Here is a 140016-nt window from a genome sequence, read left to right on the forward strand (position 1 = left end):
TCAAATGTTTTAAAAAATAATCTTATCTCCTTACTCTTGGTTTCAACAGCATTTCTTCAAACCATGACAATTAAAAACCTTTAAGTCCAAGTTCCCAAGGCAGGAATTGTCTTCATTTTGCCTCCTACAGAACAACAAATAATCTAGCAATGTTGAAAACCACTAAATTAATAAACCATAAGCTGATGTCTATTTACTAAATTTTACTTTCATTCACCTACTGTTCTTTCAATACCAATAATTCTGCTACTTAAATATGTTTTAGAGGCACAGTCTATGGCCTTTAGTCACCATTAGAACACAGGCAGTGTTAAAAACACCACAGGCACAAGGCAATGTTAAAAACATTCTCCCTCATTTTTATGGCTTCATACCTCAGAATATTAGCTCTTATTGGCTGATTTTTCAGCCTAAAAAAAGGAGTACCAGAGACATAATACATTTATCTGAGTTCTACAGATTGGGAAGGTAACAAAAATGCAGAAGTCGTTTCTGCGTTCAGAATGCTGAACCCTGTTGCCCCATCTACCTCACACAAAAGCAGGCTTACCTTGAAAAAAGATTCTGGAGAAATACTTTTGGAGTGAATTCAGTCCCTTCTTCCTTCTGATTGCAGGTTGCTGCTTGTCTTAAGCACGGGAAACATCCCTTGCTTCAGGCAAAAATTCTCAGCAATTTAGTCTTAAAGCTTCTGCAGAAAACTCCTCATGCACATGCAAACCCCCCGGCTCCAGCTGCTTCCTCAGCAGCACTGCCCCGTGCCAGGTGCTGGGCAGTGATCCCAGTGCTCCCACCCCTATTCCCGGCAGGCAGTACAGGTGGTAGCACAACTCCGGGAAGGTAAAACAGCCTCACAACCACCAATTGCATTGAAACCTCGCAGTTCCAGCTGAGGAGATCTCATTGCAGACACATAGCCCTGTCAGGATGCTGGGATGCAGTGAGTCAATGTTTTCTGGGACCTTTTTTTATCGTGGGCTGATACTGTGAGCTCAGCAAAGAGGATGGCACAGTGCCTTGAGTGGCATTTTGCACAAAAGGCAAGAGCTAGATACTAATCAAGATTCTGGTGTGTAGAGACTCTATGCATTTTCCCCTCAACCAAGCCTAGAAATCACAGGCTTAGCATCACACTGGGGTGGGGAGAGAGCTACAGGCATAACGGAGCCTTTACACTTCGAGAATCTCTGATTAAAGTCTCTTATGCTCTGTAAACTGCAGGCCACAAGTGGCAAATACAATGTTATTCCATCACAGACTTCCTTCTCTGTGTGGGGAGTGATGTCCTTTTGTGGATGTCAGGACTCTGGGCATTGTGCTGGTCTTGCATAACTTGCCTGGGTCCCATGTCATGCAATTTCAAAAAAAAAATGCAAAAGCTAATACAAAGTTGACAATTCTGCAGGCTAGTTTTCAGCTACAGTTCTGCTGGCACCCCGAGAAGGAAGTAAACTGTTTTAAGGCTTCAGACTTTGTAGGAATGTAAATGAGGACAGATTTATTAAGTTGATTGAAACAGCTCATACTGGCTGAAACTCTGCAGCTGTAACCATTATATTCCTGATCCTTGAGTCCCAAATGCAACCCAGCAGAATCCAATGCTGTAATCATGACAGCAAGTGCCATGGCTTCTCCCCACTGCAGTCAGTTTAGAAATCAACACCAGCAGGGCTGCAGGGATGCAATTAGGTATTTTCCATATGTATCCTGACAAAGGAGCCAGTTATTTACAGCTTCCTGGCACATCAGTTACTTTAGTATTTGCTACACAACATTCAGGAAAGAGAAGCACTTTTTTTTTTCCTCCCAGATAAAGGTGTTGTATCCAAGAGCCAATTCATTTTTCTTGCTCTTGGAGTTGGCTTCTATTTCCTCACCTGAATAACCACAAGCACATTTTTGTGAACATTAGGTAACAAGAAAGCCTGCTGCTAATTCTTCCTCATCAGAGCCTGAGGGAAAATCTGAGCTGTTGGGTGAAAGCTAAAAAAACAAACAGAATAGATGGGAGGGGGAAGAGGAGTGAGAAATAATTTAGGAGTGAGTCACTCATGCTCCTCCTGCTTAGTCACCTGTAGTTCTGCTCTCCAGACACACTGGAGATCAAGAATAAGATGCCTGCCTGTCTTCCACCTACCTCCTCCTGACAAAGCCTTGGGAAAAGAGACAGGGCAGAGTTTGGGGAACCAGCCACCAGAGATACTTGTTTTCCAGAGTAACAGAGCTGCCAGTAGCCCCTTTGTTTGCTTCCCACCTCCTTTTGTTGCCCCTCCACTATTTTGTAGTTAAATCATCTTGATTCAACCTGATCATCTGCTGGTCTGAGTTCCTCTGATGGTGCCCTGCAGTTTTGACATCGCAGGGGGTTGCCATGGAGAAGAGGGTGATGTCATTGACACAAAAAGCACCGAAGTTACAAATACAACAGGAACCGAGCTATTTATAAGAGCTGCTTCTCTTCCCCCACTCTTTGCTGGGGTGGGTGGAGGCAAAGGCAGCAGCTCCATTCTTGATGTTTCTGTCAACAAGTCTCAGAAATGAATTCTCTTGTCAGAAAATATCCCAAGCCTGTGAAATTACTGAATGCTGTCAGCTTTTGGACTTCATTCATTAGAACTAGATTTATCTTTCCAGCTCCTCACTGGGTTTGAGGTTAAATAACACTCATGTTTGTAGAGTAACTTCTATCCTGAAAATCTCTGCAGCATTACTGACATACAACCACTTCTGGAAGGAAAGACATGTCACAAAAAGAGAGGGGACAGAGACCCTGGTTTATGTAAAAGCTTCATACTGCTTATAACCCCTCAGCAATTACTCATGGAATCACAGACCAGCCTGAGCTGGAAGGGACCCCAAGGATCCTACGACTGTTGGTTTGGCCTTGGCTATGTGGGGTGCCATTGCACATGAACACAACTCTCACAGAATGAAAGTTTAGTGCATGTAAAAATTGCAAAACACAGAGGAGAGGAAAGGGAAAATTAAGAACTTAGGGAGGAACAAAAATAGTAATTTTAGAATGCACTTGGAATAGGAGAGTGGTTTAAGAACAGAACAAGCTGTGGCCAGTTCCATTCACATTCAGATAAAGCGCTAATCCAGGTTGGCTGTTTAGGAATAGATGCAGATGGGGCAGAACAGTCCAGTGCCTTTACTGCATATCAAGGAAGCATACCAATAAGTCGTATCCACCACGGAATTCTGCAATATTCCAACTTTTTTTTTTTTCCTACAACATTATTCCTGAGTGAATTATATATATATATATTAAAGTATTGCACTACAAGGTACATTACTAGTTTAGCTTCAAAGAATTACACAATTTGAGATACTGAAAATTCAAGAGATTCCAAAATACTGGAAAAAAAATCAGCTCAGGCCTAGAAACTGAACACTAACGTTTGTCTTTTGTCAGCATTGTGTCACCCAGCTGCTGTTCCTGGTTGGTAAATTACGCTTCCACACCAGCTGGAACCATGAGGTCAATAATTAAATAGCTTTGGATCCTAGTTATTACAAAAGGAAAACAGGGAACAAACTAAAGGAACTAGGACCAACTAAAGGAACAATCTTCCTCAGTCTTTACTGAATGACCTTGATATTCACAGGTTGTTTAATAATTTAAACTATTATGGAAATGAAACCTTCGTATTTCTAAGCTTCCAAACAGCATCCAGCTTCTACTGGATTAACCAAGCAGAGGGGCAGTGAGTGTGAAAACAGTAAGAAGCAAAAGAACGAAATTGTTAAAGGAGTCGTGTTCCTTATCAAGCTGTAAGTGCTGATCTGTATAAGCACAGGCACATCCGTGTGACTGCAGCGCCCATAGCCCCAAGGCTAAAGCAAAGGCTCCAATCACCAATTCCCCAGCCCAAAGGCAAATGCCTCATTTCGAATAAGAGCTCAGCTTTCGTACATAGAGGCATCCTTGGGGAAATCACCGTGGCTCAGCAGGGAGCGCTGCACCTCAGAGGCTGCACTTTAGCCCAAAGGCATTTTGGAATATTATTTGGGAAATCAGCAGCAGAACAGAAGAAAGATGCAGAATTATTTGCTGATGCTCATGCAAGAGGGGTGATTTGTCTTCTTTAAATAACAGAATCAGTAAAGTTGGAAAAGTTCTCCAGGAATCCACCCAGCATCACCAAGTTCACCACTAAACCAGGTCATCCCCAAGTGCCACCTCTATATATTATTTAAATCCTACCAGGGACACTGACTCAAACACTTTTTACTAAAGAAGGCCCCAAAGTCCCATAAGTATGGAGATTCTTCTCAGCCCTTTTTGTTGCTCATTTATTTATAGAAGCATTTTTTATACTGTCTTTCACAGCAGTACCCAGATTAAGCTTTAGTTGGGATTTGGCCCTTTTAATTTTGTCCCTGCATAACCTTACAACATCCTTGTAACTCTCCTAAATTGCTTGTCTCTTCTAGCTCACTCTGGAAAAACCAAAAATCCTAGTTTATTCTGTGAAATCATTTTATCTGCTAGCACAAGCTCAAGCTTACACTTCTGATAATGTACCAGTTATCAGGTGCATCTTTCTCTTCTGAGGTTTTCTTAATCATTCCATTGAACACAGACTCCAGGCTGGAAAAGTCTCAGATACATATATTCTGAGTGCACTTGTCTGATAAATTTTAGGATTCCCAATTATCTCAGAGTTAGGATTTGAAATCTACAAATCCCATACCTTTGAAGATCAGCAGATGATGAGTACTCCTCACGTTTCCTCAAGCTTCCTTAAAATGATCTCTTCAGATATTCAGTGAGCAAGTAAAGTGGGTTTCAGAGCTTACAACGGACTTGTAAGTGCCTGCAGGTGTACCTTAAAAAGCAATTAGGTTCTGTAAAGTCATTGGTCCCTCCACAGCCACTAAGAGGTAACCTGGACCACCTGTATTTCACAGGTGTAGGCAATGATCTTCATGAGCCCTTAGAAACAGTGGAATCAACTCCAGCTGCATCTTCCAGAACTTAAGGAGAAGAAAATGGCTCACACCAGCACATTTGATCAGTCTCCATTTTTTACCTTTGGCATTTTGGAGTGCTCATTGATTTTCTGCAAGTATTGTAGACCATTTCAGCTTAACAGAGTAGACATGAACAATTTTCTTCTTTCAGTTTTTGAATCAAAGCAGCTAAAGGCCACAGATATCTTGCAGACATCCCTCTTGTATTTCTGGTCAAGTTTTGTTCTCAAGCAACCTGGTGTAACCATGATTCATCACATTCCTATTTTCTTTTCTGCAGTTCTATTTATATAATAGGCATTAAAATTTGCCATAGCCCAGACTCCATCACTGTTTTTTTAGTGATAACCTCACTAGGACTTCTACATCTAGCTGTCACATAATTTCATTTTACCCTCTACCTGGTGTGGAGCATTTTAAACATGTGGAATATATCAGGATTTATAGATCCCTCTTTTCCCTTGGAAAATGTTAAGACAATTTTCATCTCCAAACCTTCTGTGGGCAAGGCTGGTGTGTCTCCTACTTCATGACAAGTCTATGGCAATCCCAGCCTGCGAGATTACAGAGCATCCATGTGTTACACGATTCAAAAAATGATGTTCAGGAAAAGCTTGATTAAGGTTGGAGGCAGTTACTGAAACAGGCAACAGGGATGTCCAAAGAGCTCCCTGAGCTCCTGCTACATGTTGGTGCAATCAGCTCATGGCATAGAGGAGGCAGAGACTAACCTGTGCAGCATAGAGGAAGAGTTCCATCGAAGCAGAAGTGGGAGCAAACATCAGAAGAGATGACTGCTCAGTCTTGTGATACCTGCTTGCTCCTCTTCATTCTTTGTGTTTATTATGAAGGAATTTATAATGCCATTGGCTGTTTCTTATCTTACAGTATTGGGGGCAGTTTTGTGTTGTCTGGGATGTACATGAAGAGTATGGGCAGCCGTATTAGACAGAGAAGGATTAGCACATTTTTGTTTAGAAAGAAAACAGATGCCAAATCAACAAAGAAGTGATAGTGAAGTATTGCAGCTTTGATTTAGATCTTATTTAAGTAAAGAAAAAATAGGTTCACTTACATATTTTAAAGACCTGAAGAACAGATTTCCTTTACTGAACTTCTGCTGAGAGCTCTTATCTCTGTTCAGCCTGTTCTTAAAAGCTTTCTGTGTGAATTAGACAGTGAAGTTGTTCTGTACTGGCTACAAACACGTCTTGTCTGAGAAGTCCTTGGGATGACTGATACTTTGTTAGGAGCCTTCTCTTCCTAATCTACCTGATATTCAGCTCACTGCTGCAGGATACAAACTGAAAAAGTGGTAAGTGAGAGGATAGCAAGTGAGTTTCTCCAGTTTTTGACTAAAAGGCAGTTAGAGGATCAGCAAAAGCAAACAAATTTCAGCTAAAGAAAAGAACAAACATACCATCTTTTTAGAGCTAGCAGAAGTTAGCTATGCATTGGACTCCTGAGTGCTCTGGCAGTGATCTTGGCTCTAAACTCTGGTTAGAGATAGATCATTGTTTATCTGTTAGCTCAATAGATGACTAATCAATGTACTACAAGAAGCATTATTTAAGGCATAATGGACCAAAATAAATTCTTCAGCAGCAGTTTACATTCAATATTAAAGCTGATCTACCAGGGCATTTAGGTCCTAAACCTTAATTAGAATATATAACCCTCTCAGAGAAAGTGTAAAAAAAGGCATTATGAATCTGTGAGAGCAAAAAGAAGACAGGCCAAAGTAAGAGGAACAGTGATGAATATGAAGAAAAAAAGCAGGAAAGAAGGTGGCTTGAAGCAATGTGGAAAAGACAAAACTGAGTTCCACCCCAAAATTTGGAGATAACACAAAAGGGGAGAACCAGAGAACCATGGCTGGAGAATTCAACTAAATGGAAAAACACAGTTGATATGGCTTCTTAGGGAAAAGAAATTGCTAATGATGCAGTAGTCTACTCTCACTTGCCTGTGTGGGAGAAGCTGCAGGGAAGTAAATCCCAAGTCTGAGAAGTTTCCCTACACCTCAAGTACATAGTACCACCTTGGGTTTGGATCTGGTAAATTTTGCTGTCTTGAATAAAATGAAGCCTTTGTACATGTTTCAGTAATGCAGTATATAAAAGGTTAACACATATAGCTATCCACAAAAGCTCCCAAAACAGCCTGCCAACACCTCACTTAGGGCAAATAGAGATTTCAGGGATGCTCAGATCCAGTCAGGAGCTCCAGCCTTTGCGAAAGTAAACAAACTCTTGCCTTAAGAAGCAAAAAGGTTTATGTGTGCATCTTTTCCACTCGTGACTTCATCTACTGCTTCTTGTGACAACTTTCTACAAGAGCACATTCCAAGTAGAATCATTCAAATCGTATTCAAGTGTCCAGGAAATCCCATGTGGTTATGAAAGCTGCCACCAAATGAGGGGCTTTTGCATCCAGCAGCCACAAAAATATTCCCAGTCACGCAGCAGCACTCCTGCATGGATTCTAAATGAAGTAGTTTGAAAGCATTTGATAGCAATGTTAAATATGACACTCACTACCAAAACACAACTTTATTGATTCAACAGTAATTAAAAGACCAACTGAAAGCAGGACAAAGACATTTCAAAGAGTGTTAGGTGTTAAATTTTTAAGGAGCTGTACAAGAAGGGGAGGCAGCAGTTAAGACAAAACTGCTCCATATGGAAAGGTTCATGTAGAGGCTCAGGAGGTTCTCCGTGCACTCACGCAATAGGAACATTCTTGAGCAAGTCCCATGTGAAGTATTGCAGAAATGGCTCCAATCACTCTCATGTTTACATTTGAAAACATAAGAAAGCAACAACAAATTCTTCTCTAGAATACAAAATGTGTTTGTCTTCTATGAAGTCAAGTTCACCAGGAGGAAAGTTTCTCCCACAGCAGCTAAGGTCAACAACAGCCGTTCTTTGAAAGAGCTGTCAAACTTTTCACTGATCTCCTCTCTCAACTCCCTCAGCAGAGGTACTGTGGACTTACCATCTGCATTCAGAATTCTCTCAAAAAGTTTACTCCAGAAATCACTGTCAGGGGTCCTGAAACAAATAGAGCAGTGTTCAGTGGAACAGTACAAATACACACAAGTCTATCAAGGTCTCCATTTATATTCAGCACTAAACATCCTGGGAGAACCACACCTGAAATAATTTTACCCACATTAATAAATATAAAGGAAAACTAGGAATGTATTGCTCATTTTATATGCATGGAACCCATTTTCTTCCTCCAATAAGCTTCTGGATAGTAATTACACAGGTCTACACCAACTGTTTATACAGTTACCTCTTCTAGTATACCTGACCACTACCACCATTCGTATTAAGCCATGGCAGTTTTAGTTTAGAGGAATTATCAAGAACATTTTTGAACCAAACAGCTTGGGAAACTCCTTTAATGAATAAAGGGCAGAGGTAAATCTTATTTAGCCACTTGCAAGCTAAGTTAACAGGGCAATATCAAAGGAAAGCTGCAAGAAAAAAATAGAAAAAGGTGGTTTAGAGCCAGTTTTGCTTCTTTTTTTTTCCTGCCTTCCATCTGCCAGAGTTCTGTACAGATAACATTTTGGAGATAATTAATAAATCCCCCCCTCCCAGATGTACCCACACAACACGAATAAAAAGGTTAAGTGACTCATTTAAGTCTCAGAAAACTGATATTAGAGCAAACCCTTTGTTCTTCCATCTTGCACTGCTACTGACTACTGAAGCACTTTTCTCCCTCAAGCTAGGAGTTACAGTGGCTTTGAAACAAATTATCTGCCTCTGCTTTATCTAAGTGACTCACAAAACAGCAGCAGCCAGTCTCAGAATGAATCCAGCCTGTACTATTTCACTGGTAACTCTTATATTTGCTAAAATAATTAAGTGAATGCAGAACCTAACCAAGAAAAAATATGCAAGACTTGAGTCCATTTTCTTTGTGGGATTAGATGAGCAAGAGGTGTGGCAGAGGAGATCAAGTGTTGCTAAGGAGGTATAAGGAGTTCTGAGTGACAAAAATAGTCCTAAAAATTCAAATGCAGCTTCTACATCCTGCTTTATATAAACCCGCACAGATAAAATTTCCCAAAATCGTACAATGAAAACAGAAAAAAATCACCATATCCATTCTTTAATAATGGTAGAACCCCTCCCCTGAATAACAGGCTGTCACCATTATACTCAGAGATGAAAAAGCAACTTGATTGGAATTTACATTCTACCTTCTCCTAAATCTCTACCACAAATTTTCAGTGTTTTCCATTCATTCTGTCACCTTTTAAGTGGGTTCTCTTTTATTGAAAGCCATTGATCTTGGAAGAAAAATGTTGTGCTCTACCCTGCAATTCCCCACTGCTTCAGTATTTTGCTGAATTGGTAGTAAAATCAGTAGCTCTTGCAGTCATTCTGCTATATCTACATTTGTTTAATAAAAATAATTAAGTCCTCTTTAAAAAGCTTTCTTGAGATAAGGGGGTCATGGTTGTTGTATTTAACACCAGTCAGCCTTCTAGTAAGAAGCTTTCTTTCTAGTTGTCAATACCTGGATTCTCCAAACCCTTTTTGAGGAGAGTTATTCCGTCAATACAATCCTTGGGAAAAACAACAACAACAAAAAACAAAACGAAACAAACAAACAACCTCACCAAAACAAGCCACCAAACAAACTCAAATGAAGCTCAAATTTTAAAAAATCACTTTCCAAATCACTTGGAGAATGTTGAACACAAAGGACAGAAGCAATGTCATCTTTTGTCTTTACAAAAGCAGAATTACTAAAAGCAACAGGAAGAAGAATCCTGTGTCTTCAGGTGTGTTACAAGTGTCACCAGCACGTGTGGTTATATACAAAGGATGAAGAGCAAAACCGGTCTCCATCAGCTGACTCTTCTCCCAGGGAATACTTAATTGTGGAGCCTCTTCTGGTGGATGAAGCCTCCCTGCAGCAGTGAATTTTTGCTTGTCAGGGATTACTTGAAAGCTTCAAACTGACTAGAGGAAGTGTCACCAATCAATAAGAACCAGACAGACTAAAATATCCATGTGTGAATGGAAATGGATTCAGTGCAAATTCCTTATTCCCACATAATGAAATGCCTCATTTACACTGTTGATATCAGACTTCAGTACAATGTGTAACTAAAGCACCTATGCAGACATTTCTTGGAATAACTATATTGAAAAGTAAGTAGAGATGATGAATGATAAGTCTATAAGCACTTTCAGAAGCAAAGCAGAAGAGAGGGTGGAAAAGAAATTCCTTATTTGTACTCTGAACTCCTAAATTATGAACTGATGCACACAGGAAAGCAAGAAGCCATTACAGCCTGGTTCCAGCTCCACAGAATTCGTGCCTAGGCTTTACCTTCTTCCTGCTGTGTCTCCTTTAGCCCTTCACAGGTCCCATTCCTCATGTCTCCAAGTTCTACCTCAGCCCAAAATTCTAATTTTTTCAATCCAGGGTCCCCAGCTTTGACTACAATTCCTTTCCAATTAAACCCTCCCCTCCAAACTCCACTGACAGCCAGCCATATCCTTCCCAACTCAGACTTACTATTCCTCCTGCTCCAGTTATCCAGACAGTTACTGCTCTTTTTCCCACACCCACATCCTGATCAAGTCCCTGACACCATGTCCCAGGTTTCCCAACTCAGGCATTACGTGCCTTCATCTGCAGTAGCTCAATTTAATCTCTTACAGAATTAAATGAAGGATATAATAATAGAAAACCAGGTAGATATCCAGTAAAGAAAAAAAAAAAAAAAAGGCATTTTTTCCTCTGTACACAGCTTAAGAAAATTGGATTCTTTCCAAAGGCTGAATACAACAAACTGGGAGATGTAAGCAGTGCAGGTTGCTAGGGAACTGGACAACTCCCACGCTGGTAGTAGGTTTTCTTAAAGCAATGGTCCTAGGAGTGATCCAAGATCCTGAATCAGATACCTGTCCAGCAACTGCTGTCATGAGTGCAGAGTTCTGGAAAATCCTTATGCAATGCCAAGGCAAAAAAACCCTGCAGTATGTGCCTGACAAAATGGAAAAGTGTTCAGTCTAAGAGCAAACAAAGGGCACAGGAAGACAGAGCAGACTTATGGCCAAAACACACAGCTAAGAGAGAGCAGTAGAATTTAATACCTGAGACAAACAGCAGCTTCCAAAAAGCAGCTGTTTTCACACTTGCATCTTAGCTGACAGTTTTAGATATTTTTCTTTGCTGTATAAGTGTACTATTTCTACAACTGTTACACCCTAGCATCAGTGTCTTTGTAGAATGAAAAAAAAGCAGAAAGCCAAACTAATCCATTTCTGAGGCAACATGCTCGTGTGATCTTTGCCCCCCTCAGCACCCACCCACTTACAAACTTCTCCAGGCTTGATCTGTAAGGTGCAGAGAGACTAAGCCAGTCTCATCTGAAAGGATGGAAAAACCAAAATCATCTCAACCAGATTATTAATATTCAACTTAAAATTGTTTCCTACACAGCACTGAGGCTACCAGTGAACAAGTCCAAAAACTTCACAATTTTAGGCCCCACAAAATTAACACTTTTTGGTAAAAACACCCCCAAGTTGTTGTACATTCTAATCTCTGAAGATAGTATGGTCTAAGCTTTGAAGGTAGTACCACTATAAAGAAAATGAAGTTAGATATCTCATGTTTCCCATCAGCCCCTTCTGCAAAAGGACTTACTTTGATAAGTTTTGGCTGATTTTCCAGATGGAATTCTCCTGATAGACCTGGATATGATCCCCAAACAACATCAAATGGACTATATCTGCAATGCCAACCAAGTCTACCTGTAATCACAACAAATATCACAAAGTTCAATGTCTATCACTTTCTGCTCTTAGTGCTTTCACACATTTAAGCCAGAACCATCTTTGTACCAGGATCTTCCAGAGACCTGTTAAGCAAGAAAACTTCAAACAGTAAAATGGTGTTTTCATTGTAGGTTTCTAAATAAACACAGTAGCTACAATCACTGAATGGCACTGTTAATCCTTTCACTTAATGTCAAATATTCCATCAGATGCAAAATTCTCTTTATTCGGTATTTATTGATCAGAGCTTTCCATAGCCTTTTAAATTTTAACTTAAAAAAATGGGTTTTGTAAAGGAAACACAGAAATTAAGATGTCCTACTCAATACAGACTCACCTGATAAGGAAGAGAACTTTCTGCCAGAAGCTGTTGTCCATGAGGGGTCTGAGCTGTGGGAAAGTTGTAGGGAAAGCTGACTTGAGGCAGTATCCTCAAATCCAGACTGTGAGAGAAATCCACCATCTTCAGAGCATTTGGCACCTCCTCATTAGAAAATGCATCACAGATCCTGAGCAGAGGAAGCACATGAGGCAGAAGACAATCCAAAAAACTTTTTCTTTCTTTCTTTTAGAATTAAGTTTAACAGCACAGTGAAGGTGAGTCTTAGCCATGTCAATGCTCCCCTCTGATGGCTGCTGTCAGAACTACTGCTGCAAGGGCTGCCCTGGATGGCAAGGGCTCACAGCAGGGAGCTTAGGGATGATACTGCTGGCTCCTCAGTAAGGAATAGGAAACAATAAAGGGTTGTCCAGGATAGAGAATGCTATTTTTGTATTTGTCACAGTTATCTGAAACAAAGTTTATGGACTGTGGGAGTAGTGTGATGCCTTTTCACTGGTCCAGAAATTATGAGCCAGACACAGGTGATAAAAAGGGGTTGTCTTTGTAAGGATCCTTATGGTGCACAACACTCCAAAGATGCACACATAACAAAGCAGATAAATTTTTTATGTTTAGCAAATTACCAAAACTGACAAGAATCCCCAGTTAGAGACATAGGGGATGAGGTAATTCCTCCCTGGTTCTATGCTTTTCTGAACAACTCCCCTTGGATAGGAGCTAAACTTTGTTTATGAAGAAGTGTCTCAAAGAGCTGGTTTTCAACCTTGGCTCTCAGAGAGCCCAACCTTGGACCCCCAGCCTTGGAGCCACTGGGGAATTTATTTTCTCTTTCTGTCTAATAGAGTAGGTAAAATGCAATAATAGGCTAGAGAGCTACAAATATACATATATAAAGAATATGGAGAATAGATAAAAGCAAAAAGGCAAGATTCAATTTGGCATCAGTGTAAGGTTTTGCACTTCTCTCTCTCCTTCTAAATATCTGAATAGTTGATACAAAAAGTAAATAAGGTTGGTAATACTTTCACAAACTTTTCCTAGTCTACAGGTGAGGGAGGACAAACAGGAAGGGCAGGGAGGAACATCTCTATCAACAACTGCCAAGCCAACAATATCCACATATCACAGCTCTCACTGCTACTCTTCTTACATACTTGTATCCTATGAGCTTATTTTCTAATTTATACTATGCACTTGTCCTTTTGCTATCTGAAAACCCCCAAACTATTATCTTAACTTTCTGGCAGTTGTTTTGTATTTGCTACAGAGAAATCCAGCCGGAGGTATCCAAGTCCATCAAGCCACTATTAGATCAGTGACATCCAAAACAGGACACAGCACCCTAAGGGATGTGCAAGACAAACCATTGTAGGATGTGAGGAAAATATTAGAATTTGTATAGTACAGGTATGTAATTTATAAATAATTATGTAAATAAGTTATTAATAAAATAATCACAAAGAAATTATAAGTAAAATACATTGGGAACATGCGTGTTATATGACATTAGGCTCAAAGTAAATTTAGATTTAATAGCTGTTTTTAACATATCAGTGAATTCATGTAATGGAATTATATCTGATTCATTAGACATTCTGGTTACTGGCTTCCCACTGATGCCTGAAGTTTTTAGTTTTTATGTATTTTTCATGTATTTGTAGTTTTGTAGACTGTTAAATGCCTCAGTGTAACTTCCAGAACTTTTCCAGCTTTCCTTCCCACAAAGAACAAGCACTTATTGACACATTCCTAAAATATTATTATGACTTGCCTGTAAGTTCTCCAAGAACACTTTATTTTGCACCATGCAATTATAGGCATAATAAAGGTAGGGTGGGAGGGCAGAAGCCAGGGGGGAGATTACCCATCCAACTGCTCCTCTCATTGGACAATATTGGCCAGATATTCTAATCTTATCAATTGTAAGGATCTAATTCTGAGAACTGATTTTTGCCATGTGGTATACCTGAAGGCTTTCAAGTAAAGGTTTGCTTTTACATTATCATTCTAACATAGTCTGGAAAAGTTTGTGTTCTATTTCCAGGGCATCACCACACTTAGTCCACAGATCACATTCCAAGGGATACATGGCTTAGTTAACATAACACAGGAAAGAGCTTAAAGAAGAAAATTAGGTCTATCATTAAGGTACAAGCTGGACTGCAGAGGAAGTTGAATACTTTGTTTAGGGTATCTGGATATTCCAGTCCCACTTGCCTTATGTCATCTAATTTCCTGGGTTTCAGATATGTAAAAGCAAGTTACGAACCGTATCGAGTTAGTGGACCAGAACCCTGGTAAAGCAGAAACTTAAAAGCACAGGTAATAGCAAAACCATTTTGTTGAGCATAAGTTTATAACATCAGTGTATACTATTTCTACAGGAAGGTTTATTCCTAAATTAAGTGTTTTCCTCTTATCAGAATACATTAGACCCTAAAAAAACCTGGACTGCAAAATCAGGCCTGTTTTGCCAGTGGGCAAGTTCAGCAGAAGAGGCACAGAAACCAACTTAAGGAATAGTGTAATTTTCTATAATGCAAGACTGTAAAGAACAACACAAGGAGAAGCTCAGCAATGCACCTTATCATTTCCACCAAAGATTGCCTATAGTGATTAAGATACAGCACCAGTTGCCCTAAGACTTCACCATCCTCCAGATCCGCACAGCAGCTGGGGAGCCCCTGTCCCAGCCAAGCACTGGAGAGCCTCTCCCAGAACTGGGAATTCCTACGGGTGCCTCCACCCACAAGAGACTTCCAACTGTGCTGGGACAGGGCCCAGCTTGGACAGTGGGAATAAACAAGCTCACACCACTTCCAGTGCAGGAAAATCTCAGGTCAGCCTCCTCCTGGGTTCCTCCCAAAGCCTGGCCAGGGCACAGGGAGCAACCCAGGGAGCTGCCTTTGCTCCTACACCCCCAAACCCAGGTGTGGCCTTATCTGGTTTCTAAATATAGGAAGGTAAATACATGTTTCAACAATAAGTGGATACATAGATCATACTGCTAATGAATCTTTGTTAATTAGTGGATGGAAATATAACATTTGGTTGGAAAGTTCATCTAGAGGTCAACTGACTCAGGGCCTGTTGTTGAGGTCTCAGTACTTGACTGCACCAGCTCAAGGGGAGAAGTTCCAGCAGCACAGGAACTGTAGCTGAAATGACTGTTCTGTACCCTCCCATATTCAAAGGCAGAGACAAACCTGTCTCCCAGAAACAACATCTCTGGCCTCAGGTCTCCATGGACAATCTCCGCTTTGTGCAGCTTCTCTACCATGTGCAGAAGGTCATGAACAACCAAGAAGATGATTTCCTTTGTGATGAACTTACGGTCACAGAGAACATCCTGAAAACAGAATAAACATCTATCTCTGTACCCTTCTGCCTCAGATTAAGTGAAATATTTATAGCTCACCTTTTGTTTCATTATTCATCTGTACAGAGGTAACAGTCCCACCATAAACTCAGTATAATGAGATTTTGCTCATTATCAGCCCAGACAGAATTACAAGAACTGTAAGCTCTTAGGAAACGTTATTATTCAAAATTGGACAAAAGATCAGGAGGGGGAAATTGAACTGAAGACTGAAATCACTATTGAATTTCAGTCCATTTATATGCAACAATTCAAAATGCACTTATAAGACTTACAGTGTGAATCATTCAGCAAGACATTAATTGTTGTGACCTTGCTGTAGCTGACTGGAATGTATTGAAAGAGGTCAAGTTAAACAACAGCTTTAGATGCAAATCTTGCTGTGGAATAACATGTGGTTCTTGGCTCCAGTCCTTTATGACTCACAAAGACAGAAAATGTGAAGAATTGGTTCAAGATTGTCTCTGAGAAGCACATGATCTATGAATTAGAAAACCAACCCAACTGAGGCATTAACAGACAGCCCTGATTTGTACATAGATAAAGACCAGAGCGTCTGCACTGCAGGATTAAACAGGAGCAGCTCTTCAGCACGGAGCATAACACCACTCCAAACTCACTACTGGCACCCAAGCAGGAGTTTGGACCCTCTGATTGTCCTTGGTTTGTCTGTACTGACCCTGAGTGTGAAGCAATTTGTATCCTTGTGCACAAGGGCACAGCCATCCTGGTACAGGTAACAGCTGCAATTCTCACTGAAGCTCTGGTCAAAGTCAGAATTCAAACGCTTCTGTAACTCAAGGGTGATATAAAAATCCCAAGGCACAGGCTCAGAATACACCTACAAGAAGGCACATAATAAGAACATTTATTTTTGGAATAAAGTGAAAATTGCTCTTTTTCATATTCTTCTCATCCTCTTTTTTTCCCCCCTCCCACTTGACCAAGGAAGACATTTTTCACAGTCAGAAACTTTTAATCTAGATCCACAATTAGGAAGAAGGCTTGAAGTAGCAAACTTCATGCATGGAATTCAGAAATTAAGAATTTATATTAATGGATGAGATTTTAGCACTTCACACTTCCTGTACAATAACCATCATGTGTGTTACCTTTATTGCAAATCCCTTAGCATCCCACTGGAAAGTGCATCCAGTTGGAATGGCAAAAAACATCTTGTATTCTTCATTGTTCCAATACTCCATTTTGATGCAGTAAGTCTCATTTCCTGTGTTGAAAGTTTACATTCATAAGCTGACACAGTAAATAGCTGTTCCCAAGTCATTCCCCATCTGCACCACATGAAACTAAGAGGGTGACTATGAACCATAATTCAAACCCATTAGAACACAAACTCTGCACTGCAGAGGGTCTGGCACACTTACCCAGCTCAACGTCTTTCTCAACCTCCATGTGAGGCAGAGCTCCAGTCTCCAAGTGAAAATCTGGAGAAGCAACCAGTGATGATAGTACAGAACCTAAAAGCTTTTTACGCTGTTCAGGGCTCCACAGGAACTGAGTCACATCATCGTCTAAGAAAACAAACAACAAGAAGAGATGAGCTTAAATTGTGTTAACTCTCTGCAACTTGGTTATATCTGTCAGTAAAAGTAACCCGGATACTGGAAACTTTTGATCCACATTCTGATTTACTTTTCATCCCTTAGCAAGTCAACTCATCTCTTTCCAATAGCTCTGGGAAGTCAATGTGACCTTTGTCCTTAAAAGTGCCTTACAGACTTTTATCATGAGGTCTCAAGGGTTCTACTGTAGCATCACGCAAAAGGTATCTTTCACAAGAGACAAAGCTCTGAATTATTTCAGCCACAGCAGAATTCAAACTCATTCTGCAAATCAACACTCCTTTCTTTAATCTATGCCCAGGGCAAGTGATTAGTTTGGGGTTTTTACATTATGGGGTTTAGGGAAATTTAGTCCTGTGATTACAGCAGAGGTTTTATGTAAGAAAATGAAAACAGTGTTGGATTCCAACTCTGCTGCTCACTGCAGTGTTAAGAATTTAATGGCTTTTATCTCCTGGAAGACACCTGTAGGACTGGACTTATTTTCCTTCATAACAGAACATAAAGTCATTCAATAGATGAGTTGATCTGTAAAAAACCAAGGCAGCCTCAAGTGTTTACTCTGCTTGATCATTTGAGATAAAACACAAGAACTACATGGCCTCTACTGCCTTCTCCCAAATGGCATGGCTGTAATGAGGGAGAACATTTTAAACCCCCACAGTACACAGGTAAGAACCAGATTATCTACTGTTATCCACACTTATTTGAAAAGCATTTGCAGTAAGTACTGCTCAGGAAGTAATTCTGTGAAAGATCCAGGAAACAGTGTAGGCTGGAGGCTAGAATGTGTTCCAAGCTTTTGCCATCACAAACCTAGGAAATTTACTAGCATATTTTGAAGGAATAAACTGACAGACATCTGAAGTAATTTTTTATTCTTTACACAGTATTAAGAATTACTCTGTTCAGGGTGAGAGTTGCAGTTCAAGGGAGATGTGCAGAAATGAAGGAACAAAGCAACTGGAAAGACCCAAAGTTTAAGAAAGGACCATTAAAGCATCTGAACAAATGCTTACTTTTTCCCTGAAGAGATTTTTCATCTTGCTCTAAAGCTTAGTACATATGATAAAAACAAGACAAAGATCTATCCAAAATATCTCAGCTATTTCAGTGACATTATCTCTAATTGTATTTTCATTCCAAGTCCAAGTGATGAAGCATGCTTCATCATAAAATAGTCTCAGGCATGACAGAACATAACTCTCCAGAGTAGATACAGTGAATTTTCTAATACACAATTCTAATAAAGCACCATAAACCAAAATCAAAGGAGTTAAAACAGGTTAAACACCTTGAACACCATCATACAATGCACTTCTAATTCCACAGCCCAGATTTCGAGGGCTTTTTGTGACCATTTCTGTTCTAACTGTAATCTAAATATTTAGAACAGAGAGAAACAAGGGCCTTTAACTAGAATAAAAATAAGCAAAGAAATTGAGTATTCAAGAACCAATACTGTTTTCCCTCAATAGGAATAAGGATATTCTGAAGCAGCACAACAATTTACAGGATAGTTAAAATGCAGATTTAAACCAAAATTATGCCACTTGCACCAGACTCCAAATTCATATTCATCCTTTTCAAAGTAGTAGCTTATCAGTACATCAGGAGACACACAGTACGATTACAGAGAAAAAACAAAGACAAACCAAAACAAAGATATCTTAGAAGTTATTACTGCCATCCAGTCCAAATTTTTAATTTTGGAATTTGACCTCATTACTCCTACAGACTGCCTGCTCTACTATCCTAAGTAACTTCTCTGTCACCTCGATATTGAAATGCTTTGGGTGCTGACAAGCTGTACTGCACCTCACTGCTGCTTCAGACAAGGGAGACAACTTCAGTCACAAGTCATAGTAATGGGAAACACACAAAGCAGAGTGGGATACAGAAAGGACAGAAAAGCCCCCACATTTAGTGACAGCTGCAAGTTGTTTGTTGTGAGTGAAATTCAGGTTAGTACTGACCAGTAACGTTTCCACCTCCGGAATCAGTAACCACTTCAGCAGGCAAGCTCTGACCCAGCTCCAGTTTCTCACTGATGTGCAGGTATTTAATAGCAGACGTTTGTGTAACAGAGGACAGAGAACCTCCTGAGACTGAAGAACCTGACGAGCGAGTATCTTCCAGGCTTGCTTCCATGATGGGGCTGTAAATAAAGCCATCAATTACTCAAACTTCCCAAAGATACAAGTTGTTGATAATGTCTGTCAACCTGGGGACTAGGAGAGGATACTGTGCACACCCAGATTTAATTAGCATGAAGAAATTCTTTCCCATCCCTAGCAGAAAGCCAGAAGTCATGTCAGAGCTTCATTTCAGTTTGGATGATTGATTATACCCAAAATCTTAGTCTACAGATGATTATTTTAATCTTCTCTTCCACCAAACTTGACTGCTCTGCTAGACATCCTGAATATTTATCACTCCCTTTGCTACAAAATTTCAGGGCTTTCAAAGCAGTGATGGGTTCAGTGGGAAATATCTCCTAATTATGATCAGCAGGGTTTTCAAGGAATCTCCTGAGTTAAAAAAAACACCTTCAGCATGGTATACTTGTTTGCATCATAACAGCCAGAAAATCCAACTCAGCACAAGATTAAGAAACTCCCATAAAACAGAAGCTTTTTCTTCACTATGACAAAAAAAGCTTTTCTCCTCTCCAGGTTTTTTATTCTGCAACAGAACTAAACTACAAACAATAAACATAATTTATATAGTCAAAATAAGTACAGAAGCCTGTAAGTACAAAAGGAACCAGTGAATCTGCTTTTCATGTTTGATAATTTCTCTGCAAGTTACTTGGTTAAAAAACCTTGTACTTGAGTCCCACAGCAGCAATGCTGAAAAGCCAAGCGGGCTTACTCTTACCTCTTCACTCCGCTCAAGGCAAAGTGGACCCTGAGCTAAAGACATGGCTCTCTCCAGGTAGGATATTCTGGGCTTTGCAGAAAACTCCTCCCTAAGCAACACTAAAACCGTAACAGGAAAGACATACAGGAGAAGGGCCTTAAGGGCCTTTACCCTTAATTACCTCAGTTTTTTTACACTGAGACCTTCAGTGTATGCTTCTTCACACACAGGAGTCTCCTGATTCAGAGGTGCACTCTTGGATTCTGGACTATCCTCCTTCAGTTCACCCTGACAGAAAGCAGGAGCTGAGACTCTCTGAGCCACCACCCCGTGAAAGGGCGTTGAGGCCAGGTGGGCAGCCCTGTTAAAGTCACACGTGTCCTCTGGGTTGGCACAAAGGCTCTTGTTCCTGTAGGAGCCTGTCACAATTGCATCCTCGGCCAAACGCTCAATTCCATTCAGCTCATCCTGAAAAAAAAAGAAAAGACAGCAAAAGGCTGCAGATTTCATCACAAATGTATCCTTAGTTAAAAGCTGAACATTTCCTTTCTCTTTCTTCACTCCATCCCCTTCCAACATGAATAGGACATTCAATCTTCATGAATTCTACATATCACAAAATCCCAGAGTGATCCGGGTTGGAAGGGACCTTAAAGACCATCGACTTCCACCCCCCCACCACAGGCAGGGACACCTTCCACGATGCTCCAAGGCCCATCCAGCCTGGCCTGGAACACTTCCTGGGACGAGGCAGCCTCAGCCACAAGATGATATTCCAGGATAACCTCATCATCACCCCATTCAATCACCGCCATGCCAGGCAGCACTTTAGAACCCTTGTTTTCCAGCCCAGCTGGCTCAGTCTGACAGCAGCACAGGCTGCATTGGTGTCTCCTGGGCAGGAATCTGCCATGGCATGAGTTGTTTCCTTACACAGGCTGATCCTCCTGCTGCCACTGCTGAGCTTTCCTTGGCACTCAGAGAATCCACAGGGTGACGAACGGCGAGAGGCCGACGGGCACTTTTCCGGCTTCCATCTGCTGAACAGCTAAGAAGAACTCACAGTCAGTTACACATTCATTAGAGCAGCTTCCCATCTCCAACAAATTCCTCACAAGAGTTTAAGTCTATTGATAATTTCAATCACTCAGTCCCTACTACAGAACTAGCAATAAGCAATAGATACATCTCTCCAGAATGAAGGAAGTTTACAGAGCAGTTTAAGCAGTTCTAGGTTGAAGATGAAGAACAGGAGAGTATTTCCTCAGCATGGACTCTGAGTAATTCAATAAACATACCAATATAAACAAAACAAAACACACACCCCCACACACTCCTGAAAGAAACAGTTATTTCAGCTGCTACAGCAAGGGCTTTGATGCTTCCCTTTTCCTTCCCTCTGAAATGTAGGTTTTGAATAATTCTACCTTATATTCTGCTTTGTCAAAGTAGAGGATTCATCAAATATAGAGAAAAATGGAGCAGCAGCGGGTGGGGGAACCAGACCTACATCTGTAAAGAAAAACCAAGAGGCTCTATCATATCCACAGTTCTTCCAAAATAGCATATGCAACGTTACTTAAAATAGCTAATACACAGTCTTAAAATTACTGTTCCTAACAGGAAGTTACAGAGCTGTCATATAAAGAAACCCATTTAAAAAGGTTTGGTTTTGTCATGTTAATGAACCACCCCTTTACCACCACATTAGGTGAGCTAACTTGCTGGGTTTAGACTATGCTTCAGAATTTGTATGTTTTTCTGCAAGACTGCCCTCATTTCTCTGCTCCTCCTTAGAGTTTAAAAATGTACTTCCACTGCAGCTATCTGAGGATACATCATGAGTCTGGATAACCTCTGTCAACAGCAACAGGAGTCAACTCTGATCAGAAGTAAAGTTCTTCAGGATGTGACCTTCCCAACAAAACTTACCAAAATCAGCATACACAATTTCTGGTTTCTAGCAAAACCCCTGAGGAAAAAGGACTTAAGGTAGTTATCAATCTAATGACAGCACTAAACTCTTCTGTTAGTAAGACAGATGTTAGTAAGACTGCAAAGATGAAAGACAAAAGAAAACTTTCTAGCTAGTGAAACAAAAATGCTCTTCTGCTTGAAAGTCCTTTCAAATAGTGACAGTTCTCAGATGCTCCATGTTTTGCTCAATGTGGTAAAAGGCACTACTAGCACACACACTGTCATTCTTCTAATCCACCTAAGCTCTGGGGTTTACTTTGCTGTCTTCTTGGTATTCATGGAACACTTCCCTTTAACCAAACCTTTTCCTTAATGGTAAACTTGACTACTTACCCTCAGAACAAGACAGTTTATGTAGTTGAGTGTCTTCATAGATTTGGAATTCACTGTGAAAAAAGATAAAAAAACCACGTTTATATTCTACAGACCTTCACAAAATATAAGCAATCTCTGTAAAAAAGGCAAGCCAAGCTGACAAATGCTACTTGGAAGAAGTTAAGATCCCTCAGACAAATAATCAAACATATGGAGAAAGAGCACAGATCCTGGTAACAGGCTGATGCCAAGGCTATATTCCATCCTACCTGAGAAAACAGGCTGTTAGTGATCCACATCACTAGCTGTACCTACACAGCCCCACAAGTGTTCTCCCTGCTGGCTAAAAACCCCTCTATTACCTTTGTGACTGAGGTGGTTTCTCCCCATATTCTTTTGCACTGGAAAAGGTAAATCCTTGCATCCCCAAAGGTGTGGAAGCTCCCATCACCTCCGCTGCCTGTGGAAACAAAGCCGCGTTTCAGTTCTTAAGTGATAGAATTGCAAGCCAGGCAAAAAGGTTCAAAAATCATGAAGATAATCCCATGTAGTCATTAAAACCCTGATAGATAATGGTTGCCTTTAGCCACTTTTATTTGGATTTAGCTTACCTGCCACTTTTATTGCATAGTGTAGTTAAAAGGCATAATTTGCTCTTTGAAACCATATTTATACTTTCATAGATTTTAGTTACTCTGCAACTGTTAAGGACATATGTAAGCAGTTAGGTAGCTTACAAAGTCACAACTCTGTTTCATTATTTAAAATACTTACTATGAAGGCAATGTTTTGGAAACATGGAAGGAAGGGGAAGAGAGAGAGAATATACTTTACTAGAGAAGAATCATTTCAAAAGAAGTTTAAAATGTGTTAGAAGAATATCAGAAATGTTTCCTTTTGGCTTTCTTGGGTACTTTTATTTAAAATTTCAGCTACTTGGAAAAGAAGAGTGAAACGAGGACAATACCTGTTCATGTGGTAGTTGCTGCTTGTCATCTTCTTTCTTCTTTAATTTCTTTTCCAGCTCCTCAATTTTCCTTTGTATTTCTTCCTTCTTCCGTTCTATGGCTTGTATTTCATCTAAGGAAAAAAACACCTCTAAGGCCCAATGCCTATTTCATATACAGACAGTGGCTGCAGCCTAAATTGTCAAGGGGCCGAAACTTCTGGTGGTCTTTCCCTGTCCCACAGCTTCCATGTTGAACGTGTTACTGTCTCTGTACCTCACAGCAGTTAAACAACTATTCCAGTAGAAAAAGAGAAGCAGCTGCAATCACAGACGGAAGCAAATACAATTTTATGATTCCATCTGGAAAGCCTTACTTGCTCCAGTCCACTTTGGAACATACCTTCCTCTTTCTTTCTCGCTTTCTTCCTGTAGATTTCAGCTCGGATCTCTTCAAAAGAGAATTCATCAACTCCAGCATAAACTTTCACTTTGCAGTACATCGCCATCTCTTTCTTTGCCTGAGTGTCCTGCTGCTGATGCTGCACTCGCTGCAGTGGGTCCTCCCGCTCCTCAGGCTTGCGAGAGCTTAACACACGGTTTATGCTGGGCTCGATTTTGCAGGGAGTCCTGAAAAACCAGGAATTTATTACTTGGCCTTTGTGAACCTCACTGTAGCACAGAAAAACAAGCACAGGAGACAACAGGGCTCATTTCAGAACCTGGTTTTGGAGTAGTGTAAAGACCTTCTGTTCTGTACTTAGAAAAAATACACAAGAAAATTGGAACAGGGAACACCAAAGGCCACCATACTACTCAGAATTCTGGGATAACTAAAACTAAACAAACAACAAAACACAAATCCAAATGAAGTGTTTATAAGATCCAGTCAAAAGCAAATAAAATCCTTATGATGTCTGACCTGCCATGCATCCTGAAGCCAGATCTGTTCAATTTTGTTCCATTGAGCTGTGTGACCACAGGTGTGACAAAGGCCCTAAACTCTGGTTTGTAGGATTGTTATCTGGGAGAAAAAGAACTTAAAAATGGAAACTCTTGGGCCAAATGAAATCTACATGCTAATTTCAGGAGAGAACCACCAATGCTGGTACCAACACCAGCAACCCAGCTGCCTTCAGCTGGATAAACTCACTTCTGGGAGTGATCATGAGGCAAAGAGGTGCCCTTAATGTGGGTGGGCTTAAAGCTTTATTGAGGGAGTGTGGGGATCAACACCAAGACCACAACAAGATCGTTCTGGCAAAAACCATGGATGACAGCTGATGGCATGATTTGCATCACATTTACACAGTTTCAGCATAACACTTCCACATTTGGCAGGTGACCATGGTAGCACAATGAAATGGATTCAAACACAGAAAACTAAAAGCTACTTTTAAGATTACAACTACATAATCTAAACTATATAGCAAGTCTCTGCCTAAGTCACTTAGAGCTAACTTGGCCTGGGGCTCACTTCTACCCACTCCTTCCCTCTCCCTGGAATGAAAAGCTGCTCCCTTCAGTGAGGAACAATTCTTCACCCAAGAGACTGGTGTGCCAGGATATTTACTGATGTGGCATCACTGACTTTCAGGAGAAAGAAACATTCTTACAAGTTGAAACAGAAATGCAGATTTGACATACTTATCAGCTAAACAATGGCATAGCCATTGCCACAGCCATTCTGCAGTCCACAGGCAATCCCTGCTGCTCATCACCTCTCTGCATTCCTGGATTCCAGGCAATTCTGACCTGAGGGAACTGTCAGGAACACCAAACAACCTTTCCCACTCCTCTCTCAGAGTGTCTATTCCCTGGCCATCATTGGCCACAGAAGGGCAGAGCAACCTTGCAAAATAATGTCTTTTCCCCTGCTCTAACTAAACCTCCCCATCTCCTGGGATTCAGCAGCGTTTCAGGGAGCACTGCACATGCAGCACACTCACTCCTCCACGACCTAAGCAACGCTGTTGGCATGGCAACTCTGACAGCTTATTTCAGAATAGAACTCCAGATATGCTGAGCACAGAGTTCCCAAGACAGAAAACAAACAGCCACAAGCTGCCTTGATTTGGGGCTGCTACACAGCAAACAGCACCCTAAGACAGGTAGCTTGTGCTTTGGTGTAAACACACTGAGATAAGCCATTAAACTAATTAGCATTTATAAATATCATACAGGCTCCCACATTACGAGCAGCACTCAACACTTCTCGTGTCCTCATGCAACCCCTGCTGAAGCCTCTGTCATCAAGATGCAGCACTAATTGCTTCCAGCCTGACGGATTTTGAAATTCCTGGAGCTCGAGAGGCTTAAGTTCTTGGCAAAACAAGGCCCAGTTTTGGAGGCAGCTCTGAGAATCCCAAATGCAATCCCCCCTCTCACACTCAAGACTCACATCATTTGTGCCTCAGCTGCCTCGTCCACATAGGGGGTGAAGCTGGGCACGGGGTGGGGCACTTCCATGCCAGAACTGCTGGTGCTGCGAGGGCGCTGGGGAAGGAAAGGCAACATTAACAACTCATGGATTCATTTCAGTTCCACACCCCTCTGCACTCTGCAGCTCCCCTCTCCTCATCCCCTGCTCATTTCCAGCCTTTCTCACACAGAAAGTTCAACTTCACTGAGACTGGCCCAAGACAGATTCCCTTCTGACACAGTCCCAGCCCACCAGCTGAACACCGGCACACAAAAGGCAAGGCACGTTCCTCCTGGGTGTCCTCACTGGCTCCTCTTATCCCGAGGGAAGGGTTTATACATATTGAGGGATATAGAAACACATTATCCTGGCCAGGCTGGGTATTTCATCTACTCCTCATTTTCCACAGATCCCACAGTTCTCCTTCTACAGCCAAGGCTGCCCCAGTTCTAGGATAATATTCATTCTCCTGTCCACCAACAGCCTCCAGACTTGGGTCTGGAGTTTTTTGTTTCTATTTTCCCATCAGAGGCCATTTCAGCACCACAAAAGTCCCCTAACAGCCTCCAAGGTCCATTAGTAAAGACAAGAGATGGAATTTAGTCTGCCAACACACTACTCTCCTCTGCCTGTTTCAATTCCCTGGGACACTTCAGCACCAAAATGTTACGTGCTGGGAATACTTCACAAACCCTCTCCTCTTTTCCATCGGTTCCCAAACTGCTTCCTGAGGCTTCTTGAAACCAGCAGGAAGAGAAACCTCTTCTTCTCCACACAGGTTTTAATACATCAGAGCATTCACCAAAGGTTATTCTTGCCCTGCCTGTCAGTGGACTGGAATTAAACATCCTCAACTCTTCTGCCACAAACAGGATCTTTAATTTAATTAAATGTAAGAAATTTCATTAAGAGGGGAGAGCAGACACTGCTCTAAGGGCAGACATTGAAAGAAACATGGAAGCATTCAGAGATGAGAATGAATGTTTTATGGAGCATAAAGAGACTGGTAAAAGAAATTTTATAATAATATTCCTTCCTCACTCTTCTCAGCTATATGAAACCTGTGATTTACTTAAATCTCCATTCATTTAAAAAACCAGCTCTCTAGATGAAAAGAATGTTCCTGGGGTTCCCCTACCTTTTAGCCTGGTTGCATCCCTCCCTCATTCGAGTTTTTGTGACCAAGCTTCACTTGTAACAACGTCCATACTGAGACGGTAAAAATATTTCCATCATCCTGATGCCTGAAGTTTTTCACTTTTATGTGTTTTTCATGTATTTGTAGTTCTTTACACTGTCAAATGCCTCAGTGCAACTCCCAGCACTTTCCCACAGTGAACAGGCACGTATTGACACATTCCCAGAGTTTTGTTGTGTCTTGCCTGTTATTTCTCCAAGGACATTTCATTTTGCACCACCTAAGCACAGGCATTACAAAGGTAGGGGAGGGGGGCAGAAACCAGGGAGGAGATTACCCATCCAACTGCTCCTCTCATTGGACAGTATGGGTTCAATTGTAAGGATCAAATTCTGAGCACTGTTTTTTGCCATGTTGTGTACCTGAAGGCATTCTTTCAGGTAAAGGTTTGCTTTTAAATTATCATTCTAACATGGTCTGGAAAGTTTGTGTTCTATTTCCAGGCATCAGTCTCGTGACTTTCTATTCTTCTTTTCTCACCTACAAAGAACATGACAACACTGGGAGTTATCTGAGCACCCGTGAAACAAACCTGATCTCAGGGATTCATTCCCCTCAGACAAGGTCTTGCGTCACTTCTCTAGAACAGACTAAACACCTGTAGCACAGCTGTTCCTTTTGATGTTTAGTTTAAGCCATAGGAAGCTCCTTTCTGTCATCCTATTGCCAGGATAAATATTCCATTGATACAGCACTTGGAATCTTTTGATCTTCGCTCTTCTGTTTTCCTCACAAGCACTTCAAAACAAGACTTGCAGAGTGCTGTACATGCCTGCTTTGCACAAGACAGCCAACAAGTTCTTCCTTCAGGCTGTATTTTCCAAGAGAATTCAACTCTTACCCTTCTTTCTTACAGATTTAACTAATGCCTGGCGTCTCTCCCCTTCCCTGGCTAACACTTCCCCTCTTACATTCCTTTTCTGTCCTCCAAACACTTCAGCTGGCCACCTTGGCCAATCCTTATGCTTAGCAAGAAGTTTCTTTGATTGATTTTAAAACTCCAGAGTTTTTTAACTTCGTTCAAGCAATATCAGCCTACTAAACTTGAACAGAGTCCACATGGCCAGGGACTCTTTAGAAGCAGAACAACCATTCACAAGGACATGGAGTGACAGGACAAGGGGGAATGGCTTAAGCCAAAGGAGGGTGGCTTTGGATGAGATATTGGGAAGAAATTCTTTCCTGGGAGGTTGCTGAGGCCCTGGCACAGGTTGCCCACAGAAGCTGTGGCTGCCCCAGCCCTGCAAGTGTCCAAGGCCAGGCTGGATGGAGCTTGGAGCAACCTGGGCTAGTGGAGGTGATACTGGATGATCTGTAAGGTTCCTCCCAACCCAAACAATTTCAGGATTCTATAATTAAATCTGTATTTGCAATAGACACAAACCACAGGAAAGGGAGAAAGACACAACCTCTCTCTCAGAGTTTAGAAATCATCAACTTACACTTTCCTCTCTTTTCCCTGTCCATTTTGAGCCTCCTTACCCTGCCAGAGTTCCATGGTCCTGCGCTGAGTTCATTCTCCTTGGCCTTGGGAACTGGTGGTGCTGGCCATGACTGTGGTGTAAGTGTGGGAATCTCAGGTCCAGGCACAGAATTTTCATCAAACACGGCAAAACCTGGAGTATTTGGAAGCTGCTGAGATGCCTGAGGCTGGCTGCTTCTGTTTGGGTTCATGGCTATAAGCAAGAAGACTTATGTCAATTAACCTTCAACTGTCGCATTGAATTGCAAATCTCACATTAAAGAGATGAAGCTCCTCCAATAAGAGGTTATTTTAGCTCTTGAATGTACCTTTAACTGCATCTCCCACACGACTAATGGGGGCTCTCACTTTCTTCTTCCCTCTGCCTTTGAGGTCCGCCAGTGAACTTCTCTGAGGCTCTTCAATTTCCAGCAATCCCATATTGTCTCCATCAGGATTTTCCTCAAGTGCCAGTAGTGTCTGCCGAGAAACACGGACCTGAAACTGCCTAAAAAAAAACCAAAAAACATTGGAGAAGTCAGCATAACCTTCCCTACCACAGGAACCCCAGGAAGCACTTAAGTTCTTCCCTTACTTGTGATGAGCCTGGAGCTTGTCCAAAGGCTCAGCCTTGCGCTGGAGCCCTTCCTGGAATATCAGATCCGCCTTCCTGAAGCTGCCCCTGGCCTCGAGCGCCTCTGCCCAGGTGATGTAGAGTAGGGCCAGCGTGGTGCCGATCTCCTGGCTGCACAGGTAACTGTACAGATCCAAGGGCTCGTTGCAGCAATCACCCTGAAACGACCAGAGCGTGTTTATAACCACACAGCACTGCACAGGGGTCCCAGCCAACATCTGCACTTCAATGCCTCCAGCAAGACCCCAGCGATTTCAATACAAGTCTGACAGGAGCAGCTCTAAGGCCTGTACACAGAATTTTATCATTTCTTATTTTAATGTGAGGTAATTCAATGATTCAATCACACCATATTAATATTCCAGAGAACAAACAGTTATTTTAGCTTCAGATGGAGTACAGCACATTCCTTGCCAGTTTTGGAGCTGGTAAATTCGTTCAGCAAGATACGGCTGGGGAAAAGCTGCTTTGAAAAGAAATGGACAACAAACATTACAGCAATGGAGAGACAGGGCAGGACCAGAACACGCTTAGCTTGCTTTAGAGTTTAAAAGGATGGGGATAGAAGAGAGCTAGAAGCTAAAATATCTGGTAGGACAGATGTATTTTAGATGTTGTATCTTTAAATCACTTCTCTTTCTCCTTAAATAAGTATTTGAACTCTCTATTCAAGGCAGCTTTTCCAAAACAAAAACTTCTAGAGTTTGTAGCTGTCCGAAGTGAACAATTCTAAAAAATTGTCTGGAAATAAGAAGCAGAATTCAAGAGTAACATGTTTGCAGAAAAATACATCTAATAATTACTCGTGGTGTGCAATTGTTGTACCACAAACAATTGTTGTACCACACTGTTTGACTCTTGTCACCAGAATCAGCTGTGTGCAGACAACACAACAAGGTTCCAAGGAAAAGCAGCACCCAAGGGAGGTTCCCAAAATACTCACAAACTTGAGCCAGAGATTAAGATAGCGAGGATCTTTGTAGTATCTCTGCTGCCCGTGGAGGGCTCTCACTGCCCTTTCCAGGACTGCTGCGAGGTTGCCATCCTTGCCACCCCCAGGGAAGGCCTGCTCTGTCCACTTGATGTACCTGGAGACAGAATGTGTTCAGAGCAAGTCAGTTCCCAATAAGTGTCTATAAAATATGAAGAGATTAGGAAAAAAACAGGCCTAACATTGAAACACAATATAATATTTAAAAACAACTATAGGAGTTAGCTTTCAATGAGTTTCTTATTAAATTAGAATGTGTTTCCCTTGTTTTTACAAGGATATCTGACTGTTCAACCCTTTTTTTCTGAAATAAAGGGAAACTTACCGCTCCCACACGTCCAGAGGATCATCTCCAGAGTAAAATCTTATTTCTGCTTCAAACTCCCTACAACATAACATCATTCATCCAATAAATACATTTGTATCACTGTAAATTTATCTTGTATATTACAAACTAAGAGTTAATTATTTATTAAAAAGCACAGCCAAATCTCCCCAGTGTTTGTTGTTTAAATGCTCCATTGCAAACCTAAAAAGTTGAACTCTGTGCTACACAACACCTGCAGTGAGTAGTTCTAAAATCCTAGAGTGTGGTATAGTACAGACATCAGTTACTAAACTTCTTTTATGCCTTTTTAATGCCTATGAGATTAGTACACTTAAAGAAGACATAGATAAAATGAGGAGGGAGGAAGATGAGGGGATAGGAGCTGTTATATAACATCACTTACTGTTTTTTAAGCTGCACAGCAGTGTGGCTGGAGCAGTCCTGCTGAGCCAGTGCCTCTTGCAGGCTGGACATCACCCGTCCCTGCCTGAGGGGCTGCACATTCTCCTTGCTCAGCTCCCACTCGTGGCTGTCCTCCTGGGACATGACCACCTCTCCTCCAATCCCGAACACCTCTCCTTTAATCCTGCATTAACAAGAAATGAACACCTGTAAAGCTGAGTACTGACCTGAAACCTGACAGAGACAGCTTTCCTCGGCTTGTTCACCTCGAATTTTCTGTGCAGCCAAAACACACGGCTTACATACCCAAATTTTAGAGGGATTTGGGGGTTTAATTCGCCCCTGCGGGAAATACATGAAAAAAGAGCCCATCTTGACAAAGAAGAGCCGCAAGCAAGCAATGGTAGCAGCAAAAGCCACTAAGATTAAGCCATGTCCCTTCACAGTGATCGCTCCTTTCCCTGCCCGGAGACCCCCACCCTCCTCACAGGGGCTGCCGACGGGTGCGCTCCGGCCAGCGGGAGCCTCAGCCAGGCTTAGCCGGGGCTCTCCGGTCCTTCACCACTCAGCCGAGCGGCTGCAGCAGGCGGGGGGCACAGCCGAGCCTCGGCCCCTGCCGGGGACAGCGGCGGGGACTCCTCGCTGGCACCGAGGGGAGGCGAGGCCTGTCGGTTCCCCGGGACGCCCCAGCCGGGACCGGGCACCCCGCGCTCTCCGGGCAGCCCCAGCGCCGTGCGGCCGGGAAAACACGTCTGCGAGCGCCAGAGCCGCCAGCGACAAGTGCCTCATCCCCTAGAGCCCCCCACGGATCCCACACACCCGCAGCCCCTCCGCTCTACACACCTCGCACCTTACAGCCCACAGCTCCTCATGGACCCCTCACAGTCCTTCAGCCGCGCGTTCCTCAGGAATCCCGCAGCATTCAGTCCCGCACACCTCACAGCCCCTCAGCCCCACAGGAAAGCCTCAGGCCCTCACAGCCCCTCAAGCCCTACACACACCTCACACGTCCTCACCCCCACAGGGATCCCACAGCCCCTCTCAGATCCCCGAACGCCTCTCAAGGACTCCAGAACCATCAGCTCCACGCACCTCACAACACCGAGGGTCACCTCAGTCCCTTATGGACCCCACAACCATCAGTGCCAAGCACCTCTCAGCCCCTCACGGACTCCACAGTCCCCTCAGATCCTCGGGGGCTCGTCAGGGCCCACAGCCCCTCAGCCCCACAGGCGCGCGCCCCTCCACAAGCCTCAGCCACAGACACCTCACAGGCCCTGAGGCCGCCTCGGTCCCTCAGGGACCCCACAACCCTCAGCCCCCGCGCACCTCTCACCCCACAGCGCCTGAGCCCGCACCCGCTCAGGGACCCGCGTGCCCTCGCGGACACCGCACCACCTCAGGCCGCCTTGGCCCCTTACACGGCAGGCGGCCCCAGTCCGCACACCCGCCCAGCCGGACGTACCGCACACGGCTCCCACCGCCGCGAGCCGCCCGGGCCGACACAGAACCGCAGCGGCTCAAAACCCGTAACGGCGGCACCGCCTCAGAATTCAAACCTCTCCCACCTCCCCATTGGCCGCGCCCCGCCACATCCGATTGGCGCCGTCTTGCGTAGCCCCGGGGCATCACGGGAAATGTAGTTTCCGCCTGACCCGCGGCAGCGCGGAAAAAATGCGCTCGCGGTTAATCTTATCTGAAAGGGATGCTCCTGTTCCTGCTCGCGTGTGTTCCCGCTTTCCTTCTGTTAACTGCGGGCACCTGCTGATTCCCCACGTCATTTCTCTAACTAAAATTCATCCTGTCATTTTTCCTGAGGTGCTCACCTCATGCCATGAGTTCTGCTTTAGCGTCACAGAAGACCTAACTTTTTGGGTACCCCTGAAAAAAAAAATACTTCGACACTAGCAAAAGTGCCTCCCTGAAGTGTAAGGCTGTGTTAATATGATGCTCAGTCCTACTGATCACCTTCTCTCTACAAGTATAAAAGAACAGGTGATTCTGGTTTTCATGTTTGATAATGAAGACACAATGCGTGTACTAATTTCACTACAAGTTACTTGGTTAAAAAAAACCTTGTACTTGAGTCCCACAGCAGCAATGCTGAAAAGCCAAGCAGGCTTTATCTTACCTCTTCACTCCGCTCAAGGCAAAGTGGACCCTGAGCTAAAGACATGGCTCTCTCCAGGTAGGATATTCTGGGCTTTGCAGAAAACTCCTCCCTAAGCAACACTAAAACCGTAACAGGAAAGACATACAGGAGAAGGGCCTTAAGGGCCTTTACCCTTAATTACCTCAGTTTTTTTACACTGAGACCTTCAGTGTATGCTTCTTCACACACAGGAGTCTCCTGATTCAGAGGTGCACTCTTGGATTCTGGACTATCCTCCTTCAGTTCACCCTGACAGAAAGCAGGAGCTGAGACTCTCTGAGCCACCACCCCGTGAAAGGGCGTTGAGGCCAGGTGGGCAGCCCTGTTAAAGTCACACGTGTCCTCTGGGTTGGCACAAAGGCTCTTGTTCCTGTAGGAGCCTGTCACAATTGCATCCTCGGCCAAACGCTCAATTCCATTCAGCTCATCCTGAAAAAGAAAAGGCAGTGAAACCCTACACATTTCATCACAAATGTATCCTTAGTTAAAAGCTGAACATTTCTCTCCCCTTTCTTCCCCTCCACCCCTTCCAACATGAATAGGACATTCAATCTTCATGAATTCTACTTATCACAGAATCCCAGAGTGATCTGGGTTGGAAGGGACCTTAAAGACCATCGACTTCCACCCCCCCACCACGGGCAGGGACACCTTCCACGATGCTCCAAGGCCCATCCAGCCTGGCCTGGAACACTTCCTGGGACGAGGCAGCCTCAGCCACAAGATGATATTCCAGGATAACCTCATCATCACCCCATTCAATCACCGCCATGCCAGGCAGCACTTTAGAACCCTTGTTTTCCAGCCCAGCTGGCTCAGTCTGACAGCAGCACAGGCTGCGTTGGTGTCTCCTGGGCAGGAATCTGCCATGGCATGAGTTGTTTCCTTACACAGGCTGATCCTCCACCTGCTGCTGAGCTTTCCTTGGCACTCAGAGAATCCACAGGGTGACGAACGGCGAGAGGCCGACGGGCACTTTTCCGGCTTCCATCTGCTGAACAGCTAAGAAGAACTCACAGTCAGTTACACATTCATTAGAGCAGCTTCCCATCTCCAACAAATTCCTCACAAGAGTTTAAGTCTATTGATAATTTCAATCACTCAGTCCCTACTACAGAACTAGCAATAAGCAATAGATACATCTCTCCAGAATGAAGGAAGTTTACAGAGCAGTTTAAGCAGTTCTAGGTTGAAGATGAAGAACAGGAGAGTATTTCCTCAGCATGGACTCTGAGTAATTCAATAAACATACCAATATAAACAAAACAAAACACACACCCACACACACTCCTGAAAGAAACAGCTATTTCAGCTGCTACAGCAAGGGCTTTGATGCTTCCCTTTTCCTTCCCTCTGAAATGTAGGTCTTGAATAATTCTACCTTATATTCTGCTTTGTCAAAGTAGAGGATTCATCAAACATAGAGAAAAATGGAGCAGCAGCAGGTGGAGGAAGCAGACCTACATCTGTAAAGAAAAAAACAAGAGACTGTGAGACTATATCGTATCCACAGTTCCTGAAAACAGCACATACATTATTTAAATTGATTAATACCCAATCATAAAAGTACTGTTCCTAGCAGATGTCCATCATACCATGAGGAAATCGATTCAAAGACAGGAAAATTAAAAAAAGGACTTCTAGGATTTCAACTACATAATCTAAACTACACAGCAAGTCTCTGCCTAAGTCACTTAGAGCTAACTTGGCCTGGGGCTCACTTCTACCCACTCCTTCCCTCTCCCTGGAATGAAAAGCTGCTCCCTTCAGTGAGGAACAATTCTTCACCCAAGAGACCAGTGTGCCAGGAGATTTACTGATGTGACAGCATTGACTTTCAGGAGAAAGAAACACTCTTACAGTTGAAACAGAAATGCAGATTTGACATATTTGTCAGCTAAACAATGGCATAGCCATGGTCAGAGCCATTCTGCAGTCCACAGGCAATCCCTGCTGCTCACCACCTCTCTGCATTCCTGGATTCCAGGCAATTCTGACCTGAGGGAACTGTCAGGAACACCAAACAACCTTTCCCACTCCTCTCTCAGAGTGTCTATTCCCTGGCCATCATTGGCCACAGAAGGGCAGAGCAACCTTGCAAAATAATGTGTTTTCCTCTGCTCTAAACTAAACCTCCCCATCTCCTGGGATTTAGCACATTTCAGGGAGCACTGCACATGCAGCACACTCACTCCTCCACGACCTAAGCAACGCTGTTGGCATGGCAACTCTGACAGCTTATTTCAGAATAGAACTCCAGATATGCTGAGCACAAAGTTCCCAAGACAGAAAACAAACAGCCACAAGCTGCCTTGATTTGGGGCTGCTACACAGCAAACAGCACCCTAAGACAGGTAGCTTGTGCTTTGGTGTAAACACACTGAGATAAGCCATTAAACTAATTAGCATTTATAAATATCATACAGGCTCCCACATTACGAGCAGCACTCAACACTTCTCGTGTCCTCATGCAACCCCTGCTGAAGCCTCTGTCATCAAGATGCAGCACTAATTGCTTCCAGCCTGACGGATTTTGAAATTCCTGGAGCTCGAGAGGCTTAAGTTCTTGGCAAAACAAGGCTCAGTTCTAGGAAGCAGCTTTGAGAATCCCAAATGCAATCCCCCCTCTCACACTCAAGACTCACATCATTTGTGCCTCAGCTGCCTCGTCCACATAGGGGGTGAAGCTGGGCACGGGGTGGGGCACTTCCATGCCAGAACTGCTGGTGCTGCGAGGGCGCTGGGGAAGGAAAGGCAACATTAACAACTCATGGATTCATTTCAGTTCCACACCCCTCTGCACTCTGCAGCTCCCCTCTCCTCATCCCCTGCTCATTTCCAGCCTTTCTCACACAGAAAGTTCAACTTCACTGAGACTGGCCCAAGACAGATTCCCTTCTGACACAGTCCCAGCCCACCAGCTGAACACCGGCACACAAAAGGCAAGGCACGTTCCTCCTGGGTGTCCTCACTGGCTCCTCTTATCCCGAGGGAAGGGTTTATACATATTGAGGGATATAGAAACACATTATCCTGGCCAGGCTGGGTATTTCATCTACTCCTCATTTTCCACAGATCCCACAGTTCTCCTTCTACAGCCAAGGCTGCCCCAGTTCTAGGATAATATTCATTCTCCTGTCCACCAACAGCCTCCAGACTTGGGTCTGGAGTTTTTTGTTTCTATTTTCCCATCAGAGGCCATTTCAGCACCACAAAAGTCCCCTAACAGCCTCCAAGGTCCATTAGTAAAGACAAGAGATGGAATTTAGTCTGCCAACACACTACTCTCCTCTGCCTGTTTCAATTCCCTGGGACACTTCAGCACCAAAATGTTACGTGCTGGGAATACTTCACAAACCCTCTCCTCTTTTCCATCGGTTCCCAAACTGCTTCCTGAGGCTTCTTGAAACCAGCAGGAAGAGAAACATCTTCTTCTCCACACAGGTTTTAATACATCAGAGCATTCACCAAAGGTTATTCTTGCCCTGCCTGTCAGTGGACTGGAATTAAACATCCTCAACTCTTCTGCCACAAACAGGATCTTTAATTTAATTAAATGTAAGAAATTTCATTAAGAGGGGAGAGCAGACACTGCTCTAAGGGCAGACATTGAAAGAAACATGGAAGCATTCAGAGATGAGAATGAATGTTTTATGGAGCATAAAGAGACTGGTAAAAGAAATTTTATAATAATATTCCTTCCTCACTCTTCTCAGCTATATGAAACCTGTGATTTACTTAAATCTCCATTCATTTAAAAAACCAGCTCTCTAGATGAAAAGAATGTTCCTGGGGTTCCCCTACCTTTTAGCCTGGTTGCATCCCTCCCTCATTCGAGTTTTTGTGACCAAGCTTCACTTGTAACAACGTCCATACTGAGACGGTAAAAATATTTCCATCATCCTGATGCCTGAAGTTTTTCACTTTTATGTGTTTTTCATGTATTTGTAGTTCTTTACACTGTCAAATGCCTCAGTGCAACTCCCAGCACTTTCCCACAGTGAACAGGCACGTATTGACACATTCCCAGAGTTTTGTTGTGTCTTGCCTGTTATTTCTCCAAGGACATTTCATTTTGCACCACCTAAGCACAGGCATTACAAAGGTAGGGGAGGGGGGCAGAAACCAGGGAGGAGATTACCCATCCAACTGCTCCTCTCATTGGACAGTATGGGTTCAATTGTAAGGATCAAATTCTGAGCACTGTTTTTTGCCATGTTGTGTACCTGAAGGCATTCTTTCAGGTAAAGGTTTGCTTTTACATTATCACTCTAACATAGTCAGGAAAAGTTTGTGTTCAATTTCCAGGCATCAGTCTCATGACTTTCTATTCCTCTTTTCTCAGCTACAAAGAACATGGCAACTCTGGGAGTTATCTGAGCACCCGTGAAACAAACCTGAAGGAAGAACTTGTTGGCTGTCTTGTGCAAAGCAGGCATGTACAGCACTCTGCAAGTCTTGTTTTGAAGTGCTTGTGAGGAAAACAGAAGAGCGAAGATCAAAAGATTCCAAGTGCTGTATCAATGGAATATTTATCCTGGCAATAGGATGACAGAAAAGAGCTTCCCATGGCTTAAACTAAACATCAAAAGGAACAGCTGTGCTACAGGTGTTTAGTCTGTTCTAGAGAAGTGACGCAAGACCTTGTCTGAAGGGAATGAATCCCTGAGATCAGGTTTGTTTCATGGGTGCTCAGATAACTCCCAGTGTTGCCATGTTCTTTGTAGGTGAGAAAAGAAGAATAGAAAGTCACGAGACTCATGCCTGGAAATAGAACTCAAACTTTCCCAGACAATGAATTATTTATTTTTATATTTTTAAGAGAATTAAACTCTTACACTTCTTTCTTACAGATTTAACTAATGCCTGGCGTCTCTCCCCTTCCCTGGCTAACACTTCCCCTCTTACATTCCTTTTCCATCCTCCAAACACTTCAGCTGGCCACCTTGGCCATCCTTATGCTTAGCAAGAAGTTTCTTTGCTTGATTTTAAAACTCCAGAGTTTTTTAACTTTGTTCAAGCAATATCAGCCTACTAAACTTGAACAGAGTCCACATGGCCAGGGACTCTTTAGAAGCAGAACAACCATTCACAAGGACATGGAGTGACAGGACAAGGGGGAATGGCTTAAGCCAAAGGAGGGTGGCTTTGGATGAGATATTGGGAAGAAATTCTTTCCTGGGAGGTTGCTGAGGCCCTGGCACAGGTTGCCCACAGAAGCTGTGGCTGCCCCAGCCCTGCAAGTGTCCAAGGCCAGGCTGGATGGAGCTTGGAGCAACCTGGGCTAGTGGAAGGTGATACTGGATGATCTTTAAGGTTCATCTCAACCCAAACAATTTCAGGATTCTATGATTAAATTTGTATTTGCAATAGACACAAACCGCAGGAAAGGGAGAAAGACACAACCTCTCTCCCAGAGTTTAGAAGTCAGGAACTTACATACACCTGCCTCTCTTTTCTCCATCCATTCTGATCCTACTTACCCTGTCAGATCCTGGCTGAGACCATTTTCTGCAGGCTGGACATCCCCCATCCGTTCCTGAGGAGTTGCCCATTCTCCTTGCCACTCATGGCTGCTTCCTGGCACATGACCACCTCTCCTTTGATCCTGCATTAACAAGAAATGGACACCTGTAAAGCTGAGTACTGACCTGAAACTTGACAGAGACAGCTTTCCTCAGCTCATTCACCCCGGATTTTCTCTGCAGCCAAAACACACGGCTTACATACCCAACTTTTAGAGGGATTTGGGGTTTAATTCCTCCCTACGGGAAATACATGAAAAAAGAGCCCATCTTGACAAAGAAGAGCCGCAAGCAAGCAATGGTAGCAGCAAAAGCCACTAAGATTAAGCCATGTCCCTTCACAGTGATCGCTCCTTTCCCTGCCCCGAGACCCCCACCCTCCTCACAGGGGCTGCCGACGGGTGCGCTCCGGCCAGCGGGAGCCTCAGCCAGGCTTAGCCGGGGCTCTCCGGTCCTTCACCATTCAGCCGAGCGGCTGCAGCAGGCGGGGGGCACAGCCGAGCCTCGGCCCCTGCCGGGGACAGCGGCGGGGACTCCTCGCTGGCACCGAGGGGAGGCGAGGCCTGTCGGTTCCCCGGGACGCCCCAGCCGGGACCGGGCACCCCGCGCTCTCCGGGCAGCCCCAGCGCCGTGCGGCCGGGAAAACACGTCTGCGAGCGCCAGAGCCGCCAGCGACAAGTGCCTCATCCCCTAGAGCCCCCCACGGATCCCACACACCCGCAGCCCTACACACCTCACAGCCCCTCTGCCCTACACACCCACAGCCCCTTAGGCCGCCTCCGCTCTCAGCCCCTCACAGACCCCCCGAGACACCCACAGCCCCTCATACCTCACAAACTACAGCCCATCACAGATCTCCGAGCGCCCCTCACGAATCCCACAGCATTCAGCTCCACGCACCTCACAACTTTCATCCCCTCAGCCCCACAGGAATGCCTCGGGGGCCCCCCACAGCCCCTCAAGCGCTCCTTACAAAGCACCGCAGCCACCTGTTCCGCGCACCTCACAGCCCCTCACAGCCTCCAGAGCCCCTCAACCCCCGACCCCTCAGGAGCACACACCTCACGGGCACCAGAAACCTCAGCCCCGCGCCTCTCACACCCCCTTAGACCCCCTCAGTCCTCCACGGACCCCACAGCCCTCAGCCCCGCACACCTCTAACCCCACAGTACCTCAGCCCTCACCCCCTCACGGACCCCACAGCTCCTCAGCCCAGAGTCCCGCAGGCTCCGCGAACCCTTCCCGGACCCGCGCCCCACCAGCCCGGACGTAGCGCACACAGCTCCCGGTACCGCGAGCCACTCCGACCGGCTGAACACCTTTTCGCCGGTATAACAGCGGAGTTTCGTCGCCGCCTCAAAATTCAAACCTCGCCCACTTCCCCATTGGCCACGCCCCCCGTACCGCCCCGCCCCGCCCCGCCTGAATGGCGTCGTCCTGCGTCGCCTCGGGTCATCATGGGAAATGTAGTTTTTTCCTCAAGAGCGGCCGTCGGCGGGGGGAAATAAATAATTTTATAATTAATGCGTTTGCAGTTAATGTCATCTGAAAGGCATACACTCTGTTCCTGCTCTCGTGTGTTCCCGCCCTTTTCTCTCTGCTAACCGCTGGCACTCGCTGATTCTCCGCGTTATTTCTCTGTCTTAAATTCATCCTTTTATTTTTCCTGAGGCGCCCACTGCATGCAACTGGGTATGAGTTCTGCTTTGGTGTCACAAAGAACCTCACTTTTTTGGGTACTGCTGAAAAACAAATAGTTTCTCACTCCCAAAAGTCGCTCCCAGAAGTGTATGGCTGTGTTAATGTGATGCTCAGTCCCATTAAATGCCTTCTCTTCTACAGCATTGCAAGAAAAAACTAATTAGTCTGACAGGCTGTAGTAATGGAGCAACCCGATGGTGGTAGGTGTCGCTGTTAATGGCAAGGGGTGGAATGGGACGGGCTTTAAGGTCCTTTCCCACCCGGAACGTTCCACGTTCGTGCAGTGGGACCACTTTTTTTTTTTTTTTTTTTTTTTTTTTTTTTTTCCTGGGTTCATTGACAGGGCAGAGGGCCGTGCTCAGCAGTGACAACCCGGGCAGAGGGGGAAGCGCTGTGACCGTGTCCTGCGGCGCCCCCTCGTGTTCCTGCAGGGAACTGCAATGAGCCGGGACCGGCTGTTGGCCCCTCTGCAAGTTGAGCTCTTCACAGCATCCAACACCTGCAGCGTCCCAAGAGCACACACAGATGTCTTTCTCCCTTCTGCATTCAGGACCTGCAAACACTGACGTATGAGGCAGCTTAAAAAAAAAAATTACATGGACTTGGATAGGAATATGCTGCAAAGAACATAGATAAGCTGCCTGCTGTTATTGGAAATGTGATCAATAACAGAGATATTTGTAATAAAGAACACTGAATTAGCAAAAAGTTGTTTTGTTTTTTTTTTCACCACTGCCCTTAATTCACAGACTCTGAAGGTGATACCTGCGACTAATGAAGTTTTGTACGCACAGAAGAGACGAGCTGTGTCCACGGCGTTGATGGAAGGTTGTTTTTGTTTTACACGCGCAACAAACCCATGACAGAGCCCGGAGTGGGGACAGCGGGCGAGGCGGTGCCGGACGGGGCTCGGTCGGGCTCCGCGGGGCTGTGATGTGAGTGTGTGTGTGTGACGGACAGCGACAGCCGCCGCCGCAAAGGGACGGAGGTGGCCTCACATCAAAGTCGGCACCGCCCACGAGGGCGGCCCGGGCAGGGAATGGCGGAACCGCCCGGGCCCGGCTGCTGCCAGCACACAAGATGGCGGCTCCGGGCAGAACTCACGTCATACCCTACCTAAGATGGCGGTCTTCACAGGAAGTGACTTCTGCCAGAAAGCAAGATGGCTGCCCCAGGTTGAAGATGGCCGGCTGACCAGAAACAGCTTCGCCAATACACAAAGGCAGCATTTGGGTGGAAGTCACCTGGCCACACCCAAGGTGGTGGCTTGGGCACATGGTGCCCTTTCCAATATGGCGACATTTTACGTGAGGGGGTCCTCGAGCCCCGCTAAACCCGAACCCCGGCCCGGCTCCCGGGGTGATGGCGCTGGGGCTGCGCAGCGCGTTTCCCCCGTAAGCGGCGGGAGCGGCTGCCGCGCCAGGCCCTGGGGAGATGCTTCATCGTCCCGGCCCGGGGAAGACGTGAAAACAGAAAACAGTCGAGAAAACAACACAACCAACCTCTTCTGGACATGTTAGTATCAGTCAGGGGCCGTGTGTCACCGCAGTGGACAACAGTCTGTGGAGCCCCACTGAGGCAGACACCCCTCGAGGTCACTGCTCTGGGCAGAGATGGAGATTTTCCCTGGCTGTTGTTCTGTGTCAGTAACAGGACTTTGAACATGTCCATGGTGAGTTATGTGTTCTGTTCGTGGGAACACTGACCAGGAAAAGTGGGATGTAAAGGCTTGGGGCAGACCAGAGGGTTCCTTGAGCCAGCAGGATCATGGCAAGGGCTGCCCTGGAAAAACTCAAGAGTAATCAAAATATGAACTCAGCTTTTTAAAACTTTATTCAAGATTAAAAAAAGATAGAAATTACCTTGGTAGAAAAGCGCCTCTGAAGCAAAGCAGAACTAAAATAGCTGTAAGCAGAAAACTCAGGAGAAATGGCTGCTGACTCCTGGAATCCTGGTCTTTTCAGGCAGGTTTTGTATTGGATTGAAAGGCAGTTTTGCCTTGTGGTACTGGGATCTCCATCCACCTGGAAGGAGAAAATGTGGGAAGAGTGCAAGTGGGAAGACAGTTGTTGACATCAGCCCTTGGATTCCATTTCCTCCCTGAGGGTCTGTGCTGCTTGAGGTCCAAAGGAAATCAGTCCTGGAGTCCCTGTGTTCACCTATTGAGCATGAAGGACAGACTGGACATTAAATTCCAGGGAAGCTGCCATTGCTATAGTGACTGGACTGAGAAGCAGTGGAAGCTGTTTGCTGCCTGCTTGTTGCCCACCTTCTTCTCAGTCCCCTGGAGCTCCAGGTCCCCACACATCACTTTTGTTTTTCCAAGGGTTTTGCTGAAGGGTTTCTAAAAGTAGCAGTGGAATTTGCTGCAGCTGGAATTTATTTCTGTTTCAGGAGGTGTCTCATTGTATGGTCTGTGATTTTCTAGTTCCCATGCCAGGTTACCTGCAATAGAAGCAGGCAAGTCAAGCCAATATCCCAGGCCCCTGCCAAGCACCAGGGTTGCTGCTTGGTGTTGATTCTTCTTAAAGCAGTGATGCCTTAAGTTTTAGCTTTCATGTTTTTCAGATTTTGTGCTGCCCAGGGGTGCAGTTCTGAGCCTCATATTAAGTGCTGGTGAGCTCCCTTCACAGAGTAGGGAGACAAAACAAATCCCTTTCCTGCTGAACACCAAGGACAACAAGTACAGGTTTTCAGGCCCAACACCATAAACAATGGTGGACTGAAGAGAAAAAACAAGAAGGATGGGACCTCACAACCTGAAGCTGTAATTGGACAATAAAACCCCAATATGCAAATGGACCAAAACTTATAAAAGTGTAAAACCTGGTGACCTGTCATCCATTCTGTGACCATTTTAAGTCCATCTTGGGTGTAACCCTGGCCAGACTCTTGTACTGCCCAAGGTGTATCCTTAAAGGCCTTTTAATAAATATCTACTTTATTCTCTTAGCTCTGTCCAGTCTTTGTTCCAGGTCAGCCTTCCCAAGGCATCACCAGTCCTGCAGTGTCTGCTCAGGGCTCATTCCTCTCTGCTCATTCCCAATTAATCTTGGAATGAGGGGTAGAAAATGCTGCTGCTGCTGCTGCTGCTGGGGCTGAACTGTCTGCAGGGACTTGCTGGATGGGCAGGACTTGCTGCTGCAGACTGAGCCCTGATGCGTGCAGGCATCCTGTTCAGCCATCTACGAACGGCATTATCAGTAAATCCAACTGAGTAAAATACTTATTAATGAAAAGAGAAAACAGTGATACCACCTAACTTTTTCCTGAAGTTTCCCTCAGGAAGGAGTTGGAAGCTCACCAGCCAGGCTCTCAGGTAGAGTGTGTGATGTAAAATATATATGTGCACATACAAAAAATATATATTATAAATATATATTTATACACACCTATTAAAATATGTAATATGTCTTTATATTACAGAGTATCTAACTCATAACAATCTACCCTATATGTATAACTACAAATATCTTTATATAGCAAAATATCTTTATATCGCAAATTCTACTTATAAATTACCCCACACCCACCTGTTTTTAGGAATGTAACATTTTTAGGGATCCTAAAATCAAACACCTGCAGTTCTGCACAAAGGAAAATAAACCATGATTTTATCCATTAATTCTAAGATGTTTTCCTAGATGTGCTGCTGGCTGTTTTCCTGTAACCTCTTGTGGCTTATCCATGCAGTGTGCTTGGAATTGTCCGGATCATGCAACTCATTTGAAATTTTACTGTCTTTGCAAAATCCAGTGGGCTGAATTTTTTCCAAATTATTTCTCTTAGCCTGAGCACATCTTCTCAACTTGCCTCTCGCTTTTTGCATCCTGGAAATGCAAGAGAGAAACAGATAAATGTACAGCTCCACTGTAACAAATAAGAACACCCTTTCCCTTCTTAATCTCTAACCCCAAACCAGCTTTTAAGCATATCATAAAATGATGGAATTCTGAAGTAGTTTGGATTGGAAGGCATATAGAAGCACAGCCAGTTCCAGTCCTACTGGCCCATGCTGCTCCAAGCCCCATCCATCCCTGAGTTTGGAAAAACCCCAAACAATTCCCAGATCTAGCCAGGTCACTGGAAGAAATCCCGAGTTCATCAGCACAGCAGAGTCTGGCACTTCTTCCTGACAGCACGCAGAGCCGAACGTGGTGGTCAGGGCACACTCGAGGGCGAACTGGGAGATCACGGGAGAGTCTGGAGAATGTCCTGCCTGGGCGGGCTCTGCCCTGGGATGGGGACCAAGGCGCCGCCACCGAGCGCCTTCCCCCCGCCCCCCCTCCGGCCGCGGGGTGGTTCGCTCCCCCCAGTGCGCGCCCCTTGGGCCGGGCGCGCCCACTCTCCGCGACGGGGGCGGGAGAGGGGGCTAAGGAGAAGATGCCGTGACGGGATCCCCTCGCGCCGCCTCTCACCGTTGAAATCTCCGGTGTCGGCCACCACCGTGGTGTGGTGCTTGAGCTGGTCCAGCGCCGACTCCATCTTCTGCCGCTTCACGGGGGACACGGACATGCCGGCGGCCGTGGGGGCTCCGCGCCTATAAGGGACGGTGCGCGCCCGGAGGGGACCGGCCTGCGCGCGCACCCGCGGCCAGCGCGCTCCCGCGGCCCGCGCCAATCCCAGCCCGGCCGGGCGGCACCGGCCAATCAGGAGCGCGGACACAAGACGGACGCGGCCGGGAGGAGCCGAGGCGGGGCAGCGGGAGAGAGAACGATTTTGATTGGCTGGTTCGCGCCCCCGGGGGTCGGGGCGGGTGGTCGCCTTGGCGACCCTGACGCCGCCATTGTCCCAGCAGAGCGTGTCCGGGGCTCTCCGGGCCCGGGATCTCCGGTCCCCGGAACCCCCCGGGGCTCTTCCCCACGGCCGGCACGGCCCCCGGCCCGCCCCCGAGCCACCCGCCCTTCATGGCCGCGCGGGGCCCGGGCGCCGCCGGTGCCGCAAGATGGCGGCGGGCTGGCCCTGAGGGGAGGCGGCCGGGAGGGAAGGTCGGAGCCGCCGGGGCTGCCCCGCTGCGGGAGCTCAGCGCCGTGCTCCCGTCCCTGCCGCCCTGGCAAGGTTCGGAATGGCTTCTTGGGTACAGCGCCAGCCGCTGAGAGAGCCCCCGACCCAGCAGGGCGGGTGTTTTGGGCTCTTGGTTTGCCTTAAACTTTATTTGGGCTGGAGAGGAGGTGATCTTGTTAGTGTGGTCCCACGTGGAAATTGAACTCCCCTAAACATCTGCAGTAGGCATTACCAGTTATTTCAACTGAGTAACTTAATTATTAAGGAAAAGATAAAACAAATCTTTGCCTCCGGAAACCGAGGTTGGCTCTTGGCTGGAATTGTTGGAGAATCCGTGTAACAGCCCGTGAGTCAGGGGTTTATGCTGTTCCCTACTATACTGATCCACTTAGGACAGCTATCACAGTCATTCCCCTTCCACATAGGCATAAATGTGCTTTCGTACAGCCTTCTCATGTTTTGCCCCTGTTTTTGAAACAGTTATCCAGGCCATCACACCCTTCCTGCTGAATGTCAGTGCCCAAACCCAAAAGGAAACGTGGTTTCAAACGTTTTGCTGAGTTTCCGAGACTCTCAGTGACAAACCATTATGAAAACCCAGTGAAAGAGACAGAGACGGATTTATAAGTATAACTTAACTATTTTAATAACTCTTGTACAGTGCATGGTTATATCATTGTCTCCTTCGCTCGGGTGCATCAGGGTACAGTACTTTATAGCAGTGTCTGCAGGCAGCACAAACAGAACAGGTGCACAGCTCAGTCAATGGAAATTTGGAAAAGTGACCTCTGCAATCAGGTCTGCTGAGATATTTGCTTTAGGAAGTGCTCCTGTGGCTCCCAGCTTCACAGAGCTGTCCTGTACACTCCTGTTAAAATCCCAGGTAACTGTAATTCCCTGTGTTTGCTTTCCTCTACACCCCAGGGCTAGAAGGTGGTGTGTTTCCTACATCAACATTTGTTTTTATTTTCATTTTAGAAACTTTCTGGCCTCCTGTGCTTGCCATCCTGCTTCCCTTCTCCACCCTAATCCAGAGCCAGGGCTTCTCAGGAGGATTGTCCTCTTCATCCCTCCCTGACAAGGTGAGTGCCCTTCTCCGATCCCAGCAGGGCTGTGACTGAACCCAGGATCCTCCCCTACCTGCGCTGCTGGTGCCAGCAGTGTCCTCTTCAGAGGAAGAAAAGAGATTTTCCATTGGAGACATCTAAGAATAAAGCCAAAACTGAGGTGCCCTGGTGCTCTCAGATTCAGACACGAGTTCCCCAGGGGCTGTTTTAAAGCTTTTTCCATTAAATGTGCGAGGACAGGCACAGACTGGGGCAAAGACTCAGCACGTGCTGAGAGAGAAAACCCAACAGTGCCGGGGCTGTGGCAGCCCTGGAGCTGCGTTTGCTCCTCTGCTTTGCTGTCAGCTTGGTCTGTCAGTTACACAGAGGTGGAAATGCAATGTGCCAAACTTGCTGTGGACAGGAACTACTCTGCTTGCTTGAGTTTTGAAACCGTGAGTATATTTTGGAAGCATAAAATTTGGAAGCATTCTGCCTTTAGGGAGAGAGATTTTCCTCACCCTTATTTGCAGATTGTTATAGATAAATGCACATACAACTTTATGAAGGAAAACAGGAAGTCAAGAGCAACATCCTGTGCTAAATTAGATTTTTTTTTTTCTTGTGCCCATTTATTTGGAGTTAGACCTGCCCTTCCCAGTGTGCTTTGGGGTTTCAGCTCTTTGGGAATCATTGCAGCTGAATTTTTGCAGAGAAAAGGTGAAGTGGGGACGAGTGACCAACACCCTGGGAAGGGCTGTGGGTGTGCCTGGGTCGGGAGCAAATGGTCAGGGCTCTCTTCCCCTGGTGTGAGGCGGGTTTGGCAGCACCACAACATTCCAGGGCAGGATCGGGGCCCCAGGGAAGGGCTGCACGGCTGCCCCGAGCCCCGCCCTCTGCATCAGCAGCGCCGGGCAGGTGGAACTCGCCTGTTTCCAGAGTCACAGCCCCGTGTTTGTCACCCCTGCTCCTTTCTGGGCACTGGGAGCTCATCTCAGCTGTTCAGAGGCAGCACTAACTGTGGATTTAGGGAAGCAGCCAGACTTTGGGAATTGTGTTGCCATTCTGGCCTTGTCCAACGAGGGGCACAGGGGGACAGGAGGGGACAGGGAGTTGTCACTGGGCCCGCGGGCTGCAGGGGACACCTGCCCTGAGGAGGAAATGGGAATGGGGCTGCCTTAGGCTGCCCGGAGAGGCCGTGACTCCCCAGCCCTGAAGTGGCCAAGGCCAGGCTGGACAGGATTTGGAACAACTTGGGCTTGTGGAAAGCGTCCTGCCCGTGGCAGGGGGTGGAATGGGATGAGCTTTAATGTCCTTTCCTTAAAGCCAAACGCTGCGGGTTCCAAAGGCTCATTCCCGTGGTTCAGGCTCCAGCCCCGAGGCTGAACTCTCCCGAGCTGTGCCGCGCCTGCTCTGCCAGCGAGGGGCGGGAGCAGGGACGGCCCTCGGGAAAAGCTCGGGGGGTCTTTGTTTGCTTGGATCCAGCCCCGTGTGACTCCTGCTCTGATCGCATGCATGGAAAATTTCAGTATAAAATATATAGTTATAAAAAAAATACTTCATGCAAAATTAAAACACCTTTCCCAGTGGGACGTGGTCTTATTGTCAACCCTTCCCAACAGTGTTCAAGAATTGTCACTGATGGCAGCTGGAGCCCAAGGGGAGCTCTGCTGCCCCCGGCCTGGGCCGGGAATCATTGCTTTCGTTCCCTTTTTTCTGCACTACTTAGGGCTAAGAGCTGAAATAAAGCAGAGAGACTTTAATTAGCAGAATCAATCCTTTCCTGGCGGCGCTTCATGATTTCCTGGAGCTCTGACCCTCCTCTGTTTTTCTGGAATGGAAACAAAACAGGAAGTTTGGATTTGAGCTTCAAGCTGTAGTTAAATTACAGTATTTAATGAATGGAGGAGTAGAGCTAGTTTCAAAGAGATAGGTGAGATCAGTAAAAGGCAGATTATTAGCGGAAACAGGGGGATCTCCCTTATGGATTTAGGGCATTTTTGCTTAAAAGACACTTCAGAATTTTCACGTGTGTTCTATTGCTTGTGTAGATTTGGTTGCTGCTTTTTTTTTGCTTTTTTTTTTTTTTTTTTTTTTTTTTTTTTTTTTTTTTTTTTTTTTTCCCAATTGTATTTCTAAAAATGCCTGTTTAATGAGCTGACACTGCTGGTACAGCCCCCCATTCCAGCAGGAATTATCCATAAAAACACTCACCTCCAGCTGGTTTTTCTCCACCGTGATCTTGCTGTAGACTCTGTTTCCCTCATCACCACAGACCTTCTTCAGCTCCTCTCTGTTGAGGGAGAAGAGCTGAGCTCCGGTGAGGATGCCCAGGTGTTCCACGGTCCTGGGGAGACACAGAGTGGGGAGATGATGGTTGTGCTGCACGTGGCCTCGTGCCAGAGGAGAGCAGTGGGAGATGGGAGGCTGGGAACTGCACTGGGACCATATCACAGAGCCTGGGGCTGTGCCAGGGGGGCAGCTGGGATTCCAGTGGCATTTCAGGCCATGGGTTTAGTTCCTTAATTATTTTTCTCCAAGAAAATGTTTCTAAGAGAGAAAGGGAGAGTTTGGGCTCTGAGCATCCTGGTTATAGACCCTGGATTTAATGGGGTTGAAATCTAATTTGCAACCCAGGCTCTGTAAGCAAATCCCAGTGACTTGTCCCAGGTGAGATGGAGCCAGAGCCTCCCCTGCTCCTTCTCCAGGGAAGGATGAGCCTTTCATGTGGCAATAGAGCAAATCTTACTCTTTGCTGAATGACTTGGCCTCCAGCCAGGCTTTGACTTCTTCAGTGCTGGATTCAAAGGTGAGGGGCACAAAAACTTCCTGAGGCTTTTCCACTTTGAAATTCCTGTGGGGAGGCTGAATTTTATTGTTTGTGATCTTCTTTAGCAGCTCATCGTTCAGCTCATCCATTTGGTGAATAAGTTCTGTAGAAACAGGTAGGGAATGAAATCAAATCTTCAGTCTAAAATCACATTAAATGTGTTTCTGGGGAAATTTTAAGGAAAATGGGGTCGTAGCTCAGCATTTTTATTTAAATTCAGCCCAGAAATGTGGTTCCCATTTTCCTGTGCTCCTGTGTTGCCATTTATTTTCCTCCCATCACCCCTTGGCTGTTGCCTGATGTAGAAGGATAGATCTGTGAGAATCTACAGTTGGGAATTTGGGACTGAGAACTTTTCAGTCCTCTCTGCCACTTCTAGTCAGTAATTTGCTGATCCCAGAGCTCCAGGTTTTGCTCTGCAGCAAAACAGAAGCAGCAGGAAGCACAAACTGGGAGTGAGCAACACACTCATGGTGAGATGAGCCTGAAGGTCCCCTCCAGCCCAGGCCATCCTGTGATTCTATGAGAACTCCAGTGACATTTCATCCAGTGTCACTTTCCCCATGAAACTCCTGAGGACTGTGGAGGATAACTTGGTGTTATGAACATTTATGTCCTTGTATTGTGGGGCTTTCCATCATCCCCAAAGGGCTCCTGCTTCCAGGAGTAGATAGGGTGAGATAAGGGGTGAGGTGAGCAGGGCCCCTGGTCTCTCTCCTGCTCTGTGACCCCTGCAACATGTGCAAGGTGAGGGAGGGATGTGGATCTCCTGTTCGGCTGGGAATTCTGTGGAACCACGCGAAGGAACCAGCTAGCAGGCGCTCTGCGTGTGTGACAGGATATGAGCAAAAGGAAGGGAGAGAAATGGATTGACCTGAGCTGTTCCTTAGACACACTGAAATGTTTTGGAAGAGAAAGGAAAACTCTCTCCTTGGGAGGAGGGGGAGGAGTAGGAGGAAGGTCAAGCTGGAGGAAAGAGGAATAGGGTGATCACTTATTGTCCTGCTTTCCCGGCCTGCCTGAGAGCCCAGGAGGTGTCACAAGCTCCAGGGCTGCTCTCTTGGCTCTTGTCCTACCTGGAATAACCTCCAGACCCAGTGCTGTTCTATTTCTGATCACTGAAAGGTGCAGGGGAGCGCCTTGGGTAGGTCTGGTCCCCGGAGCACCCAGACCCAGGGGACCCCAGCGTGGGACATGAAGTGGGACACACACGTACGTTCTTTGGCGTCCTGTGGGGAGTTGCGTGATAACATCTCACTGCCCCACTTATCCCCGGCGTAGCTGGCAGGCATCTTGTGAGTTGGACTGGATGGGCCATAGCCCCTGGGGCTCAGGTCTCCTTTGTACCTCTGGTTAGACTGGATAGAAAGGAAAAAAAGAAAAGTAAGAATTTTTTTCCACCGTTTTTCATTTTCTTAAACTTTCCACCTCACACCCAGGGAGGGACAAACTGCCGTTTTATCTTTGTGCTGATGTGGGGCTGGTGAGACCTCAGGTGGAGCTGCATGGAGGAAGTTAATTTCTGGGAATGAAAAACCCAAAGCAAAGGCTGAACTTTGTGCAAGGGAATTCCTAGACGTGCCAAACATGTTCAATCCCATTGGATGGCAAAGCCTCATTGCTCCATAGCTGGGATGTGAAGCGTGACCACTGCCAAGGGCCTGGAGCAGACTGGGAAGTTTTTTGACTTTTTGATTAAACTAGCAAGGATTTATCCAGAAACCTGCTGGGCCCCCTTAAATCTATGCCCAAAGTTCGCAATACCAAAATAGGGAAGCAATTCCATGCTTCCCAAGGGTGTTTAGAACACTCAGCTCCACATTTCTGTAGTGCAAGTTGCAGTATTCACTTAATTCTCACTTAGATGGTGTTTTCATCTGCCCTTGCTCAAGTGACATGTTCCTGCTGCTGAACTGAAGTGGGCAAGGGAAGTGTCCACTTTAATTTAACCCCCAGCAAAAATCTTGCCATGGAAAAATATGGAAAACAGGAGGCTGCTGCACAAATGGGAAGGATAGGCCTTATTTGGGAAGGCGATCCTGGCGAAATGGGAGTTTTATCATAGGAGACTCAAGAATCTCCTGACTTAGTCTACTTCTGTGGATTCAATCTGACTTGTGCATAGTATCCTAAGAAATCCTGAGAGGACTAATGATGAGATTATTCCCAGAGGCAGATTGTACCCTGCAGCTGGTACCAGCCAGGTACCACCTGACTACACACCTGTTCGAGCTCTTCCAGTTTCACCACATCCAGGATATTGTATGGAACGTAACCAGCCTGCCCACTCCGGTTGAGCAACTTCCACCATTGCTTATTATCTTCCAACACCTGAGAGAGGGACAAAAATAAACCTGCTAGTTGGAACATGGGATTTCAGGCATATACAACCAGGATATAGTGGAGATGGACCACCCAGAAGGTGAAGTTGCCAGACGACATCATTGAGGCCAGGAGCTCTGATTAGCCCTGCTGCTCTCAGATGCAATCCAGGATTGAAACTTTTCCTGGAAGGCATCAGAATTTATCATAAGGATGAATAGGAGAGCACTTCTGGGTGCTGAAGAACTCATAGTTGCTATATAATATCCCTGTTTCTCTAGATCTCTTTTTTCCCAATGACTTTCTGTTGTCTTTTTGTGTTTAAATAAATGAATATTTTTTTTAAAAGCTATATTTTGCACAGAAACATTTTCCCCAGCTCACAGATCAGTGTTAGCCCAAGTCATGTCCCACATTCTCCAGCTGCAGGAAGAGAAAGGTTATGAAACAGCTGTTTTTTGGAGAAAACAGTTCCTCGTGGAGGGAGAGGTGATAATGAGGAACACAGAGCCAGCAGGGGATGAGCAGGGCATGACAGGGAGTTGTTGTGCTCCCTCCTCACTGTGGTTAAAGTGGGACTGATGTGTTTGAGCTGAGGAAGTGACACAGCAAAGGCAGCCTGTTCCAGCTCTGGATTTGAGCAAAGCTCCGTGTCACTGCTCAGACACCACCAGGGAAAACTGAGTTGGTGCTTCCTGGTATCCTGAGCTCTCTCCTGCCCCTGGGAAGGGGAGGGGACACACTTTTTCCCAGGAGTGCTCACGTACCTCCAGGATTTCATCCTTCAGCACCGAGAGCTCGTTGGCGTTCCGTGCGGTGAAATCGTAGCGGATTTTGGCAAATCTCCTGGGCACAGCCACTCCCTGGGCCTCGAAATTCCTGCAGAAGAGAAAAACTGGAGTTTTAGTGGAGGCTCATCCAATTACAAGGCAAAGAAAATTGGAATTAGAGAAGATAAATGATCCTAATCCTTTCCCTGTTCCACATTGGATCTCTACCACTTGATCTTCCTACCAGGACCAGTGATAGGGTGAATGAAAAAAATAAGTTATTTTACTGATACAATTGCTCTGGATTTGAACTCTTATAGTAAAGCTTATAAATGTTTCAGATTAGAACAGAAAATTGTGGAAAAACAGCCTGGCTTGAGGTTTTTTTCCCCAGACTTGAGCTGGCAACAGAAAAATGGCTGAAAACTTGACTCAAATCCCTGCAAAGTGATGTGTCAAATCACAGCAGAGGACTCATGGAATTTGGTAAGAGTTTGGTGGCACTCGGATATATGACAATTTCCATGGTGTGAGCTCATGTAAACAAGGAAGCAGATGGAGCCTCTAAACTCTGAACTAAAAGTACTTTGATGAAGGTTTTGTACCATGGAGTATCCGGTGATGGAAAATGAGCATTGAGGCTGTTAAAAGGCGGAAGAGCCATCTTTCCCTTGGGAAAAAACCTAAGGCAAAAGGGTGGCCTGGTTGGTTCTGAGTTTGCTAGTGAACTTTCCAAGACTTCTGAAGAAAGGGGAGGGGTTTTACCCCATTTTCTAGAATTCTGTCTCATTCAGAAGAGTTGTCTGAACCCGGCGGCCTGTCAGTTCCCTCAGGGAGAGGTGGGCAGGACTGGAATATATTGTTTTATTCAACCTGTCATCAGTGGATTTGCCTTTGGTTGTGTCTCAAGCCAAGGGGGAGTTGCTGTCTCCAGTGAAACAAAGCTCCTTCCTCAGCTGAAATGTTTTCCAGCAGTGCTGGAAGCTTGGGCTGCTCTTCCCTGGCCCTGGGCAAGGTTTGTGTGTGCTCTTCCCTTAGGACAAATTCCTCTTGTAGGCAGCTTCTGTCTGTGCAACTTGTAGTGGCTTTGGGATGAATGGAGAGATCCTCAGCAGTGTCCAGAGGGGTCAGGAAGTGCTCCAAGGGCTGAAACATTACACAGACAGGCTGGGAGAGCTGGGAATGTTCAACCTGGAGAAGAGAAAGCTCCAGGGAGCTCTTAGAGCCCTTTCCAGTGCCTAAAGGGGTTCCAGGGGAGCTGAAGAGGGACTTTGAGGGGAGAGCCTTGAGTGACAGGACAAGGGGGAATGGTTTCCCACTGCCAGTGGATGGGTTTAGATGGGATATTGGGCAGAAATTCTTCCCTGTGAGGGTGGGGAGGCCCTGGCACAGGTTGCCCAGAGAAGCTGTGGCTGCCCTGTCCCAGGAAGTGTTCAAGGCCAGGTTGGACAGAGCCTGGAGCAACCTGTGATAGCGGAAGGTGGCCCTGGCCATGGCAGGGGCGTGGAACTGGGTAATCTTTAAGGTCCTGTCCCACCCAATCCATTCTGAAATTCCATCATTCCACTGTCTCTACACATATGGAGAGCCAAAGTGCAGTGCAGCATCTTTGGCACCTGATCCTTAAGGTGACTTTGGTGGGCTGATGTTGGGAAGTGACCTATGGAGGGACTGATGAAGTCAGCCAATATTTTTACCTCCTGTGGTGGAAAACACCTGGGATTCTATTCCTTGCAGAGCTGCTGGGGGGTAAAAGAGCAGACAGTGCTCACGGGAGTAATCCCTCAGCTGATCTTTATCTTCTCTTTGTGGCTATTAATAGTGGTAGGCAGTTGTCTCCTGGATGCCCAAACTTCCCAGTGTCACTGTATGTGTCAACGTGTGTTCATGAGGTTCCAAGGTGGGAGCTGAAGCTATGGGGGTGCGGATCCATTACCTATTTCCATGTGGAGTGACATTCTGTTTGAAGGCATCCCCAGCCTGTGTCTGCTCAGCTGCCTGGCCACGCTTGAGCGAGGAGTTCCGGTAAGGATATCCATTGGCTGAGGAGAGCTGGAAAGGCAGACACAGAGTCAGTGTTACCAGGAAAGGCAAAAGCTGATCGGAGAAAAGGAGAGGGATAGTGGGAGATGAGTCATGGCCTGGCAGCTTTTGGTCAAGGTGTTCTTCAGGGAAGCCTGTGTCCCTGGAGCTCAGTGACATTGTAGGGTCCTGTTGCCTTGAACTGGGAGAGGCTGATTATTGCTGCCCTTTTCCAGCCTCGTTTGCTTTCCATATTTAACTGGAGCGACCAAATCCAACTGAGTTTTGAGTCAACTGGTTACACACCACCATACCCCCCACAGCTCCATCTTTCTGGAAAAGGGGGAGGGAGAGGGAAGAGAGGATCCCCAAGGACACAGGACTAACCTCCTCTTGCAAGTGCCCGATGTCTATTTCCCAGGGAGCTCCACGGAAGATTTCTGTGGGTGGTTCCCAGCCATTACGGAATTTGGGGATGTAGGTGGGGATGTTTGTGTCTCGGGGCCACTCAGCTCTAGGACACAAAATGGGAATATGAGGTGACATTCGCAAGAAATGTGTCTTTGAGAGAATCCCCTCAAAGGAGAAGCAGGAGCATCAGGGCATCCAAGCACCCCACTGCCTGGGGAGCCTGGGGAGATAGCAGCTCTATCCTCACCTGGATCTGGTCCATGTCTCCCCCAGGGAATCCCAGAGGTTTATCTCTTTGGGTGTCAGGTGACCTCTCAGGAAATCGGTGGCATCTTTAGAAAGCAGTGGGCTCAGGACAGAGCGGGCCAGCTCGGGGCCACCACAGCTATTGATGATCTGGGTCACACACAAACCACACAAAGAAGAGATAAATTGCAGGAAACAGTCAAAATGTCAAACCAGGGACATACAGAGGAGCAGAAATCAAAGACAAAGCTGATCCTTGGATCAGCTCAGTCACCTCAAGAAACATCAACCTAAGTCTTTGGAGACTGGACAGTTCAGGGGAACGTGAGGTTTTTTTGGATTGGAGTCAACACAAGATTTGATCTACAAATGAGCTGTTGCTACAGACAAGTGAAGTGTCACGAGCTGACGCTTCAAAAAAATGGAAAGTATCTTGCTATTCCTGTATCCTTTCTGGCTCCTTTTCCAAGTTGGGATTTCTGCTTCCAAGCATTTTCAGTACAAATACTGAGCCATGTTTGTCTGAAGGTGAGACCAGACACATTCCCAGTGGGAACCCCAGCTGACTGCCCCTTTTGTTCACTGTAATGCTTATTGATTGGATAGAAAGATTAATATTTGCTGGAATTCCTGTATTTACTTCAAGCTGCAAAGTGGATCAGAGGCCAGGAACAACCAGCACCACTTCTGGAAGTTTCTGAGAAAGCTGTGTCCAGGCATGAGCAGTGTTCTAACCCTTCTGCACAATCTGTCTGCTTCTAAGTGTGAAGTGGAAATAAAAGGGGATTTCCCAGTGAGACCTGGGAATAAGATTTACCAGTTCCAGTGGCCCAAATAGGAAATGCACCAACTCCGAAGCGCTGGGGTTCTGGATGTGCTTCCTCAGTTTGGCCTGGAACGAGAAACACAGTTTAACCCTAACCTGAGTGTGCCTTATGTTTTCTGTCACATGGGGGGAATGTTGCTGGCAGATGAGAAGAGAAAGGGATGGGGGAGTAGGAATCATTAATTTTACTTTGTGTCCATTTCTAATTCCTGATTAATTTCAGGAAGGGGTGCAATACCCTCTCTGTTAAATCAGTGCCTTGGAAGGTAATTTGAACAGACACACAAAACCTTGGCTAATTTTGAAAGTCCTAGTGAGGAAGGGCCAGGGTTATGGTTGCTTCTGCCTATTGCAGGGTTGAGAATTCCTCTAATTCCATGAATGAAAACAACAGGATAGGTGTTTTGAGGATCCACTGGCAATTGCTGACAAAGGAAAGTCTCCACCAAGGTCTTGCCCGTGGCACCCAGAGCTTGAGGTGAATTGTGGCAGAATGGAGGAGCAAACATTGGGCATTAATTTACTGCAGGAACTCATTTTCAGTAGCAGCAGTCAGCAGAGCTCTGGTGAGAAACCTCTCCAGTTTGTGCTTCCATTCAGGCTCCTTCTCCTGTCCTGGCCTCCTGGCACTACTGCCATGGGAGACAGGGTCCCTACTCCTACCAAAATGCAAAGCATTTGAAATTCTGGAGATTAAACATTAATGTGGAGTGCTAAGTGAGGAACAACTGCTGGCAGCAGGGTGACCCACCGGAGGGGCACTTCCCAGGGACTCAGCAGCCACGTGGTGAGGAACATGGCAAGGCTCCACCACGGAGTCCCAGCTCTGTTCCACACTCAACCCTGGGCTCTTGCCAGGAAATAAGCTGCTCCTGATCCTGAGCAGGCACAAATTATCCGTATTTGCTTCTCAAAGAAAAGGCTGGAGCTTGGTGTTCCACATTACGGTTGTTTACAATCGCTGGGATTTCTTTATTAATGACTGCCCAGGAAGGAGCTTGGAGGATGTGTTCGCTGGACAAGTTTGATCACAACTGACAGAATTCCTGCTGCTTTGTTAGCCTCTTGGGTTTCACTGAGCAGAGCTGGTAGCACTGGGAACATCTTTATGCTCTTGCTTTTCATCCCCTCCACAATACAGAGGGTCTGGCAGGGGAGAAAGAGAGGGGCCAAGAATATCAGGACAATGGGGGATTTCAGTTACTGTCAAGCAGGGACTTCCCAGTCCTGGATCTGAAAAGACCCAGGTGTTGTAATCCTCTGGCTGCTCCGTCCCATCCTGGACTTGATGCTTCTAGTTTTGGTTTAACAGTTTGTCCCTGAAAACCTGCACAAGCCTGACACAATGTTTGTCCTGAGTTCTGAAGAACCTGGAATTCACACTGTTGTCCCTTGTTAGTATTTTCTGTTCAAGTTTCTCTCTAAACACTCACTGCTGAGATACATGGGAAAAAGCCCTGTCCCTGCATGGGATGGAAACTCCTCTGTATCTTACCAAGAGGTTAAAAGCCAGTTTGGTTTTCTGGAAGCAGTCGATGAACTCGGCCTCGCTCGGGGGTCTTGCTCGGAGGGTCAGCATTCCCTCTGCCAGGAGAAGGGGCAGAGAAGGACATGTTAGTGAGAGCATCCCCTTTGAGAAGGTTCCATCTGCCTGCTGTGCAGAAGGCACAGCAGAAATGGGTGTTGAGACCAAAACTACTGAAAATCAGAGGTTCAGGGAAAGGCAAACTCCCTCTGTGTGCTGAAGGCTCCATGTGCTCTACCAGAGATGCTCAGGGACAGCGGCACCTCCCAAACTGGTGTGCCTGGATCTGTGCCTGTGCCACAGCATCAATCTGGCCTTGCTGTGCCGGGAGCTGAGGTGTACCCCCACCTTCATCCGTGACCCCCCCACTGCTCCCCGTTTGCTGTGGCTGCTGCACTGCACCTGCTGGCCCTTTCTTCTTGTTCTTCTTTCCTTTCTTCCTTTGGTTGAGCTGTCGGAATGCCTCTGCAGCCTTCTGGAGCCGGGCAACGAACACTTCAATGTCATCCAGGGTGCAGTTCAGGATTTGCTGTGAGGATAGAAACCCAAGGGACCAATATGAAAGCAAGCCTGGGCTGCACACGGCTGGGAGCCTGAATCCCAGGGCCAGCTGCATTTCCCAGGAGAATGCACATGAGTGGGCAATCCAGGCATGAAAGGTAGCTCAGTGCATCCCTTTGCAAGCACAGAGCTGCTGGGCCTGGCTGTGTGCTGTCCTTACCAATGTGACAAGTGACTCCTGCTAATGGACAGCTGGAAAATAACCCAAGTGGGATGGGGAGGAGCAGAGTGGGAATCAGCAGAGCTGCCTCAGCTGTTCTCAGGTCAGAGAACATTGTCACTGATGCAGTGATGAAGACTTGCTTTTGGCCACCTTATCTTTATGCACAGCAGGTATCAATTGGAAAAATGCCCAGATGATGCATTAAATGTCTGCTTATGGAGTAACCATGAGATCCCTGTCTCTGCTCCTGCCTATGGACTGTGCAGTGTCTCTGTCACCCACCGTTTCCTTTTCAATCTTCTGTGCTAACATGGCTCGGGATTCCTCATGGTCGTGAGAGCCAGAGCTCCGCCGTTCATAGTCTGCAAACAAGGGAGAGAAAAATATATTTACTATCAGAGGTTGGAAATAGGCCTCCATGAAAGGCAGGGATCCATAGGATGGTAGCTCCCAGCTTGGGTGTTCTGGGTTGTGAGGGCACCTCAGGAATAATGTTTGTAATAGGTGCTAAATCCCAATCATCCTGCAAAAACCCCAACCCTGAGGCACCTCCCGGCTTCCAGAAGCCACACACCTGGTGTGGGGGGGATATTCCAGCGGGAACAATCACTGGCATGGCCCTTCATGCAAAGCAAATGGTGTCAGCTCAGGGCAGGTGCTTGGAAAGGGCCAGCAAAGCAGGATCTCCTAAGTGGGAGAACTGGGGAGGCCGTTTTGGCAAAAGAACTTTTGACCATGACAAGTCCATGGAGTCCAAGGAGTTTCTGGGAGCTTTTATTTGTTGAGCAGAAGATGTCCAGTACCTACAACACTTATTTTCACCACAGACCACTTCAGGAAGGTTGGCTGCCTGGGTTAATTAGTCTCCCATTCTCAGGTAATACTTCCTGACTGCTCCCTATACCTGGATCATGCTGGGAAGGAGGTGCCACCCTGTTCCTGTTCATTGCTGAGCCTCGCATGTCATGCTGGATTGGGATGGGAGCTGGCCCTTGAGGTGGGGGGAGGATGGATTGTCTCTGCTTGATCTTTTCCTGGTTTGCCCTGCAAGGAAAATGTCACAGAGCAACCCCATCAGTGGCTATAGATCCCATTTCCAAGAGAATGGAGTGTGACTAAACCACTGGAAACAGAGGTTTATTGTTGTTGCTCCGAGCTGTATCCCACAGCACTTACTTGAGTGTCTGTGGCCGTATCTTCTTCCCGTGCTTGTGGTCTGCCAGGGCACTTTCTATGTCCTCATGAACCATCTCCGCCTCAAGGATAAAACAGGGATGTTTATAAGGGCTTGGCTTTAGGAAGGATTGGAGGAAGGGGGGAAGGGCACATAGAAAGAAGTGTTATGTTCTGTTTCACATCAAGCAGGAGGGCTCTGCTCACCTCCACCTCGTCACAGTTGAAGAAGTGTATGTCAGGTTTGTGCTGCTCAGAATCCTGACACACCAGCAGGAGGATGGAGGAATAGCGCATCTGATTGAGCACAGTCTGGCAGTGCTGCACTGTCGGCAGGGGGAAGTCCTCCAGCTCCTCCTGCAAGAGAAAGGGGAAGGTGTGAGGCAAGGGGGAACTATTAAACTGAGGGGGAATGGCCCTGTGCAGGAACTCCTGGGATCTCTGGGCTGATCTTCCCTAGTTTGTCATTGCTAAAACCATCCTGTTCCCATGCTACAGGGCTGACTGTAATCCAGCAGAGGATTTTGGTAGTGATTCACCCTTGTTTGTGTTCCTTAGAACTTGCCCTCTCTGCGGCAGAACAGAAAGGGCACTCACTGCCGCCCACACTTCAGTCTGGGGTCAGTCCCACAGGGCTCCACATACCTTTGTCTCACAGTCCAGCAGCTTGATGGACTTGTCATTCACTTGCAGCAGCATCTCCTGTGTCCAGATCTTCTCTTTGGAGTTGAGCAGGATGAGTTTCCGGATTGCATCATCCACTGTTGTGATGGACTCACTCTTGTCCATGATGAAAGTGGCCAAGTGCTGAAATTGGGGAGAGAAAGGAGATAAAAACAGGTGGAAAAATGTTTGTTGGGGTGTGTAAATTGGTGATGACAGCATCTCTAGAGGCTTCAATTAGTAGTTTCTCAGAGCTCAGGCGTGAAGGCGTTGCTGCACAAAACAGTTTTGGTTTGCTGCACAAAACAGGTGCCAGCCTGTGGTACCAACTGTTTGTGGCAGTGAAAGATTTGGGTTTCATAATGGGTTTTCATAACCAGTTTCACCACTTGTATTACTCTCATGAATTCTAGCAGCTCTGATCCCTGTCCAGCAGGGCAAATGCTTCACACACTTGAGTTACTCCCCAGGCCCCTCTGAACCTGGCTTGGAAGTAGAACTATGGCAGTCAAACTAATGCTTTGCTTGCCACGCTATAAAAGCATTTGTGTTTTGCTTTTTTTGTGTAGCAAACCTGCTTGTGTGGGATTTGTGCCAGGCAAAGAGCTCACACAAGCCATGGTCAAGTGTTGGTCCTCTGTGCTGAGTGGGATCCATGCAACGTGTGGCATCCCATGCCCTGGGAACAGCTACTCTGAAGAGCTTCTATGCTGCAAAGCCTGTAGGAGCTCCAAACCTGGCAGTTCACTCTACATCAACTGTGTAAGCCCCCCTTTGGGTTGGGGTTACCTTCCCCCCTAAAATAGCCAAATCAGCACTCACAGTAGTGAAAATGGGTGTTGCTGACTGTAGGAAAGGATATTTTACTGTTTGCCTCTGTCCTGTCCTGTGGCTTTGCTTGGTTATCCTGGTTTTTCTACCTCCCTTCACCTGTCCTGTAAACACAGCCAGGCTTCCGTGCTGTCTTCCCCTCCTTCCCTGCCCCCTGTGTGCACTTGGGCCAGGAACAGCTCAGCTACAGTGTAACCATCCAGGCTGCTTTCCCATCCCTGCTCCAAACTGCACCCTGCACTGTGAGGTGATCCAAGCCTTGTACTTGGCACCTGTATGTACACAGTTTGTGTAATGGGGCAGCACTTGCAGCTTTGGTCTGCTCCTGGGGATCCATGAAAAGGGAATGTTGGGCAGGGAGGCAGCTGTAGAAAGGACAGGTGTGTCACATCCAAATGTTGTATGCCTGCCAGCAGTGAGTGAAGGCCACTCCAAAAATCCAGGTAAGTGCTGCTCCCTGTGGGTGGAAGAACTGGTTGTGTCCGCTGGCAGAGGGGGCTGCAAGGCAGGAAAAGCTGGGCCTGAGAGCAGCCAGGCTGCTTGCCCAGCTGTTGTCCCTGGGGCAGTGACAGCACAGCCAGGCCACATGTTCAGGTGATAGCAGGGAAGGAAAAAATCAGGAAGGAAAAGGAGATGGTTCTGTTTCACCTTGTTCTTTTGTTGCACAGCTGTGTTCTTGGTGAGAAGGGAAGGAGAACCTGCCTGACTATCAAAAAGCAGCTGAAGCTTTTCCCTGCCTTTACCAACTTTCTCCAGCAGAGAAAATCTGGAGTTTTCGGAGGGATAAGTTACAGGCCCGCCCAAGGCATCTATGCAGTCCAAGGGCCTGCAACCCTTGGAGGCTTATTGGGCCAGCTTTTTCTCTTGTCCCTGGAGTATCAAAGGCCCATCCACCAGCATGACCCCCTCATCTTCATTTCCTTGCTCAGTAGGGTATAGAACAGACACTTCAGCAGCAATGGCTAAACTGGAGAGCCAGGAGCAGATTACCCCCTGGAGCAGGGACACCCAGGTGCTGCAGGTAGATCTGCCCTGGGGGGCCAGGGACAGCACTGTGGCCACCCCAGAAATGGTCCTGCCAGGCATTCAGAGTGTGTGGGAAGGGCAGCAGTGAAATAAATGCCTGCTTCTCTTTGATGCACACATACTGTGTAGTCAGGTTCAAAGCAAGAGCTGGAAAAATGGGGGGTGTTTTAAAGCAAGTCCTAAACTGATGGGAAATTTGTAGTAATGGGATGAGTTTTGCCTGGCTCTTCTCCCTTTGATCCCATATCTTCCTGCTTTCTCCCAGTTATCAGACATAACCTTTTTTAGGGATCAAGTAGCTTCTTTCTGGTGCTGATGCACTCATTAACTGATTCATGTGTGTCAGTGGGCCATGGAGGGGGATGAGAGAGTTGGTGGGAAAGAATTCCTTTCTCCCTGTAAAAGCCCAGGCAAATGCAAAGTGGGAAGCAGATTAAGAGGCAGCAAAAGCTGATGCTGCTCCAGCATGTCGTGCTCTGGGACTGCAATCTTGGAGAAGCTGTGGATGTTGGTGTCTGACACAGACCAGATGGACCCAAGACGGACGTTTGCATTTGGGGCACAGGCCCTTGGACGGTTGTGAGGAAGCACAGGCAAGAACTGTTATTGCAGTTGGCTCCACACAAGGTGGATCTCAGATTTACACCACTGGTAGACCTGACTGGCAGAAAATCTTTAACATGCTCTTGGGCATTAGGGGTGGATAGGGTTTGTGGTGACCCATTTGCTGTTACATGATTTCCAAAGGCTGAAAGAAGGAGCAGAGAAGAGGACAATGCAGGGCCCATTCCTGTGTTCATCAAGCAAAGGTATAGGGTGAGGCACTGTCTAAATAAAACTCCTGGCAGGTGTGTGAGCCGACAGCTGAGATTAGCAATGCAATCACGAATGAAAAACATGCTTGGGTGTATGTTACTGTAATTGTAAAACAGTGCATGAGAAGGTATTTGCCAAGTCAGTTTTATCTGTGCAGAGGTGACAAACCCTCTCCTTTCAGAGCAGTGAGGAGAATGGGCTTCCTCAAGATGACAGGCATTTTTATCTCTTCTATTATTTTATCAGCCACCTTTACAAGCTTCATAAATTCCTTTGCTGTTTACCGTTCTGTTAGTTTTTATGGAGGGGAAGGTACTTGTCTGACTCAATCTTTAGAATATTTTTCTACTTCCCATTTTATATATATATGGGTGGATTGAGAGGGTGAAGCTTGCTGCTGTCTTTGTTTTATCCCTTAAAACCCCTTTTCATCCAGATGGACATTCAAATACAGCAGCTTTTACTAGAATGGGCAATGACTGCATCCACCATTAAACTTTGATCAGATTACTTCAAAGGGTGTAAAATGCTTCCCGTTAGGAAATCTCATTCTATCTCACTGCCTGCCACTGCAATCCTGTTTGCCTTGGTCAAAGTTCAGGGAGAGACTCACAAACGGGTGACTTATGGCATAATTAATGAAGAATTCATTTACTTGTCACCGTTTAAAGTCCCTTGTCTGCATCCATGAGTTACTTCTGAGCCACTGAGTTGGTTTCTCCGATGGAAACCAGGACCTCTTTCCAAAGAGGCACTTTACAAGTCTAAATGTAGGCTTTTAAAGGCCCCCATGTCCTAAATGTGAACCTCAGGAAGTGTTCTCCTGTCTGGCCTTGCTCAGTTTTCAGTGATCCATCCCCCCACCTCCTTCACAGAGTGCTGCACCACCAAGTTGTATTACAGCAATTGCTGAGTTTGGGAAGACCAGGCTGGCTTCTCTTTTTGGGGTGGGTATCTGTGGCAGTGGGCGATGGATTTGGCTTATTGCCTGTCTTGTGTGAAGGGGTTTGTGTTACCTGAGAGGACACAGTAGCTGAGGACAGCTGAAAGCTGATAGTCCATGTGGTCTCTGTTGTTTGGAAAACTGACTTCTGGTAACCACCATGGGAACTCTGCTTTTAACCTGTCTGTGCTGATCAGAAGGATTTGAAGCACAGGGTGACAGGAGGGACATTTCCTGCTCTCCTTCAGACACTGAGGAGGGAGAAGACAAGAGCTTCTCCATTTCCTCTTTCCTGTACAGAACTCCCCTTGTTTATTTAAATCTTTTTTCTCCCCATTCTCCTTTACTCAGTGACTTCAGATTTTAATGGTGAGGAGGTTCCCAATTCCCCCTTGGCCTCCTAAAGGTCCATGACACAGGAAACGCACTGCACTGCGGGCACCTATCACTGACCTTGGCCTCTGAGCCCCTTAGCACTCCACTGCGTGTGTGTGCTCACCTGGACGTGGTACTGGGAAGTCTCGTGCATAATGATGTTGGAGTTGGAGTATTTTTTCCTTTGTTCTGTAAGAAACAAGAAAAGAAGCATCAGCTGTTTTTCTTTGGATCCGAGAATTACAACTCTGAGTCTCTCACAGTCCCCCGAGCTTCCAGCTCCGGCTCCGCGGGCGTTGCCAGCAGGTGTCTCTCCAGAACAAGCGTTGCCTTTCCTTGAGCTTTGCCTTGGGGATTTCACCTTTCTCCTTGGCCAGCCAAGAGCTTTTAAATCGAGCTTGTTTTGGTGCACTTGGGTGAGCACAATCCTGCCCATGGCTTGGGGAGCATTCTGAGCACCTGGAGATATCCCAGTGATAAGGATCATGAAAAGATGCCGCTGCTCTTTTTTGGAGCCTGGCAAGGGCGGGTAGAAGCTAATTCAAGCCGATTTCAGAAGTTTTAAACACTTATCCTAACACTCTTTAGGCTATGCCATCAGCTTTGCAGGACACAGGAGTACTTCACACCTTCTAGCTCTGCTCCTGTGGCTGAAAACACAACGGTGTTTTGCCTCTGTGCCTGATTGCTGACAGCCCTGGAGTGGTGGCTGTTCCCCAGTAGAAATGCCTTATTGATTTATTAGTGGGAATATTGGCAGAGGCATTAATGGAGCCTGCAGGTCTCTGAGCCCGCGCCTCATCCAGCACCAGCACCAGCTCAGAGGTTGAGTGAGGATGGTTCAGGGGAAAGACCTCAGACACCCAGCCCAGCTCCTTGCTCAGCCATTCCAGAGTGACCTTGAATAAACGAATTAACATTGCAGTGCAGCCCCTTCCCACCTCAGGCTGGCAGGAAAGGCTCAGTGGCACTTTCTGGTTGCTGGGGGCTTTAATTGCAGTCTGTCCTACTTGAAATGTGGAGCAAGGTCTGGGGTAGGGCACAGGCAGCGCATCCCACAGGGATTTGGGGCTGATGTGAGGCACTTTTTTCCTCTCAGTAACCTCAATTTCCTCCCTGAGCATTTCTCATGTAAATAGATGACACTGATGGAAATGAGAACACCACATTCATGTGGGATGGAGACAAATTTGAGTTTTAAGACATCCCATCCCCTCCTTTTCCAAAGGGAGTGGAAAAGGCTGAGGTGGGTGGTCTGGAAAGAAAGGGAGTTTACATTCGGACAGGCAAATGTCTCCAGCCCTGAGAGGAAGGGTGCGGAGCTGAGTTGGGAACTGGTAGTCCCTGAGGGAGGGAAGAAATACTGGGGGAATGAGGTTTCCAGTGGGAGGCCAGCACAGGTCTGTGTTCCTGGTAGGAAAACAGCCCGTGGAGCTGTAGCAGTGGTCAGGGCAGCAGCTGGTTGCCCTCAGGCTCTCTGGGAGCCCTTCCAATGCCTTTTCCCCTTTGTCCAAGCTCAAAGAAGCTGCACGTGTCACAGTCAGGGGAGATCTCAGTATGCACTGCTGAGAAAATGTTCAGAGAAGCTCCTGGAAGTTTTGAGGGCTGGCCAAAACCTCAGAACTCTGCATAGCCCAACATCCCATCACCTGCACTCAGTGAGCCTTGTTCAGACAGCAGCAAGCACTGGGACAGGGAGAAATGCAGATGTTTCCCCTCCCTCTGTTGATTTTTCCCTGGGGGAATTTCTGCATTACCTCCATGAGTCACAGAACTAGAACAAAGTGCCTCTATTTTGTCTCCCGATGTCATTCAAATGATGTCCCAGAAGCTGCCCAGGGCAAGAAATGGGGTGTTTCTGCATGTTCTCCTGAAATCCCTTGTGTCTCCTTGGCTTCTACCTGGCCCCCACACCCATGGAAACTTTTATTTTTGTGTTTCCTGCTGGCATCCACAAATAAGACCATGAGGTCTAGAACCAGCTGGACTTTTCGTGGACAGCAGGGTGCCAAAACACCGAACTTTCCTTCTTTCCTAGCACTTAGTTTTGGTTTAAACACAGGAAGAATTAAAGATCCAGGTTGCAGATCATGAAAGAGCCAGGTTTGGGCCACATCTATCCAAGGAGTGTGGGTGCTTTAAAGAAAACTAGTGGTTTTTTGTTTATTTACTCAAAACAATGTGGTGAAACACTGCTGGGCTTTCCAAGATGCATCATCATTTGTCTTTGATTAAATCTGACTCTGGTTGGGCTGATCCCAAAATGCTTTTAGGAAGATGTTCTTCCCTGTGAGGGTGCTGGGGTCCTGGCACAGGTTGCCCAGAGAAGCTGTGGCTGCTCCATCCCTGGAAGTGTCCAAGGCCAGGTTGGACCAGGCTTGGAGCAACCTGGGACAGTGGAAGGTGTCCCTGTCCATGGCAGGGGATGGAATGAGATGGGCTTTAAGGTCCCTTCCAACCCAAACCATTCTGGCATTCTGTGACTGATGCCTCTAGCAAAATCTGTGGTTGTTTGACTCCTCGATCAAGGGGGATCCTTTCCCTTGCCAGGTGAACTCCCCTGACCAGCCATACCTCAGAAGGCAGGTCAGCTGTCCTGTGTGGCTCCACCCTGCCCTTCTGTACAGCCTTGTCCCTAACCTGCTGAATTTTGCATGAGTGCATGCTGGCCTGTCAGCAGCAGCAGCAGCAGCAGCTCGTTTCCTCCTGCTTCATCTGACACCTCACACCAGGACACTTGGCGTTTCTACAGCGTCCTGCAACAGGACCTCGGCACCTTCAGGTGTTATCCGACCCCTAACCTGGCCCCAGGATGTGGAGAATTTGCATAATCCCCATGGGATAGATCAGCATTGCAGGAATATAGTGATGAATTCCCCAAATCAGCTCAGACACCCATCTGCACTACTGTTTATCTCCTGCTATGACCTTCAGAGTCTGTGGCAGTGGAGGCTCTGGATATAACACAGGCAAAGGGCAGGGAGAGCTCCAGGGCTGTGGCACCAGTACAGCAAACATCCAAAGGTGATAAAGCTGGCACGAGCCCACAGTGGCCACCACTGTCCTTTTTCCCTTTTGTCTGCCAAGAGAGCCAAAGAGATGGGAAAACAATACAGCTTTGTCCTGTCCTTTTTGTGTCTGGCAAGGAAACAACCCAACTCGTAGCATGGGTATCCTGGCAGGTGCTGGTGGGATCCCCTGTGGCCTGAGGAGCAGTTGTGCTGATCCCAGACACTTGCTGCAAGTATGAGATGGGGAATCCAGAAAGCTTTGAATGCCTTGAGCATGGATAACACATGGGACATGCACACTATGTGGTAAATTGTCTCATCTCTTCCCTCTCAGCGTCTTGCCCAGGGATCCCTAAGACAATCCTTTGAGGGGAAAAAACCCTATAAATGGTTCTTTAATGGAATTCACTTCAGTTCCCTCCTAACCAGGTAGCTTTAATCACCCCTCACACCCAGAGGAGTGGGGGAAATGGCAACGAATTTTATCTACCACTGGTATCTTACAGATAAACAGTGCTGTGGGAATGGCGTTTCCCACTGGCACCAGTGAGGAAATGGGAAGAGCTGAGACCACTGCAGAGGTAAAAGGTGGTACCTGAGGGCTCAAAACAGTGCTGGGCTGAAATCCGAGTAATGATACTAAAATCTTAGCTGGCAGGGAAAGAGTCTTGTTTGGCTTTATGTTAAGGAGTAGAAAGGATGAATAAGAGTAATAAATGAGGGAGAAAAAAGCAGGATGGATACACATCCTGGAGGGCTGGGATTATCACCTTGGTCCGGGAAGCCAAAACACATCTTTAGTGCCAAGTTCCCTCCCCATTTCCATGCAAAACCTTATTAGCAGGGAGCTGGGTAATGGCTGCAAACGTGCCGTTAAGTGAGCACAGGAGATCAACTAGCGGATAAACTGCCCGTGGGACCAGCTTACAGCCGGGATAATTGGTTAAGTTCTCTGGGAATGCTGAGCAGTGCCAAGGAGGGCAGGAGCAGGCCTGTCTTTCTCCATGCACAGCCTCTGTCAAGCCAGAGGGGCACCCCTGGTACAAACTGCCAGTGGCCCCTGCCTTCCCTCCGGGCACATCCTTCTCTGATTAATTAGTTTTACCACACAGGATCCTACCTGATCCTCCCTGTCCCTCCCTACATTTGCTTACAGCTGTTGCTTGGCAGAAGGCAGAGCAGAAGACAGGGGGATGTATGGACAAGTACGGAGCAATCTGTGAGGAATGAGAGGTATTGGATTTGTTTTCCTTGTCAGTGCCATACCAAGGACCTCTCCTCTATTCCCTGAATCACACTGCTGACCTCCCTGGCTCCACATCCTTTACAGCAGCCTAAGGGAAGTCCTGGTAGTTACTTCTAGAGCTTGCCAGTTCCTTATATAATCTTTATGTTATCTATACATTATCTAGGAGTGCACACACTGTTTATAGGAACCTGCCAGCGTAGCATGAGCTGCTCTGTGCCAAACAGCAGGTCAGGACCAGCCTGCCGAGGAGAAATGGAGCAACTAATGCTCAGTGTGCTCATGGCAGCCACAGAAACCTGCCAGGCTGGCTGACAGAGCAGCAGTATGGAATAACCTCCATTCCAGGATCCCAGGTGGGGCCAGATGTGGCAGTTGAACACAGCATCTGCCAGGTTCCTGCTTCCTCGCCAGGTAGGAGGATGGGATGCTCCAGGGTTAGTAAAGGATCTGGTTTTGGGCCTTGGTCTGACCTGCTGTGCCTGAGCTCCCGACAGGGCAGAATCTGCAGGTCCTACCTTGCTCCTTCCCTGTTCTCTATGGCTAGCACAGAGAGAGCTCAATTTTGGGATATCTTTGCAATTTAGGGAGCATCGAGCTTGCTGGGTTTGCTGAACTGCTGGAGCTGGTCTGTACTGGTGCCTGGGGCACTGGGAATGTCTGCCTGGTCAGCTCTCACTCATGGCTGGTGTGTGTAGATGGATCTGGAAGCTCTTGGAGTGAATGAACAGCTCTCATTGAGGTGTGAATGGGCTGTGGCAGCAGGGAGCAGCGGCTCCCGGTTTCACACGGCTGAATTCCTGCTCGGCACGCTTCATATTTGCCACAGCTCAGCCCCAAGTGCTCACATTCCTGGTTTATTAGCTGAAGACACAACCCACTCTAGGAAAGCAAATAAAAACCTGGCACAGCTCCTGGGTTGTGCAAGGACTGAGTACACGGAGGAACAGTGTGTGTTTGTGTTCAGTGTGTCTGGCGGCACGGTGTCCATCGGGCAGCTTGGAGCAGGATAATCAGGGCATTGAGGAGCTGCAGTTCACCGGTAGAGGTATTCCCTTTTGCCTTTACAACCAGACCTGGAAGAAACCTGCCAAATTATTTTTTCACCAAAAAAAACAATGTGGTGTTTTTTCAACTTTCTATAGCTGGTAATGACATTTTTTGAATGTCAGAACATAGTAAAATTGGGGGAATCCTGATTTAATTAATTCACTTTACTTGAGTGTTGAAAATATTCTTAATGAAAAGTTCCCCCTTTTTTTGTTGTTTATTTTTATGAACTATTACAACTTTAGTTCCCAAGCTACTTGAGCTTATCCAAAACCCCATTTCCATTTAGGAAAAGGTTCCTCCGTGTGAGCTCTAAGCAGTTACTGCATGCAAGAAGAGAACCTTTCCTCAGCACTTTCAAGCTGGTAAAGAAAAAGGGTCACTGGAGATGCTAAGCAGCATCAGAGGTGGGAGATCCCTCTCCACAGCATCCCTGTCACTAACTGCCATCCCAAATTCATGGCCAGCAGCACCTGGAGCAGTGTCTGCTCCTCCCAGTAGCTCCAGTCAGGGCTGAACTGAGCCAAAGTGTTCCCTGTCTCACCCACCACTGGGGCTGCAGGAACTAACAGGATTGTTGGCTTCCAGTTTTTCTTCCAGCCCTGTTTCCAGTTGGTGTGTGAATTGTCCAAGATGTTGAATAAAAGGGTCACCCACGCACACAGTGTCAAAGGGGAGCAGGGTAATCTGAAATCTTGGGTGGGAAAGGAGATGTGAAGAAGGGAACTGGAATGGCACCGAGGAAGCAGTGGGGAAGGACAAGGGACTTATTCAGGGCTGGCAGCAGAGGACATCAGGAATTAACAGCCTGGGCAAGAAGGCTGGGTCTCTGCTGAACCTCAGGCTTTTTGTCCTGTATGATGAAGCCTTTAAAGACATGACAGTGAGTGGCACTGTTCAGATGTGCCCAAATCCCTGTGGATTTAGGCATGGACATGGCCCTCTTGACCCAGCAGTGTGGCTGAGCAGGCTTGGGTTTAGCCACTGCTCCTGCCTGGGTTGTCTCTTGCAGACAATACCAGTGTGTGTTAAATCCTGCACAAATCCTCTCCTAAAGGTTGTGGGGAAGAAACAGTCCCTGCATGCTCCTGTCAATAACGATGTGACAGCCATGTGGCCTCCAGCTGGAATTGTGAACAAGCTCATGGTTTGGGCAGGGTGTGGGAGAGCCAGCAGCAGGGAACTAGTCTGGGATTGTGCTCAGGGCTGGAGGGTCTCATCTCAGAGACCTCTCCATGTGGCTGGGGGCCCCACTGCGATACAAGGGAGGTCTGTGGAGACCCCCAGGAGTTGGTTCATGACCATTAAATGTAATTTACTCCTTCTCCATTGGTGTGTTCTGCTTGGCCAGCACCAAGCAGCTGCCTGTGGCTCAGGGGTGATGCTGGCACCAGTGGAGCCTCTCTGCCCGTGGCTCCCCAGGGAGATGATCCCTGTCCAGGGCCACACTGGGCAGGAAGTGGCTCTTCTCTTTGTGATGGTGCCCCGTGTCCTGTTACAGCCCCAGCCTGGCTTGGGTTACTGTGCAGTGTCAAGTGATCGGCGTCAGTGCTGCGCTTCTCCAGCCTAACTCATTGCTCCAAGACCCCTTTTCCAGCCCTGTGCTCTATCAAGTCTGGTTCTTTCCCAGAAATGAGTGCATCGAGGATGGGTGGGCAGGCTGGAACCAGCTGGCTGGGTCTCACAGGCTTGGCATGGGGGGCTGGAAGGAGGCTGAGCACCACAGGGACAGACTGCAGCCAAACAGAAATGAGCTGATTCTCCCCACAGCCCTACGTGAAATCACTGCAATCATCAAACTGCCCTCAACCTCTCCTGCTACACTGCCTAATCCATCAGGAGAGCCAGCCAGCGCAGTTTGACAGCTCTGGCAGCAGCTGAGGGGAATACCTGCAGAAGCCCACCTGGAGTCACCTCAGACAGGGGTGGCAGCAGCTTTCCCACTGTGGGAAGTGCTGTGCAGAAATGCTTCCTGCCAGTCCTTCCCATGGGTTCTGCTGGAGCCTGGTTTACCCCCACAGGCTTTCATCTGGGCTTGCAACAGACGCCCGTAAGCAGAGAAGCAGCCTAATTTATTTATGGTGTGCATTAACATTTATTCAGCTGGTGGCTGTATGAGGAGAGAGGTGGCAACCTGAGAAGGGCCAGCCATTCCCTGCTGCCAGCTGAGGGAGGACTGCTCCTTGCAGCCACAGACCCCTCCAGAATGTGGAGCTGAATGAATGTGGTGCTGTTTTATTAAGGAGGAAGGAAGGGATGAGTCTCCTGCTCTCATGAGAGCCAGGAAACTCCACTGAGGATGGCAGAGCGGCTGGAAAGCATATCAAACTCTGGTAGGGACAGAGCCAGGAGAGGGTATCTTGGGGCTTTAAGCCAATTTTGTTGTAGAATTCCCTTTGGTCATCTCTCTGCATCCCTCTGTGCTCACCACGGATAAGAATACACAGTGGTAGGCAACATATTTGGTGATCAAAGCAATTTCAACAGGACAAGTGTGACACCAGAGCCTTCCCCACCCATCAACAGCCGTGTGATGAGGCTGTGTCCTGTGAGAACCTTCACACTATGCCCTGGAGCCCCCCCAGAGTGAACCTCCACTTTTACCATCTGGGTGCCTTCCTGTGCACAGCCTGAAGCTGCTGCTGTGTTCCAGCCTCACCATCACAATTTTAAATATCCCTCTTCACGGTCTCCCCTGAGGTGGGTTTAATATTCCCAGTAAGTCCCTGTTTGCCCTCAGATAGTACTTGTGTACCCACAGCTGGCACCCCTGTCATGTTAGGCCAGTATTACTGTAGAAAAAGTATCTTTAGAAAGCTAAACCCAAGGCCTTGTTCACCTAAAATAATATTTAGACACCTGCGTGCTTTGGAGCCCAGCAAGCTTTAAATGAGTGGATGCCTGTGTGCTGGGAATTTGGGAGTCACTGCACTCGCTTCTTGGAGGTCTGGCAGTGTACGCAGGCTGAGGGTCCAGCCTGAATGCACTGGAGGAAAATTGAAATATGAAAAGTCTTGTCAGCTCTGAATGTCCCTCAGCAGTGTTGTAATCACATAATCAAGGCCAGCTCAGCTTGGTGTGATTTGTTTCATTATGAAACATAATTCCCCCTGGAATTTTAGTTCTTGCTTGCCCTCTACCCCCAAATGTGCCAGCTCACAGCAGAAATTAATGTTGGGGAGGGAGAATTGCAGTGGGAAAGGGACCAAGACATTTAAATATTGCTTTACACGTGCTAAGTGTCCTTTGCTGATTAGCGGGTGGGTTTCAAGTGCTGCCAAACAAAATCCCTCTGGATGTGCTCATGCCAGGGGCTGGGCTGGCCAAGAGGCACTGATTTGTGCAGGGAATGCCTGCAGAGCTCATTCTGTGTTTCAGCAGTGGCAGAGAAATAACTGTCCAATCCTTTACTCCTCCTGAGGATTTGGCCCAGGGACATACAGTCCTTGTTTTAGATTTGCTGGAATTTAGTCAAGAGAGGTCCCAACCCTGGTGAATTTGCTTTTAAGGTGTGTTCATACAAAAAAAAATGTAGAAGATTAAATTCTGTGTTGAAAAGTGCTTATTTGAGAGCTGTGTTTGTTTCCAAGGCAGTCTGTCGGCCTTTCCCTGCACTGGCTTTTGTCACACGGGATTGAGGGGTGCTCCCTGTGCCATGGCACCATTAGATCCCCCTCTGAAACTCCGATGGCTGAAGCCCTCGGCTGCCTGCACCCATGGGTGCCAGCCTGCAAATCTGCTTGTGTTTAATACCGTTGTGAGCTCCCAGGTTCATTTTTACACATCTCTGTAGGGCTGTTTACCTGGCAACTGCAGCCCTCCAGCCCCTGACAGGATGTGCCCCCGTGTCAGTGCACAGCCAAAGGAATGTGCACTGCCTTGGAGGCAGGAAGAGTTTGTCTGCACTAGCAGCCCTGTGTGCCCCCAAAATTCCAAACCTCATCCTCCTGCTTCTTTATCATGTGTCCTTCCATCTCCAGAAGTGACTGACACAGTTCAAACCCCTGCCTGGCACCTGCCCACCCTGCAGCTTCCAGTCAACAGCCCAAATTTCTGCTCTGCCATTATCCTCGTGTTTCATTTCTTGGAAGCTAATTGACATTAACAATGGCTTTGTTTAGCACCAAATACAGCCCCTGCCATCCCACTTCTCCTCAGGTGAGGCTGGTCTCTCTGGACACTGCTCCAGGCCACTCCACATGGATAAACCTCCAGCCAAAACCCTTGGGCAAACAGAGTCACTTCTCAGGGACAAATAAACCACCTTGGCAGTTCATAGCTGCCGAGGACAATCTCTGATCAAACAGAAGATCTCCGAGGAGAAACGCACACAGCCTGTTCCTTCCCAATTAAACATCAACCAGGTAAACCTACAGCTCTCAGGTGGGAGAGCTGGCAGGCTCAGACTCCCCAAAAGCTGCTTCCCCAGACAATCCTCAACTTCTTACCCAGGAAATAACTGAGGGAGGTGATTTCTCACATGATTTATGCTTGCTCTGCCCAGCCCAGAGGCCACATTTTCACTTGGGGTACTTGGATCTGCTGAGATCAGGAATAACTGTTATTGGTACCTAAATGTGCTTAACCCAAACAAGCTGCCTCTTGGACTGTGCACAAACACCCATCCTGCCCATTCCCTGCTCTTCCAAAGAGCCAAAGGGCATGGAATTTTCATGGTTCACTGAGTAGTTAGAAGAGGATAATCATTAACTTGCTGAGGACAGTCTTTCTTTTGTGAGGCCCTTTATCAGGTGATCTTGCTAACAGACCTGGGAAGGATCTGGGTAGGAGAAGCAACGTTCTGTTCCCACAAAATCCCAGCTGTCCCCAACATGGGAGGTGTCGTGGGAGGTGTCAGCACAGATGTGAGGTGTGTTTTTGCTGCCAGGTCAGGCCAGCCTGTTGCGTAGGGAGCTCTGGATTCGTGTGGCTTTGATTGAGTTCCAGCCTAAAGCTCCCCAACATCCACATCCAGCTCTCCAGAGGTGCCTTTGCCATGGGAAACTTTGGATATGTTTGCAGGTACGACTCACCATACAGGTCCTTTGCACTCAGCTTGGAGGCTCCCTCGGCTTTGCCCATGCTGCCACTGGAAAAGAAAGAAGGTGCAAATCAACCATCACCTCCCAAATATTTTTAACATCAGTTTTCACACAGCAGCTCTGCAGTTGCCTAGAGGGACCAGCCCTTCCCTTCCTTGCAAAGCATTTCCTTTGGGCCGTGCTGGCGGCTCCCTGTGCAACCCTACCCGTTATCCACACCACAGGCACATGTCACTGAACCCAGCGGTGGAAACAGGACACGGAGCAGCCCAGCCAGGCCTGGCCCCACTAGAGTTACCTTCACAATGTCCCCTGGAAGGACAGCACTCCAGAGGGGCTGGGTTAAGGACAGCGGCTCCCAGTGTGCCATAAGTGGGGTTGTTACAGGGAGACCCCCTCCATGTTATCCCTGAGTCCACCTGAATAGGAGGCAGTGCAAGAGCCAAGGTGATGATCCCTTCTCAACAGACATGTTGGAGATGTACCCCTTGAAGGCAGGTGCTCAGATATAGAACATATCCCATGTAAGAATGTGGGAGGGCGGAATTGTGTGTAAACAACTGAGTTTTGGGGCGTCAGGTCTCTAAGCACCCCATGCAGGGCTAGCCCCTTGCCTGGGTTGTGGGTAGAAATGAGCACCCAGGAGATAATAGTGTTTTTTCTGGCAGAGGAGGATCCAAGCAGGATCTGAGGTGCTGTGGTCAGGCTGTCCTGCACGGAGCAGTGAGCCCACGGGTGCCCAGGGGCTGCTTTGTGCTCTGTCACTGTGTCCCCCTGAGGGCAGGCAGTGGTTCAGGTGCTCATACCTGGTTTAGGAAGGAGGGAGAGAGCTGGTGGCTCTGGCTCCACTGGGAAGTTGTCATGGGCTGCTGTAGCCCGAGGCTGCAGGTGGAGAGGCTCCTGGTGTCCCTCTGCTCTCTCCACCTAATGTGCCATTATCAAACCCCAGTGCACAGGGCAGGTGATGTGTGAGGCAGTGCCAGCTTGTGAGGTGCCCAGGAGGGGTGAAACAAACACCAGGGACTTTGGGGATGAGTGGGATATCTTGGAGTATCCCCTGAACAGTAGGAAGGAGTGGTACAGGAAGATCCTTACTTTGTTGAGCTCGGGTTGCTGCTGAGGGATCCCTTGTGACTCATGTTGCTTCACAGGCCAGGCAACTGCAGCAGAAGCACAAGAGACAGGGTCAGTGGTTATAGAACAGGCTCTCAGGTGATTTATCCATGTGCATCCTGCCCTCCCTGCCTCCAAACTGGGGTCTCCAAACAGATGGAGCAGTCAGGTGAGTTACAAGGGCGTTTGCTCCCTGCACTCAGTCACCTCTCACTGCTCTGACCTAGGCTGAAGGTGACACATCCCAGGATGCTTTTTCTCTTGCTCTTCCATTCCAGGCACACCCCAGCTTTGTGGCATTCCAGCACGTCTTTTTCCAACAGCACTGTCCTGCCTAAGGTTAAACAGGGACTGAGGTGCTAAACACGGACTTTGCTTCCATGGTCTGTCCTGTATCCCTGTGTCCATGTGCTTGTGGCTGTGTGTCCCAAGTAATTCACCTGTTAAAGTATCTTTACAAGGGGACTGCCCACATGAAGAAAAATGGGAATGCTGCTCCACTGACAGCTCACGGATGAAGTAAAATTTACTGTGGTGAGTGGTTAGTGAAAGACAGACAGGATCAGCACAGATTATTTTCCTCTTCTTTCCAATGAGAATTAGAATGTGGGAGAAGATGTGAGAGAGATCCAGGCACTGTTCTGACAGCAGAACTGCATGGGAAGCGAAACAAAACCTGAAAACAAGATATAATAAGATCTCAGGGAATTACTTGTTTTGGTAGTCAAGCTCTTCACCTCTGCTCCATGTGTGAGCTGAAGGGAAGCCAAGGCAAGGTCCTAAAATTTTTTCAAGTCTCTTAGAAAGTTCAGGGGCATTTCTGTGCCTTGGTCAGACCCTGCTTACCTCATGATAAGGTTGTCAGAATTCAATGGTTTGGCTTTGAAATACTTAGTGCTGCCCTAAAGGAAGAAATTCCTCAGTGTCCTCAGTGGGATTTCCTGCAAGGGAACTGCTGAGTGTGCTTGGCATGTGCCAAGGGCTGCCATGACAGCCATGGGCAGGCGGTGGAGCTTCCTCCAAGGGTTTGTCTTCACTGAATCTAGGCTAAAGTGTGTGTAATCCCTGGGGAATACTTTGGAGTCATCCCTGACACCTGGGATTTCCCCTCTGGAGGCTGACTATCTGCTGCAGGGCTTGTTGTATCATCAGCAGAGCTGCCCTAGATTCCTTACGTATCCGTATTTATTCCTTGTGTTGGAACACTTGTGGTATTTTGCTCTGTGTGTTTCACCCTGAGGTGAGGGCAGAGACAGTCTTCTCACTGATCTTATCAGAACTATCAGTGGGATGTCAGAGGGATGCATTTATGGGGATGCCAGTGAAGTACTTGGCTGTACACACACTGCATGGAGAACCCCAGCATGTTTTGGGCTCAGCTTTACAACTTGCAGTCTGTTTTCCGTCACAGAACACAGTCAGCATGGAGACACTGCTAGAAAGGACTCTCAAGTGTATTTTAGTAGTTAGTATGTTAAATTTCCCCTTTTTTGTCTCTCTTGCAGTTGATACTGAAATCCCTGTGCACACCTATACGAGATATAAATTCATATCCGCATTAGAATAGAAACTTGGTGGTCTGCCAACCCCTGTGAGTGTAATAAAACCCATCTCTGTGCCCAAGCTTGGGTACCTGTGAATTTTCCCTCTGTTAATAGCTGTCTACTGGTTTCCTTTTACAGTACTCAAACTGTTCCTATCTCCTGGATCTCTTTGTGCATTAGCATGAGATACCTGGAAAAGAGAACATGGGCTCTTAAAACCCCCGCTCTGCTCTGTTTACTCTGCACCGCCCAATCACTTGAGTCCCACAGCTTATGATAGCTGGGAGTGTTTCTGCATATTAGTGTCATATTTCTGGCTCCCTTTCTCTTACTGCCCCAGGGCCATGTCCTAATGTACTGAAATCCAGGTTATTCCAGCAGGAATGTGTCACCAGGTTTGGACTATGGAGCTCAGACCTGGTCCCAGCCCCAGCTGTGAGGCACCAGGAGGAACCAGGGATCCAGCTGGAGGTTCCCTGGTTTTTATTTCTCCTTCCTAAGCTGTGTCCAAAAAATAAACCTCTGGGATCTGCTCCCAGATCCATGAGGAGCCCATCTGGTGCAACCCAAGGTGGCTGCCAGAGGTGCAGACTCCATGGCAGGGGCAGAGCAATCTGGCTTCATGGGTGAAGCAGGACCAGCCCTGAATTCTTCATCTCATGGTGGTTAATAAAGTACTGATGGGATCAGCTGGGCTCCCCAAATGATAAGCTAACCTGGATGTGTGCCTGCGTCCCAAGAGCCCATGAAACTGGAAGGAGTGCACACACCTGCCAAGTCAGCAGGTCCTTATCATGCTGGGCTCCCTTTTCTTTATTTATTCCTGCTATTTTCCTATCTGCCCTTTGCTCAGCTCTCTCTGCTGCATTCAGGCCATGGCTGTGCTTGGCCTTGTGTTGGTCACAGCGAGGGCGTGGTGTGGTGCCGGCCAAGTGAAACCAGGATGGAGCCTCATGCCAAAGCTTTTAATTCAGCATTAATTGTCGGATATTAATTCAATCTGAACTGGAAGATTGCAAGGGGGAAGGGCATGTTCCTAAGGGGTTGGAGACTTTCTAATGAATCTGCTCAACCAAGAGGCAACTGGGCTTGTGAAAGGTGAGGGAGGACTAAGAGCACTTCACCTGATATGTGGACAGAACCAAAGACGTTATAGATGAAGCTGTGGGCTGGCCTTCCCTAAGTTCTCTCTCCCCTTGGGAGCATCCTTAAGAGCTCCCACAGTCTGCAGCCTCAGCCAGATGTTGTCTTCTCCCTGTCCTGATTAGAGGGTTCTGATCTTCTCCTTATCTCCCAGCAGGTGTGGCTGCTGCCTCCTCCTCCCCCAGCGGGAGGAGCGTAGGAAGGGAGGCAAGACACAAGTGTCACCATGCAATTTGTGGTGTGCAGGTGTCACCTTTGACTCAGCCTAATCAAAGCCAATTTCAAGACCATCACCCACCCTTTTGCTGGTGCAGGACAGTGTCTCTGCATGGGTCACCAAGCAAGGCAGCTGAGCCTTGCACATGAGCACGGTGTGGAATGAGATACGGACTCCAGGAGCTAAGCCAGGCTCAAATTCAGTCTGCTGCTGCTGGAGCAACTAACAGGGAAGCTAAACTACATGGCTAAAGCCTGGCACCTTGACCTGGCCCAGGCCAGGAGGTCCCAGAGGGACTTAGGGAGGCCAGCACAAATTAGTGCAGAGGGCCAGCAAGGTGGGTGAAGACATGTACTTTAAAGCACAGGAAATCCCACTCCCTGACTTTCCGGCCGGTCTTATCCTCGGAGGTCAAATATCCTCCCCAAGACACACGGAGCCGTGACGGGAGCCTGGCATTGTCTGCGCCACATTTCTGTACTTTTATAGCAAATGGAACCTGGCCATGCATTGTTTTGGCTTTCTCTGAGTCTCTTTGAAGAGGGAGCTGTGACATTGATCCCTCTTCTCCAAGGGTGGAGAAGCACTTTGTGAAGGGAAAGAGTAATATCTCTTTCTCCTCTCTGGGCTGATCTCTGCTATTGTTGTACTTTATTTTTATTAGGTATAGTTCTCCCTTATCTGCTGTGATCAGACTTCTTATAGGGTGTGGAAAAGACATGAAAAGTTCTGGATTTGGGTAAAGATTGGATAATGTGCAAATGTGAAATACCAGTGGGGTTTTTAGGACTATTATTATTATTATTATTATCATCACCATTAATAACAGCAGCATCTGGTGTTTTTGGGTTTTTCTCTTTATGGGTCTAAGACCTTTAAGACTGAGACCGGGTTTGTTGGTATCAGAGAGTAAAAGGATGTGACTGTAGCAGCAGGGACTTATGCTAATCAGAACTGATTTTGCTGGAACAGTAGGAAAGCATGGCAAAACCCCCCAAAACCTTAAGCTAAGCGACCTAGGAGTAGCAGCAAGTTTTTCGAAGCATGTTCTATCCCAGTTCTAACAAACCTTGTCTGTGTTTCCATCAGTCATCCCACCGAAATCTGCCTGGGGCAACAGGACTTCTGAATTCCCCATCAGCCATGCTGAAGGGAGTCTCTGCACCAAAAGGTGATGGGGCTTGGGCACTGGTGAGATCCCTGGGAAGGAAGCACTCCCTGGGATCCTGCCTGGGGTGAGGGGTCCATGTAACCCTGCTTCCAGTGTGTGTATCCTGTGCCAGGGGGATGGGCAGGCAGAAATGCTGGATTGGCAGCAGCCTTGGGAGTAACATAAAGCGTCAGGGAGAAACATGAGCTGGCCACCACACGATGTTATCTCTTAGACTTCCCAGGCCCACAAAGCACTGTCTGTTAGGGCTGCTGGGTGTTTTCCTACAGGAATGGCACGCTGGAGAAAGCTGTTTGATAGGCTGTGCTGTAAAGCTCGCTGCTTGGACTCACAGGAGAGCAAAGGGTGCACAGGCACCGTGGTGAGTGTGTCCTGCACTGGTCCTGCTCCAGACAGCTCCCCCACCCCCTGGGAGTATCCCACCAGTTCCCACAATCCATCCTACCCTCTCTGATAGTATGGAAGGAGCTGGCAGGTAGGGAAGGCCACAATCCCACATCAGTCCACTAAGAAAACAGATTTGGGGCATTAGTGAGGCAGTGGGATATGTGTGCTCAGGGCTCCTCATGAGACATCAAGAGTCCTAAATTCACACAAACTGGTTTAGATCTCTCAAAGTGGTTGTGAGAGGGACCCCAGGAGCCTGTGGCTGACTTGAGAACTTCAAATGGGTCTCTGGTCTGCTGGTCCAGCCTCCTGGAACCACCCTTCTCCTGCTTTTAGTTGCTTTTCTGAACCTGCCTGTAAAGATGGCTTCAGGGCTCACCACAAGAAACTGAGGTTCTCTGCCAGGAACATGCATTCATAAATAAAAATAATCTTTGGGTTAGTCAGAAAGCATCAGGAAATGCAAATCCAGAGCAGAGGGGCTGACAGCCAAACAGAGGAACAGGTTGTTGTTTCTCCTTGGAGAAGCAAGCCAGGATCTTGTCCCATCCAAAATTTCCAAACACTGTTTTTGCAAAATCAGGCCTTGGTTGTTCAGCAGGACCAAGTTAGAACTTCACCACTCTGTTTTAATGGTGGTGATTCCTGCTTTGGAAAGGGGAACACATCCAGATGACACTACCTGGAAAGCCTGGTGGCCATAGGAGTCCCCACTGTTATCTGTGTTGTTTGAGATGCCTTTACAGCACCCCACGTTTGGGAAAGTAGCAAGTCCTCTGTTTTTTTCTTTCTCCCACCCTTTCAAGTTAATTTTACAGTGACAGAGCCACTCGGGATCATGGATCCCTGTGAAAAGACATAAGCCTATGGAAGGGGGGAGGGGGTGTGTGGGGCTCAGGGTGTGTGTGGCACGTGCTACGTTCCAGCAGAGGCAGTCCCCAGGTACAACCTGCCAGGTGTCTGAAGGAAACACTCCCTGCTCTGCACATCAAATTGTTCACATTGTGGAGATTCTCCAGAGGACAAGCACCTGGATAAATATAACCCAGCCCAACAGGTCTGGGCAGAGAAGGAACCAAGTGTTCTTCAGCCTCCGCAGCATCAGTGGCAGCAGCTCATTTGAGCTGAGGCATCTCAGACCTACAGCCACCCCTGTGCCAGCTTTGGTGGACCCTGACCCCCCTCTGAATCCCATCTGGATTTACTGTTGGCCTCCAAGGGGCTGAAATGGAGCATTAGGAGCTGAGAAACACAAATCTGCACTACAGAGCAGAAGTACCAATATTTACAGATTCCTGATGGGACATTCATAAACCATCTACAAAGAGAATGTGTCCATGGGGATCCACAAACAGACCTTAATTTAGGTCCCAGTCTGGAGTCCAGTGACACTGGAGGCCCTTGGTGCCCACAGTTGGAGCAGGAAAGGAAGGATCTGAACGAAAAATGAGGAGCTTTTATATTCCTGCTAGAAACGAAAACCTTCCTCCCAGAACTACAACCAGAAGCAAGTCTGGACAGCACCCTGCTCTATAAATACCCTGGGAAAATGCACAAACAGCCACGGTCTCCAAGATCTTGTGAAAAAACTGGAAGCTGGCTCCACTACCCTTTGGAAAGACTTGTTTGCAGAATCCCAGTGCTGAGTGACAGCTCCTGGATTTGCACCCTTCCTCTCTGTTAGAGGAATTCTGCAGGAGCTGGGTGGAAGGAAAACAGGGAGCAGATTTGAGCTTGCTGTGTGTCCTGCCAGGGGTTCCAAGGTGAGCATTACCCATGCTTGGGCTGCAGTTTAGAAAACTAGAGAGCCAGGCCCAGAAACAACGTATTAAGTATTAATGGATGCTTTTGGAAAGATGGAGGGAGATGAATGAGCATTCCTTACATAAAACCTCATTAAATGGTTTAAATTAAAGACCCCATTTCAAAACTACCTGACTGGGAGAAAGTGTCATGTGAGTCACTTGTACTCCTCAGGAAGAAAAACCAGCATGACATGTTCCCTCAGCTTCCTGGGAAGACAGGAGTTTTGTGAGGAATTTTGTAGCTTTTTCCCCTCTGTCCTGTTTTTGTTTTGTGCCCACACCTTCTGTGAGCTAATCCTGTCCTTAGCACCACCCAGCTTCTGGGAGGTTGGAGCCAAGGAGCTGTGGGAGGCTGGAGCTGGCCGTGGGACTGTCTGGGCAGGATGCAAGAGAAAGGCTGAATGGCTCCAGTGCTGCCAGGACCTGTGGGTGTAGCATGCCCTGGTATCCAAAAGGTTTTCTGAAGAAAGCACTGGTGGTTGTCATGCTGAAGGTTTCTCTGCCCTGCATCCTTATTCAACCCACATTCCCCCAGAATTATCCCTTTTCCTAGCCTGGTGCTGTACTCTGGGCACTGGATCACCAGCAGCAAGGGCTTAAAGCTGTGATTTTTAGACATGGGAAGGATTTCACAATGTAGATGAAAGGGAAGCTTTTTCTTTGCTCTGTGTAAAAATCAGGACTCAGAGATCAGGCCAGTAAAAATAGGGAGTGACTCTGCCTGTGTGTGTCATATTCCAGAGCAGGACGGATAACGGCCGAGCCCAACCTGGAGGAGGGCATTAAATCACCTCTGTGTTCAGGCAAAACACCAAAATCCTAAAACTGGCTGTGTGCTCGTATCCCTGGCTGCAGGCACCAGCTCTCAGAGCTGTTCCTCATGTGCACCTCTGGTAGAGCTGGAATATTTCTCTAATGGCTTTTCCAAGCTTGAAGGCATCTGTGGAACAGCTGGGAGACTCGGTGAAAGGCTGGCACCAGCAGACTGCCCATCCCTGGAAATGTCCAAGGCCAGACTGGACAGGGCTTGGAGCAGCCTGGTCTAAGGGAAGGTGTCCCTGCCCATGGTAAGAGGTGGAACTGGATGGGCTTTAGGTCCCTTCCAATTCAAACCATCCCAGAATCTGTGAGCATGGGCTAAAGCTGGGATGGAGTTACAAGGGTTCCTGTTGTGTCCCTACTGCTTCCCACAGTAATGTCACAGCTCTGATGGAGAGAAGCACAGCAGAGTGGTCTTTGCCAAAGTAGGATTTCCAGGAACAGAGTTCAGGACTGTCATATCCATTCTGGAAAGTGGTGCTCTGTTTATGCAAAACACCCACAACAAAACCTCTTCTTCACACAAAACCAGCTTCAAAGCTGCCTGGTCCAACAGGGACCATGTTGATATCCCCTGGGTGGTCTTGGTTTGTCTGGTGGGGATCAATCATTTCTCACTAAGTGTGGGTGTACAGGTTGGCCTTGGTGTTTGAGCTAATCACTCAAGTGTCTTGAATTTCCATTAAATGATTGCTGTAATGTGCACAGTGCCCTCCTTACATCAATCCTGTGCAATCCCTTTGAGCCAGCCTCAGCATTCCTGCTTCCTTACCCCTAACAGGACAGCTGTAAAGCCTAACAGATGCATTTGGCAGGCAGATTCATTTTCCACAGTAATTCCCAACCTTTAGCCCCAGGCAGAGCGTGATACACCTGACCATCCTTGCCTGGCTACTGCCAGCCCAAACTGGGCTGAAATGCACCAAGCAAAGCTGGGGGGTGTGGCTGGTTCCTCATCCCCTCAGGAGGAGAAAGAGGGAGGCTTGTTTGTCAGTGCACTCCCCCATGCTGACTGGTTCATGAGCAAGACAGAGCTGCTGAGATCCAAGGAACCTTTCCACCACCTCCTCCTAAAGGAAGGGCATTTTTGGTCACTCCCTGAAATGCTGATTCACTTTCCTGGCAGAAATTCAGGCATGTAACAGGGCAGTTGGTGTGCCAAGAGCTTTTTCTCTATCAGAGAAAAGCTGTTACTAGGCTGAGAGCCACTTTGGGGCCATGTTTAGCTTCAGCTTGTCTCCAGCAATGTCAGCTCAAAGTCTCTGGGGTTAGATGAGGATTAATAAATCTGCACAAAGTAATTGGTCAATCTGAACTAAAAATCCTTTTCTGCCTATGTAAGAAGGTCACAGCATCCCGTCTTTCCCCAAAGAGAGGGAGAGGGCCACAGCCTATCTCCCTCTGCCTATATCAGTGAGGAGCTATTTCACTCTGCTCCTGTTCCAAATCTCTCCACTATAGCAATAGGAGCTTGGGAAGAATCAGTCATTTTCATTTCCTGCTGTAAAACTCATCCTGGGCTTTTTGCTGGTAGGGTGGGGCAGAAGATTTGAGGGAGGAGATTTATCTCTTAAAAATCCCATTTGATATTTAAGGCCTTTCCAGACTTTTTAAGCTAATCATGACAACATTCATTGCTATCTCTTCCCATCCTATTTTGTGCTTCCTACTCATATCCTGTCCGATGTATTTTTGGCTATTTGTAACAATTCATTTGAGCTAAAACTTGGCACATGGGAAATCAGCTCTGAGTGTCACTGCAGGAAAACAGCCTGACACCAGTTTAACCAGCTCAGTGGTGGCTCCTGGAGACATGGTGTGGGCCAGGTCAGCTTTTGGTCTGAAAACATCACTTGAGCTTTTTTAGTAGTACTCTAATGTAGCTTTTGCCTTCTGTAATTTGGTATTTTCATTATATTATCATGGTAGATACAATTTTAAATGGAAAAAATTGTGATTTATCCCTTCCCATTCACCCCTGAAAGGCAGAAATGGGAGTTCCTGCAAAAGGACTTTTGCTGTCCATCGTTGATTTGTTTTACGTGCAAAATGCTGAGATTTTTGGATTTTCACAGAGCCCCTGTAGGAACCATAATATTCATTGATGGTACAAAACATGTTCTGCTTCAAAATATTCACACCCAGTTGAAGGATGCTCTACTCTGTTTCTAGGGTCAGAAAACAAGATGTACAGTCACAGGAAATCACTGGGTTGATTTCCAGTGCTTGGGCTTTCAGTGGATGAGACCACAGAAGGGCTTTTCAGCTTGAACATCCAGTTACCCAGTAACCAAAACAGTCCCAGGAGAGATCATTCCAAAACCAAAATAAACCTCATTCCTTTAGCCCTTTGTTTTGTACAGAATAGAAGGATGTATGAGGCTGGGTTTATCAAAATACTTCAAATGGCAGTTTCTAATCTTGCAGTGCAGAAATGTTTTAACAATCTTGCCACAAAAAAAAAATTAATCTCGTGCAAGGGTGAGGAGGAAAAAGCACAATTGGTCCATGCAGAGGCTGAGATGGGAGTCTGAGCTGGGCTAGGAGGAACCAGACTGATCCCAGGGCTGGGAAGGGGAGAGAAGAGCATCCTGTAGCACCTTAAAGAGGAAAGGCTTCCCTGGCCACCCCTGTGTGCCCACAGGGCCTTGGCATGGAGATTTCCAGTCCCAAAAGGCTAAAGCTGTACAGGGCATGGGAAGGACAGGGTTTGTGCTGCGGGAACAGCGGCACTGTGGAGCAGGTTTGCCCAGGAGGTTGTGCCGACTCGTTCTTGGAGATTTTCAAGAACAGCAGGAGTGAACTGTGCAGCCTGTTCTGATTTCAGAGCTGACCCTGCTTGAGGTTGGACTGGAAACCTCCTGTGGTGCCTTCTGGCCTGGATAACCCTGTAATCCTCAGAGGAGAAGGGGAAAGGAGCAAGAAAGCCCTTTTATGCCAGGGGGGCAAAGTGTGGAAGGATCAGGGCTGTTCACACACAATGGGACCAACACAGGCCACGTGGATGCTCCTGCAGCCAGAGGGGAGCCAGGTGGTGTTACCATGACCTGGGATTTAAAACCACTGAATTCTCCTTGCTGGCCTGACTGTCATTAGGGTCTGATCCCTAAATGAGCCACAGGTTTATGTGTCTCCTCTGGAGCAGAGAAAGGTTGGCAGAAGCAGAATTGTGCCTAAACACGCACACTGGAGAACCTGGCATATTCTGGGAAGGTCATTCTGAAGGGAGCAGCAGGTGGCCCTGAGAGCACAGGAATACCTGTGGTTTGAGAAGGAGAAAGGGCTGTTCCTGGTGCTTCCCAGCCAGGTGCTCCTGTATCTTGCCCTGGGGGCCTTCTGCTGAGCTTATGGATGCTCGGGGATGTCATGACCTACCCAAGTCCTCCTTTAGCTTGGGTTGTCAGGACAAGATTCCAAGAGAAGGACCTGTGTGCCCATCACCCACACAGCACTGGAGCAGAGCATGGCCTCTGTGAGCAGCATCCTGGCAGCCACAGGCACCTAGCAAGGGCAGGTCATGTCAGAGACAGCTCTGGGAAAATACCAGGGACTGCTGAGGATGGTGGCAGCCCAGATCTCCCCCGCAACCTTTCCCTGCTTCACATTATCCTTCTCACCTCTGACTGTTTGCTCACCAGGTGTTGGCAGGCAGGGAGAAAGGATCAGGGAGCAGGAGTGTCTCCAGACTCGTGCCAGGTGTGGAGCAGATGCTCTGGGACCTGTCTGGTCTAGTTTGCACGTGGATGGGGCAGGGCTTTGGTTGGTTGGTTGGTTTCAGGCCTCCCTTCCTGGGCTGTGACTAAACTTGTACAACATTTCCTTCCACTGAACAGTCACTGAGGCCAGAGCTCCTCTCCTCCCTTCCATCTTCTCCTTGGCTCAGAGAAGTCAGGGACAGCTGCCTGGATGTGGGCTGGTCCATCACCTCTCCCATCACCTGCCCTCAGTTCTGCTTGGTGGCAGGTTCGGGGCACACACAGCCTCAGCACTCATGGATACCTGGAGGAGAAGCCAGGAACAGGACGGGAGCACAGGAAGCCTCTCTGCAAATTTTTCCAGCCTCCAGCAGTGGGAGTGAAGAGCTACTGGTACCCTTTTCCATCCCTGAATTTTTCCAACTGCATTTGGCCAAGCTGTGTAAACTTTGGACATCCTGAACTCCATGCTTGGCTCTGCACGGTGTTCTCAGCCACCTCCTTTTGTTCCTGCTGCACTCACCAGCTGCCGGTTTTGTGGGATGCCCCCCAGCTCTGTCAGCAGGGAGCAGCTGTTCCCTCATTCCCTGTTTTTGTGCCACAGGCTATATCACAGATCTGAAGGAGAGCACCACATCAGTGTCCCTCTCCCAAGCTGAAGAGCACTAGAAGTTTCAGGGCTGAAGTCACAGACACAGGGGCTGTTCCTGGTTTGTTTTTAAGCTCAGAGCAGACGCAGCAGTGGCAAGAGGTGCTTCCTTGTCAAGAGATTGCTCGAGCAGCCGATGGCTTAACCACACCTTGGGTGTTACCTGCTCCTTCTGGAAGAGACCAGCAATGAGCACTGCTCTGGTACATTTGCTCTCAATTTTTCCTGTTGAACCTGCTCCTGCCTCGCTCCGTGCAGCAGCTTCTCTGACAAAGGCACAGCTTTTCTGGCTTTTTTTAAGCTCCTGAAACTTTATCAACTTCTTTTCCAAGCAGCAGTAATTCACAGCAAACCTGACAGTCTTGAAGTTATCCCTGAGAGCCTTTCATGTTACTTTTACATTTCTACCCTGCACCTTCTGTTGCAAAAAAAAACCCCAATATTTTCCTTGTGTTTTGACTCAGGCTTGAATGCCAGGTTGGAGTGAGCATGTACTGGATGCTGGACTAGAGCCTTCCTTCACCAGTTGGGTTCCTGCTATGGGGAGATGCCTGACTTATTCTCTTCAGGGATCATGGAAGCAGAATAAATAATCAGAATCATAGAATCAGCCCTTTGACTTCAGTGGTTCAAACTGTCATTTCCATGGCTCAGATGTACCACTCCCCTCCCGCAGTTTGGCAGGGTTTCTGTTCTCCTGAACTGGAAAAAGAGGTGAATCAGGAATGTGCCAGCCTGCATGACCAGGTCCCAAACCCATCAGGAGATCAGGCAGAGATGCTGATGTGCAGGTGCCTGGTGGTACAAGACTCCTTCCCCCACCAGTCTGAGGGCATGGACTCTCTTCTCATGGACACCTGTTAAGTCCACTTGACTCCTATCAGAGGATTTGTTTGGGTGCAGGCTGGGATACCCTCTCCATCTTAGAAATCCTGCCTGTGTCACATATCAAGGGATAATGTGGTCTTTTGTGGTCTGTACCTGGACTGAGGAGCCACCTCTACTACCTTAACCTTACTTCTACACCTGCAGAGGCTCCCTGGGTACATATTATTCCTCTTCCTTTTTCAAGGACTTTTGAAAGTCCCATATCTCAGCCCAGAAGCAATGCTGAGAGTACCAGGTACCAAAAACAGGACAAACTGCCTGGCTGTGTGAAAGTCAGAGTTACAGGTTAACCCGCAGGAATGGCCATGGATAAGGCCATTTGCTTCTGCCCCAGAGGAAGACATTAATATCTTCCCAGAGAAAAGAGGTTTTAATTAGTGCTCCCTTCTGCACAGAGCCCAGCTCTCCTCCTCTGTCTTCTCAGCTGAACACAGCTATAATTAAGAGGCAGCAGTGTCAGGAATGAGAGTAGGCTCCAACCTATGATTTATTAAGGGATATCGTGGGTGCAATTACCTTTCTCCTCCTCTCCCTGGTGTTTCTATGAAGTGAATTTACTGATGAAAGATTGTCTCAGGCTCAGGCAAATGGACACCTCTGTGTTTATCTCAGCACCAACAGCGAAGTCACTGCTTTGCCTCCATAGAGTCACCACTGAAAGCCTCAATCTGACTTATCATAATGTCATAAATTGAATGGTTTGGGCCAGAAAAAAATCCATTTCCCTGTCATGGACAGGGACCATGTCTTGTCCAGCCTGGCCTTGGAACACTCCCAAGGATGGGGCAGCAACAGCTTCTCTGGGCAACTTGAATTTCTTCCCAATATTTAATGTAAAGCCACCCTCCTTCAGCTTAAGGCCATTCCTCCTCATCCTGTCACTCTATGCCCTTGTGAAAAGGGCACGGAGGAGTCTGGAGGACTTGGAAGAGGTGGCGTCCACAAGTCACAGCTCTGTCTGGCAGCAGTGGTGGGACGAGGATTGACCCAAGAGAGTCCTGATGGTGGGAAGGAGGAATGTGTGACAGATTAGGACAAGCCACTGGCATGTCCACAGCAGTGAGGTGGGTCAGGGATTGGGATTCACTTTATATTTGCTGGTGAGGGAATCTGGAGCCACCTATGATTTCAGGAGTCAGCTCTAGTTCCAGTAGCCAACACTTGTAAGGGATGAAGAGATTCTCAGCTCCCAAATGATTCCCACTTCTGTCCATCTTGAGCGACAAGGAAGTTAGATGTAAACAGTCTGAGGGAGGATGGTGTTGACTCAACTTGATCCTAATCGCCATCCCACCAGCAGCACTATTTCACTTTCTGAATCAGCTGTGATACCTGAACTTTGGTTTATTGCCATTCACATGGGCTGCACTTTACCTTTGTAGGATATAAATCTGGACAAGTTAAGACTGATAAGACAGAGGAAGGAAAAAAGAAAAAAGGAAGGACTAAATTTAAATTCAAATTATGAAAGCTTTTGGGGGTCAGTGCCCCAACCAGAAACCAAAAGTAAGAAAGAAATTTGCTGTCCTATTCCAAGGCAGTGCTGAAAGATCTCAGCCCACAAATGTGGAGTGTTCCTGTTCCACCAGCCATGGAAAGTTCTGCCTTCACCTGAGGCAAGGCTGGTTTGGAGGCCCATGAGCCATGAGGGCTCATTTCTGCCACACCTGCCCATCACAACAGCCAAAGCTGTTGCAAAATCCTATCCCATCACCCCGAGGGTGCTCAGCTCCTCCACTCTAGCTGAAATTGCTACTAGAAGCTGTGGCAGTGTCCAGGGAGTGGGAAAGGAGAGGTGAATAGGTGGACTAATGCCTCGACAGGTGAAACCCTAAGTGTGGAATGGATGCTCCTGGCACTGGAAATGAGGATTTCTCACATGTGAGATATGTTTGCCTGTCTCACCAAGACAAGAAGAACCTTTGTGGGAGATGCTGGCGAGAGGGGTTGATTTGGACCTCCTTTGAAGGCAGGGATGGATGTCAGGGCATGGAGCATCCCAGGCAGGGTCTGGCTCCATGCCAGACGGGCTGGAGCAGCCCAGCCTCTGCCATCAGCCTTTTGCCTTGTGAGGGTTCCCTGATCCCACTGTGCCTGCATGAACAGGCACCTCCAGGCCTCACTTGGTGCTTCCAGTCAAATCAGGGCCCCAGCAGCCTGTCTGGGCACTTCAGTCCCTGTCCCAGAGCAGCTGAGCAGGCAGAGCCTGTGGCTCCCCACTTCTTTCTGGGGGTTGGAAGCTTTTGTTCTGTTCCTCGGCAGATCCTCAGTGGCAGTGAGCACGTTGCAGTAACGCCCTTGGGAGACTTGGGGAATGGGAACAAGGGCTGGGCTCTCCTGGGGAATTGCAGTTCAGGTGAATGGGAAATATCTCCAAACCGGTCCAGCTCAGCTACACACCCTTTCCTCCCTTCTTAATTGCAATTCTTCCTAATTTATCTGGATTACCAGGAAGTAAAATGCCAGGACTTTTTTGGTTATCCCTGTGGCATTGTGCATTTCAATTTTGGAGGCGGTACTGTCGCCAGCCCAGGAGAAAGGAAAGCTCTCACTGCCTTGGGAAAAGACAAGCCTTCACCTATGTGCAGAGGCAGCTATGTCCATGTGGGAGCAGCTCTCCCTGCATCCCCTTCCTTTCCCTATTGACACCTAAATATTTTAGGGAGGGGTGACAGCATATTTTTCCCCGAGCTTGACATTTCAAATCCACTGCAAGCAGACAGAGATGCTGTTCACAGCCTCCCTGCTCCATGCAAATCCTTCTGCTCTGCTGCGTTCCTGACTATGGTCTTGTGGGCAGGTGGAGATCCAGAGCCAAACTGTGCTCTCAGGCCTCCTGGGCCTCCTTGGATCTCATCTTCTGCATCTCTCAGGTGTTGTACAGTGCCTGGCACCACTTCTGATGGCGCAAGGGCTCTCCTACAATGCACTCACATGAACAGGGAGGGTTTGTGGAGGTACCACCCTTCCCCTCCCTTGTAGTGGGAAATGTGAATACCTCCTGGGCAGGTAGGTGGGTATATTTCTGGGCACCTGCTGTGCCTTGGCCCTACAAACAGGTGGTTCAGGAGGCTGTGCTGGCAGAGCCAAGTGCTGCTGGATCTGCCGACACTCCATGGGAGCTGCCATGCCAGGCAGACACTGTGCTGCTCGTAAAGCTCTAGCAGAGGTGCAGAAGGTCATCCCTGTCACTCCAGGAAGTCTGTGGACTTTACTTGGCACTTCTGCTTGGGGGTCACTAGGCTAGGCTATTTTCCAAAGGTGATTGTTTTATTGCCAGTGACACCAAAGTCACAGGCCAAAGGCTGTTGCACTCCTGTCCACCCTGGAGGGAAGGGCAGCATTACTGACTGCATTTGTGGAAAGGAGTCATGGGCCCTGACCAGTCCCATTCAAGGACAAAGACACTGAGTCTTCTTCAAAACCACAAACTTGTCCTGACCCAGCACTTCGGAGAGACCATGGCATGGAAGGGAGAAAGCCAAGTGTGACGGAAAGTGCTCAAAAGCAACACCCCCAGATTCAGCCCTCTGGGAATAATACTGCAAGAGTCCCACACTCACTCAGGATTTATTTCATATGGATGTTTCTCAAGCCCACACAAGCCAACGCATTTGTTCTCCGTTTCACTCCTTTCTTTTTTGCCACAAGGACTGAAACCTCCCGAGTCCTACAGTGCATTAGTGTCTCTTCTGAACCTTTCTTTTCCAGAATCATCCCGTGACCCTACAAAAAGCATTTTGTTTTCCAGCACATTCCAAGACATCTCATCCAGGGGCAGATGCCAACAAAACCTGCCTCTTGCAGGTTTGGCCCTGCAGCCATGCCCCAGCAGGGTCTTCTCTCAGGACCTACAACCTGGTTGAGTGACCAGAGTGGAGCAAGCAGGCTGGGATTCCTCCTGTGCAACCCTTCCCTGTTTCTTCATGCCCTTGGATGAATTCAGGCAGGCAGCCATGACAGTTTGTCACAGCCTGACAAAATGGTGGCTGCTGTGACATCACCATAGACAGCATCTGCTCTGCGATGTCCCTCACAGAATCATCATGGTTGGATCAGACCTTCGAGTTCATCTAGTCCTACCCTCAATCTATCACACTATCCAAGGAGGTTGGGCAGCTGGAGACCCAGATCTGCAGGGCTGTTTCAGGCTCAGGGCTGGGCTTTGTCACTGACTGATGGTGAGTGGTTTGCAGTCAGCAAAGGTGGGCACTGAAGGCACATTCTGTCTGCCCCTGCAATACGTATCCTGTGGTTCAGAATGTATTTCCTCCTGGTGCTGAGAAGGATCCAGGCTGCCCTCCTCTCTAATGGTGTCCATGCCCACCCTGACATCGGGGGCGATGGCAGAGGGGCAGAAAGCCAAGGACTCAAAGCTTGTCTTGGCAAACGGCTCCATGGCCCCATGTGAGCAGTGTGCACACGTCAGTGTCGTTCTCTGGCGTCACTCGCATCTGCTCCCTTCCCGGGACTTCACCAACAGCCAGTTCAACAATGCTGCTGCTAAACATTTCCTCGGGTGCCCAAAAACATCCCCTGTTCCTCTAAGCTCTATGATTATATGCCAAACCCACCCTGCCCTATTGAGTACAGCGGATTAGATCCTGCTCTAGACCACCTGGAGGGCTGAGATACAGTTGGAAGAACACCAGTTCCTTCCCAAGGCTTTAGCTGTGGAAACCAGCAAGAACAACACGGGCCTGACCACAGTGGAACTGAGCTGTAGTGTTGTCCCAAACACCAGTTCAAGCCTTGGTTTTAAACATGGCTAACCAACAACCTTTGCCTCTCACAGACACCTTCCCACAGTGGATCCCAAGGCCCTCTTCCCAGTCCTGTTTTAAAGGGCTCCTTGATTCAGCACTGCTGCCTGCCCCTTCTGTCTGTGAAGGACTAATTTTCTTTCTTAATCAACTGAAAACTCAATCAGAGAGCAAAATGGAGCCAGGAATGCGCTGTTGCCTGTGGCATCTGCAGGGAAAACCCTGAGTGGGTCCCTGCTGTACCACCTAGGGGCTGAACCTCTGGGTGTCACTTCTTTACATCAGAAAAAGTCCTTTTTTGGGGCACATCCCAGCCAAGTTCTGGCACTCCTGGATAGGCAACTATCTATGGATCTGATCTCTGCTTTTGGAGCAGCCCAGCAAGACAAGCGTTAACTCCCTGTTGCCCTAATTACAGCAGGGCAATTACTGGATTTTACTACCTACGCTGTGTCACAGTTATTTCCAGTATTTGAAAATAATGTCAGTCACATCGTTTGTCCCTGAGCCTTGTCCTCAGTGGAGTTTGCACCAGCATTTTCCAGGAAAATAATAGAAGGGGGTCGGGAATGCTGTGACTCGGTGGCGTAGATGAAATCTCATCAGGAGGCAGAGCTGTCACGCGAGGAAACAGGGCAGCTCCGAGCTTCCTCCGTGCTGAAATCGGGTGGCGAATCCTGCCAGGGTGAGGGGTAAGGAGAGCTCGCCCACCAAGAGCAGCAGTTTCTTGAGGGGCGCGGCGGGGAACGGCCAGAAATTCTACACATGTCCCCAAAAGAGGAAACCCCGAGGTTTGCAAATAAACAGCTGCTCAAAACTACGTATTCAGACTTCATTAGGAACAGAAAAAAATGCCTCGTTCTGTGCCAAATGGACATTTTGCTGCCAAGAAAGTGCCACCTACTGGATCTCACCCGGTGGGGAATCACCAGGACGGGAAACAAACTCAGAAAACACAATGCTGGGAAAAGTACGTTTTTTCATCTTTTTAAACTAAAACAATAGAAAACTACACTGATAGTTCTCCCAGCCACAGCCCCTCTCCAGCCACGCTCCCTCCACAGCAGAATCAGACAGACTTTTGAAGTGGATAAAAGTTGGGGAGGGGAATGAAGCTTTGGGGTTTGCAAAGAAGGACTCACCGGTGCTGAAAAGCCGCTCTCGTCTCCCGCAGTTCGCTCAGCTCCCGTGAGTTCTCTCCCAGTTTTCCGTGCCCTCCTAGTTAAATCCTGCTGCCATTCTCCAGCAGTCAAGCTCCCTGTCCTCCCTGCACAGGCTGCGAGCCCGATGCCCCGAACGCCGAAGGAGAGGGGGAGGCGGAGCCCACCCGGCACCCCGGCCTGGAGGTCCCCGTGCCGCGGCTCCCCGCTGCCCTTTCCTCCCGGTGCCGCTCGCCCGGGTGTCTGAGAGCAGGTGACAGAGGTTCCTTGGCAGAGGAGAGAGGAGGGGAGGGATGTGGAGGCAGCGAGAGGTGGAGCTGGGACCCGGAGCAACAGGTTACTGTATAACCAAGAACCAGTGGCTCCGGGAGCGCCGGGGGCTGCTGCAGCCTTCGCCCACTCCCCAGGCCAGGCGACCAAGAACCCAGGAGGGACGTGTTAAACTTCGTGTTTCTTGCTCCCGAGAACATTTTGTACCCAATGGGAAGGTTGAAGGTGGCGAGGGGAGGTGAAGGAGCGCTTGGAGCTCAGTTTTCCATCGCCGCTGAGGGAGGGGACGTGCTGCCCGACCGCCTCATGGGGGGAACAAGGCACCTTTTGTGCAGCTCAGGGTTCTCCTCAGCGCTGGCTCGCGGCTTGTTTTCCTCCAGCATCGCCCCTGCCTGCTCTCTGTCCCGACGTCTGCGGCAAAGAAAGGTGTTGGGAGATGGAGGGAGAAGGCAAAGCGTCCTTTCTCTCACATTCCCCAAAGAAATCAGGGGTGCAGAGCAGAGTCCCCTTTGGGGCACCCCTCTGTGGCACTGTGCTTCTTGGGATCATGTGGCCATAAAGCCCCTCGTTTTGCCCCAGCTCTTCCATGAAAGACAGTAGGTTTAGACGGGATATTTGGAACAAATTCTTCCCTGTGGGGAGGCTGAGGCTCTGGCACAGAGAAGCTGTGGCTGCTCCGTCCCTGGAATTCTTCAAGGCCAGGTTAGACAGGGCTTGGAACAACCTGGGATAGTGGAAGGTGTCCCTGGCAGGGAAAATAACAGCTGGGAGAGACCGATGTGTCCATGGCAGGGTGGGATCCTTCTGGTTAACCATTCCTCTCCCAAAACTGAGGCTTTTGAGAGTGTTTTATGGAAGTGCACGTGTCTGCAGGCTTCCCCACCATGCCCACGCTGTGTGTTGCACCCCTGCCATGTACATGTGAAGCGAGACCCCGTGTCACTGGCCCTGGGGAAAAAAAACAAGGGAAAGCTTCCCCCTCATGACAGCGGTCTGGGAGAAGCCCAAACTCCTTAGCTTGACATTTGCTGACTTCCCCGCTGCCGTGGGTTTCTTTGAGGGGCTTTTGCCCAGCGCAGGGCCTGGCACGGGTCCCGGCGCCGCACGGAGGAGCCGCCCCGGTGAGTTCCTGTGGGAGGAATGCGGCCGGGTGAGCCGGGCGGGCAGGGGGAGAGCAGCTCCCTTCCTGACAGTCGCAATTTCGGCAGCTCGGGTTTGACAGGACCGTGACCTCTCCTGCTGCGGGAGAACACGAACCGATACTCGGTGTGATACTCCCATCCAGTGCCTCATCACTCTCCTCACCAGGATCCCAGGGGATATATTGTGAAAACATGGCCAGCCCTAGGAAAAGCAGGATTTAGGGAATGCATGCCGTACCAGGCAGGAGAAGGGATATCAGTCCAACCCAAGGGAAATGCAGTGGGAATGTCAGCTGTGCTGGAGCTTGGTGAGCCTCAGCAGCTGGAAGGTTTTGTGCAGAAAAGATCCCTACTCCCTGAAATGCATCACTGGGGTATTTCAGGAGGACTTCTGGGCTGGGATAATTTTCCTGGGATACAAATAGGGAGTTAACAAGATGGTGTTTTAAGGCACTACTTCCTATCCAGCTCCACATTAACAATGAAGACAGGGCTACTGTGAGCTGCTGTGCCTCACAGCAAATCTCTTAAGTGCTCTGCAGATGCAGCAACTTTTCCTCTGGGCAGGGAAGAAAACCACAGCACAGCTTATTACACCTTCCCTGCTGTCTCACCTGACAGATGGTGCCAGTGGGGGTGGGCCAGAGGCAACCGGAGAATCATGGAATGGTTTGGCAAGAGGGAATCACCCTGTGGTATGGTGGTGGTTCCTGGCATGGCTCCCAGGTGTGGAACCAACTGAGTGCATGTCCATGGCCTCCCTCCTTCACTGGAGCACCAGGCCACTCCAGAGGGACATCATAAAGTCATGGACCCGTAACACCCTATCCCCCAGTATCTCCAATTTGGAAATCCCGGGAGGCTGACTTGCCTCTTGGGATCAGCCTTTTAAATCAGGTTGGCGGCAGACACCCCTGTGATGGCTTGAGAACAAAGACTTGTCGAGTAAACACCACCCAAACCCAGCTCCTCAAAATATGTGTTCCTCTAAATTTTTAATGCTGTTTGCATTCAACTTGCTTGTCCTGTTTCAGAAGGGCTGGGCCTCGTAATTAAAAGCTCCAGCGATTGTATGTCTGGCAAATGTCATCAATGGCTTCACTATGTGTCCTGCTTCTCCAAGCTGTGGAAAGGAGCTCCTGGTTAGGGAAACTCTCTGAAGCTGATTCACTTTGGGTCTTTGTACCAGCTCAGCATCGAGAGATGCCACCATAGAATCAGGGACACCAACACAATCACAATTCCCATTGAAAGCCTGGAAATACTTGGGATGAAGGAGTTGTCTGAAGCTTCCAGGCTTCATCCTTCATCATGGAATGCAGAACTGTCAGCAGCAGTAGTACCTACAGAAGTTCATGGACAATTTTATCTGGAACTGAAAAACTGAAAGCAGAGCTGTCCTGCCCTTGTGAGAATGCAAGTCCAGGTTGGTGCCAGCTGACCCTGGCAGGCACCGACAGCCAGCCAGGGCTCTGAGCAGTTGCAGCCATCAGGTCTTGTTCTGAAAGGAGCCCAAAATTTCATGTTTGTTATCCTGTGTGCATATTTACCCCATGCCTCACTATCAGCAAGTGTTGGCACTCTCTGCTGATCCTTGTTTTTCACCTGGGTGATGGAGAGGGAGCAAAGGGTTCACTATGTTTTATAATTCATATTTTGTGTTTATTTTGTTTGTGGTGATCACTCCAAGAAGGTGAAGCACAGGGGCTGTGACTCAACATAAACCTGTGTGACCCTGTTTGCTGTGTCACCTGCATTCAGATAAAAATTCTACTTTACAATATTTCCTTTAGAGCCTGTCAGTTGTTCTGTGGGCACAACAACTTTGTGTAAGGCAGGTGCAAACACCAGGAAAAATTTGTGCTTTTTTTTGTGCTCATCCAGGAAGAGTTTTGCTTGTGTGCTTTGATCATTAATGGGGCAGGGACAGCTCGGTATGTTGGTCACTCCTTGGCACAAGCATGTGATGGCACATTCCATCATGCCAAACAAATCTGGGAGGACAAATAGGTGGGGGCTCCATTCAGGCAGATTAAACACAGAAACATTTGGTTGTTCAGTTTCCTGGGTGCTTCTTAGCTCCAGTTCTGCTGTTGTGATGTTTCTGTGGGAGCAGCAAAGGGTCAGCTGTGCCCTGGCCTAGCAGGACCTGTCCAAGGGGATTTGTGCCCTTGGGTATTTTGATTGTGACTGTCAGGTGGTGTCATGTGGACAGAACTTGCTGTTACCTGGCCTGGGAGTAGAAAGGTTGTGGTTGGAAGGGACTTTAAAGCTCATCTCCTTCCATCCCCCTTGCCAAGGGCAGGGACACCTTCCACTAGACCACATTGCTCCAAGCCTCATTCAGCCTGGCTTTGGACACTTCCAGAGATCCAGGGGTAGCCACAGCTTCTCTGGGCAACCTGTGCCAGGGCCTCAGCACCCTCTGAGTCACAAATTTCTTGCTGCTCTCTCATCCAAACCAATCCTCTTTTGGCTTGACACCACTCCCCCTCATCCTGTCACTACATGCCCTTGTGGAAGGTCCCTTCTCCAGCCTTCTCGTAAGCCCCCTTTAGGTACTGGAACCCTTAAGGTTGGAAAAGCCCTCTATGATGACCAAGTCCAACCACTGAATGACTGAGGGGTAAAACTGGGCCCTTCCACAGAACTTGTGTCTTTTCTTCCTTTCTACCCCCACCAGAAAGCAAAGAGCAGCATGACTTTGATGCCTAAGGCCTGCACCCCACAATTTTCAGCCCCTGGTGAATGCAAATTAGCTCAGATCTCCTCAGGGCAGGAGAAGGGGCTACACACAGCAGCAGGATCCGGATCAGAAGAGGCTTTCACACACATCTAGGCTTGCCCAAGTCTTCCTTTGGGTGATTTAGCTGGAGCCCAAGATCTGAACAAGATGCTCTGCATTTCAAACACTCCTTAGATCTAAACCATTATTTTATTTGAATGAATAAATAAATACAAAAATAGGAAATTCTGAATAGAAAACAGGCTTCTTCAAAAACCCAGGAACTCCCAAAGCTTTCCATTAACACATATTTTTAGAGACAGTAAAAAACTCTGCACTTGCACCAGTTAGAAGTTAAAAGACAGTATTGAATGTAGTAATTTCTGCAAAATAGTAGAAATAAGGACATTTAACACCAAATAGATATAAAACTGCCAACATTCTGCTGGACTTTTAAACAGTACAGAAGGGAGAATGAATGGTGAATGGTTTTGTTCATTTTAAAGCCATCCTGTTTAACCAAACATCCCCTCACGTAGTATGTAAGAACTGTCTGCCAAACCTTGCGGCTTGGCTCTCCAGGTATGCACAAAACCCAGTTCCACTCTCCCCCACTGGGATACATCAGGTTCTGCCCTACTAAAGTCAGGGAAATTACCACTGAGGTCTGGAAACAAATGAGAGCAGCTGTGCCCTCGAATACGGGCGTGTGTGTGTGGCAAGGCACAAGTGAGCCCTGGCCTGATTCATTTCTGTGTCACTTGGGCTGCATGTTGATGCTGTGCCATGAAAACTCCCACCAGGCCAGCAGTACTCACTCCTATCCTGTGTTAGGAATGGCTATTTAGTACTGATCCCTGGTGAATGCCAGAGTGTTGCGTTATGCTATTTATCTCTTGCCTTTGCCCATAAATAAGCCAATGGTGGACAGCATCACACAGCTCCTGGGCAGGACATCTATGTCCCCAAAACTTCTAATTTAAACAGAGAAAAGCTTTACAGGTTCTCATGTACGAAGGAATTCAACAGTGGAAATGAAGGCCCACTCTTTCAGAGAAGGAATGTGTGGCAGGTGTGCAGGAAGGGGCCGGGCTCAGCTGACAAAGGCAGCGATGGCCGTGACCTTGAGCCCTGACTCGAGCCCGTAGGCCGAGAGCAGCACGGCGTTGAGCAGCACGTCTGCCCACAGCACGTAGGTCTGCCACAGCAGCAGGTACACACACAGCACCACGCTGCCCACCGTCAGCCCCAGGCTCAGCCCCAGCGGCGCCTCGGCCTCTGTCAGGTTACCCTTGAAACCTGCAAGGAAACAGAAACCACAAGTTTGATTTGTTCTGACAGCAGCTCAAGCTGTGACTCGAAAATATTCCTGCTCAAAAAAGGCTCTGGTTCTGACTTGGCTCTTACTGAGTCCTAAGAAAGCTCAAAATACATTGAAACACCAGCTCCTGAACCAAGGAGCCCAACACCAATGGACAATCCATTTCAAAAGAGGAAAACAAAGTTAATCTAAATAAGCTGATCAGTTGACAGTCACAGCCAGGGCACCTCTTCTTATCACAGAGAATCACTTCTGAAACTGCATCTTTCTGAGTGCTCAGCTTCAACCATCAAACTCGCCCTGAGCCCCCCAGCCCCTCATTCAATGTGGTGACCTTGGTGCACCCCTGGAGTCCAATCCTCATTTTTAAGTGTTATTTCCTGCTAATCTATTCCTGTTTCAGATGACTGTCACTGTGGAGAAGCTGTCCTCTCTTCCTTGCAGCTTATGTCCAAGCCTAGCTCAGTAGATTTTGGTGTTTAACTATATTAGAGTTGAAACCCACTTCCTCATGGATCAGGCTCCAAGCAAATACACAAAGAGCTTTAAGGCAGCAGAATAAATCCAACCCTAATGCCACTCAGATTGATTCAAGGCCCCATCCTGCATAAATATCTTGGGAATACTGGGCAGATTTTAATAGTGATTTTTTTTTAAAAAAAATTGGACTTGAAGAAGTTTTAGCAAGCTCTGGACAACGTCAGGAGGCCCTTGCCGCCCTTCTGTCCTAGTGAAAGGAAGGTGCTGGTGATTGCAGGTGTCCTCAGGAGTGAAAGGAAAGGTGTAGGGGTCTCCAAATATCTGCTCGACTGACAGACTCCCTTTACAAATGATTCATGTTTACAGATTACATTCCAGTTGCACTGACAACCTACCCAAGTATGATCGAGGCACTTCCAGAATGGCCATAAGGAAAAGCACAGCAAGATCAGGAGCCAAAAGATCATCTGGATAACTGAACACTTGACCTGGAGAATAAACCAGAGTAAATAAAGCAGGAAAACACAGCAGGACAAAACCCAGCTGTGCATCAGCACAGGCTGCTCTGGGGACAATACCTGCAACTTACTTTTGTAAATCATCATTGCAAGAGTTGCCAAGAAGTAGAAGATGTAATAAATCCCATTTACATAAAGCAGGATCTGTAAGGGAAGCGATGACAGCTGAGAACTGTTGTTAAGGATTTCTCATAGCAATGAGGTGGGATCTGTTCCATAAAATCACCATTTCCCAGTAACCCCAAAATATTCTGCATTCCCTCTTTATACTGAATGGTGCAGCTATGCCTGGCCTGTGGGGAGGGTTCAGGAAGGAACTTGAGGCTGCAAACACCACGGGCTGGGATAAAAGCTTGCTGTTTCAGGCTTGGCTTTAGTTCCTTCTTTAAGGAATTTTATTTGGTCTGTAGCAAGGCATCCGTTAGCCTGAGGAAGCAGGGGGGATGCGTGTGTACATTGCCCCAGACTACTTCTACACTTCTTAGTCAGCCTGAAGGAAGTTGACAGAGAGTTGGCAAACTCCATCAAACTTGCATTTGGAGAAGAGGTGGCTCTGTGCAGCAGCCAGGCCTTGTTCCTGCCCACAGCATGGAAACACTGCGCTCCATACCTGTCTGAGCCCAGCTTTGGGATGCAAATTCCTAAGAAACAGCTTTAATTCACTCCCCTCTCTCCCCCAGCCCTTTTCAAATCCTACAAATATCTCCAAGCAGAGATTTCATCCCAGGCATCTTTTACAGGAACTGCCCATCCCATTTTTAAACCCACCCACACACTGTGGATGGATTCCAGTTCCCAGAGCAGCTCATTTTATTAACATAGAACCAGGTTTGGGGGTTTTTCCAGTTGAAGGAAGGTGGAGCAAAAAATTACTAGATAGGTTCTAAGCATGGAAATCTTCAGAGCCAAGGGTGTCTCCTCCTAGGAGGTTACTTGGATCTCAGCAGGAGTAAAGGTGGGGCGATTTACCATATGTGAGGAGGAACTTACTACTGAGAGCTGTTTTTACTACCCCTTGTCAGCTGTGTCAGCTGTCTGGGAGCTGTGATGCAGGGGGTGTGTCCACCAGTTCATAAATCCAACTTTTAACCTCCTTTCCTAAAAAAATGGGTTAAGTCATGACTGTAGACGGGCTAAAGGGGTTTCAACAGGAGTCCATCAGCGGCAAATTCCAGCTAAACCTGCACAAAACATCTTCCCTGGGAAGCAATGTGGTCCCAGTTCTGCTTCCTGTGGATGACACTGATGGAAAATTCAGGAGCACAGGCCCAGCACTGTGCAGCGTTACTGGGCAGAAGATGGGAATCCACTTGAGGCAATCTTCTCCAGGATTCTCACATGGAGAGAGCAGTGGTACAGAAAGGATACAATCTCTGATGTTCTTCCTCTCCGTGGAGAAGGAGAAAATAAAGAGAAGAAAATAAGTCTAAATCCAGAAACATTCTAACAACGGTATCTAAATTCTGGGAAGAATCTCTTTTTTCATCTCCCAGGAACATTTATTGTTCTCCAGATCGTGGATGTCAGGTTCCAAAAGTAACCTTTTCAACTAGATGAAGCCTCAAATAATTCGGGGAAAATCCCTACTGGGAAAAGCTGCTTTCAGTGAGGAACTTCAGGCTCTTTCAAAGCCTGAAGGTGTGCACAGGCATTATCCAGAACTTGTTCATCCTGTCCTTTCCTAGCAGATGATACTTCATCCCCTCTAACTATGCAGGAAGGAGGTGAACATGGGATCCATTTGCTTGTAAATTGTGAGAAAGTTTGTGGAGAGCACAGGGCTCCCGGGTTCCTCTGAATACCATCCCTCCAAATGTCATCCCTCCAAACCAGTTCCCTTCACAAAGTCATTCCACATCCAACCTCAGTGTGTTCCCATGGCCCACAGAAATCAAACCAAGTATTTCCAATGATCCAACCAACACATTTCACTTTTGTCCTTATTGTTTTCTGCAAAATTCACATAAAATTCCCATGCAACATCATGGCACTGACCTACTAAAGCAAATCTTGAGTTCCACATTAGTATTTTCAGCCTCTCTCAGACACATGAGGAATTGCACAGTTGGGATTTCTGCTCCAGGGAGAGTAAAACCTGTGAAAGGCCTTTTAATCTGTCTCTTCAGGGACAGTTTGTCACTGTCACGACACCATCCTCATCCCTGGATTCCTGAGGTCAGTGTCCTCTTCACCTCAGAGTTTTATGTATTTAGGCCCAAATTAATTCCTCCTAACTCCAGGCAGCTAATTAAGGTGGCCACTTTGGGAACACAGTGGGAACAGGCACATGATTTTAGGTGATTCTTGTGTCCGTGATCTGAAATGTCGCCTGGACCTGAATCCTCTCCTCTCATCTCTCTGTAGGGACTGGGGCTCCCAACACTCATCCTGTCACTTAGGAATGGCAGGACAAAGGGCAATGCCTTTGATATTGGGAAGAAATTCTTCCCTGTGAGGGAGGTGAGGCCCTGGCACAGGGTGCCCAGAAAAGCTGTGGCTGCCCCATCCCTGGCTGTGTCCAAGGCTGGACAGGACTTGGAGCAACCTGGGATAAGGTGGAAGGTGTCCCTGCCCGTGGCAGGGCGTGGGACTGAATGAGCTTCAAGGTCTCTTCCAACCAAACCATCCCAGGATTCCATGATTCCACGTTCATCTATCCAAAACTGCAGCTACACCACTGATGCTGAATTGTGTGATAGTCAGAGTCACGGAATTCCCACAGGGAACTTGGAGTGAATTCCCTCAGGGCAGTCCCCCAATTTTATATTTGAACTCTTCTTTCCTTAATCCTTTCCTAGGAGAGGGCAGTGAGGCTCCTGCAGCTGTTCCAAGCCGGGATGGCAGTCCCTGTTCCTGAGGATGTGCTGCCTCCCTCAGAGCGACCGGGACATTTCACAGGGACAAACTGACATGCCACAGCACACCTGGCAGAGGGACTCTGAGTCAAGAGGGATTATTAAACCACCTGAATGTGTCATTTCAGTGCTTTACCCAACAAAATCTTGGTTATCTACTCAGGCTGGTGTTGACTTTAGAGACAGTGACACTGTGAATGGAGATTTGAGCTGGAACATGGCCCATTTTCTAACAAAATGGTTTAACTTTTAACATAAAACTGTATTAAAGGCAGCAGCTGTAGTTAACATCACCGAGATGCGTCCTTCTAAGGATGCACATTCATGTACCTCATTGCACAGACTCGGGATTAGGAAATTTTTTTTACGAGTTCGGCAAAAATTTTCTAAACCACCTTATCTACCCAGAGCAGAAATTTACAGTTTTGGGAGAAAACTCTGACTTCTGTGAAAGACTTGGAAATTTATGATTTTTGACCACATTAAGGATGATTCCCCCCCCCGAATCCCAGCAGTTCCTAAATTGAAGCAAAGATCTGAATTTTCACGAGGCTCCTGTCGGCCTTGGGAAAGCGTATTTCCCGGGGTCAAGGTGCTCCTCAGCCCGCGCATGCGCCAAGCTCCGCTCCCGGCGCCACCGGGATTTGCCTCAGCGTGTCGGGATTGTCGCGATATGCCAACGGGGCTGGGCTCGACCTCGGCCCCGCCTCGCTCTAGTCGCGTCCCCCGCGGGAGGTCACGTCTAGCACGGTGGGAAACAGCCCCCGCCGGTGCCCCGGAAAGGGCTGTCGTGTCTCTGTCGTGTCGCTATCGCGACACCGCTCACCTCGGCTCGGCACCGCCATCTTGACGCCCCGCCCGCCCGCCGGTCCTCCGCCGTCCCGGCAGCCCGCGCGCGGCCATTCAGCCCGCCCACCCGCCTTCGGGCGCGATCGGAGCGTTCGGCCCGGTTCGGTCGCTTTCGGGCGGATTCGGGCACTGCCCGTTCGGGCGTCTCCGTTCGGGCCGGCGAGCGGAGCTCGGGTCCGATCGGAGAGGACTCGGCACACATCGGCACTCCTCGCTACCGCTTTCGGTAGAGATCGTAAACGACTCGAGCGCGCTCGGGACTCTTCGCCTCGCCAGGCCGCACCGCTCGGGGGCTCGGCCGCGTTCGGGCGGGCTCGGGTCTCACCCGATCCGTCAGGTACCGCTTCGGGCCGCGCCGCGCGGACTCGGCCGCGCCCCATTGGCCAGCCGGCAGGGAGCGCGCGCGCCGGCCGCCTTCGCACGGGGCCCGAGCGGCTCGGGCCTCTTCGGGCCTCATCGGAAGTCGATCGGAAGGCCCCGAACGCGCTCGTCAGCGCTCGGGCGGGCTCGGCGCCGCTCGGCTCGCCGGCCCCCCCCCGCCCCCAGGACCCCCCTCAGGCGCGCCCGGGGGGGCGGCGGGGCGGGCTCGGTCACCCCCGGCCCCGCGCATGGAGCACAGCGACAGCGGCCCGGCCGCCGGACAGCTCAGCTTGCCCGCGGGACCCGGGCAGCAGCAGAAGCCGCCGCGGGCAGCGCAGGGGGAGGCGGTGCCCGAGGAGGAGGCGGTAACGGTGATGGCGGCAGACGCCGAGCACATCGAGATGGGAGCCGCGCCAATGCCAAGCGCCGATGAGGCCGCCGCCGCCGCTGCCTTCGCAGGTCAGGGCGGGCAGCGCTTCCTCAGCCCGCCCGGGGCTCCCCCAGCCCGGGCTCCGACCGCCGAGACTCGGGCTGGGATAGCGACCTCCCTCAGGGAGCGCTCCCACCCCCTCACCGAATCCCACACTCCGCCCCTTCACACACAGTAAAGAGCGGGAGCCGCCCCGTGCACCTGAGCCGCGGCCCCGAGTCCCCATAACCAGCGGCCCGAGTTGCCAGCAGGGTCCTGCAGCCGAGCTGCGCTGCCACAGAGTCCAGAGCCCGCCGCCCGCCCGAGCGCCTGTTGTTCTGTCATCCTCACCCCACGTGGAAACCCAGAGATTTGAGCCAGGCCAAGCGCTGCACGCCACAGAAACGCTGGGCTGTAAATTTGGGCAGTTCTTAACTGGACGAAGTGCGCAAGCTATGGCACCATGGGAGTTGATACATGACAGAGTCTGTTCAATTTATCCTGATGTTTGCCAGTCACCCCTATTTAAGTAAAAGCACCACAGCTCGGAGTATTCCTAGTACAGTTGCAATACTTATTTTTCCCTTAGTTCATCACATGCTGATAGCAACTGCCCTGGTTCCAAGGAGGTTAAAGCCTGTTGAACCCAAAAATTAATAGAAATCAGAATTATTGTGTTCATAACAAGTTAAAAGTGTCGTGAAAAATAAATTTAATTTAGAATAGGAAGGAAGAAGGAATTTATTTTTGTTCAGCTGTTCATCAGGCTCTCTGCATGCAGCAGAACATTAAATTAACCCTCTTTTACATTCCAGAAGTCACCACAGTGACAGTAGCCAACGTGGGGGCCTCTGCAGACAATGTTTTCACCACATCTGTGGCCAATGCAGCTTCAATTTCAGGACACGTGTTGGTAAGTCTGTCCTTTCATTTGAGGGCATTTCACAAAGTTTCTCAGTGTAAATGTAGAGCTGTAGTCAAGGCAAGGTCAAAGGCTTGTTTTTATTGTAATATCCAGTCTTTAAGCCACAAACTCATTAGCTGGGGGACATACAGGGGTTTTATTCCCATCTTTTTTACTTTTCGACCCCCATGTATTCATTCTGTAACAGAAGTGGTGGCCTGGAACATGAAATCTTTGAATTTGCTTGTCTGGAAACTCAGAAGATAACCTAATAAATGCCAAACTGATGGGAGTTTTGGGGTACTTGTGGGCTACTGAAATAAAATTGCATTGAAGTATTTTAATCAATTTAAACTCTTTATTTCTTCTATAGTCTGGGAGAACAGCCCTCCAAATTGGGGACAGCTTGAACCCTGAAAAAGCCACTCTGATAGTGGTGCACACGGATGGCAGCATCGTCGAAACCACCGGGATCAAGGGGCCTTCAGCACCTCTCACACCAGGTATTAGACAGTCTGCTTGTAGTGGGTCAGTCTCCCAGGGGGATGGCTTCTTCTCCACTCTACTTTTCTTTCTGGAATCTAAAAATATGTGCACGATTTTATAAGGATGGTTTACCCTCTCTTAAAATCATGAAGTTGTTCAGGTTGGAAAAGACCTTTAAGATACCAAGTCCTCACACAGTATTTTGTGTATCTCTTGGGAATGAAAGAAGGCTTATGATTTTTTTTTTCCTGTCAGAAATGTGTTTAATTTTCTCATTCCCTTTGTCCTAACCCTGGCAAAGAAGCTGCTTGAAAAACTTGCCCTGCTACTGGGTTTCTACACCCATCCCACTCCCAGGGCACACGGTTCATTTTAACATGGTTAATAAAAATCCGAGTCTCCCAGTTGTGCACGTGTTCCTTCCAAGGGTCCTGGAACACATTTTCATGTCCATTCAGGCTGTTGGCTGTGATACTTTAGTGTCTGTCGCTGAGGGTTTGTTCAGAGCTGTCTGGGAGTTTCCTTGCTGCCCACGAGATGGCAGAGCAAACCTCCAGTGCTCCAACACTGCCCACAGGATGGGCTCTGGGAAGGGGAATCTCCAGTCAGCTCTTTACTTACACTGTGGCTTACAGGTGTAAGGATCAGGTCACAATCTCAGCGTTTATTCCCTGTTAGAGCCTCTTTCCTCAGGTCCTCTTTGCTTAATTATCAGCCCTTCTCAGTTCATTCAGGCTGAGTTTTTTGTGCTGCTCCATTGTGGGGGGGGTTCTGGCTGCTCCAGTCAACCCCTTGGCATATCACCCAGCCAAGCATGGGATGGAACACCACTCTGCCCTTTGGTTGCTATCACCTTTCTTTTCTCTTTTCTCCAAGGACCACAGTCTCCTCCTACCCCTCTGACAGCTGTCCAGGGGAAAAGTGGAACCAAGTACAATTGGGACCCGTCTGTATACGAGAATGAGCTCCCAGTGCGGTGCCGGAATATCAGTGGCATTCTGTACAAGAACAGGCTGGGCTCAGGTAACTGCCACCTGGGCTGAGGGCTGATCCTGAGAGAAAAAAAAAACAAAAGAGTTTCCAAGCCAGCCCAGTGCCTTTTGATTTTATTGTTCCCTTTTGTTTTGCTTTTTCTTCAGAGTTTTTTTTTTAACTTTCTTCTTAAACCTGCAAATATCCAGGCTACCATGCAGTGAGTCTTCTCAGTAATAGGCTGTCTCCTCTAATGATTTTTTGTCTCATGAATAGACTTGTATTTTTGCCAAGCTCTGAAGAATCCCTGCTGGAATGCAAATAGAGAGTTTATCTCTTCACGGGGCTCCTGGGCTCCTCCTCTTGTCTTTTATCCCTATGGGGAAGCTGGGGAAGCAGCAGCAGAGATTGCTAACCAGTCTGGCTGCCCAGTGCAGAGCTTGCTTCATGGACAGAAAGTTTTCTTCAACACAGAAGAGATCAGCAATTTAAGTGCAAATCAAGGAAATATTCATATTAGTGGTGTTTATCTAATAAAGACTTTTCTTCCTTGTGGAGGAGTAATTTTAATAGTCTTTTGAGACCCAGAATAGGAGCTCTGACCATGCCCAGTCATTGTCACAGCCATGATAATAAATGGACGTAGTTACCCCAAAACAGTGGGAAGCAGCCAGTGGGTTAGTGGTTCTTACATATTAACTGCTATTTTGTCCAGCAATTTCCATATTTTCTTATTCAGAGAAGTGGCAAAATTATCCCTGACCTGGGCTAAGAGTGTATTTTGGTGCTTTACCTCAGGAGGCCGTGGCAGGTGCATCAAGCAAGGGGACAACTGGTACAGCCCCACAGAGTTTGAAGCCATGGCGGGGCGAGCCAGCAGCAAGGACTGGAAGAGGAGCATCCGCTATGCTGGGCGGCCCCTGCAGTGCCTTATCCACGTAAGATTATGTTTGCTCCCTCCTTTCTGCAGGAAGGGGCAGCTGGAGCCAGGGGCTGATGGCACCAGGAGCAGCACTTGGTTTGGTGGAGAGTCAGTGATGCAGGGGAATTGTTTTTGATGTGTCTCAAATGAGCACACTGGGAATCTTGCTTATACTGGAAAGAGTTTCTGCAGCCTTGAGCTGTGCTACAGGAATTGAACTCTCATCCATCATACTGTAATTCAGTAACCTGAACTCCTTCAATGTCTTTGCCTGCCACATATTCTTCACTTTCACCATTCATTATTTGGATCCTTTATTTGAGTCTCCTGGAGAACTTGGCATCACCACTAGGCTGACAGTCAATTTCTGTTTGGGCAGAAACCCAGTCTCAAATTCATATATCCTGGCCTTTGGGTGTGGAAAAGGTTTGGTTTTTCTTTTCTTCCCTCTGACCCTCTCACCTCATTGCTCTGGTGTGGGGAATTGGCCTCTCTGTTACTGTACAGCATCCAGGAGGGAATGGGTACCACTCTGGGAGCCATCCACAGTTTTTAACAAGATCAAGGTGTGCTCTGGGTGATTTTGGTGACTCTCATGCTGAACTGGTCACTTCTGATTCCAGGATGGGATTTTAAATCCCCATGCTGCCTCGTGTACTTGTGCCGCTTGCTGTGACGACATGACACTGGTGAGTGGGAGGTTTCACATCCATTACTTTAGGAACTAATTATTTTTGTTGGACAAATTAACCAGTCAAGCTCCCACAGCCCTTGGGTGAGCAGGTCATGAGTGTCCTGGGAATTGAGTGCCCTGACACATGACTGTTCAGGGACAAGTGCTTTGTCCCTGCCTCATGGAGAAAGGACATAAGGAACTGCTGACATTATTGCAGAACAGCTGAAGTAAAACTAGATCACAGTTGCTGTTTTTTTCTTCTTTTTTTCTCCTTTTCTAGTAAATATATCTATGCACAATGCCTTTTGGGCATGTCAGTGCTAGTCATGATTTTTGACTCAAATTTCTCAATGTTTTGAGTTGAAAAAATATTTTTGTAAAGAAGTAGCATCATAATCTTATGATGAATCAGTATTTTAATTTTAAGACTGCCTGGCACTTTTGGTTAGTTGATTTGGGGTTTGATTTTTTGCTCGTTTGTTTCAAAAATGAGGTTTAAGTCCTGAAGCAGAAGACTTTAGCTTGACCTGGTGCTTTTCCTTTCTTTTCTGCTATGAACTGTCTGATGTGCTTGTTTTCTAGCCTGGAACTGCTTCCTCTCTTCTCCTCCCTCTTTTCCTGTTTTATTCCACCACCTTGGCCAGCAGCTGATTTTCTGTCCAGTTCTACTCTTTAAATAATAGTGGGAAGAGGTTGAATTTGTGCCTCTTCAGGGAGCTGAGTTTAACTTTTTTTTTTCAAAGTTCTTTTCGTTTGGAAAACTTTTAAGTGCTTTGGCGTATTGTTGCAAACCACACATCATCCATGGGGATCAGTGCTGCTGTTCCTGGAAAGATGAGAGTAAACTCAAAGTCTCCAAAGAGGTGCCTCAGCTAATGTCTTTTCCTTTTTTCTTTTCATTTTCTTTCTGGTGTTTTGCTACCCAGAGTGGCCCTATACGACTCTTTGTGCCATATAAAAGGCGGAAAAAAGAAAATGAAATACCCGCAACTCCAGTGAAGAAGAATTGCTCCAAAAACATCACCCTGCTTCCAGCTACTGCTGCAACTACATGTAGGTTCTTTTCTCCTGGTAAAAATTGCTTCCTTTCTTTGGAGATTTGCCCTGCTAGGTGTTTAATGTCTGTTAGTGGCCCCTTGGAACTGTCCAGCTGAGAAAAATGTCCTTTTTTTGGTCACATTCTTTGCATTGGATGGTTTTACTGGCTCAGTGTCACTTCCTATTTTATAGAACGTGGCACAGTGTTGCCACATCTGGATGCAAGTTGAATAGGAAAAAGTATAGCTCTAGACCTCCAGGAGACCTCAGGTTTAAGCATCATGATATCCTTGTGCCATGAACAGTAGCCTTCATATTTTGTGCTGAGAGAGGTTTGGATTATGTCCTATGCCTGGAAGTGTACAAGGTCAGATTGGATGGGGCTTGGAGCAACCTGGTTTAGTGGAAGGTGCCCCTGCCCATGGCAGGGTGGTGAAAGGAGATGACCTTAAGGTCCCTTCCAAGGCTAGGCATTTCAGGATTCTATGGTTATAGTCTATGATTACATTGTCCCCTGTACCAGCTCTCATTGGGGGGAAAATTATGGGGTCCTGACCTGGATCCATAGTGGATTTCCGGTAGATTTTTCGCAAATAACAACTGAGAAATTTCCTGTTGAAATTAGGTTTTGGGGGAGGATGGCCCTTCCCTGCTCTGCCAGAAATCCCCATTCCATCCCCTGAGCTTCTTTGTGTTGCTTAGAAGCTGGAGTAAGATTTGTGCAATTCCTTGCAATACATAGAAAAAAAGTCTGGAAGTAGCTGGAATGAAACCCTCAGCCTGAAAGTTGTTAATGAAGCAGGCAGAAGGTGATGCTTTGATCGGTACATCCCTCTCCAACATTCAACTTTGTTAGTTACTGGTTTGATTGGCAAATCATCTGTGTGAGAACAGGAATTAATTTGCAAGCTGATCCAGCTCACACATCCCCAGTGACATCCGTGTGTCCTCCTGCTCTTGGCACACTGGCATCATCTGCACAGTAACAGTACAAAGTGAGTCAAGGAGGAAGCAACAGAAATCTAAAAAAAGAACAAAAAAAGTAAGCATCAGCAGCTTAAGTAAAAAAAGTAAGATCATCAGCAACAGTAGGAGGAGAAACACGCAAGGATTCTGCAAAGTTTTATGGTTTTGGTTTTTTTAGTCCCCAGATAGGTTTAATCTGTTTTGGTTTGTTATGTGAGATGCCGTGAGGCTGCTTGTTCTCTCATGCTGGCACTAGAAGAGAGAACTTCTTGTTTCGGTGGCCACATACTTCACTAGCCAGGGATTTGTAGCTGAATTTTAAAATTTAATTATTGTATGCCACAGAATCAGCTCATCACCAATTAATGATACCAGTTAACTAATCCCCTTTAAAATAGGTTTTGAACATTCTGAAGCCACTCAGGGATAGTTATCCAGAAGGATTTTGTGCCTTGTTCCTTGCATTGGCCAAGTACACTCTGTCACGTCGTGTAGATAAGCAGCTAAAATTGTCCAGCTGTCATGGAATTAGCTGTAATCCACAGGTTGTTATGTTGATTTAAGTAGCAACAATCACTCTTGCTAAAATTGTCATAAAGCAGAAATTCATGGGGTGTGTGGCCTCACTAAATCTAATGGGAGGTGTTTTATGGTTCATAAAATAACTGAAAAGGTGATGATTTGGTAGGTATTAGGTTGTAAATTAACATTTTGGCCTCATGCCCCCACAGCCTTGGAAGGACAGCAGAGCCTTCAGAATCCCAATGGGATTTTATTCCCATTTCCAACTGCACTGGTCACAGGTGTGATCCAAACTGGGCTATCCCAGGCTGGTGATCTGTGGGTCCCCTGAGCTTGGATGGTGCAGCATAGGGATATCAAGCGCTGGACAGGCAAGTCGCCCATGCTGAGTGTTAATTATGAAAGTGCTTTAATGTTTCCAGTCACGGTGACTCCCTCTGGACAGATCACAACCTCCGGGGCGCTGACCTTCGACCGGGCGTCCACCGTGGAGGCCACAGCCATCATCTCAGAGAGCCCAGCACAGGGGGATGTTTTCACTGGAGCCACTGGTAAGAGCTCAGGTGTCTCCTAGAGAGACACCTCCACAGCTGTGGGGAGGAGGAAAAGAGGTTTGGATGCCCACTGCTGTGGGAAGGAACATTTTGAATGCCACACCAAGGATTTATTTCTCAAGGGAGACACTGCATAAGGCACTGTCCTTCCTGTGAAATCATTTCAGCAGTTTGAAATCTTAGCAGTTGCACCAAAGGCGAAGCTTTGCCCAGGTGTGGCAGCTGCTGATGTTCACCTCTCCTGAGTTCCTGGCATTTATGTTCATCTCTGTAAATTTTTTTTTTTTTTTACTCCCGAGTTAACCTAAAATACTACCAAAAAAACCCCAAACTAGGTGAGGGTTGAAACAGAGTGAAAAATGCCAGAATAAATCAAACAAAATATTAATGCATGACATACATTTCAGTTCTTTCACTTTGAGTCATGCTTTGGGTTGTGAGCTCTCCTGGGGGAATGATCTTGCCCTGAGAACCAGAGTCTGGAGCCTTGTGATGATCATGGATATTTCAATGTGTGGGATGGAACCAAGGAGCCTGTGGCTCTAAAGGTGAAAACAGAGTGGGGTGGAGCCGGGCCAGGATTCCTTGCTTGCTGTGTGAGATGCTGCTGGTGTTTCACATTTCCAACCTTTGGGAATTACCACAGAGCATAGGAACTTGTATAAAATGTAAAAAAATAGGGGTGAATGCAGCATAAGGTGTATTAGTAATTGCCAAGGCCTTGTTCTCCTGCAGTTCAGGACACCAACGTCCAGCAGCCTTGCCGGGTGTCTCATCCAGAGCCTCACTATCCCAGTTACCAGGACAACTGCCAGATCTCGCCTTTCCCTGAGGCTGCACTGCCAACATCTCATCCCAAAATCGGTATGTTTGCTCTCACTGTGCTTCAACTTCCTCCCATCTTTCTCAGCAAAGGTAAAGATTAGGGCAGAAAATTAAACTTTGCTGTATTTTGCTTGTGAGTTTTACAGATACTAAGATTTGGACAAGCAGGTTTCCCCTCTGTGGGAAGTTTTTCACTCTTTATTGAGAACTTTGATTTGTCGATTCTGCCAGAGGCGGCTGCTGTGATTTTGCATCATGAATTGTCTTGCATTCCCTGCCTTTCCTAAAGTTCATGCTTCCAGACTTTTGTCCTCTTTGGGCATTGTCGATGAACATTTATTTAGTGTTCAATCTGAGGAGAACAAACCCTGTTAAAATCATGTCATAGAAGCTTTTCTAGGCATCCTCACATGGCTTTATGTCTCCAGAGGTGTGTGCTGGGGATACTTTTGGGCAGGTCTGGTGTCAGTTTTCAATTCCCTCTGTATGACCTTTATTTATTTATTTGGAGCAGCACAGGATGTTCCTGGTCTCCAGAGTCAGATCTTCTTGTGTTTAAGACTTAGTTAGATCTTGATTTTACTAATTAAACATTGATTGTTTTTTCACCAGTGAATACTTTCCCTTGCCTGATGTACTTGTGCCAAAATGAGGAATCAGAAGTAATTCCTGTTTGATATCTTATCAAATGTCATGCAGGGATAAATACTGTGCTGGAAATGGAGAATGAGAAAGGCTCTTGTGCAAACAGACACTGATAAAAAGACAGGTTTATCTCGTACTCTTATCTAAGTGCAAATAGTTCCACGCCACTTGTGTGCAAATTCATTAAAATTACTGTTTTAATTAAGGGTATTTTGAGGTGAGAAGTCTGCACAACCCTGAAGCTGGTGGTACCTTCTTTTTACTAGTAAAGAATTCAGTGAGGAATATTGAGGTCAATGTTCATAGATGTGAATGTCTTGGATTAAATTTTATGGCAGATGGTGAGTATTTATTGTTAGAGTTATATTTTGGAAAAGTAAAGCCAGATAACATTTCTTCCTGGAATGTTACCTAAGCTGAGCTTACACTGTGTATGGTGGAGTTCCTGAGTCTGGATTTAATTTCGTCATACCCTGATCTCCCAGTGTACATGCAAACTTAATGTGAAAAGTAGCTGGTTCAGTGACACAGTAACTGCTGGGTTATTAAACGGCTTCCCAACCCATGGTTTTGAGAAGTCCATGTTTGGAATATGTTCACTTGGAGATAATGGTGACTGTCTGGGGTTAAGTCCAGTGTCCAGCCAGGGTTATGTAAAGGTCAGAATTTAGGAAGCACAGAGCGTGTGATGTAGATCAGTACCTGAGTTTTGTGGTTGCAATCTGAGAATTGACATCTGGGTAGGAACATCAGGATGTTTGTGTAAAATACTGGTTCACTGAGTGACTTATTCTAACCTTACCTAGCCATGGCTGAGGGAAATGTTGTTGGCAGTGGTGGGAATGCTGCTTTCACTGCATCATGGTGCTTCTCCACAGCAGTGCTGGGAGATGTTAAACTCTCCCCAGAGTCAGCCAGGTCAAGAGGAGGCATTCTTGTCCTGGGGGCTTGAGAGTGCCCATGGGCTTGTTCTGCACAGACCTGCCCTTGATGTTGCAGAAGGAATGATCTGTTTAAGAAAAACTTTCCTGGACTGGAAATTTTGCAAACTATATTTTAGAAAAGAAACCAAACAGCACAGAAAAAAACCCAAACCCACCACCACCCACAAACACCCCACTTTATGGAAATGAAACACCCTGACTGTCTATATATTCTCTTTTGTTCTTTATGCCCAGTGCTGACCTCTCTGCCTGCCCTGGCGGTGCCTCCCGCAACGCCCACCAAAGCCATGTCGCCGTCCGTGGTGAACGGGCTGGAGGTGACGGAGCAGCGGAGCTGGCTCTACCTGGAGGAGATGGTCAATTCCCTGCTCAGCACAGCACAGCAGCTGAAGACTCTGATTGAGCAGGCCAAGCAGGCCAGCTCCTCCTTCCGTGAGGCCGCTGTCACACAGGCCAAGATCCAGGCTGATGTGGAGAGGAAAGAGGTAATCGTGCCACAGGGGCTCAGGGGGCTCAGCCATGGGCACCTTTGGGGCTGAGTGGTGAGCAGAGTAGTTCCTGGCTGCAGCAGTGGTACTGGAAATTGTTTCTCCAAGCCTTGAAAGCAATGTTAGCAAGAAAAATCTTCCCAAGTTATTTGTATTGTGGGGAAAGGAATAAAGTGTTCTGGGATTTCAGGAGCTGTGGGCAGCAGGCTGGTTGTACTGTCTCTTGTGTCATGATCCTGAGCTCTCCCATCATAAATTTATAGTACATAAATTTATGGGCTGTGGGCACTGAGTCGTGGTCTGAGAAAGCTGGTGAGTGTTCAGCAGTGCAGTGGCTGCTGTCAGGTGAGCCGAGCTGTTGGAGCCTTTCACTGGGATATGTGGAACAGCTTATCCCAGAGTTTATGGGGAAGTCTTCTGTCCCAATATAAGAGAGGGAGTCGGGGAGGATTCTTTTTGATAGATTTCTCAGACGAAAATAAAGCGCAAATGCGACAATATGATATCTGAATATAAAGAAGGGTAAGTGTCCTGCAGAGAAGGGGGATAGAAAAGAGAGCACAGAGGAGAAAAGAGAAACGGAGAAAGAAACAGAAGACAGGGACAGCGTTACCACAAGAACGCCGGCGCTCTGTCATCGGCAACTCGGCAGGCGGAGCGTGCGAATTGCAAGCCGCGGCCAGCTCCTGCGGCTTTTCTGAGTGCTTGGGCGCAATCTTCAAACGGCGGCGGCTTCGAGGCGCCTCACGCCGGCTTTGCTGTGCGCTGGCGGCCGCTGCGGGCTGCGACTGCGGGCTTGTCTGGGTGCAGGCGGGGACGACAGGCTGGTCGCTACGGGCTAGTGCTACGGTGGGCTGGCGGGGCGGGCAGCGCAGGAACACAGTGGCGGCGGCGGCTGCGCCCGGGAAACACGGGGGAGGCAGCGGCAGCGGCTGCGGCGGCGCCCGCTCCGTCGGGGAGGCAGCGGAGCACAAGGTCGTCGAGGCAATGAACTGGTTTGCGGAAACAGTGAAGCGGGGCTAAACAGGTAGGGGCAGGGAAGCAGGACCATAGGGAGTAAAAGGTGAGGGGTGGGAGTGGAAGAAGGGTCAAGGTGACTCTCCGAGCGAGCCCCTGATTCCTCCAAGAAACTCAAAGCAAAACAGCTCACCGTTTTGTCGCAGTTAGCTGTTTTTATGTGCTACGGCTTCTTCCACAGCCGGATTTCCTGGGCATTCTAGGTGGGCTTCCGGGCATTTGCCCCTCTGGGAAGTGGGGCGGGTCGCTCACAGCCTGATCGTGGAGCTTTTTCTGCCCTGATTGGCTGCCAGGCGAAGCCATCCCGGGAACAAGGTTGCCAGTACATGTGCAGCCCTTAGAGGAGTCCTTCACCTCATGTATAACATACCTTGACGCATAAATAAAAATCAGACTGATCCCTCTCGGGAAGATAAGCAGTAAAGTTTAGAGGTGTCGTGCTGAGAACTGTGCAAGCAAAGCTGACTCACACAAGTCCTGTGGTAGCCCTGGCAGGCTGCCTGGCCTCACAGGAGCCCTGACTAGTCCCCATCATCTCTCTCTTGTGGACAGGGATTATCCACAAGGACTACCCTCTTCTCCCAGCTCTTCTTCTCTGTAACTGATGCACAGTAGGGATCTTGGATCCTTCTGACCACCAGCTCATGCACACACCCAAGTGTGGCTCCATACTGAATGTGTTCTCCCTTTCCCACAGATTCACAGCTGCTGGTGTGGACTGGGGAGAGAGAGGTGGGGGACAATGTTGGAACTGGTGTCACAATTGGTAGCTGCTGAGCTCCCTTCCCAAGCACCACATTCCTGCTGGTGCCATCAGCATTGTGCTTTGTCAGCTTTCTACTGAATGCACAGGCACGAGTGTGCAGCAACAGGCCTGGAAGAGAGGTGTGGGAGGACTTTGCTGGAAGCTGAGGTCCCCTAGGACAATCCTTGCAGCCTCTTTGATATTCTTTGCCACGTTGGCTCTGCTGAGCTCTCCCATATGCTGCATCCTTGACGTGCAGGTGTGTGATATGTTGGGAGTCTAATCCTTCCCTGCCTCGCTCCTGCAGAACAGGTGCCGGTGCTGCTGCCCAGGTTTGGGCTGGCTACTGCTGGAAAGCTGCAGAGAGTGTGGGACACTGAAACATTGGAAGCTTTGGCCCTGTTAAGAGATACACATCTGCTTTTGTTTGACTTCACTCTGCTCTTTTTCCAGTCTATGTGCATCTTCCCTTCTGTTTATCCTCACAGTGGTTTCTGGAATGGTTGTTCAGTCCCTTCTCCACACCCTCTGATCCAAAACCAGTTCTCTTTGATGTTCTTTTGATTACTTCTTGTCCTGGGAGTGGGAGTTAAAATCCCTCCTGTGTATGGATGAAAGCTGACTTGCCATGGGAAGGATGAGCACATTATTGTTTCCAGAGAAAACCCCTTTCCCAGGAGCTACAGCATCCCCATTTACACCACTTGTGTCTCACCATTCTCATTGTGTAATGGGGACATCCACACTTGTGCACTGCAGTGAAGCCACATGCTCATGGTGGTATTTTCTATCATCCAGACAATTCTAAGCTGTGCTACTGCTGGAACCATCCAAGCAGTATCACAAATAGCTATCTCTCAATTAATTCCTGCTTGTGAGTTCCATATTTGGGCAAAACTCTCTGTTTCTGGATTCATGGAAGCAATTACACTAAAGGTCAAAGAATTGGCTCTCTGCTTTTGTGTTGGTCAAAGGGCCTTCCCCATTTTCCTAGTGGTTTGTAACATGAGTCTCTTTCCCACTGCGAGTATGTGTGTGGTCCTGTGGCTTTTTGGGCAGTTAGGGTATATGAGAGGCAGATAGAGGTGTCTTCCTGCCCTTCAGGTAGGAGATTTTTTCTGGACCAGTTTAATACAAAGGAAATTGGTGCTTAATCACCACGTTGTTCCCTTGACGGAACTTCCAAGGGGAGCCTTTCCTGGTGGTGTCATGTCAGAGCTGCAGAGTGAGGCCGGGCCTCAGATGAGATGATAACAGAGCTGCAGAGCCAACTCTTCCTGGAAGAGTGACTTCGTACAGAGAAGTATTGTGGAGATCTGATAGAAACAGGGTGGTTCCCAACTGGATATACAAACTTAGGTGCAAACTGTTAGAGTGCCTCTGTAACAAGAACTGGGACTGCATTTTTGTTGTATGTTACACATCACTCACTACAGAGTTTTTTTTGTGTTTTATTTATTATTTAATGAGCTTTGGAGTCATTAAATATCACAAATGAGCTGTGCTGCTCCCATAGAGCAGCAGTTAGGTTGCCTTAACTTTAAACAGCAGGAGCTGTGCTCTGTGCTGGGCAGTGTCGGTGCCTGTGGGACTGACACAGCCCTGAAGTGTTTGCACTCTGCCCCCCTACTCGTACGATCTCAGCCCTGTGTCAGAGGCTGGGGACATCCTTACCCCTTCTGAAGGAACTGTTCCAAGTGCTGGAGCTAAAGGCTTCACCATCAGGGAGGATTTTTAGCACATAATTTAGTATTTTGGCAGTTCTGACATACACTCAGTTGCTCTCTTTGTACTTCTTAATTTCTGTAAATTTGTTGAAGGGTCGTGGTTTGTTGGGCAAATTTCAGGACTGAGGATCTCCTTCAAATTTTGTTTCCATCTTTCCCACAAGTCATTTTGATGCCCCTGGGTAAGTCCTTGGCCTCACTGTGCCTCAGATGAAAATAATACTCCATTCCTAGAGAGCTTATGGGAAAGTTTGCAAAGTGTTAGGATCCTCTGAGTAAGGTTACATTTGTGTTACTTAGAAATCCTGGGGAATGATAGCCCGAAAGAAAAGCAAACCATGAACCCTCCATCTCCATGTTTATATGAACTTCCAAAATGCATCATGGTATTGCAAAAATGGAATTAGGGAGACATTTATAAGGTTTTTCTGAATTGCAGCATTTTGTGTGGAATTAGTTAAATACAGCTGCTCTGGTGGAATTTCATGTGGCTGTTAAACAGTTCTTGAGTATCATTAGTAATTAGGTTGTGGCTGAGTATCTGATCCTTTGGTTAATATCTCCATGTTGGCTTTACTGCATTTTTTCATAAGGGAAAGACGTTTAGGAATTTAGGGTGAGTGGGGTAACAAAGGCTCAGTGTCTCTTGAAATAGATATTTGACATTTGCACATCAGGCCCAAAATAAATAGATTAAAAGCAGGACTGATGTGTTGGTGTGCTTGGGCAATGTAATTTTTTTGAGTGTGCATTAATCCATTGTTTATATCTGATAAACTTCAGGATGGGGATATTACACATACCAATTCTGTGCCAGAATTGCTGAGGGATAATAAAGAGATTCAGGAAATGCATTAAATGGATTTTCTGTATAAGTTGAAGAGAATCAGTGTTGAACTCCCACAAATGTTTTAATTGGAATAGCCCTCTGTAAAGTGGGGATGCTTCTGGAGCCCTGCTCATTTGAAAGCAAGGTGGAAAATAAAATCAGCAAACAGTTGCAGCATCTCAATGCTTTTTTAGAAAGATTAAACCAATTCAGGGCTGGAGAGTATGAAAATTAATCTAAAAAGGGTTGGACAGTTAAGAAATGTGTCTCTGGTCAGCAAACAGTGGCTTGTGTATTCCAAACTAGCAGTGATACTCGGGAATTGGAGGTTCGGGTTTTATGGAGCTATTTCTGTGAGAGATCTGAATGTGTTTAGCTTATTCCTCTTTCTTATCACAACTTTTCCTTCTCCATGGTTTGTGCATGGCTGGAATTGCCTTGTTAAATAGGGCAAAACCAGACCACAGCAAGAGGTTTCCCTGCCTCCGCCTCCATCTGCCTGGAGTTTTTTAACTTAATTTCTGTCATGGTAATATCAAGGTTTTGAAGGTTGTGGCTTCACAGGAAAATAAATACTGTGCTCTCAGGTTATGCACTTGTAAATTAAACCTTTAATCTCATGGGTTGAGTCAACTCCTGGATGAACCTGCTTGGCCTGGAGGAAGGGGTTCAGCTTTCTTTGGACTTTTTAACTGTTCCAAATACATTTAAGCCAGGGTTAGCACATAATTAATTTGGGATTGGGTTTTGAATGTCATTGGTTTGGGACTCCTGTTCCCCATAGCTGAGTGTGTCGCTGCTGCAGCAGGTACAGCAGCACATGGTTGGGCTTGAGCTGGTTTGAAGTGATTCTGCCAGGCAGCCAAAGTGGGCTGTGAACATCACCTCCAGAGGAGTGATGGAGTCACAACTTGTTCCACGTCCCTCTCACTCTCCTATTGCAAGGAGCAGTAATGATTATAGTTAGTGCTGCTCCTAAAGTCTAAGGTGTGTTAATTTTGTTCGGGCTTTTTTTCCCCCTCATCCTTTTTGTTGGGCTGTACCTTCCTCCAGACTCCTTTGCTTCTTAGTGGATTAGGATCGCTGGACTTGACCCAAAATTTTGCCCCAGAATGTGCCACTTAGCCCTGTTGCCTTGGCATTTTCCTTGTGTTTCGTGTGCTAATTTCCCACTTCTCGTGTGTGGGGGTTGCAGTTAAACCCCCCAGTTTAAAGACAAGTGTGTGGCTGGATGAAGTGGGGAGCTGGGCTTGGAGGAAATGCTGTACCGAACTGGCAGTTTGTCACCTCAAGCCATTTTCTCCCAGGCTCCTTGCCTGTCTCCACATCAGGTGACAGTGTCCCTCTCCTAGAAGGGAGGAGTGAAGGGCCACCCTGTCCTCTTGCAACTGCAGTGTGGGGCTGGTCAGACACAGCTCAGCATAGGGACCCTCTATCCCAGTGCCCCTCACGTTATGCTCCAGCTGGGAAATGACATGTCTGGTGTGTTTTCCTTGCAGCAATACCAGAGCCAGTTATTCCAACAAACAGAGGATGTGGATGGGAAGACAGAAATAATCATCAAGGTAGGCTGGAGATGTCTCGTGTTGTGAGGAGCCTTTTGATCTTTGTCTCATTCCATTTAAAGACACAGAGGTTTTGTCATTGCTATGGAACCCTGTGCTCTGTGTCTGGCCTCCTGGCAGGGGATCTGAGCCCTTCCTAGTAGGGCCAGTGATCCAAGCATTGTCTCCCCTTTCCCAAGCATTCCAGTTTTCTGTGCTCCTTCACTGTCACCTGGCTAGGTTCATCAGTCTCCCTCACCTCTGAGTGGTGGTGCTGCAGCTCTGACAAGTGGTTGTCACAGAGCTGTGACAGGAAGAGAACTTGCTACCTCTCTGTCCTGTGAGCTGGTTTTCATAACTCCACAATTTCCTCTGGCTTTTGGAATGGAAGTTAGTTCTGGACCCATGACTGAAGCCCTTAGAGCTGTGTTGTTCAGTTCTCTTTCACATCTCCAGGTACAACCATGCCCCTTGTATTTTCCACGATTTCCAGTAACTGTACAAGTTACAAAAAGCCCCAGTCAAGCATCCCCTCAGGGCAGGCTTTGCAAGTCCCAAATCAAAGCTTTAAGCCATTTTTGGTGTCCTAAATCCCCAGCTGCACATCAGGAGCACAAACACAGTTCAGTCTCACCAGCTGTACACTGCAGGTACATGGAAAGGTGTGAGAAGGGGTGTTAATCAGAGCACTGATTTTTGGGGTGGTTGTGCTCAAAAAGAGAAGGAGCCTGGAGGAACTGAAAAGCCCATGATACTTTCACAGCCCAGCAACGCTTCCTGTCACTGCTGCTGACGTGCTAATGATTTGTCAGGAGTTTAATGAGCTGGAAGTGGAATGCTCTGTGAAGTGCTTATTTTGGTGGCAGTTCAATGATGTTTCCACCTAAATATACAGGTTATGTTAATTGATGTCACCAAGATAAGATGAAAGCGATAGACACAAAAACATCCCTTAAAAAGCAGGTGTGATTTTTCACCTATGTATCCTATCTCACCTTGCTTCTGGATTTAAATCCTTGCTCCTGTTAGAGCCTTCTTAATTTGCCTTCTGTTTCCCTCTTGGTGCACTCCTTATGTAGTCATGACTGGGAAAGGACCAAGGAACATATCCCATAGGAGCATATCCCTTTTTCCTCTCTAAAACTAGGGGAAGATACCAGAAGGATCCCATCCATATTCTTGGTCTGTTGCCCTTCCTCAGACCTTCTCTTAGACATACACAGGATTATGAACCAGACAAAACCACCAATGAAACCTGCCTTTAAATTTGGGATGAACTCAGAGTTTGTGTGTCAGCAACCTGTGCACAGCCTGACATGTCTGGGTGGGATATACCCAACTCGTCTAGTTACCTGACTGATGGATACCTGACCTGTCTGGAGGGACGTTTCCCTGGGGTGGTGAGGATGGATTTTCACAACCTCTCAGTGTCCACACACAGTTTTGGAGGGCATCCTGTCCCACAGGAAGAAAAACAGAGGTGCATTTCATTTTTCAAAGTGATCACTGCTAAGAGAGCAAGGAGAGTGGGTCTCTGAGGGTGTATCCAGAGGCCACTGGGCCTGTTTGTTGTGGGTTGGTGTGCTGAGGGTATTTTGGAAAATGGAGCTTTCCCACCACTCTGGCATTCCAGCCGGTCACAGCACCTCTGTTGCACCTCAGTGACACCCCTGGTTTGTCTCTGTGTGACATGTCCCTCTCCATCCCCTCCCACAGCAATCCTGCGTCAACTGCGGACGGGAGGCCACCAACGAGTGCACAGGATGCCACAAAGTCAACTACTGCTCCACGTTCTGCCAGCGGAAGGTATCAGCCTGCTTGTGACTTGGGATTCAGTTCCCTGGAGAGGGCTGTGTGACCCTGGGGACAGCCAGGCTGTTCAGGCTGTCACCTGATGGGTGCCACCACGGGGGGAGGAATGGGCAGCAGAGCCAGGCAGTCAGAGCAGAACCCCGCGTGGGTCAAGCACTCTAAACCCACCCTGCCAGTGGGATCACTGGCAAGGCTGTAGGGATGGGGCAGGTCTGCCAAGTCAGGACAGGGTTAAAAGGGTAGAGAAGGTCCCCATGTTTGCACACACCTTCCCAAAGGTGATCCAAAAATTCCAAGTAACACTAGAAATGAAGCATGGACACCCAACTAGGAACTGTGGGGAGCTGGGAGCACTTTTAGAGCCCCTGCCTGCTGCTTCCTGGTGAGCAGCTTCCTTCCTTCCTTCCCTGCTACTCCTGCCGTGGCACTGAGGACATAGTTCTCCTTTCCATTATTTGTGATGCTGCAGGTGATACAGTAGGAGAATTGTGCACTTGGGAGGTGGGAACAGGTATGGCCTTGGCCCCTGCTTGGAGAGGTTCAGTTTAGCCAGTTATGGCTCTGCTGGGTGGCCAGGTTCAGGCTGAGTCAGCTGTCCTGAATCCAGTCAGTTCCATGAGGAATCTGTTCCTGTCATAGCTGAGCTAAGATCCTGGCTCAGCACTGTCCCTCGGGAGCACTCGGTGTTGAGAGCTGCCTTTCAGGAGAGGCTTTAAGTCAAGGTTCTGGCATGGTTTTAGTAAATTTTCCACCTGACTGACACTGATATCCTGGACTGTGGTTTGTATGGAGATGGCAGCATTCTGTTTGGTCCGATTCCACCTCTTACATTGATCCAGTGCGTGGCTCCTTTGCCCTCCATCACTGGTCTGGTTTGTGGAGAGAGAGTGCTTCTCACACAAGGGCCTGTTCTGCTCACAGCCCTTCCCTCTGCTCCCCCCGGCAGGACTGGAAGGACCACCAGCACATCTGTGGCCAGCCAGCCACGGTGACAGTGCAAGGGGATGAGGTGCACGTCCCGGACAATGTCATGGAGAAGGTCGCCGTGTGAGCGCTCTACCTCCGCAGCCATTCACAGACATGCGGGGCCGGCTGGATCGGCGACCGGCGGGAACGGTCTGTCCTGTGCCAACAGCACTTTCCTCACTACCAGACTCATTTTTCATTGACTTTTTGATACTGTGACAGCCTTTGTCTATTCCAAATCCCCTTCCAAAGCTTTGGATAATACAGAGACTGTGTAAACCTCATCTGGAACCCTCTCCCTTCCGTCCCAGCCCCGACTGGCTTTGGGAGGCTTTGCCTTTGCCTGACTGGATCCTCCACCATGTGGATTACAGCAGTCTCCTCATCTCTCTTGAGATGGATCTAAAGCAGGTGCTGCAAGGAGATATGCCAGTGCTTCCTCCTACCGGGGCCTCCCTATCTCTCATTAGAGAAGAGAAATGCATCTTTGGTTTACTTAATTGCCTTGACAAAGTCGGTACAAGTTCTTAGTTTAGCACTTAAAGGATTTTTGTTTTTCCTGTGTTCCCTCTGTGCTGGGCAAATCTGGAACACATTGGAGCTTCTCCACTTAAATATAGTTGAAAAATAACATGTTGTTAAATAAAATGCGATGGAAGCACAAATGTGCCCAGTGGTTCCCCTTAATTCCCGGGGCAGCACTTTGCAGTACAGGTAACTGCACAGGTGAGTGCACCAACAGGTACACATGTGTCTGTACTCCCTGTCTACCTGGGAGGTGTTTTCTCCACAGGGAAGCACAGCTTCATTCCATGGAGTGCTTGGAATGTCACTCCTAGCATCCTGCTGGCCAGAATCAGATGGGATCCCCAAGGTGAGCACACATGGATAGGGGGCTGTCCCTGCCCTGTAGGACCTGCTAATTAGAGATTGTGCTGACCATTAGGGAGTTACTTGCTTTGTTCACTGCAACAAAATAATTTAATTATTAATCTACTACTTTAATAATTAAGTTAATCCTTTATTTTTAAATCAAGTTAAACCTTTATTTGTGGCTGGAGACTTCAGATGAGTCTTGACAGGAGCACAAGGCTCTGGTTGTTTGGTTGGGATTGTTTTTAGATCCAGGCACAGCCCCAGTTAGGGGTCACAGCCCAATGAAGGGTCACTATTGCTTGCTCTGGTTGAGGGATCACAACTAGATCCCTCAGACCTCTGTGAGAGGTCACTTGTCCTGGGTCTTGTTTGCTCCAGTTTGGTGATGGTGGGTGAGGATGGTTGTTTAGGTCCTGCTACAGGCAGGGTCACCTGAACAACAAGAGTGACTCAACCCAACATCACACACACTGTCAAACAGAGAAAATTCTATCCTGAGTTACAGGAAACTTAAAAAGAGAGAAAAATGCCACAGAAAAGACTCAAAGGTGAACACCATGGAAAAGACTAGAGGTTTCTGATAAATTTATTTCTTCCCCTGTGCATCTTAAAGTCTGTTAGGTTGCATTCCATGAGTTCCAAGGCAGTAGGAGCTGGTTTTCCATCTCTCTCAGTGTGGTCTCTCAGAAGTGCCCTTGGTGAGTTTGCCAGCAGCAACAGCTCCCAAGGGCTATTGGTCACGAGTCTCCCATGGAGGGAGGTGACAGGGTTCCCACAATCAGTGGCAGGTGGTGAGTGTTACTTCCTGCCTATTTCCTGGGAAAGTTTTTTTCCTCCTGACACAGAGCTGAGCAGGACCAGGGAACAGCACTGCAGTGCCATCAAGGGCAAGGAGCTGGTGGCCACAGCATGCAGCTCTTCCAGAAGGAACCATGCTTCCAATGAAAGCCAAGCAGGAACTGAGGCAAGATGGGAACAGAAATTATCTGTGATACTCCTGGGAAGGAAAAAAACAGGCAACTCCTTCCATTCCCATAGAAAATGCTCACTCCTGTTTCCCAAAGTAGTACTTGAGTGTTGGCAATGGTTTCTGCTCACAGTTAAATTCTGATTGCCTGTTGTCTAGAACTTGGAGACAATTAGTTAATTGAGAAGACAGTCTTAAATACGCCTACAGTAACACAACTCATTTACTGGGTTTCTTGCATCCTGTATTCAGACACACAAAAGACAGCTCCGAAATAGCACCTCTGGAAATCGCACAGTGCCCTGGTACCTGGGACAGCTGTGCCCCAACCCAATGAGCAACAGCTGAAAATGCACAGTATAATCATGTGGGAATTGAGTCTGTTTGCTGATGAGAAATTGAGCACTTGCTATTTTTTGTCAAAGGAACACTCAAGACATCCCTTTTCCGTTCTGCTTCCAAGTAAATTCCCTCCTGGAAAGCAGCAATCCTGTACAAAATCATTACTTGGAAGACTGTAATTTTCTGCAATATTCTTTTTCTCCCCTCCAAGCCCCAACAACGAGCATCACCTGTCCCACTGGCTGCTGTGGCTGTCACTGCATGCAGGTTCATCTAGAGGTATGAAGGATTTTTTCCTGAGGCTGGAAATGGTTCCTGGCAGAAATCATGTGTCTTCACAGGAAATTCTGGAACACTAGCAATAACACTATGGTGCCTTTGTAAGACCCTTGTTAAACATGAGTGAAGTTAGGTTTTGGGTTTAAAATTATCAAGGATAAAGGAAAAGGAGGTTGCATAGGCAGATTCACTCTCACCTGGCATATGGACATCTGGAAATGAACTTGGTACCCTTGTCTGGCATGTGGACATCTGGGAAATTAGCTTAAGAATCCTTTTTCCCTTAAAGTTAATACCACTCCAGAAGCCAGAAGATTAGAAATTACTGTTATTATCCCTGCTAACATCAAGCAGCAAATGTTAAAGAAGTGGCTACACTTGGCAGTTTCCAGTGAGAAGAGGATTCAAGCTGCATCCACTGGCCCTCACCTGTAACACCTTACTACAGGTAAGTTACTACAGGTAACTTACTACAGGTGTTACTCCCCAGGTCCTTACCTGGGGAGCCCCTTCCTTCAGCTGCCAGCTCTCCTCATCCTCCCCTCATCCCCAAAAAAGACAGCAGACCAGAGGCAGAAATAGATCTTTAATGAACTATACAAAAAATGACCCAGTGGTTGCTCCTGCCCGGTGGTTCCTCCTGTGTGGAGGGCTCAGCAGAAGAGGTGCAAGACTTTGCGGAAGAAGTTCCTGAACTCGGCATTGAAGACGGTGTAAATGATGGGGTTGAGAGCACTGTTGACGTAGCCCAGCCAAGTGACAGTGCTGGTGACTTGAGGGGGGATGGAGCAGGACTTGCAGAGAGCCCTGGTAATGTGCACCACAAAAAAAGGTGTCCAGCAGAAGAGGAAAGCACCTGCCAGGAGGACAATAAAGAGAGAAGGTGATGTGAATGTTCAAAAGGGCCTCAAAAGCCTGAGCCAAAAAAAGATAGACACAGCTCAGGAACTCAGGGAAAAGGCAGCAGTTGTGCTGACATGTGGAGCTGGGCTTATGCCCAGGCAAGAAATTTAGATGTCTTTCCTGTCCTAAATATTGATGAAAAGTCTTAAGTTAGTCTCACTTTGGCTTTGAATGTAAGCTATTGGGAGTCGCAGGTTTGCCTTGAAGGGAGCTTGGGTTATAAACACTGCATGTGTTCTTTCCCAAGGGTGGTGGATTTTGGCACTGCTCTGGATTCACCCAGGTCCTGCCAGTCTGAGCACTGCAGTGGGACAAGGCAGCACTTTCCCACCCTCCCCAGCCATCCCTGACAGCCACTCACCGACAACGACCGGCAGCACCCGCATGGCCTTGCGCTCCCGGCCGTTGATCTTGGCCCGCTTGCGCCCGTGCCCTGGGTGCGGATACCTGAGGTGTGGGTAGGACACAGTCTGAATCCCACTGTTCATCCCACACTCCCCAGGGAGGCCGGCACGGGCGTAGGGGTTGCACTCCAGCAGCCCCAGCCGGGTCTGCTCTCTCTCCATCAAGGTTGGGGGGTGATACAGCTTCCTGTTGGCTCCGTTAATGCAGCCTCTCAGCTTGGCCTTCCGGGCTTCTTCCCAGCGCTTGAGTCCTTGGAACATGCCACAGTACAGCACCAGCATGACAGGGCATGGGATGAAGAAGGAGCAGATGGAGGAATACACGATGTAGTTGTCATCCTCCAGTTGGCACAAACTGGGGTCCCGGTCTGGGACGTTGTTGAGGCCAAATATGACTGGGGATGCCACAGCAAAGGCGAATATCCAGGTGGTGGATATAAGGATCAGCTGCCGCAGGTCGATCTGTCGCCGGTTGTAGTTGAGCGGGATTTGAACAGCGATGAACCTGCCAACACAGCCCCGGGTGAGTCAGTCCTCATGTGGTGGTGGCACCAGTGGTAATGTAACTGAGGGGCCCTTGTCACTGTCCTTCCCCCCATTAATTTACTAACAGCCAAGGCCTGGGCTACTGCCAGAACAGCCAAGGGACAGCTCTGGCTCATCACACAAGCTTTCAGCTTGGCCACCACCGATGCGACACAAACCTGGTGGTGGAGGACATTAGGGCAGAACACCCTCCTTAGGGGAGGGCAGAATTCTCCCTGCTTGGGACACTGGCAAGGGCCTGTGGAACCAGTGTGCTGCCCAGACACAGCCAGAGCAGGAAGCCACTCACCGATCCACACTGATAGCACACAGGTTGAAGATGGAGGCCGTGCACAGCATCACATCCATGGTCATCAGGGCATCACACAGCACCGTGCTGAGGGACCACACTCCTCCCTGGAACTGAAAAAATCCCTGGGGTCAGTAGATGCTGTGTCCTTTAAAATTACAGGAACATGGCCATGCCTGGGTGCCTCAGCCATTCATGTTTCTTTCAAACAAGCAGCCCAAAGCTGAGTGCTCCCATGGCACAATGCTCCCAGTGCAGCAGCAGTATGTGGGAATCAGCTCCACACAGAGCCTACAGCCTGCTCAGGGCTTGTGGTTCTGGCCTGTCTGGAGAACTGAACCCTCAGACCCTCACTACAACCAAGTGAGTCATTCTGGGCAGAGAAATGGACACAGGACATTGCACTGCCTTGAATGAGGGCAGGTACCCCCAAACTCCTCAAACCCCCCAATTCAGGACCCTAAGATCTCCCCAACAAGGCAGTATTGGCTGCACGACATCCCGAGCTGAGCCCCCAAGCAAGCAAGAGACAGAGCACAAAGCTCCTCTTCCACTTCTGTGTCTCAACTGTTGCAACCCCCTGTGTGCAGACGATGTGAACCGTTTCCCTGTGTTACACAACTGTTCCAACCTGGCAGGATAAGGACAAGTCCAGTGTCTGGAGACCAGGTCCAGGCAGTGAGTAACAACCTCTGATCCTCTCCCCACGGTCACAGGCACCAAGGCAGAGCAGCAGGGACCGGTGTCAGTCCTCTGAACCACCTGGATGTGTTGACTCTGCCATCCTTGGTAATTTTCAGCTCAGCCATGTCTCAGCCAGCAGCACAGGCTCTGCACAGCCCATAGCACATGACAGGCAGCAGGACAGACAGAAGGACGGCAATAGCTGATGGTGGTACAAACTACTTGCAGCACTTTGTTCCAATCGAGTGCTTGTCTCACCTAGGTACAAACCCAGCTTGTTCTTTTAACATTAAAGCACTTTTTAGGCTGATACAGAAATAGGTCACCTCGATCCCATTCCTGTGCCATTATTCCCATGAGCTCCTTGAGGACAGAGAGAGACCTATCAGTTTGCTCACACCTGCACAGGTAAACCAGGAAGCTCAATAGGCTGTCACCACAAGGGCAGCAGGGAATTCTTCCTCTAAGTTTGAGACTGTGAGGAAAATTCCGCCATCCTCTGGGTACCTCTGCAGAGAGAGGTTCACTTAAAAACCCAATAAAATGTACAATTAAGTATGGTTTTAGCTGGAAAATAAAGTGTTCAATAGCAATGGCCCCTTGTCGTGTCAGACTCAAACTGTATTTTGATATGGCAAAATACCAAACACTATCTGTACTCTCTATATGCTTTTATTAAAATATATATGATAAATATTACTATAGTATATATACTGCTCCATGTAATATATTTAATTTTCCATGTATGTTTATCTACAAATGTGCATCATATAATATATATAATTTATTATATATTTTTTATCTATAGAAAATGTGCTGCATAAAATTTATATATATATATATATATATATATATATCCCAGGGACTTTTTTCTCTATAGCAATAGCCAGCCAGTGCTCATACAATCTCATATTGCTGCCCTTTAAGGTTGCAGATTTCAGGAAGCAGGTATGGATTTGTTCCTGTACTGGTGCTAAACAACAGGTTCTGGTTTCATTCATCCCAGCAGAGAGTGGAGCCACGTGGGGAACACGCTCCATAGAACACCGGCAAGGTGCCGAACCCCAGCCCCTGCCAGCAACAGGGCAGGCAGCTCTGCAGGGATTAGTATCAGCCAGTAATGATGTCAAGCACAGGATTATGATTAGAGGAGCTGTAAAGCCAAAGGAGTCTCTGAAGAAACTGTTTTGCTATTTTTGTACAGCGTCTCCTTGAGATACCTCCAGGGGAGCTCTGGAGTCAGACCTGAGGGCTTCATTCAGCCTCTTCTCTAGCACAATGCAGCCACTCCAAAATGAATTTGGGACCTGAATCATCAATTACCAAATTTCTGTCAAGCTCACTGTGATCCTGACAGGTTCAGTTCAGCTTATGAGAGACAAAATTTGATTTTGGGCTACAGTTTTCCAAACCTATTTGTGATTTGGGGGAATTAATTGATTCTGAAAAGGACAAGGGCTCTCGGGCTGCAGCACCTTTGGATCATGTGAGATTACAGTTGGAAAATGCTATAAACCCTTCCCTTTCCCTACCAACCCCCAAGACTCTGGCTTTGGGGAAGGTGCTAGGAGAGAACTTCCCATTTTATGGTGTTTGTCACTTGCCCACCTTGGCAAAACATGCCAAGGACCCCTGTGATGGGAGTAACTTTGAATAAGAGGCTTTGCTGGGCCATGTGATTAAGGAGTACCCAATTCCAGGAGGCTGCAGCAGATTAGCCCATCAAGGCACACAGTGTAAAGATTTAGGGATCACAAACAGCTCAAGCTTCCTTTAAAAAGTGCTCCAGAGCAACTGCACCTTCAGCGGCTCTTTGGGTCCTCCACTTTTCCAGAATACAATGCAGAAGTTTTATAGGATGATGGATGGCAGGATACAGACTTGGCTTCTCAAACACCCTTGCAGCTGCCTTCCTAGTCAGCCCTAGGTATCATTCTGGTATCTTTATTCCTAAGCACAGCTGACTTGAAGGAAAACTCTGCCTTCTAAACCAGCCTGATGCCAGAAGAGCTCCTGAGGGCAGGAGCCAGGACAGATCCAAAGGTTTTAGTCCTATTTCCTCTCATACCAGCTCTTGTCTCAGTCCTGCCACATGCAGGGAACAGCAGGAGCCTGAAAGGGAATTAGGAGATGGCCAGCTAGATTTTGAACAAGCACCTGCCTCAGTGCAACCATGGCTCAAAGATACGGCATGGAGTGAGAAGGCTGTGACACAAGTTTGGAAGAGGAATAGTCCTTGCCAATGGGCAAAGTCCAGCATCAGAGCCAAAGAATTGTCCTCATGTCCACCAGAAGCTGACTTGAGGCTTTTTGTCATGAGTTGTGACAACTGTCACAGTCCCCAGAATACACAACACAGCCTGTGAGAGGAGAGGAAGAAGAGGGAGTGGGACATATGACAGAGGTGCCTCATGTCTGCTCTGATGTTGTTTCTTAACTTAAGTAATCAAGGTCAAGGTTTTTCAGAGATCATGAGCAAGTCTGATCATCCACCTGAGACATTATGAGGGCCAAGAATTCCAAGGCAGCTCTCCTCAATTACTGATATCTGAAAAAAAACCCCTAAGCACTGATTTGTAATTGCTGGCCTGTGTCACCTCCCTGGTACTTTGTGTGGCTCAGACACCAGCCAGGCCCAGAATAACATCTGTTTCCAGTAAAACTGTAACATTCTAGGAAAGATTAATCCCGAATCCTGCTGCAAACAAGCTGTTTTGCATTAACAGGGAGCCAGGGGAAATTTGGAGAGGGTGGAGGTCTGGCCTCTCATTAGAAGAGCTGTATCACAGGCACACAGAAAATACTGCAAGAAAATAGGTGTTTTGATACCAAACCAGTGACACGCTGAAAGTTTTAGGCAAAACCCATCACCTTCACCAAGATAAGAAGATAGCTCATGTGCTTTGTACTGGCTGCTCCATCGTCAATGCCTATTGGGAACATTCATCTTCCCTGACCTGGAGGAGGAGCCAGGTAAACATGGAAATCTGCTCAAGCTGTTTCCTCTTTTCCATAATCACTTACACAGGTCTTAGTGGCAAAGATGTTTACATAACCAACACCCTCAGCTCCTGCCAGCAGCTTCCTGGCTCAGGCCTGTTCCGCTGCTGCTCGGCAGGGATTAGCAGAGAGCTGATCACAGGAGCAGCAGGTACAGGTACAGGTGTGCTCCCCAGCACAGTCCACGTGTGGAGCTTGTCCTGGTGCCTGCCCTAATTGCTAGGATGCCTCCACTTAATGAGGACTGTAGAAACTGCTGCAAGTATCCCAGAGTCTTTGGGACTCCTGCCATTGTCACAGTCTCTGGGAAGAGGAAGTAGTTACACACAAGGCAAGCCTTTGGAGCCATGCAGCTCCCTCCCAAAGCCACCCAGAACTAAGTGATATCCTGCAGTAATTCCACAGCACTGTAGCTCTGCTTCCTCAGGTAACCCCTGTTTCAGTGCTACCAATGCTCCAGGCACTCTCTGGGATCTTCTCCTGGCCTCTCATCATATGAAAGCAGAACTCTGCTCCTCAGGAATAAGAGTTAATGCCTGGGAATGCCCCAGGCCATCTCTTTCCTCCTTGCTCCCCATCATCCCTGCCCTTCTGGCACTGGATTGATTGCTGGAAAGCACTTCACACACTCATCAGAAAGCCAAGGCTGGCAGAAGAGCAGTGCAACTTCCCCATTGAAGTTACCATTACCTCTCCCCATCATACTGCTAAGACCTGAGATCCACAAGCAAGCAGGAAGCTAAATGCCTTTTGCCCACCAGGGCAGGGGGCTGTGTGGTAATTACAACTGGCAAACACTGGAACATGTCTTTGTTCTATATTTGGATGAGTCCAGTGGAAAGAGAGTGTGTGTCCGTAATTGCTGCAACTGTCTGAAATGACCTTTCTTAACAACCAGAAATAAAAGCCAAGATCAAGGACTCTCCCACTGTGCTCCAGTGGCAGCAAAGGATCATCCACGTCTCACAGGAAGGAATCCCATCCCCACTGGGGCTTGGAGGAGATCTGTTGTTTGTGAGGTGTCAGATGTCACCTCAAAAGTTAAGTCCCTCCTGCTGTCTTCTAAAGCCCTGACTTGGAGGAATGTTTGCAAAACTGGAACACAAGAGACCACCTCACAGGAAAACAGCACAAGGTGGGCAAGTTTCTGCTGAATGAAAAAATGCTCAGTTTATTGCTCTGTTCCTGCTAAAAAAGCAAAAAACCCGCCACCTCAGCTGTTTTTTGAATTTTCCAATAGGCCTTCAGAGTCCTCCTTTACTGTGTCAGGAGTTCTACTAAAGTTTAAAACAACAAAACAAAAACCCCACACCAAGAATGAAGGTTGAGGTGAACATTCAGAACTGCCCAGGCCATATTTTCAGTGGCTACTATGTTTGGTACTGAGTGCAAGCTGAAACCAAGCTAGTTTTAAAGAGCAGTCACTGCACCCTCCATCTTGCATCCCAACATCTAATTCTGAGTTTTGCCTCCAAGGGAAAAAAAAAAAAAAAAAAAAAAAAGAAAGGAGACCACAAAAATCTGTCCTCTGGCATGGATACAGTAGTTACTCTCCCTTTTCCTTATCTAATTTCAGAACAAAATGAGCTGGAAATCCTGCACCAGCATACAGGAAACTATTAAAATAAACATGGGCACCTGCAGGCTCTGAGCCAACAGTGAAGCATCCAGGCATGGAATGGGAACTGCTGCAACACTGGAGCTGGAGTTCCTCTACACATCAGAGCCCCACTGCCTGCTTGAGGGGGCTGTGACTGCTACACAGTGCCCTCTCTCTCAGTACCTGTTCAGCACTTCCCACACCCGCTCCATGCATTCCCTCTGAGCATCAGGAGTGGTGCCTGTGCTGTTTTGTTCCTCTGAATGCCTGCCTGGCTGCAGGAGCTGCAGTGGATGGGAGGGAATTACTTCTGTCATACAGCACCTTCATTCCCTGTGTTTAATATTCTGAGGGCAGAGACATAGAAGAATTCCCTCACAGAACTGATGTTTATGAACAGTCATGGCAGTGAACATACCAAGGGTCACACAAGCTGGACAGCCCTAGTTTTTAAGGCTCTTACAGGTATGAACACTCATTACCTGAATATCCAGAACTTGTAGAATGTCTGTGGTATTCAAGGAAAGCCCCACAATATTTCTGCCCCACTGGAAGTATTTTCAGAGATACCCCAGAATACATTAACCTATATTTTATATATTCCAGCAAAAGTCCCACCTGCAGGCAAAAGGAAACCACACTGGTGTTGATGACTGCCCATAGAGAGACCTGGGGACTAAAGGCATTAAGAGAAAACAGAAAGAGGAAGAAAAGGGATCCCAATTAGCAAAAAGTAGCTGAGAATGATGAAGAATGTGCCTTTCTAACCAGCAAAATTGAGGTAATGATGGAAAAGCAAATCCACCAAAACCAAGAGCACAGTGGAAAAAGAAGGGACCTAATGCTCCAGTTCTTCATTGGCTCTTCTCATAGGTCCTCAGATGAACCTACTGTTCCGCAATACCTGTCTCCAGAGAGGTCACAATGTCCTGCAAAATCCTAGGACAAGGTAGAGACCATTCTAAGCTGTAATCTGCAGCCTGCCTTGCTTAGGGGAGTACAGCCCTGCACAGTCAGGGCCTGCTGAGCCATGGAGTGCTCTGCATGGCTTGTGAGAGAGGACAAGAGGGGAGATGCTCTTCCACAGCTGGGAAGGAGATCCACACTACCAGCTACCACCAGGATGGGTAGAAAAACCTATTTAGCCCTATGCTATTTAGCCCAGTGGATGCTTTCATCCTCTTGAGCAGGCAAGAGCCACCAACTGGTATTAACAGGTTCTAAAGCATCCCCTGCAAGCACGAGGGCTTATTCATTCCTGGCAGTCAATGTTACAGAGAGCACCACTCAACCTCTGGAGTGCCTGTTGTCCTTTCCCTCAGCTGTCACAGTCTTGGGGATGAAAAGGTTTTGGGAGTGAACAGCAACTTTGCCCCATGTCCCTGAGTTGGCTCTCCATGACCACTATCACATGCTGGGTCAGGCCTGTGCCAGTCAACAACCTGCCCACCAAAGCCACCTCAGTGCAAGGGTGACCAAATCCCATCCAGCTCCCGGAAAAGACAGCTTCTCCTTCTCAGCCAACATGGAAAGTTGTTTCCTGGCTAAAGATGCTAAAGCTCTCCCTTTATCACCAAGATCTGCTCACTCTATGCCAAACAGAGCACAGCACCTGTCTTTTCCTATTCATTTGGTGACGGCAACCTGGACAGCGTGCAAGCCAAGGGACTGCCACCCCGCTTCGCCTCCACTCGGGGCATCTCCGCGCGGCGCGGTTGGGACGGGGATCCCAGGAACGCGCACGGAGGCGGCTCCGCTCCCCGCCGCCCGCGGTCCCGCAGCGCTGTGCGATGCCCTGACGGTCGCAGGTAAGAGCCAGGGTCTGACCGCCACATCCCGGGGGACAGGGCTGTCCCGGGGAGGGACACTCCCGGGCCGGCGGGGTGGCGGTGGGGAGCAAGCCCGGAGAGCGGCTTTGACCCCCGGTACCTGGTCTATTGCCCCCCCCGCTGTCTCGTAACCTGCGGGCTCGGCGGGCACACAAGCCCCAGCCCGCCGTCCCCAGTGTCCCCGGACTGTCTCACCTCGGAGTAGACGTAGAGGGGCAGGACGAGCAGAGCGAGCAGCAGGTCGGCCACGGCGAGGCTGACGATGAAGTAGTTGGTGGTGGTCTTGAGCGCCCGCTCCGTGCAGACGCTCAGACAGACGAGTCCGTTGCCGCCGACGATGAGGAGGATGAGGAGGATGCCGAGCACCAGGGCGGCGATGCTGTGGCCGGGTCCGGCGGGCGGGGGTCCGGCGGTGCCGTTGCCCATGGCCCCGGGCGCTGCCCCCGCAGCCCCGCGCACGGAGCCGGGCCGGCCGCCGGGAGCTGCCCGCCGAGCCGCGGGAGGAGCCTCCGCCGCCGCCCCGCCCGGCTCCCCGGGGACAACTGGGTCACCACCAAGAGGCTTAAGGGGTGGCGGGGGGGGGACAGGCTCCCGGTGTCCCGGCTCCCGGTGTCCTGGTGTCCCGAGCGCTGCAGAGGTCCTGCTGTGTTCTCACATGGTCTTGCTGTGTTCTCACATAGGGTTGTTCCCTTAAGCAACGTTAGAGGAAAGAGTTGGAATTAGTACAGATTGAGTAAATAACCGAAAAATTGTATTCCGATGTGTGTGTAGAATCTGGTAATGTTTACGAGTTTGTAATTAAACTGAGTGAAGAGCCAGACAGTCCATAATGAAATCTGAAGGTACTGCCAAGACAGGATGCTGCGAGTGTCTTGGAGCACAGAGCAGGGATTCAAAGTGCTCTCGATAAGTTGGCAAATGCAGGATGCACTTCAAAAGGAATTTTGTAACCTCCCATTTCCAGCCCAGATGACTTAGGAGATGTGGGAGTTGATACAGACCCTGTAGACATGTCTGCAGCTCTGCCACCAAACCTCAGCCCAGATACTAATGCCAGGTAAGCATTCAGGTCAGCCTAGTGTTTGTGGAGGCAGCGGGAAAAGAAGGTGTAGCAGTAAAGGGACATTTATATTGCATGGAAGGGAAAAATACATTATTGGAAGCTTTTTATGAGACAAATTGCTTCTAAGATCTGTTTATAGGCTGCAGCTATTAAAGTCCAAACTATTGAGACTTGTGGGAGAAATCCTCTCTCCAAACCCTGCCCTTGCTGCCCTGAATTCCTTTACTTTTTTTTGGAAAGGGTCATGGTTACTCCTCAGCATGTGCAGCATGGAAAGCCCACAGCCCTGGTGTCAGCCATGGGACACAGATCCAGGCACTGTCCTTCCCTTGGACTGGACTAACAGCAGCTGATCCACACAGTCTGTTTTGCCCAGCTGCTGTGGCTCTGCAATTTTGTGCATGAGAAAATTCCCTTGGTTTAAGCACTTGGACAACAGTCTGGTTGGTTAAATTCTGCCTCCAGAGGTGGGGCTTCCAGGTCTTTTCTAAAGCCAGCAAGAGTGCCATGTCTTTAGTAACTACGGAGTTGTACCACACTTCTCTCCCACCCCAGTAAAGGTTGTCCATCCTCATGTTGATCCCAATACCCACAGATTTGTTTTTCCAGTATTCTCCTTCTTCTAGTGTGCAAAGGCAGGAGAGACCATTCCACCTGGCTTGAATGGGACCAGGTCTTCCTCTAGATCTGTCCACCAGCACTGGAGTGGGTACTCACATACCTGTATCTCTGCATTCCTTTTGGGAATGGTTTGTGTTGGACTCAGGAGAACAAAAACATGGTTGCACATCTGCCAGGTTCGGAGCTTGGTGATATCTCCTCTGCTGGAAAGTTCAGATGAGGAGGATAGTTTCCATCGCCTGGTCACCACTTTTCCTATCTGGATTTGATCCCTAAAGCCTGACTCCTGACACAGCCCTCACTCAGTGAATGACTGAAAGCTGAATGACTTTCATTAGAGCCCTTTTCATTCTGAGAAATCAACTCAAAGTAGTAAAAGAAGGCCCTGAAGTGCATTAATGAAACTATATGGACAGAATACTCTTAATTTATTTATGTTTAAACCATCTGAATGGCCAAGAGAGCTGTCCTCTTGTCTTCCCACAGGAATTAGTGCCATTCCTCTAATCCCCTTTAACAGTTAATTTACATTCATTATCTCAATTTTCCCTGTGGGTTAGTGCTGAATGACTCTTAATTCTCAGTGTGGAAGCTCATATTCCAGACTAACAGGGCCTTAATCCTAAACTAGTTTAATCCTGGAGTGGATTAAACTAATGTGAAATAATGCTTTTGACTTCCAGAAGTGAGTAGCCATGCAATCCACTAACTAGGACAGTGCTTCCATGGCAAACAGGCTACAGACATTAAACACAATTCCTTTCTTGGACAAGAGGAACTGCCCTCCTAGCAAGGGAGAAGGAAAGTCTGTTGTACATCAGCATATCCAAAGAAGTCATGTCATGTCACATCACTGCACAAAAAACAGATGACAAAGGACAGAGTTATGGGTCACCCTCATGGAAAGCAGAAGGTATGCCAGTGATGGACTGGGAATGCTTAGAGCACCTTTGGAGAGTGTCTGATGTGGTTGGTGTTTTGGAACAACCCTTTTTTGTTTGGATGCACAGCCTGCAGTGTCCTCATTCCCCATCCCACTGTGGAAGCGCCACAGCTGCTTCTTGTGTCAGGAAAAGAGCAGCACCAGAAAAACATCCAAACCAGCAAACCAGTGGGAGATCTGCCTTTTTTGGAGTGTTTTAGAGTGTTTGGAAAAGAAACTCAGGAAGATAAGCAGTGTGGTTTATGGCTGTGGTGGAGCTGGTCCCCAACCAAAGGAAGCTGGTCCTCTGCCAAGGAGGAGTCCTGCAGAGACTCCCCCAGGATAAATTAATGGAGGATTTGATTCCCAGCCAGTTCAAAGGATCAGGAAGTTTGTGAAGTGAGACATCTGTCAGAGTCTCCACAAGGAGATGGAACTTCTATCACCATAATTTTTCACATCTGAGGCACTACAAATTTAAATAGAAAAGGAGAACAATGTGGCTGCCAAAGTTTCAGGACTGATGTGCCAAACTCAGCTGATGAATAGTGCCCTGATAGCACCAGCTCTCCCAGCTGCCTTCATATTCAAAGGGAGGAAAACAAAGAGCTTTCAAGGCCAATCGTGTTCCTTTTATTTGCCATATTCAGCCGGGCAATTCTCTGTGAGACACTTGTCGGCAACAAAGCCATTCTGCTTTCCAATCTCCTGTAATGGATTTCTCAGAAAAGAGGCAGAGGCAGCATCCCCCTTCTCAGGTGTGCTTTTGCAGGAGGGGGAAGAGGATGGCACAGCTTTCTGGGCTTTCTAGGCTCTTCCAGTCCCCCAAGAAGCTGCAGGGATTTATTTACATGCTGAATGAATCTCTTGACATTTATCATTCTGGTAAGTTATGATAAATCCGTGTAAGATGTAAAACATAATGCTAGTGGTTAGCTGTGGGGGTGAAACTATGGAGAAAATGGCTACATTTTCCATCTCTGTTTGCTTGGAGTCAAAACTAGGTGTTTTTGTGGATGCCTGGTTTTAGCTTAACTACATAATTGATCTCACACAAGGGTGGCCCGATGAGATACAAGGGCTTGTGGCACAGGACAGATCAAAACAATATAACTCAAGAGCTCCTACGGGGTTTAAAACATCACTGAGCTTATTAGAGCCACTTGTTGGGAAAAACTTCCTGGGCAGGGGGAAAAGTGGAAGACAACACAGGCACGAAAGGCATGACTACAAGCAGCAAGCGCCTGTAAGTGCACCTCCCTCCACACTCATTTTGACAAAGCCTGTTCCTGTTTAGCAGAAAGGGTGTCCCTTCAGGTCCCTGACAAAAGCAGAGAGAGATGAGCCGAAATGCAGCCCGAGCAGCTGTGTCAGGAGCTGCTGTGCTCAGTGCTGGGACGGCACACCTGGGACAGCTGGCCCTGCCAGCCAGGACATGGTGCACATCGTTCTTCTAATTCAAATTAATTCCCCGAAGTGCTTTCTCCTCTCCCCCAGACACACAAACAGCTGGAGGCTGAGATTACAGTGCTGATGCCAATTAGAACCGTGATAAAACCAGACACATGGGAAGTGTGAGCGTGCTTAGTGCTCCTGAACTCCAGGTACAGGGAGCTTCCAGCTGGGCAGGAAGCAGTGCTGGGCCAGCAGGGCAAGGATGGCCAGAGCAGGCCTGGGGAGGAAGCCACCCAGCCCTGTGTGGTCATGTCCCTGTGTTAAAGGATCAAGGCATTATTTTCTCTGCACAGCCCAGGCAATGTGTGGATGTAATTATTTCTGCTGCACATCCTGGCAGAATAAAGTAATGCCTTGATTCTCTAACACTAAAAATGTTGCTGGAGAGTTTTGTTTTCCCTGCAGATTTGGTAACACCTGCACTAGGATGTGATGTTCCACCCTGGGAACATAACCAGGAGGCAGTTTTCCCACTTGAGTGGGAAAACCAGCCCAGGAAAAAACAGGGGAGCTTTGAAAGAAGTTCCATAGAGTGTAAAATTCCAGCAGGTGATTGATGAGAGTGACAGCTTGTCTTTAAAAACTGCTTTGGGCTTCCTTGGTGACAGGGAGACAGCCATGATGCACTCATATGTTGGGAAAACAGAGTTCCCTTCTTCCTGTAAAAAGACTGTGCCCTGAGCTTGGCTTTTCCTTTTCTGGATCACAGTGCCAGCCACAGTAAAACCAGACCTTCTTTCCCCCTACAGTACCCATTCCCAAGCAGGCAGGAAGAATTTCTTCTCAGGAAGAATTTCCTCATGGAAAAGGTGGTCAGGCAATGGAAAGGGCTGCCCAGGAAGGTGGTGGAGTCCCCATCCCTGGAGACATCCAAGGAAGAACTGGATGTGGCACTCAGTGCTCTGGGCTGGGTGACAAGGTGGAGGTCAGGCACAGGTTGGACTTGATGGTCTTGGAGGTCCTTTCCAACCTCAATGATTCCATGATTCTATGATTTGCTTGCAGGAGGGAAGTGCCTCATGGCAGCCTTTCCAGATTCAAGGCTTGCCACAGGTTTTCCTGCTGCAGGATGGGCCTGGCTCATCCAGCATCCCCACGTGGAGCATCCCTAGGCCAGCACCCCAGGGGACCTTCTGGCTTAGCACCTTATCCCTCCTTCAGAGGGATGTTCTCACTTGCAAAGCACCGCTTATCCTGTACTCAGGAGAGCCAAGGCACCCTGACAGCACCCAAGGTACCAATCCTGCACCAACAGGATACTTTTCCCCTTGTTCTTCCCAATTCTTAGCAAAATGTTTTAAGCATTTGCGTACATTTCTTTCTCTTTCTTTCTTTCTTTCTTTCTTTCTTTCTTTCTTTCTTTCTTTCTTTCTTTCTTTCTTTCTTTCTTTCTTTCTTTCTTTCTTTCTTTCTTTCTTTCTTTCTTTCTTTCTTCCTTCCTTCCTTCCTTC

General features: G+C 47.7%; 5 protein-coding genes and 1 long non-coding RNA gene across 11 annotated transcripts; 1 reads left to right on the forward strand and 5 right to left on the reverse strand.

The window, feature by feature from the left end:
- Nucleotides 1-7550: 7550 nt before the first annotated feature.
- On the reverse strand, nt 7551-33215 carry BUB1B (BUB1 mitotic checkpoint serine/threonine kinase B). 3 transcript variants are annotated; one of them, XM_083864179.1, is made up of 23 exons: nt 32935-33215; nt 30642-30824; nt 30236-30295; nt 29863-30007; nt 28881-29077; nt 28615-28793; nt 28306-28499; nt 25605-25699; nt 23607-23833; nt 23225-23337; nt 22620-22717; nt 22276-22328; nt 21393-21477; nt 20899-21013; nt 20147-20433; nt 19080-19261; nt 16906-17052; nt 16633-16748; nt 16200-16361; nt 15348-15490; nt 12136-12307; nt 11668-11774; nt 7551-8033 (listed from the first exon to the last, which is right to left on the reverse strand). In XM_083864179.1, exons 2-23 carry the CDS (start codon nt 30782-30784, stop codon nt 7841-7843), a joined length of 3213 nt encoding a protein of 1070 aa, XP_083720305.1. In that variant the 5' UTR covers nt 30785-30824; nt 32935-33215; the 3' UTR covers nt 7551-7840. The 3 variants fall into 3 exon arrangements, with proteins under 3 accessions (XP_083720305.1, XP_083720303.1, XP_083720304.1); XM_083864177.1 differs by having other exon boundaries at nt 23607-23875; XM_083864178.1 differs by lacking the exon at nt 32935-33215 and adding an exon at nt 32106-32163 and having other exon boundaries at nt 23607-23875.
- Nucleotides 33216-40169: 6954 nt separating this feature from the next.
- LOC310910933 lies at nt 40170-44320 on the reverse strand. The gene is made up of 3 exons (XR_014590426.1): nt 43552-44320; nt 41881-42463; nt 40170-40596 (listed from the first exon to the last, which is right to left on the reverse strand). It is a non-coding gene; the product is annotated as an uncharacterized lncRNA (long non-coding RNA).
- Nucleotides 44321-45655: 1335 nt separating this feature from the next.
- EPS8L2 (EPS8 signaling adaptor L2) lies at nt 45656-93522 on the reverse strand. Of its 2 annotated transcripts, XM_083863142.1 has the most exons (21): nt 93257-93522; nt 75016-75080; nt 73912-73967; nt 63696-63760; nt 59563-59724; nt 59125-59274; nt 58921-59000; nt 58649-58788; nt 58027-58106; nt 57423-57549; nt 56991-57079; nt 55487-55561; nt 54671-54819; nt 54400-54526; nt 53927-54042; nt 51988-52099; nt 51122-51229; nt 50115-50256; nt 48818-49001; nt 48283-48415; nt 45656-47899 (listed from the first exon to the last, which is right to left on the reverse strand). In XM_083863142.1, the coding sequence occupies exons 2-21, from the start codon at nt 75057-75059 to the stop codon at nt 47828-47830; spliced, it is 2211 nt and encodes a 736-aa protein (XP_083719268.1). In that variant the 5' UTR covers nt 75060-75080; nt 93257-93522; the 3' UTR covers nt 45656-47827. The 2 variants fall into 2 exon arrangements, with proteins under 2 accessions (XP_083719268.1, XP_083719269.1); XM_083863143.1 differs by lacking the exon at nt 75016-75080.
- A 4080-nt stretch (nt 93523-97602) lies between these two features.
- TMEM80 (transmembrane protein 80) lies at nt 97603-103462 on the reverse strand. Of its 3 annotated transcripts, XM_083863608.1 has the most exons (5): nt 103412-103462; nt 101099-101115; nt 99802-99895; nt 99608-99700; nt 97603-98710 (listed from the first exon to the last, which is right to left on the reverse strand). In XM_083863608.1, the coding sequence occupies exons 1-5, from the start codon at nt 103428-103430 to the stop codon at nt 98505-98507; spliced, it is 429 nt and encodes a 142-aa protein (XP_083719734.1). In that variant the 5' UTR covers nt 103431-103462; the 3' UTR covers nt 97603-98504. The 3 variants fall into 3 exon arrangements, with proteins under 3 accessions (XP_083719734.1, XP_083719735.1, XP_083719736.1); XM_083863609.1 differs by lacking the exon at nt 101099-101115 and having other exon boundaries at nt 99802-99874; nt 103412-103458; XM_083863610.1 differs by lacking the exons at nt 101099-101115; nt 103412-103462 and adding an exon at nt 100721-101089 and having other exon boundaries at nt 99802-99874.
- Nucleotides 103463-103965: 503 nt separating this feature from the next.
- Nucleotides 103966-123462, forward strand: DEAF1 (DEAF1 transcription factor). The gene is made up of 13 exons (XM_083863611.1): nt 103966-104253; nt 105019-105116; nt 105481-105610; nt 106470-106616; nt 107364-107503; nt 108111-108176; nt 109090-109216; nt 111112-111240; nt 111979-112107; nt 113892-114142; nt 119963-120028; nt 121724-121813; nt 122766-123462. The coding sequence occupies exons 1-13, from the start codon at nt 104043-104045 to the stop codon at nt 122868-122870; spliced, it is 1689 nt and encodes a 562-aa protein (XP_083719737.1). The 5' UTR covers nt 103966-104042; the 3' UTR covers nt 122871-123462.
- Nucleotides 123463-125902: 2440 nt separating this feature from the next.
- On the reverse strand, nt 125903-135053 carry DRD4 (dopamine receptor D4; the record flags this gene model as incomplete). Its single annotated transcript, XM_083864465.1, has 4 exons — nt 134700-135053; nt 127392-127504; nt 126514-127061; nt 125903-126105 (listed from the first exon to the last, which is right to left on the reverse strand). The coding sequence occupies exons 1-4, from the start codon at nt 134928-134930 to the stop codon at nt 125903-125905; spliced, it is 1095 nt and encodes a 364-aa protein (XP_083720591.1). The 5' UTR covers nt 134931-135053.
- Between the last annotated feature and the right edge of the window lie 4963 nt (nt 135054-140016).

Source organism: Zosterops lateralis, assembly GCF_965231275.1.
Source record: "Zosterops lateralis genome assembly, chromosome: 6".
Taxonomy (NCBI): domain Eukaryota; kingdom Metazoa; phylum Chordata; class Aves; order Passeriformes; family Zosteropidae; genus Zosterops; species Zosterops lateralis.

What these genes read in the sequence shown, in the direction of transcription:
- BUB1B (XM_083864177.1), bottom strand. Translation starts at nt 30,784, where the DNA reads ATGTCCCAGGAGGACAGCCACGAGTGGGAGCTGAGCAAGGAGAATGTG. An exon ending in GACCATGGAACTCTGGCAGG is followed by an intron (nt 25,700 to 28,305) that starts GTAAGGAGGCTC and finishes TTCCTTCCCCAG; the next exon opens with CGCCCTCGCAGCACCAGCAG. An exon ending in TTGACAAAGCAGAATATAAG is followed by an intron (nt 21,014 to 21,392) that starts GTAGAATTATTC and finishes AGTTCTTCTTAG; the next exon opens with CTGTTCAGCAGATGGAAGCC.
- EPS8L2 (XM_083863142.1), bottom strand. Translation starts at nt 75,059, where the DNA reads ATGAGTCACAAGGGATCCCTCAGCAGCAACCCGAGCTCAACAAA. An exon ending in TGCTGGACTGTGAGACAAAG is followed by an intron (nt 59,275 to 59,562) that starts GTATGTGGAGCC and finishes TTTCTCTTGCAG; the next exon opens with GAGGAGCTGGAGGACTTCCC. An exon ending in AACTGGAAGAGCTCGAACAG is followed by an intron (nt 50,257 to 51,121) that starts GTGTGTAGTCAG and finishes CTTTCTATCCAG; the next exon opens with TCTAACCAGAGGTACAAAGG.
- TMEM80 (XM_083863608.1), bottom strand. An exon ending in TGCAATGATGATTTACAAAA is followed by an intron (nt 99,701 to 99,801) that starts GTAAGTTGCAGG and finishes TTTATTCTCCAG; the next exon opens with GTCAAGTGTTCAGTTATCCA. An exon ending in AGTGCCTCGATCATACTTGG is followed by an intron (nt 98,711 to 99,607) that starts GTAGGTTGTCAG and finishes GTTTCCTTGCAG; the next exon opens with GTTTCAAGGGTAACCTGACA.
- DEAF1 (XM_083863611.1), top strand. Translation starts at nt 104,043, where the DNA reads ATGGAGCACAGCGACAGCGGCCCGGCCGCCGGACAGCTCAGCTTGCCC. An exon ending in CGCCGCCGCTGCCTTCGCAG is followed by an intron (nt 104,254 to 105,018) that starts GTCAGGGCGGGC and finishes TTTACATTCCAG; the next exon opens with AAGTCACCACAGTGACAGTA. An exon ending in CCACGTTCTGCCAGCGGAAG is followed by an intron (nt 121,814 to 122,765) that starts GTATCAGCCTGC and finishes TCCCCCCGGCAG; the next exon opens with GACTGGAAGGACCACCAGCA.